General features: G+C 42.2%; 1 protein-coding gene across 1 annotated transcript; it reads right to left on the reverse strand.

Annotated features, from left to right (window-relative positions):
• Window positions 1-13,461: 13,461 nt before the first annotated feature.
• On the reverse strand, window positions 13,462-60,869 carry LOC144774093 (vomeronasal type-2 receptor 26-like). The gene is made up of 3 exons (XM_078659119.1): window positions 60,801-60,869; window positions 26,291-26,414; window positions 13,462-14,384 (listed from the first exon to the last, which is right to left on the reverse strand). Exons 1-3 carry the CDS (start codon window positions 60,867-60,869, stop codon window positions 13,462-13,464), a joined length of 1,116 nt encoding a protein of 371 aa, XP_078515245.1.
• Window positions 60,870-144,179: the final 83,310 nt, after the last annotated feature.

The raw sequence follows: 144,179 nt of genomic DNA on the forward strand, positions 1-144,179 counted from the left end.
AAAGGGGCAGAGGTGGCACCAGTCTTGTTTGTGTCAACAGGACATTCCATAATATAGGGGCAATCCATATAATAGGGGCATTCCATATTATAGGGACATTCCATATTATTAGGTTATTTTTTTTTCAAGCAGAAGACATCTAGCTTGAGGGTGTCTTTGACTCTAAGACTGTGTGTGCCAGCGTAGAGCTGCTGTTATTTTGACAGCATGGTGGTGTAGCCATTTAAGTGACACTAGCAAATACGTGCTATTAGCCACTAAATGTGCTGGATGTTCAAATTCTAAGAGGTTATGTCAGGTTGTTTTTAAGGTAACTTATGAATCCATCTCTGTAGTCGATGCGTGAGAGTAAATAGGAAAAACCTCTACACGGCCCTATATTCTTTTACATTTAGGCGTAAATGCTCATTTACAGTTGACATAGGATGCAAGCATACCTCTGAAATCATTCAATTAGATTCAGTATTTTGAAACTTCATTTTATTTTGTATCATTCTTATTTCTTTTTCTCATATTTTTATAACAAGCTTTTCAGAATTTTGTTCAGTAGCAAAAAATAACATATATACAAATATCTAAAAGCTTACACAATTACTTCTATTCATATCAGGAACCCCAGAACATGATTTTTCTCTCTCATACCATCATTCATACTAGTTCAGTCTCTCCTATTCACTCTCATAACATCACTATCACAACAGACAACATAGACAAGGTGAGAACATATATTGTGTCCTTTTGTAGACTCCTCAAAGTGTTGGTTCAATATCAATCATTAATAGTCTTTTGCATTCTATTTCTTTCGTTTTCCACAGTTATGTTTTAATGGTTTGTATGAGGGTCTCTGATGCGTACGGCCTACGTACGTTTCGGTGGTCTCAATGCTTTATATCACCTTCTTCAGGGCCAACATAAAAACTGGACAACATAGTAATTATAAACATTTTTATGACGCCGCTGACATCGTTTTCCAGTGGGGGCTTGAGTCATTGGTCAGTGGCAGTGACGCCGGCCGTAGGCACCCCCGTAAGACGTGATTCGAAAAGATTACAGGCACGCATTACCGGATAAGGAGTGTGTTCAGCCTTTCTGATCGGCCCGGGTAGCTCTAAACAGATATATAACCCAAGTTCCGTTTTTCCATCATCCTGGTGAGGACAACCAAGCATCAGTGCAAAACTCTTTTAAAAAAACACAGTCTAATAAACCAACAACTTGCACAGGACTCAAGCCCCCACTGGAAAACGATGTCAGCGGCGTCATAAAAATGTTTTTAAATGAGAGAAGCTTATCTGTTTTACCATCTCAGATATAGCAAATAAATCACAGACAAATGTGAACCCCCTGTTATAATTACTATGTTGTCCAGTTTTTATGTTGGCCCTGAAGAAGGTGATATAAAGCATTGAGACCACCGAAACGTACGTAGGCCGTACGCATCAGAGACCCTCATACAAACCATTAAAACATAACTGTGGAAAACGAAAGAAATAGAATGCAAAAGACTATTAATGATTGATATTGAACCAACACTTTGAGGAGTCTACAAAAGGACACAATATATGTTCTCACCTTGTCTATGTTGTCTGTTGTGATAGTGATGTTATGAGAGTGAATAGGAGAGACTGAACTAGTATGAATGATGGTATGAGAGAGAAAAATCATGTTCTGGGGTTCCTGATATGAATAGAAGTAATTGTGTAAGCTTTTAGATATTTGTATATATGTTATTTTTTGCTACTGAACAAAATTCTGAAAAGCTTGTTATAAAAATATGAGAAAAAGAAATAAGAATGATACAAAATAAAATGAAGTTTCAAAATACTGAATCTAATTGAATGATTTCAGAGGTATGCTTGCATCCTATGTCAACTGTAAATGAGCATTTACGCCTAAATGTAAAAGAATATAGGGCCGTGTAGAGGTTTTTCCTATTTGCTGTTATATTGCCACTCCCTCCTCTAGGCCTCAAAGTATTACTGGGAGTACCCTTGTCATATATGTCGATGCGTGAGAGTACCTTGGACCGGGCCGGAGAATTAATGTTGTCTTTGGCGATGAAAGGCTACATTGTCAAAGGAGACTTGGGGGGTTAAGTAGAGTTTTGCAGACATATCTAAAAGTTCCTTTTACACATATGAGTGTCATCTGCCTTATTTAATAGCTATGCTCCATCAGAATGTGTACACCATAAATTGGGTAGTCATTGCATTTGCCAATTTTCAGAATATGTCCTGCATCACCAAACTCATAAAAACCCTCTTAGTTGGTAAAAGGCACAGAGACTCCAGGTTGGGGCTTTCATCAAGGATAAACCCTAAGGAGCCAAGTTAACTTATAGGGAACTGAAGTTGGTTTTGTGAAGGGTTTTAAGTCATCTGTCATCAGGGTTTCATTTATTTTTTGGTTGGTAAGGAACAGATAAAATACGTTTTGATGCCATTCTATCTCAAATATCTCCATCTTCTTTACGCTTGCCTTATTTTACACTGCCCTTATTCCTTTTTGGAAAAACACAAGTACCAGTGTTTTCCTTTGTTGTGTGACCTTCATGTGTTGCAAGACGTTATGGTTGTCCAGGAAAACTGAGAGATTTGATGAGTCTGTGTTGTAATGCTCCTTCCTATTTATTTATTTCATGTACAGAAGTTCTTCTAGTGACATAGTTGTAGTTCTAGATTAGAATGGTTAGACTCTTGCTCTGGATTAGAATCCTTTGTATTGTATGAAGAGCCTGCTGTCAGTTGGGTGGATGAGCTGTTTTACCTACTTGACTTCAAGAATAAATCCTAATTAAAGAAGATACATTTCCTGTGTCATCATTCTCAAGAAATAACCTACTTTTTAACACTCTGGGTCTTCTAGGAAGCACCATTTCATATTAAAATGCACTACAAAGATGATCTCTGAATAGCCAAAGCAGTATTTAATAAATGTATTTTGTTTACACATCTACTGGTAAAAGGTGTGAATCTTGTAGAGGTTCAGGTGTTAATTTGCAAGCCAATGAGAAGTCATCGAAAAGATTGATATGTGGAGCTCCTGGTGATGGTACTAGGAAGGAAGTTCTTGCTCATTTTATCCTCCTCGCCGATTCAAATAATGTTGCAATATCTTGACTCAAGAGTGTCTGAGAGAGGTTGAGAAGCCTGGGTTAACCAAGTTGTTACATGCGTGCGTGCACATTTTATTTAATTGCACATTTTGAATTGCAGGTTATCCTCATCATGACGGTGACATGAGCCAGAGTTCTTCTAGCTTGTGTCACTCTCATTGTTGGAGCAGCGTTGCCAGGCATTGGATTGCGTGTGACATCGGTATTTGTATGTTGCATTGACGAGTGAACGGCTGGCTCGGGTGAGTCAGGGGAGGATGCAGGTTTTGAAATGGTGCCAGCTGTATATATATATTGTGAAAACCGGCGGTTACCCGCATTAAATGCTGGGACCACAGACTGTTCCTTCTGCTTACCTGATCGGAATAAAGATTTCTGGTGATTCGGCGGCGACCGGCAAAACAAGATGGCCGCTCTGTACATACCTCTGAGACACCCTGAACAGCGGCAGGTCGGGTACGGAAATGGACATCGGCAGCACCCGTGAGCGGTATAGGCAAGTTTTTAGACCTTAAATCGGTCTAATTCTCTTTATTTATTCTCCTTTGCTCCCGGGGCGCTCCCTGTCCTGGCCACCATTTTGAAAACCTGAACTCTCATTCTCCTGACCAGTTGCAGCGTTCTGAGATTATGCACTCTCATTTTCCTCACAAGATGCAGCTTACAGAGAGCTTAGACTTCTATTTTCTTCACCAGATGTAGCAATTGTGTTACCCACATTGTGACCAGACAGCATTATTTTGTCACTTATGGAAACCTCCCTCATTTACTCAGCACTGAGAGGTCATGGCATTTTTGACTGACAGATATTGCCTTTTGAGGAGAGCTGCTTCTACTTGACATGTGCTCTTATTTGTAAAGAGGTCCGTAAGCAGTTTTGAAAGCTTCAGGAGTGTGTAGGCTTTTACACACTTAATATACCACCAAGGTGATAGCTTGTGGAACCTTACTCCCCAGTTCTGGCAAGTTCTATCTTCAGCTGCCATTTTGTTCCCACCTCAAGAGTTGCCCTGACAGGAAGATTTTTTACCTCAATTTGAATTGATTTATATTTTAGTTCAGACCTTCCTCTACTTCTTGAGCTTATTCAGAGATTGGCTTTCTCTTTCTCTTTATCTTTATGATAATATTGTTATTATGAATAAATTAAATTTGTAATGCGCTGCATCTACCCAGGAAGGGTTTCTCGGCGCTGTGATAGATTAATAGATTTTTTTTCTTTTTGGTGTCAAATAATTTTTTACAGTTTAATTGATTTTTTTAAGTTGGTGCGGGATTATTCTTGTGTTATGTTTTCACTGTATTACTGCTTGAAATGCTGTATAAATACTTTACATCTTGCCTCTAAGTTAAGCCTGATTGCACTGTACCAAGCTACCAAGGGAGGAGCACAGTCTAATATGGGGTGTGATTGTATTTCACCCTGACAAGAATTGTGGTTGCTGATTGAGTAGGGTTTCACCCCCTCAACCAGTAACCCAATTTCCTACACCTTGTCTTCAACAATGATGCATTGATTTTTATTGCGGGTAGCATGGGGCATGTTTGATAGTCTGGATAAGTCTGAAAATGTTGCTTAGTATGCGGAGGGATACATATGTCTTTGCTGCTGATCAAATTGACCATTTGGGACATGTGTTGACTCAAAAGGGAATTACAACGATAGGTGCTCTAGGGGAGGCTCCCAAAACCGTTTGTACGGTAATCTCAATGAGCCTAGTAATTATAGGCTCATTGCTTTAACGGATGTTGACACAAAACTCTATGCCTCCTGCTTATTATTACATCTACAGGACTGGATGGAGGGGAAAGTTTTAATTCCCAAATATCAAACTGGTTTTAGGCAAGGAATGGGCACAAGCACAAACCTGTCAGCGATTGCACTCCTTACAGAGAAAGCAATTTTAAGGAAATCTGGTCTATTTGTATATTATATAGATTTATATAGATTTAAAATCGGCTTTTGACAGGGTTTCACAAGAACGACTATGATCAAAATTGAAAGGATGGGGGATACCGCAACAACTAATAAATTCTATAATATCCCTCCATAGTGAAATCTGGGCCCGGGTGAAGCTGGGAGATGGTAGCATAGCATCCGCCAAGATAAATATAACAAATGGGCTGATACAGGGGTGTGTCCTGGCCCCAAGCCTTTTTAATTTGTACCTTGCAGACCTAGATAACCACTTGTCAAAAGTAAATGGCCATCCTCCAAAATTGGCAGAGAATCACATACAGTATCTGCAATATGCAGATGATATAGTTGTCTTAAGCCAAACCCCTATTGGTTTGCAAAGAGTCATCGACCATCTGATTATCTACCTAGACCAACAGGGGCTGGAGCTAAACAGGAAAAAAACTAAGGTGGTGCATTTAGTTGGCCAAAGACCTAAAAGAAAATTCAAGTGGTTCGCCAATTGTAAATAAATAGAGGAAGTTGGTAGCTATAAGTATCTGGGTTTCAATTTAGGGCGCTGCATGTCCTTCAAAGATCAAAAAAGTGCAATCAGAGCAAAAGCCCAAACTTTAATTTTTGCCTATAAACAGCTCCAATTAAAATTGAGTTGCCCATCTTACAGTCATCTTTTTAAAACAGTGGCTGCGCAATTACTTCCTGCATTTTAAACGAATTCCAAACAAAAGTGTACAAAGCCGTCTTTCATCTCCCAAGAGCAGCCTCACCAGCACAGATTTGCCTGAAATTTAGACTCCAAAATCAGAAATTCCAGAGGCAATCTGCCTTTGTGAAATTATGTTGGAAATTTCTCTCTTCAGGACATGGCACCCTCAATAATCTTTGCTGGTCAGTAATAAAGGCCCAGTTTGATGAAAAAATCCAGTGTTCATGGGCTGAATACCTAAGAATAGCTCTCAAAGAACTGGGCATTCAAGAGGCATGGGATAGCAAGATGGAGAGGGTGGCATTCAACAAAGTGTGCAACGGTTCCTCAAAACAATTATCTTTTTTAGAAGACAAAAACACAATGGTAAAAAGGCGACATTCCGGGACAGTGATACATTCATATGTAAATTTAAAACCACAAGCTTATCTTGCTGCTCATTTTAATTTATTCCTGAAAAAGAAGTTTATGCTGTATCGGTTTGGGGGATACGAAACAAAGGATTTGCAACCAAGTTGGAAAGGGAAATACGATAATGCAACTTGTAGATTATGTGGATATCACAAGGAGTCCCTTTGTCACATGATGTGTGTCTGTCCAGCAGTTGGTGAAGCAAGAAAAATGCTCTTAAAATCCATTTTAACAGAATTTAGGGGCATGTTACCAACGATTAGCGATATTTATCGCTAACGATGCTTAGCAACACCGGAAATTATCGCAGAGATAACTTGCTATTAGCAAGGTTTATCTCAGAGGTGATAAAAATCCTCGCGCTAACTGCCAAATGAGAGATTATCGCTGGAAAACCAACGATAATCTCTCGAAGTTTGGCGTTAGCTTGATAATAGGGGCTCACAAACTTAGCCAGGATATCCACCTTTCGTAGGATATCATGGCTAAGTCAGGAAAATACCAGGTGTAAAAAAAGCAGTGCTAACCGCGGTTAGCGCTGCTTTTTTTTATCACTAACAGGGTTAGCGAACTCCTTGATAATAGGAGAAATGTCGCTTAACAACATTTCTCCTATTATTTTTCTCTGGAGCGCCCCCTTTGTATCTCATTAGAGATGCAAGGGGAAGCGTAGAGAAAAAGGGTGCTAACATGCGTATTTGCGTGTTAGCACGCTGTTGCTGATAGGGAGATAATTTTATCTCCGCATTCTTGGCTTTTAAAGCCAAAAAGGTGGAGATAAATCCCTTGATAATATGCCCCTTAGTGTACGTACATGCAGGCAGACTGTTACCTGTTGGGCAGGGGGGTCATCAAATATCTTAATCTGTAGAGGGGTAAAGCTTTTAAACATGATTGACTCAGTTTGAAAAAAAGCAGACATTGAATCAGGAAATACGGTTACTAATGAATTGTAAAATCTCGTATTTATCCAGACACCATGATGCACTTTATAGTGAATACGGTTACTAGATGAGTGGAATAATTTCTTCCTTTTGTATTTATTAAGATTTAATGATATATATTTTATTGTGAAATTGTTTTTTAACATACTTTGTAGTACATTTTAAAGTGTTACATTTTATGGCTGTAAAAAACCAAATACAGATTTTCCTTCCTTCCAGTTTGTACAGGGAAGGTCATGTTATTTCTGGAGCAGCGAACATTCTATTTGCAGATAAAGTAGTACCTTTGTCATGGTTGCTCAGGAATAAGGTTAAGTTTGGGTGGGGTGAGGAACAAGAGCTGGTGCTTAAGAGGATTGGAGAGGAATTGTGCATGGTTTCTACTTTAAGTAGGTTGTTGCCAAACAATATGCAGTACATCAATGCTGATGTAAGAGATCAGGTAGTGGGAGCAGTAGTGCTATAAGTAGTGTATGATGGTGAATAGACCATGGAGTATGAGCCTTGATTGTGGAAAGATGACCTAAAGGCTAATTCAGATGTAGTAAAAGAACTTCTAACTTGTATATGACAGGTTCAACAGCTATATCTCGAGCAAAAGCAATACCATGAATATTGATTGCACACTTCATTTGAACGTTTTGAGTGGGGCCAATCTGCATTCTCAATAAAACCACACCCAGGTTTCTAAGGCTGAATATCAAACGTTTGCATTATATTGAAGTACCATATGTAAATGTATTTCGATTTATATAGCGCACTAATCACCCAGGGGTCTCAAGGCGCTTGCTTAGGGAACCCGTCCTGGTATTCCCCTGTGAGATACCCTGGCAGGGTATTCACAAGGTGAAAGCCAGGCATCCCGCCGCGAGGGGCCGTAGTGGAGATTAAGCAAGCTATTGCCCAGAGTCGCAGAGTGTGACCCTGTGAGTCGAGTAGGCACCGGAGCGAGAATTGTCGAGTCTGTGGAATTTTTTGAGCCCGAGACCCGCCGAGGCGGGGAATCGAACCCTGATCCACGGCTGATCTCAGCTTTCGGGTCTGCCGCCTCTAACCCCTGAGCCACGCTTCTCGCTATCTGTCTGTCAGTAAAAATAAGAGAGTTGATTGTGTGTCCAGTCTTTCAATCAAATGTGTCTCAGAAATAAACAAAGATATGAAGGAAAATGCTAAATGTGTGCAGCAAGCACTTGAGAGTTATATGGGAGTTATGTCATATGTGAGGAATGGCTGAATAATTTGATGGAAGTTTGTTTAGTCCAGTTGTGATTGTTGACAGAGAGGAAGAACTTTGACAGGAGTCGTTTTTGCAAATATACATTTAGGATTGTCTTTGGAGGGTAATGTCGTGTTTAGGGTGGATAAATTATACCTCCATGTCAATCAGAGGCAGATTGTTGGATCTAGCTCACATAGGTCACAAATCTATGACATGTTGTAAGTATAAGTTTAGAGAATCGTGTTGGTCGACTGGAAAGAGTTGTGGAGTTAGGAGCTGAGAGTAAGTATGGGCGAAATTTGCGAATTTGCGGTACGCAAATTCGCGGGAAAGCGAATTCGCGGTCCGCGAAATCCGCAAATTTTGATTTTTTTTCGTGTTTGCGGGGTTTTTTGCGTGGTCGCGGGACTTTTTGCGTGTTCACGTGATTTTTTCAGCGCGGCTACCGCGAGGTTACCCATGCGTCGTACATGGGCTAGTTGCATGCTTGCGTTGTGCAATTGCGTGTTCGCGTCCGTTTTTGCGTGTTCGCGGACAAAAAGTCTCGCGAGCAAGCAAAAAAATACGCAAGCTTGCAAAGTGCGAATTTTTTGACAAATTTGCGCGATTCGCGGAATGCGAATTTGTCAAAAATTCGCAAATTCCTCGAGCCGAACGGATTTTACGCCCATGCTTAGCTGAGAGTGTCCAAACAGTGTTGCTGGCTGTCAGGATTTAGTTTGTAGAAGTCAACAAATGGTTAATGTGAAGGTGCCAACTTAGACTCCTGAGCAATTATGCATAGATGTCCTGGAACCTTTCTCGTGTTTTGAGAGAAATAAGTTCGGAATGGCTGAATAATTTGATGGAAGTTTGTTTAGTCCAGTTGTGATTGTTGACAGAGAGAAAGAACTTTGACAGGAGTCGTTTTTGCAAATATACATTTAGGATTGTCTTTGGAGGGTAATGTCGTGTTTAGGGTGGATAAATTATACCTCCATGTTAATCAGAGGCAGATTGTTGGATCTAGCTCACATAGGTCACAAATCTATGACATGTTGTAAGTATAAGTTTAGAGAATCGTGTTGGTCGACTGGAAAGAGTTGTGGAGTTAGGAGCTGAGAGTAAGTATGGGCGAAATTTGCGAATTTGCGATACGCAAATTCGCGGGAAAGCGAATTCGCGGTCCTTGAAATCCGCAAATTTTGATTTTTTTTCGTGTTTGCGGGGTTTTTTGCGTGGTCGCGGGACTTTTTGCGTGTTCACGTGATTTTTTCAGCGCGGCTACCGCGAGGTTACCCATGCGTCGTACATGGGCTAGTTGCATGCTTGCGTTGTGCAATTGCGTGTTCGCGTCCGTTTTTGCGTGTTCGCGGACAAAAAGTCTCGCGAGCAAGCAAAAAAATACGCAAGCTTGCAAAGTGCGAATTTTTTGACAAATTTGCGCGATTCGCGGAATGCGAATTTGTCAAAAATTCGCAAATTCCTCGAGCCGAACGGATTTTACGCCCATGCTTAGCTGAGAGTGTCCAAACAGTGTTGCTGGCTGTCAGGATTTAGTTTGTAGAAGTCAACAAATGGTTAATGTGAAGGTGCCAACTTAGACTCCTGAGCAATTATGCATAGATGTCCTGGAACCTTTCTCGTGTTTTGAGAGAAATAAGTTCACTCTGGTTGTTGTAGGTTATTTTTCAAAGTGGATTGATATAAATTGTGTTTCGGAGGACACTAGCTTATCTGTTGTGAAATTATCAAAAAGTGAAGGTCCTCTTAGTGAACTGGTATCTGACAGTTTCTTACAATTTGTGTCATGTTGAAGAACATTACAAATATGTTTTGGTGAGAAGTTGTGTGAGACTGGCATTGACCAATAGGTTGAATGTGGAGGAGTGCATGCGAGAAACATTGATGACATATAGCACTATGCTCATTCCTCAGACAAAGTGTCTTCTTTTCAACCTCTTAGTGGCAGGTATGATGTTTTATTTTGGCCCCTTCTTGGTTACCAAACAATTTTGAACATTGTGAGAGTAGTGTATCATGGGAAATCATAAGAATGTGGTAGCAGTATGGTGGAAAAGAAAGTTTGATATGATGACAAACACTGTGTATAAGAGTTGAAGGTGAGTGTGGAATTTGGGTTAGAATAAAGCTGCCTTAAATTGATCCTGATGGGAGGTCACTGTCTTGATTCTTTGGATATGGTTGTGGATATTTCCAAGTTACCTGGGTGGTTGGTATCAAGCAAATAGTGGACTATGTGTAGGATTGCAGAAGTGAACAATTGCTGTGAACTACAGGGTGGTATTTTGAAAGTTGATGCAAGAGTTGAACAGTGTAAAGATGGGACCAATGGAATGCAAAGATTTGCAAAAGACTCTTAGCAGCAGTTTCAGAGTGCATGTTCTGAAATAGGAGCAGCAGTAGTATCTACCGCTGATATCAACAGGAGCAAGATGTGCTCTGGTGGTGTATGACATGTTGGCCGTCACCAAAAGGATACCGCTTGGAGAGAGTACTGTGTTTGAGTTGCACTTGTATTATGATTGTTTTCTATTCAGGTTTTAGTGTATTGTCCAGATGGAAATTGGATGGTAACGTTTTTTGGCCATATATGGTATGTGTGTGAGGGGGAAGATGTGTTATGCCTTAGTCTCAGGTCAAGTGTATGTTGAATGCTCATATGTCATAGTTGGTAGAATGTTGGCAAGGGAGGATGTTGCTTTGGTGATAGACTAGTGAACTTCTAGTCAATTGGTTGCAGCTGTGAGTCCAGAATAAACATACTTCATCATTACCTCATGTGGCGATTGGATCTAGGACAGATTTGCAAAAGTCCTGAAATTTAACGATACATTCATAAATGCGCCATTAATGTTTTCTTTGATATGGAGAATGAGATTGTTGGGAGCTGTCCAGTGTGACACCTAAGGATTTTGCTGCTTTCACAGTCTTGAGGAAGAGGTTTGGGCTTGTGGCTTAGAGCTGTTAAGTGATGCTAGGAGAAATTCAGTATTTTGAAGACTATGTTCAAGTTTATCTGGGACATCTCTTTGCTTAGGTTAAAAAGGCATTGGGCTCTTGTGTTATTCTCATCCAGACTATCAATCTTGAAATACAGTTATGCATCATCCACATACTGCTGGAAGTTGCTAACTACATTTCCCACTCATCCACAGGTCCAACAAAGAAGGTGAATAATAGTCAGGCCAAAGCAGTTTCTTGTGGTAATTCAGGTGAAACATCTCAGTGAGGGAATAGGGGATCACATGTTTTAATGCACTATGTTCTGTTAGGAATGGTATGAACCAATTCAGAAAATTTCCTTCACTTTCTATCCTATTGTATAAAGAATGTAAAAGAACATTGTAGTCAATGTTATTGAAAGCTGCTAATAGGTCGAAGAGTACCAGCATGTAGAATTTGCCTTCATCCAATACCTGCAAGGAGTAATCCGTGATCTAGAGCATGGAGGTTTCTGTCCTGTGACCAGATCTGAAACCAGTCTGTTGTAGTCCAGTAATTGGATTCCTGATGTATATTGTTCAGCTGAATGGATGCTGATTTTTTTTAAGTCTGTAACTGTCAAGGATAGTCAGGGCCATCTTGTAATATTCATTTGTAAAGTATAAGAGAAAACCATTACAAAATTGTCACTCTGAAATTGTGTGCAAGCTTTGCTCCCAATGTGCACTACTGCTGGATTTGATGCGAGCTGTGGTTAGAATGCTGGATAGCGCTAGGGCAATCCAGTTTTGTGGGGTGGGTAATTTTATGGGTATGAAAAAAAGATAGAAGTTTGTCAAATGCTCATAAGAATGGGGCTTATTTATGAGAGGTATGTGTCACGTTTGAACCACGCAATGTGGAACATATGTGATGCAAACCTCCAAGTCAGATTGGTGAAACCATTGTGCATGGCTCTGAGTGGCTTCAAAAATCTGGAGTAATGCAGCACAGCGCAAATTGCTGCATTGTGTTGCTCCGCCCTGGGAAGGCATTCCATTGGCATTGCATAAGTGTTCCCACACAACTCCCATGGATATTGACACATTCACCAGATTAATAAGAATGCACCAAAATCTTACACTTTCCAATGGGTGGCAGAACAAGTAGAAATATCTCTATATCTCCTTGTTTCTTCCTCTTTCTATGTGTGTGACAGAGGAATAAGCATACTAGGATTGTTTTTGTCTGGAATGTGTCCCTTCCTGCATAAAAAACAATTCTGCATGCAACGTCTGAATTGGTGCTAGGCAGCCAATCATGCGCCAGAGCATGGGAAAGGACAGGAATGTGATGTATGCCTTAAACACAGTGCATTGCATCACTTGCTCATAAATGAGCCCCCATGTTTGCAGCAGTATTTATTTGCCTTTATTCTGCTTCTGCATGGTGATGGAACATAGGAGCAGGCACGCGTTCAGAAGACCCTATTGCTCATAGCTGTTTCCCTCCCAATGTTGACTCTTTTTTTGCTTGGTGCAACTTAGCACAGTCTAATAATACTAATCATAATGTTTCCACACATGCAGAATGCATCCCAAATTAGCACCACATCACTAATCTGAGGTGTCCTCCAGATGCAGGTTCAAGCAATCACTCAGGCTCAGCATCACTTGGAGGCCTGTGGTACAAGTCAAATATAATTACGGGGTACGCTGCTTATACAGGTGGAGAAGGAGTCAAAAGCAAATCTGCAATTACCCTCTGCTGCAGTCAAAGAGTGTGAACGGGTTACTGCAGCCACATTTTAAGGTATTTTCATATTACTGTCACAAAATAGTAGGCCTTCTTAAGATATTAAAGCAACGTTATGGCTGATTTCTATGCAGTATTACAAGCAGGGAATGGAGTTCCACTAAGTATATTTTTATTGTTTTTGTCAACCACTTCCACAACTAAATGACATTGTTTAGGTGCAATGCATTGGAGGAGGTGGTAGTTGCAACAAATGATTTTGAAATAGTGATCAGCAAACAAAGGCATTCTTATTCAGTCTCATTTTTCTCTAGAGAGATGTTAATTCCATTACTTCTACAGCCTTTCGGACTTACACACCTGTGTGTTACTATATTGTCCAAAATTAACATTTGTCAACAAAGAAGAAAAAATAATGCATGTTCCTGCATATCCTACTGAAGGAATTGCATAAAACAATGTTATTCATCATTCAACACTTCTATTGTCAAAATGTGCTTTCCTCACAAGGCTCAGCCGTGTATTCATGTCTGGTCTCAACAGAATATTATAACACTTTGGAAAAAATATACATGCCAGAAGTCCGGCACTGGAGCACAAGATGGCAAACACCTCCACGGCCACCATGTACTTCCCTCGTGTGCTCAAATATGCCGGGATGAAGGAGATCCACACACTGACAAACACCAGCATACTGAAGGTGATCAGCTTGGCCTCGTTGAAGCTTCCAGGGAGATTCCTTGAGAGAAAGGCCACTATGAAGCTGACTGTGGCCAGGAGCCCCATGTATCCCAGCATGCAGTAGAAGAAGATGGTGCCTCCTTCATTACACTCAAAGATTATCTTCTCTTTATATGACTTCATGTTCAGTTCCGGAAATGGAGGAGACCTTAGCATCCAGACTGCACAGATAAAGACTTGCATCAGAGAACCGAAGAAGACTATACCGCTCGGGGTCCTTGAGCCCAACCACTTTCTGGCAGAGCTATTGGGATGAGATGCCTTGAAAGCAAGGACAACAATCACAGTTTTGGCCAAAACAGAGGAGACACTGACAGAAAAAATGACCCCAAAGACAGTCTGTCGGAGTATGCAGGTGAGCCTTATAGGGTGGCCAATGAAGATGAGGGAGCAGAGGAAGCAGAGCATGAGTGACACAAGGAGCAGGTAACTGAGCCCACGGTTGTTGGCTTTAACAATAGGAGTGTCTTGATACCTTATGAAGATACTCAGGATGGAAGCAGTGATGATAACCATAAAGGAACTAAAGATGGCAAGTATTACACCCAGTGGCTCTTGATAGGAGAGAAACTCAATAGACTTTTCAATGCATTGCGTGTGTCTTGCATTGGGCCATTCACTGTCAGGACATTTTAGGCACTGTACTGCATCTGACAAGAGAATAGAAGATTATTTTAATATTTTCATTGTAGGTTTAGTTACCATATTTAAACATTTTACAGATTGAAAAGAAACATATTGGAATGCAGTAGACTTAAGATAAGTTTGGCAAAATGTTTTCCTGTGTGTAAGACTGACATACACATAGGAAATGTGAAAAATCTGCTCATAAAATCTAATCCCAATTCACAAAGGCTGGACTGGTCAAAGTTGGTTCGTGCAAAGGTGCCACATTTCATGGCATTTCACAAATGTAAGTTACACTTGGGAGTTAATTAGATGTGTAACTGTATTCTTAACCTTTTGAGTCACTTTATTACTTTTGGTTATTCACAAAACCCAAGCATAAAGTTACCCATTTCAAGTCAAGTCAAATAACGTTATTCGCATTCAAGACAAAATGCATAAAGGTACACAGGACAAATAACATTTCAATAAGTTAATTTAAAAGAACCTCCTAGGCATATATTCTTGCTTAAAATCATAAAAACAAACATCACATGCATTTAATTTCTTTTAAAATGATTTACAAGATTTCTTTACTTTTTTATTTAAGTGATCGGTCTTTTAAAAACAAAAACCATTACACCAATGACATTTAAATAGTCCAACTGCATACTTATATAAACACGAAAAATCATTAGTATAATTTTTACACGCTTGGTCTACAAAATACTACTGTGCATCAATTATTTAAAATGTTGTTTAAAATGGAGATTTGGGAGTTCATGTCTTTGTGACAGTCTATTTCGATCTCCACAGAGTTTCAGCCAATTTCCTTTAAATACGCATTTAAAAGTTTCACCCCCCTCGATTCTAGGGTAATTGAGGCCCCGTCGAGCCAGGTGATTACAGCCTCTCCACATGTTCTATATTCATTCTATTCAGTAGTGCTTTTATTAGTGACTTCCGTTCTTTTAGTAACTTTGGGCATACACAAGAAATATGTTGAATATATTCATATTTGTATCCGCAAAGTCTGCAGTCTCGGTTATCGCATTTATCTTTCCATGCTGGGATTACGTCTTTAGTTTCCCACATGCCAAGACGCAGCCTCATAAATTGATGTTTTAGGGTAGGTGAGAAATACGCTGATAAATATTCCTGAGGCTTCCTTATCCCATATGAGCTGATAACCGTCCAGGCATGCCGTCTTAGCAGTAAGGTATTCTCGTCCGTTGAGTGAGACAAGAGTTTTATTGTAGTGTTGATTAGTTTGTTAAAAGCCTTTTTCCCTATGCTGAGATTCCAAATGTCTTGCGCAGACAGGTCCTCGATCACTTGGTTTAAATAACTACCCCAGGATCCGTGCATTTTCTTTTCTTTTTGTCTGCCTATTTCTTTTCAGTGGTTTACATTTGATCAGTGATTAACTAAACTATATTTTTTTACAGCAGCACATATAAAGGAGGCTTTTACAAAACACACATCTGGTGTCTCTAGGTGTTGCATAACGGACAATGCTGTAATATGGCTACGGAGGCTACAATTTTTTTAAAAAGGGGATAATGAATCTCTTTCTTCTCTTTATATAAAATTGGCAAAATAATAAAATATGTACAATTGATTGTTTTGATATGTTGTCACAAGGGCAGCATTCCAACTGATTCAGAGAAAAAGCATTTGAAGGATAGCCCAACATTAATGTCACATAATTAAGGCAGAATCTTGTCAAAATAAAATGGTGGTGATTATTTTCTTCAAAAGTAAGATATAAAGATGGTCTATGCAAAGTAGAAGAAATAGCATTTTATACAATTACTGTGACTTGTTCTTTATGTGTATTCCACCTATCTAATGCACATTTCTATAAAAAGAGCTTTTTTAATCTCGTCTTACTCAAGGTTTTACGACATTCAGGCTGGGCACAAAGATCCCCCAGCCCCACTGATTTAAGGTTATGCCATAAAGTTACTGCAAAACCCAACTTAATGAATGTAAGTGAGTACCAATGGAAAATCACTGAGGTTGTGTCTTAAATATAAACCCTATTGGAAATAGTGATAATATAAATCAAATTATTTAATAAAAATTTATTTAATTTAATGTGAAGTATTTTTTTCATTTTATTTGGACATGATTTCATATTCTTTTTTGCATTTTTAAAATGAATACAACAATGCATCTTATTAAAATATAATTCAATTACTTTTTAATTAATTCCATACAACAATTTTAATAATCATTAATGCATAATAACAAATTCTATTTTTAAAATGTAGTTGGACCTTATTTGTAGTAAGGTGTTTGGGAATGAGAATAGGTCAAATGATAAAATAGCTTTCCACGTGAAGGAAAACCAAGATGTTTTGGTGCCATTTTCAAAATCCCATAACACTAAGCTTGTATTTTCTATGCTATGCAAATAATACACACATGTTCCACGTAAATATAATAGGCAAAACAGGCCTATGTCAAAAACTTTACAAAAACAATACATTTCAATCACATGTGCCACGGAATCATGTGAATCAGGTTCAAAATATATTTATTGTGTATAAGCATTAATTTAAGTATGCAGAGAATTACAGTTTTTGTGAAAATTGGGCCCTCAGATTGTAGTAATTTTTTTATTTATTTTTTAGGGAGTTTGTAAAGCGCCTGGTTACGCCAGATGGCGTGTCCCGCGCTGTAGTGAGTGGAAGAGCAAGTCCCCCCTTCCCTGCAAGATACATTGTACTCCCATTATTAGCGGAACAGATCAGTTTTGAGCTCTGCCCTAAAACTGCTCTCCGATGGCTCCAGCCGAAGCTGGATGGGGAGTTCAATCTACTTCTTGACCGCCAGGAGCCTAAAAGACCGTACACCCATCTGAGCCCTCTTCACTCTTGGAACTAGTTCCAGTCCAGTCCCGCTAGATCTAAGGAGACGTGCGGGTTTGTACAGGGTGATGAGACTCCGAAGATCTTTGGGGCCTCTCCCTTGAACAATACGGTGGCAGAAACAAAGGGCTTTGAACACAATTCTCTTCCTGACAGGAAGCCAGTGAAGAGTATCCAAAGCCCTTTTAGAGTCAGCCCACCTAGGTTGTCTTAAAACAAACCGTGCAGCTGAATTTTGCATAACTTGGAGCCGGTTCAGACTCTTAACCGTAGCCCCCAGATATAAAATGTTGCCATAGTCTAGGCGTGACGTAACAAGTGCATGCACTAATGTTTTCCTGGCCTCGATCGGGAGGAGATCTATGGTTTTTCGCAGACTTTTCAGGACACTGTAACAGGTCCCCACCACGCATTTAATCTGGGATTCAAAGGTTAGGTCAGAGTCTACCCATACGCTCAGGTTCTTTGCCAAGGGACATGGTGTCGGAGCAGGGCCCATATCCGAAGGCCACCATGCTGATGACCATATAGATGGGCCCCTGCCCACTACGATCACCTCTGTCTCGCTTCCATTCAATTTCAGGCTGTTGCCCGCCATCCAGGTGGCAAGCTCCTGCATACATGCTCTGAAGTTGGAGGCCGCCATACCCGGTGTCCGTGATAGCGAGATGACCAGCTGGGTGTCATCTGCATATGAACTAATCCTAACTCCAAAACCCTCCACTATCCCAGCCACAGGGAAAACATATGCATTGAATAGAGTAGGGCTGAGGGCGGATCCCTGAGGCACACCCTGGTCCAAATTGACAGAGTCAGAGTAATAGGCACCCTGCCTGACCTGGAAGCTACGTCCCATGAGAAATTATTGTATCCACTTGAGAGCAGAACCTGAGACACCACCTCTGTTGAGACACTGTAGCAAGGTGTAGTGTCGAAGGCGGCGCTCAGATCTAAGAGAATGAGAGCCATGGTCTGTCCCTCATCTGCTCCCTGCCTGAAAGTCTCCATGGTCATCAGAAGGGCTGACTCTGTAGCATGTAATGACCGGAAACCAAATTGGGTGTGATGCAGGAGGTTAGCTTCCTCCATAAATGCCATAAGCTGGATGTTAGCAACATTTTCTGCCACCTTTGCCATGTACGGTAGCAGCGAGGTAGGGCGGAGATTGTCCTGCTTCTCAAAGCTGATGTTGGATTTCTTCCGAAGTGGCAAAACCACCGCCTTTTTCCAGCTAGCTGGCACCGTGTGCGTGGTAAAAGTAACGTTTAGAAGGTGCCTGATATATGGCTCAAGAGTTATAGCACTCTCCCCAAGCAATTGAGCTGAGGCCGGATCTCTAGGAGAGCCAGATTTTACGGCCCTGCAGATACTACAGAGAGGACAATACATATGTTGTACAGCATTATGTTAGATCTTGTATGTGTGTTTCAGAACTGAATCCAGGGCTATTGAGGTTCTGAGGGTGGTGGTTAGAGGGACACTGATATGTGGACGTTCATATTGTTTGGATGTGTCTGGGGCTGCAATAAAAGCTTGTCACACTACGATACTGGAAGTGTGTGTAAAGTCTTTATAACAGATTTGGCAACAAGGAAGGGATTAACAGTAGCAGCCACAGATGCCTGATCATACGCTGAAGGGTTATTGACACCGCACATTATCAGCTATGAGCTGTGCTGAGGAAGTGCAGTAAAACTTAAATCGGCTGAGAATGGGCAGGTTTTGACAATGGCTGGTGACTGCGAATTTGTATTTGGATTTATCTATTACATCTAATGGCCACCAAAATTCTGAAATAGCTCGAGCTCCTGTCTGCATCCCAAGCATGTGCTCCTGTCTGCATTCCAATGCAGGTCATTTTACATGTCAGTGATGTCATTACACAATGTACGCACAGGAGGGCAACGTTGTAATGTCTGATGGCACGTATTTGACGTGAAGTAACACCACAGTTATGGGATGTGATGCTAGTACCCATAAGATAGAAATTTGTTTGCAGTGAAATTTGTTTGCAGTGAAATATATACTTCTTTCATTATAATCTGCACAATAGCGCAAAGTCTGATGAATGTCTTGTCATTTATGTATTATATATTATTTTCAGGCGCATTATATACATATCAGCAGTGCAAAGTTTGTATGATACTTATTGGCAGTGTTAGGCATATCAGTAGACATTTAAACACATTTGCGTGGTGGAACAAAAGTGTCTCTAAAAAACACATATGAAACTGTATAGTTACTCAAATTTAACAGTATGCATGACTTGAATGCTTTAAATTTGTGGACCCCACAAGCGTTATTACTGATGAAGGGTGAACCTACAATGCAATGGGAAGCATGAAAGCGTACTTTTGCATGTATATGGCAACAGTCGATGAAGATGATTTTCCTCCTGAAAAAAATTGCTGGACTGTCTATAACCTGATGGTTTAAAAACATACAATCAAATTGAGAAGAAAACAAGACATGTGTAGGGATGTATTTGATCATGCAATAGAAGACCTTGATATGTAATTTTCACCAGTAGTTTGTGTTGCTGTGGATGGTTATACATCTTTTCAGAGAAAGCAAGGAAAACCTGAGTGTGAATGAGTTGCCCATCTCATGCTCCTGCTATAATTTGCTTATTTAGCACATTTCATGATGAATTAATAAGTGACCAGATAATTATGCAGGTTAGCAATCCTGATACTCAAGACCAACTGTAGGTTAATGGTGTACCACCACTGATGGAGGTGGTGGCTCTAGTAGGAAAAGCAGAACTTACTGCATGGTGTGCGGAAAGCTGTAATTGATAAGATGCAGGAAGACAAATTAGTCAATAAAGTCTCCACTCCTAAGAGGAGGAGGTGTAAAAAATGAAACATGAGTATAGGGAAGTAATTCCAGAGATATTCTGGAGAATAAACAAGTGGCCACAGGTCCTAGATGGTGTGGCCGTTTGGATCACTTGAAGTTCTACAAGAAATGCCAAGCAACAATCCCAAAGTGTTCTGTTTGTAGCATAGTAGTTCACCTTCCTAAGGTATGCAAACAAATAAAATTTTATTGAATGTGAAATGAATTCAGGAGGATGAAAATTCAGATTCTGATGAGCAAAAAATCACAGATGTGAACTATGTTTTCTATATCTTGTATGATGTCCTGGTTGTCAATCAAATCAAGAGAGGGAAGCCCAATTGTGAATTCAGAGTAGGTGGTGTGCTGGTAAATGTAGTAGCGGATTTGAGCTCATCATTTACCATAGTGAGTGAGGAAGTATGGAAGGACTTTTTCATGGAAAAGTTAGGTACGCATCAGGAGCAGCCTAATGCTGTTGCAAAGAGTTACATAGGAGATAACATTGAATTTATCAGCTGCAGGGAACTGTATTTTTTATTTAAGGGCAGGAAGTGATTTGCAATTTGTATCTATCAAAAAAGTGATCATTTATTTTAGGAGGGGCAGACCAAGGTGAGCTGAGAATAATTGTAAACTCCAATTGTCTGTAGCCCATTTGTACGGTGAAGGAATGTAATGGTTCTGGAATGAAATTACTAGAAATGTTCCCTGAGGTGTCTATGGGGAAAATGGGATTGCCTAATTAGTTTATCCATCAAATTGAACTGAAATAATCAGCTAAACCCTATGTGCATGAAATTAGATACCTTCTGATTTCCATTAAAGAGGAAGTGTCACAAGAATTATGGAAATTAGTAAATGATGAGTGAACAGGGGAGTCTGCACAGTGTTTTTTTCCTTTGGTGGTGGTATGGCGTCCCAATGGGGAAGTGAGGTTAGGCGTTGAATAATAAGTATCCTCTTCTCAGAATCATTTGCTGCCACCAATGATGTATGTTGTTTTTTCTACTCAATATTTATAATCGCCATACCACCAGATACCATCATACCCTGATAGTAGGTGTCTAACAACATTCATTACACCATTTGGGTGTTTTCAATTCACTTAAGTACCATTCGGCCTAGCTTCCACTAAAGCAATGTTTCAAAGACTCATGAGCAACATTTTCAGTGGATTATCTGGAGTAATGTTGTTCCAGAATGACATCCTTGTGATCGGTAAAACTAGAAGTGAACATGATGCTAAGTTGAGACAGGTGTTGGAAATCTTTAAGCACACGGGGTTAGCATTTGAATTCAGCAATTGCAAATTTACCCAAGAGGAAGTCACATATATTAGTCACATCATTAGTAAGAGGGGTATTGCACCCAAGTGTGAGTTAGTGGATGCTATTCAGAATGTCCCAGCTCCAGTAGTGAGGGATGACGTATGAGCCTTTTGGGAGGAATGTTTCAGAAAAAACATGTCAATTGCTTAAAAACAGAACGAAATTTGTTAGGTCAAAAGATTGTCAAACTGTTTTTACAAATTTGAAGAATGAAATCAGCAATCCACCATTTATTTAAGGGGTTGATCACGAGAATCATTGTGATAACAGATGCAAGTAATAAAAGATTGGGGGCAGTTCTAAGAGTGATGAATATGGCAAATAATGAGTGGTAGCATGTGTTTCACATTAAATCTCCCCAGTCGTAGACAAGTATTCAGTAATTGAAAGAGATACTTCAGTATGTGCATGGGCTTAAGATAATCTCCGCCAATTTGTGTGTGGATTTTCCACACAATTAAGATAGGATAGAAAACCTGTGACCACAGTTTTAACAATAGTGTGTTTAAAAAATTATTTACCTAGATTTTCATGCATGTCAGTGAAATTCTTTGATTTTAAATATGAAGTACATATTAACCTGAAGTGAATAATAGGGTTGCAGATTTTCTCAGTAGGATACCAATAGGTGAGAATCGTGAATTGCTCTTTTATCAAGGATGTGTGGATGGATTATTTGATGAAGGAAAAGTATATATTGAGATGAGTAAATGGAAGGAATGTATGAAGAAGGATATGTCTATAAACACTTTTTAGAAATTCATGAACAAAGGTTGGCCAGGGAAAAAAGACTTGCACAAAAATGAAAACATTTGCTGGGAAATAAGAAAGGGGTTAAATGAAGAAAATTATATGTTGTTCAAGATGTGGATTTGTGTCATAAGGGGCATTTGGGTATATCAAAAACCAAACAAAGAGTAAAGAGATTATTTTGGTGGCCAGGTAAGGATTAGAAGACAGAGATTAAAATATGAGAATGAGTAGATTGCAATAATTTAGTTAAGTGTCAAAAAATTGCTTAGACCTCCATTGTCAGCAATTGCTTCTCCTAATAATAAGAAAGCCCGATGGGGAGGCAGAAGCTTCTCCTTGGGAGCAGCAAAAGCTTGGAACGGTTTGCCAGCGGACCTCAGAAAGATACCAGACCTGAAGCTTTGCGGCTAGTTTTTGGAGTGGTCAACCAGCACTAGGACACTGTCTGGTAACAGTGCGCTTTATAAATGTTGAAAATAAAATAAATAAAATTAAAATAAATAATATGGCTTAAGAAAGAATCGGGATTAATATTGTGGGCCCTGTTGATGGTCAGGACCGAGTATTGGTAGATCATGTTTCTAAATGACCCAAAGTAGAGATTGTGAGAAAGACTGATTGTGAGAATTCTGTACAATCTTTAGACAGAATTTTAATGAGGGAAGGTTTATACAAGTGTATTGATTCTGACAACAAATCAACAGTTTGTGTCAGAGATGTTGCCAAATGTTTTGAAAAGAAATGGCATTCTGCATAAAACTACTTAGCTCTGAACAACAGATTAAGGTGGAAAATGAGATTTTAAAATTAATTTGGGGATATAGAATCACTCCGAGTAATGTAACAGAAAAAAGTTGATTCATTTTCAGGCGAGGACGTGAACAGATCAGTAAAGATATGTGCAGGATACCAACTGCAAGGCAAGTGAAATGGTCTCCAGAATATGTGAGGAGGAAAATAACATTGGCACAGGAGGCTTATAGAACTTAGAACGGCAATAAGCTAGGAACCAGCGTTATATTGTAGAAGTGTGGTGATTGGGTTAGAGTAAGAAAGGAGAGTGAGTAAAGGAGAAAGCATCTTTTCTGTACCTTTGAAAGAGTGCAAAATATTACGCAATTCTGTGAAGTTGAGTGATGGAAAACTATGGCATATGAATAAAGTATCTAAGTGTAGAAGCTCGACTAATGAGAGGACAAGGGACGAACGGAATTATGATTGGATGGACACTAATGAAGAAGGCGATACCGATCGTATGACACTTGTTTCCAATGATGATGTAATCGGAGGACCAGATGATGTTGAAGATAGCTTGTGCCCAGGGGAAGTTCAAATGTATAACACCAAAGCATGTCAGTCTAAAAGAACACATCATAATCCTTCTGGAAGATATGGAAGAGTCATAACCAAGCCTAAGAGGTTTGAAGATTATGTTTGTGTATAGAATTAGAGTCTAATAAGCATGTGCTACATATTTAAAATACATTGTTCTGTCACTGGTCTATTAACTTTTTTTTTCTTTGCTTTTTTTTCTCTTCTCTTCCTTTCAAATGAAAGATGTGCTGTAATGCAATGCATTACTTATATTGTTTCCTGTTCCATTTTTGCATGTGTATGGGTTCCAGAATGGATGTTCGGTTATTGAGGTTACTGAGCTGGAGGTAGGCAGGACATATGGGAATAGCATGTTACAGTAGAATAGAATTTGAGGTCTATGGGGGAACCTGAACCACCTAAGTGTGTGGAGCAAGAAAGATATGAACCCAAGTACCTGCCTGGCCTCTATTTCCAGTGTGATGGAGAGAGGATGACATGTTCAACAGTGTCAATTGCAATTGAGTGGACCAGAATCAGCACCAACCAGTTCCCTTACGTAAGCCCATCTGGCTCAGCATTACAATTAGCTTTGGGCCTCTTGTAATTATGAGGCCACCTTAGATGTTTCCCAGAACAGGGAATATTAAAAAGGAGTTAGACTTTTCATCCGTAAGCATGTTGAAAGTTTGGCTTCCTCAGCAGCATAGTGAATAAAATATTTTTCGCAGTGTATCCAAGCCAGTCTTAGAATATGCATTGAGAACTGGCTGAGTATGTGCAATAGTTTCAAGTAATGGGAATCCAAAGTAAGAGTAATTTGTAAGATCTATTGTACTGTACATCAAGGACTCAATCTACTGAAGCTGAAATGTATTTAATAAGGATTTGTATTTGAATGGAGTTTAAGTATCACCTCATAGCACACCAAACACGTATCATAGGTCATGCCATTGAAATCCTAAGGGCAGCTTTTAATTTATTATCTGAATAATTATTAAAACAAGAATACATTACTATGAAAAGTAAAAAAAAAAAATCTATAGTTCTTCGAAATCTGCCGTCAGTGTGTGCAGCCATTCATAATGCTCTTTCTTTTCTAATTTAAAAAGTATTGCATTTCAGGCATTTCGACTATGGGTCCAGATGCGATTTGGTACATTTCAATTTATTATGTTTATTTACTGTAAAAGATATGTATGTCTGACATAAACACCTAACCTACTAACAAGGACCAATTATACAATACACCTAAAAGACAGGCTTTTGATGTGTATGCAGAAATACCAAATATATAATGGTTTCAATATTTGGAAAACGAATGCATTGTGAAATTGCAGAAATTAGAATTTTTGTTGAGATAATAGAATGCTAAATGTAATTTGGATTTCATCTCAGCTGCATAATTAAGAATCATATGTTGTGTCATGCTATGTTATGTCATGTTCTGTTCTTTTATATATTGTATATTTATATAGTGCGTAATTCACCCAGGACAGTTTCCTGGTGCTGTAGCTGGAGCTGTAGGAGCCTAGAACTGGATCGGGACTAGGCGACGAGCCAGGTCTTCAGATTCTTGCAGAATTCAGGAATTGAGGAGCAGGCTCTGATGTGGAGGGGCTTCTTATTCCACGTTTTAGGAGCGAGGTAAGATACGGTGTGACCATCAGATGTGGTTCTTGGTATGCAGGGGTATGTGTGAGTAGGAGTTCAGCTCAGCAGAGATGTCTGATAGGTTTGTGGTAGTTTATGTGATTGTTGAGGTACATGGAGAACATTTTTTGTAAGGTTTTGCATGATTCCCTGAGGAGTTTGAAGAGTGTTTATCTTTGACTTGTGGGTGATGTGACTGCAGGGTGGAAGGATCAGGGTTTACACAGCAGCTGAATTTTGCATGGTATGGACTCTTCTGGTCAGTTGAGTGTTGAATCCAGCATATACTAAGTTGCTGTAGTCCGTCCAACTTGCTGGTGATGAGGACTTGCATGATAGTTCTGCGAGTGTTGGTGGGGAGCCCTTTGAAGATCTTCTTGAGCCTTTTGAGTATGTTGAAGCAAGAGTCAGAGACTTCATTCACTTGGAAAGTCATAATGAGTTGGAGTGGATTACTGTTCTTAGCTTCTTTGCATGGGTTCCCAAAAGGGGTGTAGGTCAGAGGTCGGGAGGACACCAGGTGGAATCCCAGAATGAGGTGTCTTTGCTGAAGATTACTTCTTTTGTCTTGTCTGTGTTGAGGTTGAGGCAGTTGGCTTTCATTCATCAGGTAACTTTGTTCATGCAGGTGAAGAAATTTACCTGGATGTTTGGCATCTTGTCAGGGAGAGTATGAGCTTGGTGTCACCAGAACAGGATATGATGTTGATTGTGTTGGCGTGGATGATGCATGAGTAGAATCATGTAGGAATTGAGTCAGACTCGGTGAAGATCCTTAGAGAAGAGTTTGACTGCATCCGAGATGAAGGGGGCCAGGCTGATGGACTGGGAGCTGCCTGTCAGGAAGGAGTAAATCTAGGATAGTGTGGGACACTGGATGCTGGCTTCATGTAGTCATTGGATAAGGATGGGGTGGGAGACAGTGTCAAAGCTGCATAAGGATATAGTACAAGGGCTGCAGTGTCACCTCTTTCCAAAGTCATCCAGCTGGCAGATATGATTGCGGTCTCTGTACTGTGGTGGGTGGCTAGGTATTTATTTATCTTCTTTTCCATGACTTTTGCCAGGTAGGGTACCACGGAGGGCATTTAATACTCCTATTTCTATGTGTTATGCTAGAGTTGTAAAACACTAGTATAAGCAATGAAAGAAATAGAGGGAAATTGTGAAATAGCAACCCACCTGTACCAATGCTGATTTCTCCTTGGGAACAGGGGATGCAGTCGAAGCAGCACACAGGCTCCCCCTCTCTGGCAGCCTTTCTGTACCCAGGTGGGCAGCTCTCACTGCAGATGGAGCTTGGGACCTACAACAGAAAGGAGAGGCTTAAGAAGAAAGAGGAGCAAAGAAATATTGACAGCTATTTCAAAGAAAGTTGAGGCCCTGTGGTCAACACTGAATAAATACTTCATTACAATGCGCTCCACTGATCGCACAGCTGGCGACTCCATTGGCAATGAAAATGATTCCTCTGTCTGTGATAGGTAGGCGCAAGATGGAAAAGATCAAGAGAGAGTAGAGAAGAAGGGCCATCAAATACTTCGCCTGCAGCCTCTGGACTCCTCTGCTGGGAGTTCTGACCTGCCATTTAGTGCCAATTCCAGTTCTGGGCCTTTGGAGGTGCCTAATAGGCAAAGAAGAGAAGAAAATCCACGCATTGCACTGAAGCACCTGCTTTCTGTCCATCAACTGTTGTTTTGCATTTGTCACCCCGAGTGGGATGGGTATGCTCAGACGTGAGTCCCATTCTCTCCACACCACTGGAGTCAAGCTATCCTGGCTGAAGAAACCGGTCGTAGGATGCTTGATTCCGGTCCAGGAAAGACATGGCTTGGCAGTTCGGGCTGGACTGTTCCCATGAGGCACAGAGTCAAGGCTGATTTGCATATGGCCATGTCTGAACTGGGGTGGTGTGGAGTGCAAAAAAACGGTGGATTTAGGCCCAGATCTCTGTACTGGGGTGAATGTATGACATTGTTCTGCAGTCTGTCCATCAACTGTTTTGCATTTGTCATCCCGAGTGGGATGGGTATGCTCAGACGTGAGTCCCATGCTCTCCACACCACTGGAGTCAAGCTATCCTGGCTGAAGATGGCTGATAGCCAGAAACCGGTCCTAGGATGCTTGATTCCGGTCCAGGAAAGACATGGCTTGGCAGTTCGGGCTGGACTGTTCCCATGAGGCACAGGGTCAAGGCTGATTTGCATATGGCCATGTCTGAACTGGGGTGGTGTGGAGTGCAAAAAAACGATGGATTTAGGCCCAGATCTCTGTACTGGGGTGAATGTATGACATTGTTCTGCATTCTGCATTCTGTCCATCAACTGTTGTTTTGCATTTGTCACCCCGAGTGAGATGGGTATGCTCAGACGTGAGTCCCATGCTCTCCACACCACTGGAGTCAAGCTATCCTGGCTGAAGACGGCTGACAGCCAGAGACCGGTCCTAGGATGCTTGATTCCGGTCCAGGAAAGACATGGCTTGGCAGTTCGGGCTGGACCGTTCCCATGAGGCACAGGGTCAAGGCTGATTTGCATATGGCCATGTCTGAACTGGGGTGGTGTGGAGTGCAAAAAATGATGGATTTAGGCCCAGATCTCTGTACTGGGGTGAATGTATGACATTGTTCTGCATCCTGTCCATCAACTGTTGTTTGGCATTTGTCACCCGGAGTGGGATGGGTATGCTCAGACGTGAGTCCCATGCTCTCCACACCACTGGAATCAAGCTATCCTGGCTGAAGACGGCTGATAGCCAGAAACCGGTCCCAGGATGCTTGATTCCGGTCCAGGAAAGACATGGCTTGGCAGTTCGGGCTGGACTGTTCCCATGAGGTACAGGGTCAAGGCTGATTTGCATATGGCCATGTCTGAACTGGGGTGGTGTGGAGTGCAAAAAATGATGGATTTAGGCCCAGATCTCTGTACTGGGGTGAATGTATGACATTGTTCTGCATTCTGTCCAACTGTTGTTTTGCTTTCCCGATGCAGCACGGCCGTGCAGGAGAAGAATCCATTCATTGCTGCAGTGCATCAGAAGAATCCACCCAGTGCCTGCCGTGTGTCTGAAACACCACCACCACCACCACCAGAGTCCTGTGCACCCTGTCTTCAACATCCCAGACACCCGCTCTGACTGTGCGGCTGAAGAAATCAACGTATCACCAGATCTCGGATGGTAGAATCAATGCAGCACCTGTTTCATCGCCACCGCATCAACCCCAGCATGTCCAGATTTTCTATGCATTGCACCTGTGTGCAATGTCTGCAGCAACGCTGTGCTCCAGTAAGCACCGAGGCTGCGTGTCCGAAGAACCGAACGCATCACCTCCCCTCTCAGTAAGAATCCAATGCACCACCTTCTCTCTCAGTAAGAAACTGACGTATGACCTCTGCTGCATAGCAGTACCGAACCGATGCCTCAACTCCCCTGGGAGAAAGGAACGCATCACCTTCCCTGAGTGTAAGAAACCAATACATTGCTTTGCTTTTCCGGCACCCCACCTCCCCTGCACCTGTTTTCGCCTTGGCTTTTTACACATTCCAGATACTTTCTGCTAATAAAAGACACATCAATAGTTGTATATGGACTGAACTGTTTAAACCTTTTTAAAGTAATATTTTTATGTATGTATGTTGGATTTTTGTCATTTTGGTCTTGTTTTGATTAGATAAATATTGACTGTTTTTCTACATTGGTGTGGTGTCATTTTATGGTGTTTTCACTTTGTTATTGTATGTGTGCGCAAATCCTTTACACATTGCCTCTGTAGTTTAGCCTGACTGCTCTGTGCCAAGTTACAGCAATGGCAAACCTAGGTGTGTTCTTTACTCATACTGACTAGAGTAAGGGTTCCTGCTTGAACAGGGTGCAAACCAACTGACAACCAGAAACTCAATTTCTAAGATTCACCTAAGCCTAGAGAAATTATCATGTTTTGGAATACAAAGATTTTCTCAAAGTATCACAAGCTACAAAAACTATAAAACAAATCTTTTGATATGGTGATAATTTATTTTTTGCACAAGATGTTGTCAAGTCTACTGCTGAAAGTAGAAGGAATTATTTTCTCTTCGACCAGCTCTGAGGAATACGGTAGCTCATTTTGGTTTGCTTCATCCATGCAGTTTCAAATTCACTTATAAGTATGATTTGCTTACAGTTACAGACCCTACGAAACATAGGACGTTTCTTCAGGACAACCCTTGTCATTCAGTGGAGACTGCTTGTCCTTAAATTCGTTGATTTGACTTATTGTGTCTTCTTTTATTTAACATGCCATTTGTTATTAGTTTTACATATGCTGATGTTTTTGATAGGTATTATGTCATATTGTTAATCCACTTTTATTTTCACACAATTAATCATTCTTCTCATTAGAGTTTGTATATTATCCTCTTGTCAATACCATGTTGTTCAGGGTTCCGTGGCATGATTAGTTACTCAAGTCTGTCCTCATTATGTGCTGTCACCATCCCCTACCTTGTTTAACATTAGAAACAAGCATTCCCCTCAATCCCCATGCATATGACTTGTACTGTCTTCTAATTCATACTTTCACGTTCCTTTTTTCTTTTTTTACTAAGCCCTATCCCTATTCCTCCCCTTCCTTTCCCTTGTTTTTAGTTTCCATTTGCAACCACTTTTGAATATCTATGTACTTATTATGGATCAGTACTCTATTTTAACCTGTTTTCAATTGTATAATTCAGAATTATTATTTGGAATGTGAGAGGTTTGGATGATCCTATTTAACAACAGACAATTCGCTCTCATTTGGTGAGATACACTCCTCATGGAGTGCTTCTTCAAGAAACTCACCTTAAAGTATTGGGCACACATACTTAAGCGATATTGGGAAGGTACTGTACTTGTTTCCCACACTACCAACAATAACATTGTGCTATTATTTTTTTTATAAGCATATAGATGTTTCTGTTCTTTCACAAGACACTGATAATGAGTTTCTAAGCTTACTATTACTGGGTCTGTAAGTGGGTGTATGAGTGGCAGCATGGGTGTGCGAGTGGCTGCAAGGGTATGTGAGTTAGTCTCTGAATAGTTTTCTGGGTGAGTGAGAGTGCATGAGTGGCTGTATGGTCCTGTGCGTGGGTATGTGAGTTATTTAGTGGGTGTGTGACTGGGTGTATGAGTGGCTGTTTGGGTCCGTGAGTGAGTGTGTTAGTGGTTTTGTAGGTATGTTAGTGGCTGTGTGGGCCTGTGAGTGAACGTGAGAGTGGCTGAATGGGTGTGTGAGAGGGTGTCTGAGTGTGCCAGTAGCTGTGTGAGTAATTGGCCAGAAAGAAACCTCATCTGCCTCTTTATCTAACAAAAGTACACAGTTTTGCACAAAATGTCTACCAAACCAGAGTACTTTCTACTAGTTAATTAGTAAGTGCTTCCTTGTTGGGTAATAACTAGTGCATATTCTGCACTACAGCTGCGTAAGGCACCACAATGAAATGTCTTCAGTGAACTTTTGTGCATGTAATTTAGGCAATGTGATTGTTCCTTGAGCCTCTTGATCCACAAATCTGTGATAACATGAATCTCCTTTTAGAGAAGAGGACAAGACTACAAAGAAAGTAATCTCCACCAAACAAGGGTACTTCCTCCTAACTATATGAGGTAAGTTCTTCTTTATTTGGTGGAGATGTCCTCAAAATTCCTCTGCATCAAGAACATGTCTGTAAAATTGGTGGGAAACATGTTGCGAGACCTTTTGGTAAACTTTCCATGAACGTGGGAAAAGGTGGGAAGACTTAATGGTGTTTTGCTCTTTCTATGTGTACTGCAGAATGAGGCACACATTGAAACAGCAAAAACAAAGAGAAAATATTTTCTCCTCATTGTGCCAGTTTAACTCCAGGGTCCTCATTTATGAAAAGTGACGCATCGCTGCGAGAAAACAGCGATGCGTCACTTTTCATTGCGCCCTCCTTGCGACCCCAATGATGCGTCATATTCACAATATGAAGCATCATTGCGCAAGGACTTACAGATACGTCAGTATTTCTGACGTATCAGTTAGCGCAAAAGTGACGCATTGCTGGAGTGTGTCACAAAAGTGATGCAACTCCAGCAATGCATCCTTTCACATGGGGAAAGCCCCATGTGAAAGGGTTTGCGTCAATCTTACGCCTGCTGTGAGGCAGGCGCAAGATTTTGACGCAACAGCGTCCTAAAAGTGACGCTGTGAAATCTCATAGATTTCACTACGTCACTATTACGAGGCTTTTTGCTGGGGAATGCCCCCTTCTGCATACATTATACCTGGCGTAGGTATAATGTAGCGCAGGGGTTTACAAAGTGACGCATCTGCTTAGCTGCGTCACTTTGTAAATAGTGCGCAACAGGAGGCATGTTTTACGTTGCCGATGCATCACAAAAAGTGACGCACCGGCGGCGTAAAAGTGACGCATGGCCTCATAAATGAGGCCCCAGGGTTTCCCTGGTCTTATTGTTGGCGCTTCCCCATATTTACGCCACCCTTGTAAATGGGGGGCAATGTCAAAAAGCAATGGGTGTTGTGGGATAACGCCCACTGCAACACCCATTGCCCCCCTCTTTCATGCTAAGTGCCACATGAAGAGGAGCATTATTTACAGTATTCAGTCCTCAGAGATCATCATGTATTGATGCCAAAGTTCATCAGTGCTTCCTTCCCAAACCTCCTTAATTACTGTATTCTTGAGTGTCTCTCACCAACTCACGGTCAAGTCTTAGTTATGAACCTACTACCCCCTGAAGGCCGAAGAGCACATCCAGAGGGGTACACAGCTAAAGTTTGAATATCTGGTTGATTGATGATCATTGAATAAAAACTCATTCCGGGCTTGGAGGAGTTAATAGATTTAATTATGTGAACAACCACCAAGGGTTGTCGCACTTCCTTCTTTTGTCCTGAAGAAGACCCTACTTGATGTATCTACAAACACATATACATCTATACAGGGTCGAAACGTCAACGAACAACCATCTCATGTCCTGGCTCACTATAGCAATTATTTTAAAGAATAGGACTAGCTAAAGTGAAAGACCTGAAAAGGACGGAGAATTTATGTTATTGTCTTGTTCATTATTTGAAAGGTCACCCATTTACACTATATGTCACCACAGTCACCCATTGAATTGTCTGTGTATTTGTTATTTTGTTTTCTTTGTCAGACAGCCCCCATTGGTATTATCTGTTTGTATAAAGTTATTTTACACAATTGGCGAGAAAAATAGAGATACAAACCACAATGACCGGGTCCCCATAGGCAATTTCATATATTTTCAAATGTGTACGTCGTCTTGCAACTTTTACAATTATCTCCCCTTTCTTTATAAACAATTGGGGTAGAGAGTACACCGTTTATAAGCCAATTTAAAAAGCCTCCATCCCATCTGTGACAGTCTAAATAAATGGACAGCACAATAATGTGAAACTACTGTGAAAAAAATGTGAAAAGGCGAGATAACCCCTCACGGGCGAACCACCATCGGGATACCTGGTCGGTACTCACCAGTTTAGCCCTGTTCTCATCATTGGTGGTCATCAAGCCTTAAATGAATGTGTCCAAAAAAAAGGAGTAAGTGCATATAAGTGCAGTGGAAAAGTGCAAAACAAACTAAAATGCAAAATGTGTAATGCAAAGGTAGGCTTGCACATTACTATCACTTTTATTCTTTAACTACGTGCAACCTATCAGATTAAAAAGCGGGGTTGGTTGCTAATCATGCAACCCAAAACCACAAGCCAACATGTTTCATTGCCTTATATACTTTTCAGGAAATTTCTTCAGGGCAGCAATTTTCTTGCCACTGCATCAATGCTGGACACACCATTCATCGAGACAGTCAACAAAAAGACAAACAAACAAGGTCTTTACAGTATGCCCACAAAACTACTTTTCATGTCGACACATCACTGCACAGAAAACATGCTGAAGTTCCTCATATTTACCCTTACTCAGCCATGGTGACTCCTACCGGCCGTAAGGATTAGTGTAAAATATAGGCAAAACCCCTCCTGTGAGTCGCCCTCTGTTTCCAGTCGATGTTTGAATCTAAAAATAGGCGAACATCGAACAATGAGTAGTAGAGTGGCACATACATTACACAAGTTAAATGTGCCAAAACGGGTTCGAGTCTCCTTTTAGTCATTCATTAACACCTGCGGGGTCTACTCTCGGGGCCACCCTCTCCTTACCGATCTGACTTGAACAAAGCGCCTTGTCTCCACCCGTTCCATTGCGCTTGGTTCGCGTTCGTATTTATTTGCAGCTACGTCCACTCAAAATCTCATGATTCCTACAAGGAATCTCGCGAGAACATCACCGCCATCTTAGAACGGGATACGGATCACTAGTGACGCTCCTCATAGTGTATGCTACAATCACACACCCACCATAAACGATTAAAATCTGAGTAATCATCTTTTCAGAAGTGTCTCGTCCTGTTTCATATGTGAGACAACACAGCATTCCCAGCATAAAAACTTTTTGCTGTAATGGACGCGGCAATGGACTCCCGCGGGAGAGTCGCAGCCCACCTAAATGCAGGCACAGCTTCCATGCATGTCAATAACTGGCGAGCGGCCCGTACGTCTCAATCTGATACCATCACTCACTAACCAAGCATTTAGTATTTACCGCCCCCCTTAGTGACAATTTAGAGTATTAAAAGACTGGCATAGAAGTTAATCATCAGTAATGAACCACCTATGGCGGCCATCATTACATGGGTTCGATGGTAGCCAAATGGTTTTGGGATTGGCATTTGTATCACAATTCACACATTAATGCACAACCCATAGTAGCCTTAATACAGTGGGCTCATGTTTCAATTATTAGCCAAGTCCCTGTTTAGAATAATACCTGTACATAGCGGAAATAAGGAAGATAGAAGCGGCTGCATAGCCAAGTTATCCAACAAATGCTCAGCGGCAGACCACCTCCATTCACCAATACCAAACTGGGTTAACAGGTAATTATCTAGGCTATACAATTACAAACATAAGTAATGCCATGAATTTGATTGTAAGGGATGGATTTATGTAGATCTTAGTGTACCTTATTCCACTCCAAAAGTTTGTTCAATCCCAGTTGTTCACTTTTTTCTTGAAAGATCCACCTTGCCTCTTTAGACACTAGTAGTCTTTCCACATTATGCGGGTCACCTCCCGCTTTCTCAGGTACTGTCCATGTAAAACAATGTTTATTAGTGTAACAATGTTGTACTAGTTTAGTAGATAACTTGCCAGCTTTTATCGTGCTGAGGTGTTCCTGAATCCTTGTTTTTATTTTTCTTGAAGTGAGGCCTATATACTGCAAGCCACACTCGCATTTCAGCCTATAGACCACATTTGTGGTATTACAGTTACTAAACTGCCCTAGGAACCACTCCTTTCCTGATCGTAATGTTACATTTGTTGTTTTCTTAGTTAAGGGACATACAGAGCATGTCCCACATGGGAAATGTCCTTTAGGAATCGAACTCACTCTTGCAGTTTTCGTTGGTGGTGCATGTGTGTGAACCAATTTACCTTTAAGGTTGCTCGATCTTTTGAACGCGAACCTCGGAGGTGGCATTTTAAATTCATTATTGGACAGCAGTGGCCAATGTTTGCGAATAGACTGCCTGATTTTGGTGGCCAAAGGGTCATAGGTCATCACTACCGGGATGCACTCATCTTTTTTCTTTTGGTTTACCTCCAGGAGGGCACTTCTGGGGGTATTCAGTGCCCTATTTTTGGCCTGTCTGATGATTTTAACAGGATATTTCCTCTCTTGCAGTTTGATGCTCAATCCTTGAGCTTGCTCCATGTAAACAGCTGTAGATGAACAGTTCCTGCGGTGCCAAGGAATTGCCCCACCGGCAGGTTGTCCCTTAGCGCCCTCGGGTGGTAAGACTCATATAGGAGAAGGGAGTTCCTGTCGGTGGGTTTCTGGTGGACCCGTGTTTGTAACATTCCTACATTGGCTTCTATGTCTAGGTCTAAATATACAGCAGATTTATGGCTATAAGACCAGGTGAAACGGAGACTGGGGTACTGATTGTTAAGCCAATTAAGGAAATCCAGTAAAACAGATTCCTCTCCAAACCAGACGCAGAGCACGTCGTCAATGTATCTCCTCCTGAGGCGGAGGTGCCTCTAGAAGGGATTAGTGGAAAGGTAGACGACGTGCTCCTCGAACTGGCCCACATAAATACAAGCGAAGCTAGGTGCCTTTGTAGCACCCATGGATGTTCCAGTGGTTTGCAAAAACAGCTTGTCTTTGTAGCAGAAAAAGTTTCTGGTCAAGGCAAGTTCTACGCATTGGAGTACAAATGTTTGGGGCACATCGTAGAACCATTCTTGATCCCCAAGAGCTCATGCTGCTGCCACCAGAGTTGCATCTTGGGGAATACAAGAATAGAGGGACTCGATGTCAATGGTTACGTCTTTTCCTGGATCAAATTCCATCTCGCCCACTATATTTAAAATGTCCATCGTGTCTTTTACAAAGGATTTTTGATTAATTACTGACTCCCATAAGAAAAAATAAGCAAACTGAGATAGGGGTTCTAAAACCGACTGAATCCCCGAAACGATAGGACGTCCCGGGGGAGGACGTGTGGGCTTATGTATCTTGGGGAGTGTATAAAATGCGGAAGTCCTAGGGTTGTCGTTCACCAGGAACTCCGCCTCCCTCACTGTTATCCATTTCTTTTCTTTGGCCACACTAACCATCTCACGTATGATTTTCAATAGTGGTATTTAGTGCAGACTTCAAGAAGCCGATTAACCTTGGCTTCATAATCATTGGTATTAAGAACAACAACTGCTCCGCTTTGTCCGCACTTTTTATAGTCAGTAAGGAATTATTTTGCAGACTTTTTATTGCATCCCAATCGTCCTTTGACATGTTTTTATACTTTGAGTTTGTGTTGCTCAATTCTATGTTTTCAATATCCTGAAGTACTCTTGATTCAAACACTGCCACTTCAGGACCCACCGACGCAGTCGGAGGACAGAACTGCGAGTATAAAAACATGTCAAAGAACGATTGGGATGCAGTATATTTTACACTAATCCTTACGGCCGGTAGGAGTCACCACGGCTGAGTAAGGGTAAATATGAGGAACTTCAGCATGTTTTCTGTGCAGTGATGTGTCTACATGAAAAGTAGTTTTGTGGGCATACTGTAAAGACCTTGTTTGTTTGTCTTTTTGTTGACAGTCTCCATGAATGGTGTGTTCAGCATTGATGCAGTGGCAAGAAAATTGCTGCCCTGAAGAAATTGCCTAAAAAGTATATAACCCCTTCGATGCTCATGACGAGCTCAGCTCGTCATGGCATCTACCTCTAGGGTGCTCATGACGAGCTGAGCTCGTCATGACCACACCCATTAACATTATGGCCCAGCACAGCAGATGAAGACCTTCAGCATCCATGTGGATAAGGAAACTAAGGAGTTAGGTCCAAATGGGGTGCGGGGTAGGCTGGACCCTAATATATCATGAAACAAGAAAAAGTGCCTACACCCAACCAATTATACCAACATGATTTTGATGGATAGGGCAAACACAATTTCTGAGTTTGACCTGGTATTTTTTATTTATACCTGGTTCATTTATCAGTTTTTTTCACTTTTTATAAATTTAGCTGAAAAGGAAAATATACATTCATTATATTTACATTACAATACATAACTATTTACAACCACATATTTACAGTTATCTTACATTCCACAACACAAATACATTATACAAATAAACAAAAAACATTGTACTTTGATTAAATTGAATTGATCACTATCCAAAGAAAAGACAAAGTAAAAATGAAGGAGCAAAATCCAAAGATGAAAGTAACTTAGAAACCAGCCGTGGCTGGTCTAAACTCTTAATGATATTGCTTGCTCCTTCTGGTGTGCCGACGCGTTTCTAGTCCAGGGAAACCGGTTCCCGGACTGTCATCAGGGCTTTGTCAATTTTCTGTATAGAATGCAGAAAAACATTCAGGACTTATTACTTGATTGCCACTTACTCCTGTATCTTATTGTGCACTATGTGGTATTAAAGAAAGTACCTGTCATTAGCTGATAACTTCCCTTGGAAAACAAACCCGGGCTCCGATTGAGCCTTTCTTATTCAAATGTAGACTGACCAAGGACATGGGGGCATTTTCTCATTTATCTGTGATAAGGAAAATATTTCTGCATATTGAAACCAGTTTATTTAAAGAATTAGAGTTTCATGAGGAACAACAGTTCCATGCATACCTCTTTGGGAAAGTAAAGGTGGCGGGCATCGCCGTTTGAGCGGTATTTGTTCTAGTAGCTCTTGGGGATTCTAGCTAAGAGTTGAATTGAATTTGTAAGGCGCACAGCTACTCCGATGGATTTCCCGGTGCCGGCCAGGGCAGGAGAGCTGAGAAAAACTAGCCAGAAAACTAAGCATTGAAGAGCCAAGTCTTCAAACTTCTGCAGAATAGGCTGTAAACAGTTCCCTCATGAAGTGAGAAAGGAAGCGAGTTCCGCAAGGTAGGTCCTAAATAAGTAAAGGACGGGCCGCACATGTGGGAGAGTTTGAATTTAGTGACAGAGAACCTCATCTGATTAGTAGAGCAAAGAAGACGTGGGGGTTGGTAAAGCTGAGATAACTTTTGTAGATAGATAGATACACAAGCTTTATTCAATTTCTATTTAAGAGAATCATAAAAGCACATAAAAATGAACCATACATGTTACATTATCATTATCTTATTATTTCACAAATCTCAAAAACTTAAATCGCTTGCTTACATATCTTTATAATAGCTGGACTATTAGGCAGTTTAGCCATCATAGTATTATTGATTCCCTACATTTTACAATGCTTTTCAGAAACATTATTTATATCCATATCTAATAATAAAAAGACGCGGGGTTGGTAAAGCTGAGCTAACTTTTATATTTGGAGGCCTCTCCAGTTTTAGTTGTAAACATGGCAGAGGGCCTTAAATTTTATACGGTTCTCCACCTTCATCCAATGAAGGCTCTGGAGGAGGCTGGTGACTGATGAAGATGTAGGCACCTGACATAATGGTCTAGCCGCCACATTCTGCACCACTTGAAGTCTTTGGACTATAGCTTTATTGGAGCCCAGGTTGAGAACATTGCCGTAGTCTAGCCTAGCAGTGACTACGGCATGGACTACTGTTTTTTGAGCAGAGAGAGGGATCATCCATAAGAATTTTTTCAGCCATTTTAAAATGTTAATGCAAATGGCAGATAACCTAGTATCTTGTTGCTTCTATGAAAGATGCTCATCAATGATGAAACCCAGATTATGAACGTGGTGTACCGGCAAAGGCAGCGTACTTAATTCAGGGAGCAAGTGCTGAGGACCCCATAGATCATTTTCCTTTCCCAAAATCATAACTTCAGTCTTTCCAAAGTTCAGTTTGAGTAGATTATTTTGCATCCAAGATGCAACTTTAGTCATACCTGACTGTAGGTCTGAGGGGTCAGACTGTAGTGTAGTTCCTATTATCCCAATAGGCTCTGCGCATTGGAATAATATCTTCAATAGTATAGACATAGGACTGTGGTTAACTAGGTCTTCTACTGACGATATTAGACTTAAAGTTATGTGTGCCAGCTAGCTCAGAGTTCACTAGAAACTTTCTCGAATAGGCAAGGAGGAGTTTAACCTCCCTGGATAGACAAGAAGGGATTTAGTTTCTGACAACCATAGAACATGACAACTTTGCGCTCCCCTAATCAAGAGTATATCTCTAGAGTCGTGTGAAAACAAAAGACAACTATTTTACTCAGTCAGTACGTGCATTCTTAGTTTCACCAGTTTGTAGAGAAATAAGAGATGGGCGTGCTTCAATAAAAAGATGTTATTTATTGATCAGTCTCTTTTCTCATACAAGAGAAATGAATCGCTAGTATTGCAATACTTATAGTTAAGTAAAGTGCATACAGTAAAAACAGAATTATAAAATAATACTGTAAAAGCATTTATATGGTTTCTTAGCCATATGATACTTAAAATGGATAAAAGATATACATACATATATACATTGACTAATCATACTCAACTGGTGCTTCTAACTACGCCTACCCCGGTGTACCTGACCTGAGCCTAATACTTGGGAGGGAGTAAGTAAGTAGCAGTTTAAGTTAAGTTTGTTTTGCCAAGAATCTGACTCAAGAATTCTCTGTAAGGGGTTTAGTCAGTTCAGTACCTGGGATTTAGAAGGCTGGAGGGTTGGTATCTCTGTCTCAGGACTCGATATCCCAGTTACCCCCGAGGGCGGCTGGAAACGCCGGAGGCTGGATTTCTCAGCAGGAGAAAAGGCAGCGTCTCTCTCAGTGCGTCAAAAGGGAGGGGCAGCGTCCGTGGGCTTTTCTGCATCAGCTGGGCTCTCCGGCAAGTAGCGCTGCTCCAAGCTCGTCACCACCGTGTCTTAGCTTAGGGCAGCGTCGGTATATTTATACCTGAAATGTGCCGTGTTTGACGTAAGGATGGACATAAGACGTCAGCAAGAATGTCATAAGGACTGGTCGTTCTTACATTCTTTGCAGGAGTTCTCGAGCGAAATCAAAACAATAGCTGCGGGGGATTTCCAAGGTCTGTTGGAGGTTTGATTTGTTTTGAGAACTTGGTGTGCTTTCTAGGGGGCTGAAGGGATAGTGCTTGCTTAATGTGACAGCATGCGCTATGACCTAATCTGAAAACGGGTTTCTGTGCCGATGTATGGACATTAATGAATTAATAACCGGACAAGGGTCAGAAATAGGAGTATCAATATGGGTACCTAGATAAACACACTACACCCACTCCACGAATTTATGTAGATATTTACTAAACTAAGCAATAGTAAACATAACTAATAGTGCATGTGTATACCGAACCACCCCAAAAATATATATATATATTTTTTTAAATGGCGTATGCAAAATGCACGAAATGAGTATAGGTACTGTATGCATTCAAGCAGTATAATCATTCAAAAAGGAGATGCACATTTTATATCGGCATGAATGATTTGCGAAATTACACATGAAATGGCTCTTGATACAGAAAAAAATTGCGAGACCATCTCATCACATATAAACACAATTAATTGCATATAAACTAGAGGTTGAGGTAATGTAATGTCTCTAGTATTCCTAAGAATAGAAGTTCTGTTCTCTAAGAATAGTTTTACTTTAAGCCGAAGATAAGTGCCAAAAAGGTAAATATTTTGGAATTGGAAAAAAGTTTTCGCTATTCAGGGGAGAAGAGAAAAAATAGTTCACAGTCACTTTGTTTTCAAAAGACTGAAGGCCAAATTCAGAGTTCAGGGAACGCCGTGTGCAAGTTTGTTTTAAAATCATTCTCTCTGTTCCGGTGAAAACATCATTTCAGACAGATTCTCGAAAAAACAGTCTACAGCTTCTGGTGAAAGTTCGACCAGGTTGGAAAATGTCGCTACCATGCAGTTGTGCGCATGAGTGCTTTCAATGATGGGTCGATCAGAACTGCTTACAGATGGTTGTACCTGATTGATGCTGCTTTTATCTTGTACTTCACTACCCTTCAATCGTAGTGGTGAAGTCTCCACGAATGCCGTCATCAGGATAGGTAGCCGCTGGGGACAGCACAATGCATGAGCCTTTACTGGACTCAACAAAGTATCTGCATCCAATGGTACGTCTGATTGTAGTGTAAGACAGGTGTCCAACACGCATTCTTCGCCGCATAGCATGCACCTTAATACAGGCATAACACAATTCTGCCAGATGGGTCTGAATGAAAGAAACCAGGTCATATTTAAATCTCGTAGCCGAGCTAAGCCAAGGACTTTAGTTATGCGGTCCCGGTAGCGGATAGCTAGGATCGTTTCTTCCATTGTAGCTGGAGTCTTGTCTGTGACATGGCTTGCCATAACGAAGCAAGAGTAGCAAGAATAAAATGCCTGCTACGAGTCCCAACAGGAGTGGAAGTTCGCCAAAGATGGAATGGACGAAATTTGGAAACATACCCAGGAACGCTTTGAATGGTGTTAAAGCGCCTGAAAAAACTGTCTTAAATACACTCGCGATACCACTTGTATCAGAAATATTTAAGATTTCGTTCAGCATTTCTGCGAAGTGTAGGGGGCAATTTGTTGATAACATTGAATGAATCTCTGCCGTTGTCCTTGCAACTTGGAGATCATACGTTTCTTTTGATGACGTCAACTGGATTGGCGTCTGTAGGAGCACAGTCTTCATTCTGCTTAAAGTATCAATTCGAATAGAAGAGATTTTTAAAATGGGCCATAACCTTCCCTCCCTGTCTGGAGCATCATTCGGGAACAATACTCTTTCACAGCACATGACCCTGGAAGTCACGCTTACAAGATAAGGTTTTCCTGGCAGCAAGCCACAACATCTGTGATCTACAATTAGAATGTAACTCCCGTTCGAAAGTCTTCTAAAGAATGGTTCTATTTGTGTTGCAGGTGTGCCTAACTGGTGACATCAAAGGTTATTTGAAGTCCCTTCACAGGCCCCATGCAAACTAATACCCTGACACAGAAGTATGCCACTTAGTGATTTTTCACAATTATTACCACTAAGAAATACACTCTGTCCGTTATTACTGACACGTGTGTGTATAGGGCAAGTTCCATGTGGATTTAATGTATCCTTTACCCAACCTTTCATACTGGCCTGCCTTTATATATTTTTGGCAGTATTGAAACTGGAAAGTTGTTATCGGAATATTTATTATCCCATGTATTATCCATTCAATGACAGGTCGTTCTGACATTGTCAATGGTAATCTCTCAAGTTTTTCAATGCTCAGAATTGTATAGTCAGCACCCTTTTGTGCCAAACTGATTTGTTTATCAGTAAGGTTAAAGATATTAAATAGTGACGTTGTGTTGATTAAACGCCAAGGCACATAGCCTGAACGCAGATTTTGTAACGTCCAGCCAAGCTGTACAATAGAACGTAATTGAGACTGACCGTGTTGCAACATCAGTAAGTATTGTTCTATTATATCGATTGCAGAAGATACAATACTGTCCAGTGAATATATTCTGGAAGACAGAGTCATTAACCCATTGTCCACAACAGAAAGTGATTTTTCCAAATTAACACGGTAAATTTCCCGTATTTTTTCTGCTGTCTCAATTTGAGTTACTTTCCAAGCTTCGTTATAAGCTGCATATATAGAGGCCGCTATGAAACGTTTTTGACGCTGTGTGCGTGGTCCCATGATGAAATCACGCAAGTCAGCACCTTCTTTAAGTAAAGTTAAGTGTTGCTTAATTTCTGACAGTGTGGATGTATGTAGCCATTGAAGGCAGAGTTTCCCCACACTATAAGTAGTTACAATCCCTGGATGTTGTCTCTGGGAGTATCTTGGGTCTGGCCTGGTCAATGTGAACCCCTGTATTTTGTTCAGGAATCTTTCTTGACAGTTATTTGTGTCTGTGGGCCAGATCAACCATTGTTTCCAATCAGCATGTGTTCTGTTTTGGTTTAAAATATGGGATACGTCTATCTCAACATCCGTTGTGCTATTACTATTAGGTGTTGGTTTTGGAATAGACGGTTTATTTAAGTCTTTAATTTTGGCTAGGCCAAGACAGGATGTCTGTTGAATTGTATCATTCAAAAATATAATTTGTTCTGGGATCATGCAGGCTCTAAATAATGATTCTATACCTTGCACTTGCTAATCTTTTGTGCCCCAGATCGTTTTCGTTTCAATGTTATTGTTCCAGAAATCAAAACGGAATGTATTCATTTTTTCAAAAAATGAGTCTGAATATATCAATTTTGTGTTTGTAAGCATGGTTTTCACTCCTGTCTTATTTAACAATTTGAAATAAAATGATTCTGCATTACTTGTGTTGAAAGCTGAAAAGTATGAATATTTATCAAAAAATGTCTTTGAACTGCCTTTTGGTGGAGTTGCACAATGTTCCCATTGGTTAAAATTTAAAAAATTTCTAGGTTGAGTAGATTTATGCAGATAATGGTTACCATAATGGTTGTAACAAAACATTTGATCGTAATTAGATGAACCTTGCAAATAATCATGTTCTGTAAATTTAGCTGACATTACTAGATCAGACATCATATCATTAATACTTTCAAAGTCCCAATCATCAGCAAATATGCTTGGTTTTGCAAAGTCACTTAATGAAATCTTGAATTGATGAGCATACTTCAGGAGCTCAACCGGACCATATATTTCGTAATCAGTTTTGTCCCATGCTACCCCACCGGGTATAGGATTGGCTGTGAAGTTTACTGAAAAAGTTCCCTTTTCTCTATGTGTGAAGACTTGTGTGGTTTCAGGACCAAGTTGATGTTCTGACTTGCTGTGTCCATTGTAGCATATTTTCCCTCAATGAAATGTCCCAAGCATAGTATCATGATGAGCCAAAGTATGAGGATAAATACTCCTAGTGCCACCCAAAGATCAATCCATGGAGAAATCAGATAGGTTTCTTTTAGTTGATGAAAGAGTTCTTTTGCTTTGTCTTTAAAAGTTTTTGTTGTCGGCTGTTCCTCAGGTTCACTCAGATCTACAGAAAAAGCATCGAAGTTAATGAAGTAGCCTGATGCTGTTCTGTCAATTGTTTCAATTGCTTCTGGATTCCTTTTTGTTTTTGGAATTTTCTTTGTATCATTAGCATAGTCTGTGTTTACATCATTGTAGACTGGTGTTTCTTGATTTAAGTTTTTGATTTGGGTTTCAAGAGGTTTAAGTTCCATGGCTTTGTTGCATAGTCCTTGTTGATTCACTGTAGGTTTATCAATTGTGATTAGTCTCTCAGTATGAACCTCTGTATTTGTAGCAAACTTTGGTGTTCTACTACTTCTTGGGAGTCCACTTGGCCTACTACTTGTTATCGGCCACATGATTGTGGTTTAACCAGGTCGATGGATACAACTCGGTTCTCCTTTTTACCAGCAAGGGGCGGTAGTACTACTGATCTTGTCCCGTTGACAGACAAGACAGGAACTGCTTTTCTGTAAGAAGGCCCAAATTCCTTCTTCACCGCGATCTTTTCTCTGACCAGATCCCCGATTTTTGGAATCCAGACAGGCCTTGCTGGGACAGGTGGTTTCTCTTCAGTGGTTATTGGCTGCTGTTTCAATTTTATTTTGCTCAGGTCTTTTCTCGTTTCGTTTAAGTCCTGTAAAATAGCCAAACGATCTTTGATATCAAAGCATTTTTCTTTAACCACTGAAGTTTGACTATCAAGGTCCTGGATTAACATTCTAGTCCCAAACAATAGTTCGTACGGACTGAGACCCCTCAGAGAATTTCTTGGCAGATTATTAAGACTACGTTGGACACATATTAAATGTTTGACCCACCCAGCTCCCGAACCTAATACCTTTGCTGTTATAGATTGCTCTATGCCCTGGTTTTTTCTTTACACCATCCCGTTTCCCTCAGGAAGGAGGTGACAAGAGTACCGCAATGCTATGCCCATGCCGGCCATGTCCGTCTTATAAGCTCAAGAGCTAAAAGCAGGACCCTGGTCAGAATGTAGCATGCCAATTGCGTATATGCCATTATAGACTCGCAAATCTTTGTAGAACAGTTCAGACGTCAGCCGAGAGCTGGGGTCTACATTTTAAGTGAAAATAGTCTCTATATGTTAATATGACGCATTATTCATACTGGGTATTTTATGTCGATAGCCTAATCCTTATTGGGTGAAACGCCATGGCAGTACACCGTCTCTGTCCCCACTGCGATCTCTGTTGCAGTTTGGACAGTTTTTTGCAAATATGTGATGTTGCAGGCTCATTCCTGGCCACCAATATGTTGATTGTAATTCTTCTAGAGAATCCTTAAGTTTAAGGTGTCTAAGACCCTCACCCATATGTGCGTCTGCTATTAACAAGCCTCTCCTGTCCATGTTTGGAATCACTCTATCCCCCACTCCAGGGATTCGAGCAAAAGGAACGGAGTTTGCATCGATTATGTATGTATAATTGAGTGGATACATGAGGGGTAGTGCTGAGCAGTCGCCTTTTGATGACGTTTTCACCGCCAGCATTGTTTCCCCGTCAATGTATTTTACTGAACGTTTTTTTGTAGCTATGGAAGCCGATTTAGTTGTTTCCGCTGTGGCTGTCACAGCCAATGAATTCCCTGCAACGTGAACGCCATCACGCTGATGACTCAGTGAGTGTATCACGTGAGTCTTTGCTAGTTCTTTCTGCAAAAGAACTACTTGTTCCCAAAGCAATTTTTGCTTTATTGTGGCACCTGTGTCATCTTTGTACCCGTTTTCAACCCATTTCTGCAACTCGTTATTGTATGTTTTGACGCAGTAATATGAATCGCACACTATAAGTGTCGGGAATTCGCGATCCGCATTATCTAGCGCCATTTTTAATGCTATTATTTCAGTTTGTTGTTCTGAATTATTTTCCACTGAGTGTGTTTATGAAAACAGAGGTTTTAATTTACCTCCGCGCCAGACGTATTTCATAATCTTGCATGTGGTGTTATAAGCTTTTTTTCCCCAAACTGAGGGCTGAGCATGTACGTCTGTATGTATCACACAGGCGTACTGTCGTATGGGCAGAATGTCGATTGGCAGAGGATATTCTCTTTCATATTCTAGATTTTTTAATTTTGTCATTTCTGGATCAAAATAGTATTTCACTCTGTCTGTAGCAAGAGAATCTTCCCATTGTATCCATCTTGGATTTAGTGCCATAGTAGGTAAATTATATGGGGTTGTTAATGCCTCAAAGGCTGATTCTGCTGTTCTGACTGTATTCTGTCTGCCGTCAGCTTGGTATCTTTCTCTTGCTACAGCTGTTTGAACCGCGTGAACAATGTTTTCCTTAATGCTGAATGTTTTTTCAGCTTCTGTGTACAAATGTGTTTTGTATGCTATTGCTACCTTTTCTCCCTCATTTGAGGTTAGGTATGTGAATCCGCATCTTCCTGGGATGACTCGAATCACAAGGTTGCGTGTGTTATCGCGTCTTTGCATTTTTGTTTTAACTAACATGTCTGTTTGTAAAGATCTCAAGATTTCTGTGTGTTTTTGAGTCCAATTGATTCTTTTAAAATCTGGTTTTATTAGATCATAGAGAGGTTTAACCCTCTCTGCATAGTTTATAATGTAAGTTCTTCCGAAATTCAGGAAACCTAGAATTGATTGCAAGTTTTTCAGTGTCCTAGGTGCTTGGATTACAGCACATTTCTCTAGGAAATCTTTAGCCAGGCTTTTGCCTTCACTTGATAATTCATATCCTAAAAATAGGATAGTCAGATGGGCAATTCTTGACTTCTTGAAGTTGAATTTGTAACCCTCTGCTGCGAACCCAAGTATTATGGTGTTCACTCTTTTCAAGTGAGTATCCAAGTCATCGTCTGTTAGGTAGATGTCATCGACATAAGATAATGCCTCATCATCATACATTTGTAGTAACTCTGTTACTCTTGCTGAGAATAATCCTGGGCTGTTCTTGACCCCTTGGGGCAAACAACAGAAATTTTCTGCGAGCCATTTATTGAGAAAGCGGTCAAATATCTGCTTTCTGATGCTATATTTTGACAAAAGAATCCATTAGAGATGTCTAATGTTGTTTTGTATTTTTTGCGCACTATGCTATTTATTAGTGCTGCACTGTGTGAGTTTTGTACTGCAAATGTTTTGCAGCATGAGCTAAGGTGTCTGTAGTCCAAAACTAGACGATATGAATCATCTGGTTTGGAGACAGGCAACAAAGGATTGTTCATTTGTGAGGTGCATGTTTCAATCACCCCCTGATATTCAAGTTGATCTAAGATCTCCCTGACCTGTTTTTTAGCTTCTTGCTTAATTGGGTACTGCCTCTGTGCAGTCGGTTGAGATTTTAACTGGATTTTGTGAGGAGGAGAGTCCTCATCCCATCCCACATGATTTTTATATAGTGCAGGAGCCTGGGCTACTGTCCACTTTCTTGCAAGTGTATATTTTTTATGAATTGGAATATGATTTGAGAAGGCAGGCATAATCATTTCTTCGCCATGAGGGCACTCCCTGACAAACTCTGGTGGCCAGTCTTTTTCAGCTAGAAGGATGTCATAGCCCTTGGAGAGATTATCCCAAAATAGACCCCTTATTTTCCTAGTCTTATCTCCCTCTATACGTAATGTTATTTCATATATTTTATGAGGTTTGCTAACTCTGGTATCTGCAGTTTCCACCTGAATGTACTCATTCGTGTCCACTGTCTCCAGATGATTCATCAGGATCTTGCGAGCTATGCTCACTTCTGCTGCGCTGTCTAACATTGTCTGAGCCCACTCTCCGTTTTTCAGCTGAGTCCTCAGGATCCTCGGCATGTTTGAATATTTTAATGCTGGCTACCTTCTTCTTTGGAAATTGTAACTTTTTACTTTGATGAGCAGGTTCTTTGTCTTTGGACTTGACGTGCTCTTCCCTGTGTTCTGACCGTCCTCTTCTTTCCGATTTCTGCGAGGAAGTCTGAAAAGATCGAGAGGGACGTGTATCAATATCTTGATATCTATCAGGTTTCTTCAGATTATCCCTATTTCTAAGGTTGTATTTATTCTCAGAGGGCTCCCTCTGGGGAGACTTGTGTCCTTGGTCCGGAGATCTTTCTCTCCGCCGAGGAGACCTTCCTCTGGACTGGAATCTTTTTTCTTTGGGAGTGGATGGTTTATTTCCATCCCAGTTCTTTTTTGAAGTGTTTAGATTATTTTTAATAAATACTTTTTCAGGATTTTCAATTAGTTGGGGTTTCACTGGTTTCCCACCCAAACTATCTCTTCCTAGTTCTTCATAGGATTTTTCTATGATTCTGGCAAGTTCAAATGGTTGGTCTGCTATATCTGTTTCCTTCAATCTTTGGCGGATCGCCACATTTGCTGCTTCCCCTTTTATGTTTGCTAGTAATATTGCCAAGACCTGCTTGAAGTCTTTCAGTAATTTCATACCCAGAGTTAAAGCAGGTTCTGGACCGTATTCATTTTGAATCTGTTTTAGCACTTCTGGTATTACCGCCATGGACGGAACACCATGTGTTTTTGTGTAAATGGAAGCAAAGACTGTACCCCAAGTGTCACAGTCCTCCACATGTGGTGCGATCCCCATTGGGAGACAGATAGTCAGAATTCTGTGTTTTTCCACAGGGGTGGTATCTGGAAATACCGCCTCTATTTGAGTTATTTTCTGTGCTAACCAGAATGGAATTTGTTCCCGTTTAATGGGTACTTTACCTAGACAGGACTGTATGTTCTGTGGTGTGATTTGATTTGTGTTCCCCTGGTGAGGGGTCAGCTGTGGAATTTTAATAGCTGGTTGGACTGTTGAAGTCCTCATTACATATTGGACTAGTTGTCTGTGTATTTTAATCAGTTGTTTTAACTGTGTTAAAAGTTCTGGTATTGCCATTTTTTCAATGTCTGGATGTGGTGTGTATCCGGCTAGAACCGGCCACGTTGCTCCTGGTCTACCTAGTGGACCGAGCCTGGTGATGTGATCATTATGTTTTAGGGCGCCTTTAAACCAGAGCAGGTGCTCTTGGTATTTGAGTGGTATTTCCACCTCCTCGAACGGGGTGTACTCATCCGGAGGTTCCTCTATCTTGTAATAATGGAACTCCTTTGTTACAGCGTTTGCTGCTGGAAAATGTATCCATGAATAGAATACCTCTGTCTGCCGATATTCATGTGCCTCAATTACGAATATGACTGTACCACCTCTTGGTGTCAGTCCATTTTCTATAAGTTTTAAAGTTATAGTTTTTCTTATGTTGACCGGGATGAGTATTGCACCCGGGTCAGTTTGCAGGAGACTTGTGTCATCCGCTAGGAGTTGAGCTGCTATTCTAGCTGCCTCCCTTTCTTCTTCATTGTCTGACATTTTACTGACAAGAAGGTTTTTTGTTGCAGATCAGGTTTTCAAGGAAACAAAGATTAGATGCACAATATTTTGGAACACTGTATCCTTCAACGTTGAATAAACCAAAAACCATACATAGGAGTCTCCTCCTACTAAGTTTGGCGGATTTAACCTTTCACCCACTCCAGACGTCTTTGGAGTTTTATGGAAAAAAGGGTCTGTGTGAAAAAGCACGACTGAGTTACTCTAATGTCTTGCGTTAGATTTATCGCCTATCCAAACCGTTGGGCGCCATGTAGTGTAGTTCCTATTATCCCAATAGGCTCTGCGCATTGGAATAATATCTTCAATAGTATAGACGTAGGACTGTGGTTAACTAGGTCTTCTACTGACGATATTAGACTTAAAGTTATGTGTGCCAGCTAGTTCAGAGTTCACTAGAAACTTTCTCGAATAGGCAAGGAGGAGTTTAACCTCCCTGGATAGACAAGAAGGGATTTAGTTTCTGACAACCATAGAACATGACAACTTTGCTCTCCCCTAATCAAGAGTATATCTCTAGAGTCGTGTGAAAACAAAAGACAACTATTTTACTCAGTCAGTACGTGCATTCTTAGTTTCACCAGTTTGTAGAGAAATAAGAGATGGGCGTGCTTCAATAAAAAGATGTTATTTATTGATCAGTCTCTTTTCTCATACAAGAGAAATGAATCGCTAGTATTGCAATACTTATAGTTAAGTAAAGTGCATACAGTAAAAACAGAATTATAAAATAATACTGTAAAAGCATTTATATGGTTTCTTAGCCATATGATACTTAAAATGGATAAAAGATATACATACAAATATACATTGACTAATCGTACTCAACTGGTGCTTCTAACTACGCCTACCCCGGTGTACCTGACCTGAGCCTAATACTTGGGAGGGAGTAAGTAAGTAGCAGTTTAAGTTAAGTTTGTTTTGCCAAGAATCTGACTCAAGAATTCTCTGTAAGGCGTTAGTCAGTTCAGTACCTGGGATTTAGAAGGCTGGAGGGTTGGTATCTCTGTCTCAGGACTCGATATCCCAGTTACCCGCGAGGGCGGCTGGAAACGCCGGAGGCTGGATTTCTCAGCAGGAGAAAAGGCAGCGTCTCTCTCAGCGCGTCAAAAGGGAGGGGCAGCGTCCGTGGGCTTTTCTGCATCAGCTGGGCTCTCTGGCAAGTAGCGCTGCTCCAAGCTCGTCACCACCGTGTCTTAGCTTAGGGCAGCGTCGGTATATTTATACCTGAAAGGTGCCGTGTTTGACGTAAGGATGGACATAAGACGTCAGCAAGAATGTCATAAGGACTGGTCGTTCTTACATTCTTTGCAGGAGTTCTCGAGCGAAATCAAAACAATAGCTGCGGGGGATTTCCCAGGTCTGTTGGAGGTTTGATTTGTTTTGAGAACTTGGTGTGCTTTCTAGGGGGCTGAAGGGATAGTGCTTGCTTAATGTGACAGCATGCGCTATGACCTAATCTGAAAACGGGTTTCTGTGCCGGTGTATGGACATTAATGAATTAATAACCGGACAAGGGTCAGAAATAGGAGTATCAATATGGGTACCTAGATAAACACACTACAAGACCCTTAGCCAAGGAACAAATGATCTGAATGTCATCGGCATAGGAAAAGAGGGAGAGACCAGCCTCTTTTACAACATCCGCCAATGGACGGACTTACATATTTAAAAGTAGAGGGCTCAGCACCGACCCTTGAGGAACCCCATAAGGGTATGAATAGGAGTTGGGATTCGCTGACGCAGAAAGAACCTGAAAGGTTTGGTCAGCTAAAAAAGATGCGATCCACTGCAAGGCTGATCCAGCTAGGCCCACCTCCTGCAAGGATCTCAACAAGACAGAATTAGACACAGTGTCAAAAGCGGCGCTAAGGTCGGGAGCAGTGAAATGGGACAGCAATTGGATGGCTTAGTAGGGTCGGCATTGGTGTTCTTAAAGAGAGGGAGGATCATGGCATGTTTCCATTTCTGAGGAACAACGCTCTCCGACGGGGAAGGAACTAGGCTCCAGGAGGTCCAAGTTTCCAGGTTATTGGGAGAGGGACTTTTAACATGTGATCCTGGTTTTCTAAGCAGTGCAGAATGTATTTGTTTGACTTTATCATTGAAGTAGAGGGCAAGTTCTTCACACTGGCCACCAGTAAGAGCAGGGGGGTAGTCTGAGTTTCTGCGCTGGAGAGTTCTTTTACTAACTTAAAAAGTGTTTTCAAGTACTTTTGGCCCTGAGGGATTGAATGGGCAGCCTGAATTACTTTACAAAGAGTGTGGCATTCCTTGAGGGCCTTTTTATATGCTACTTTATCTCCTTCAAAATAATGTTTCCTCCAGCATCTTTCAAGGAATTTCCATTTCGATTTTTCACTTTCCAGCTCCATAGAAAACCAGGGAGTGGGTGTCTGTTGTCTTTTAATGCGCTTGTTCGATATAGGGATGCAAGTGTCTACTGCTAGAACAATCCAATTTTGGATTACCTTGAGTAAGTAACGAGAATCTGGTCTGCCACTGGTTTGCTATCAACTAACAATTTATTTAGAGCTGAGACTTCAAGTTTGGCACAATGTTTCCTTTTTTGATCAGTTAGCAGGCAGGTCGCTAAAGGAAAAAAAGCCACTTTCAATGAGAACAAATGATCTGACCAACATAAGGGAAGCACAGGGACACAGCTAAGATCAAGTAAATTGGAAAAAATAGGATCTAACAGATGGCCCCCTATGTGGGTAGGACCTGAATTGCATAGATGAATGTTCAAAGCTTCTAAATAATCAATGAGTGACAAACTCATGGTACATTTTGAAGGGAAATAAACAATGCATTCACCTCCACCAAGGATTTCAGACTGTTTCTCAATGTGCAGTTGTAGAGATAACACATTGTCCGGCAGCCTGGACAATGCAGGGAACAAAGTTGCATACTACTAACGAGGAAGGTAGGGGGCAAAGGGGCAGAGCTTGTAGGTGACTTGGTACCTTTTTGTTAAAGGGGAGGCCCTGGGGACCCTTATTCCCCAGGGCTGTGTTCTTTTTTTTAAGGAGAGAAGGGCTCAGTGGCTCCAATTCCTGGGTCTATTCAGACCATGTGGAACCCATCCCTAGTTTAATATAGTTGGGTGTCCCACCCAGGGCACCCACCATGCACAATGTTGGGGACTGAGGGGAGAGTCCCTGGGCCACCGTGGCATCAGCCGGCTCCCTTCATAATGCGGGAGCAGGCATTGTTGCAGCCCTAGATAGCAGCTTTTTTATGCTACTCCCTCTAGGTAGGAACAATCCAATAATCTGTTTCCTGGCAGGGAAACAAATCAAAAGTCTTTTCCCAGCAGGTAGGAACATTTTTAAAGCTCCCGCCCGCTGGGAATTGATATCATGTTAGCTCCAGTTTGGTTGGAGTTTTAGAAATGCTCCCACCAGGCAGGCACCGAACACAGATTTCTCTGTCCATGCCGGTCTGGGCATGTAAACTGCTGTGTCCCAGGGTGGACTCTCCTCGGCATAGCAAGTGATCCAGCCTGTCATGTACCCCAATCTAGGCCTAAGTAGCTAAACAACCTTTCACCTACATTTGATCTACCTTGCTCTGCATAACGGGTCTAGCACTAAGCTTTTACCCAGTTAGGTGCTGAATAAATGTCGATCAGTGTCCTTGAATTTTGCCTCATTTATTATGCATGCGGATTCTAAGAGAGTTCCCTGCACCTGACGTACATAGGATTAACATACTCTGCATAAAAGTCATGTCATCTTCATCCTAGGAAAAAAGAACTACTTTGCATAACAGGTACGGATTTTGTCTCATTTACATAATCGTACTCACAACATATCAATTGTGTTAGGAACCAGAGGCTATCTTTATGGTATAAAAGAACCATACCTACACAAGATAGACAGAGGAGAAGCTTTCACGCTGACACAAGACATTGAGGTCCCTGCACGCAGAAGCTCCAGCACGCAGTGTTCGGACATCCGATGTAGGGTGTCCAACTCAAGAACATGACAGGGTCCTTCGTTCTCTCCCATCAGGTAATGGGATTGGCTCCTTCCTAAGGGATTTTTGGCTTTTCACCTACATACATGCTAGGTACACATAGGTACACTTATATCGAGTTTGCATCTTAGGAGTGTGCTTGATTACTGTCATATTTATATGCCTGCATGTATTCACTGTTTTAGCACCATGGTAGAATTCTATCTTTCATTTACTCTGTTGATGCTTACATTTGTTTATGTCTAATGATTGTTGCAGCAAACATATTTTGTACTAGAACTAGAACTAGCTTACCCGTGGCGCGTTGCTGTGATCTCAGAAGAAATGAAACTTCTTATGATAACATTTAATTTACATTGTGTCATTTTTATTGAAACTTTATTTTTATCGTACATGGGGTATGGCTCGTACATCCATCGTACATGAGCTACAGCTCGTACACCCATCGTACATGGGGTACGGCTCGTACACCCATCGTACATGGGGTACGGCTCATACACCCATCGTACATGGAGTACGGCTCGTACACCCATCGTACATGGGGTACGGTTCGTACACCCCATGACTGCAGGGGTATGGTGCATACCCCTGCGATCATGGGGGTACACACCGTACCCAGGGGGGCCGTTCCATACCTGTTTCGGCATGAACTCTGCTTTTACGGCTGTTTTCAGCTCCCGTAGAAAAAGGGTCGTACGGTTCGTACCCGATATGTACTTGCTGGGTCATAAAAAACAGACGTGATCTGTACAGATGTCGCGTACAGCGGGTTCAGAGGGAGAATTGTACGGAGATTAGAGTCGTACGGTCTCTGTACGACTCGTACGGAGTACGGCTCCTGGTACGAATCGTACTTTGTCGTATGTACGGGGGACGTTGCAGTACGATTGACTGAGCAAAAAGAACTGGACTGTTTCCATGATCTTTGAATGATCAAGGGTTGTCAATCAATCAATCAATCATAGCATTTGTATAGCGCGCTACTCACCCGGAGGGGTCTCAAGGCGCTGGGGGGGGTCTGCTACTGCTCAAAGAGCCAGGTCTTGAGTTGCTTCCTGAAGGAAAGGTGGTCCGGGGTCAGACGGAGGTGGATGGGGAGGGAGTTCCATGTCTTGGCTGCCAGGTAGGAGAAGGATCTTCCTCCGGTGGTGGCTCTGCGGATGCGTGGAACGGCAGCGAGGGCGAGGCTGGTGGATCGTAGCTGGCGGGTGGGAGAGCCTTGTGTGCGTGGGTGAGGAGTCTGAACGTGATCCTCTTGCTGACGGGAAGCCAGTGCAGGTCTCTCAGGTGTCTGGAGATGTGGCTCTGTTGGGGGATTTACAGGATGAGTCATGCGGAGGCGTTCTGGATGCGTTGGAGTCTTTTCTGAAGTTTGGCTGTGGTTCCGGCGTAGAGGGTGTTTCCGTAGTCCAGTCGGCTGGTGACGAGTGCCTGGGTGACCGTCTTCCTGGTTTCGGTGGGGATCCATCGGAAGATCTTTCGGAGCATACGCAGGGTGTTGAAGCATGACGACGAGATGGCGTTGACTTGTCTGGTCATCGAGAGGGAGGAGTCCAGGATGAAGCCCAGGTTTCATGCGTGGTCCGTTGACTTGGGAGCGGTGCCCAGGGCAGGGGGCCACCAGGAGTCGTCCCAGGCGGAGGGCGATGATGCCAGGATGAGGACTTCCATCTTGTCTGAGTTCAGTTTCAGGCGGCTGTTCTTCATCCATTCGGCGATGTCTTTCATCCCTTCGTGTAGGTTGGTTCTGGCGGTGGCGGGGTCGTTTGTGAGGGAGAGGATCAGCTGGGTGTCGTTGGCGTAGGAAATGATGTTGAGGTTGTGTTGGCGTGCAATGGCTGCGAGGGTGCTCATGTAGACATTGAAGAGGGTGGGGCTGAGTGATGATCCTTGTGGTACGTCGCAGATGACTTTGGTGGCCTCGGATCTGAACGGGGGCATGCGGACCCTCTGGGTTCTTCCGTTGAGGAACGAGATGATCCATTCCAGTGCCTTCTCTTGGATTCCGATGTTGTTGAGGCGCTGGACTAGGGTGCGGTGGCAGACCATGTCGAACGCTGCGGAGAGGTCCAGGAGGATGAGGGCCGCTGTTTCTCCGTTGTCGAGCAGGGATCTGATGTCATCTGTGGCTGCGATGAGGGCGGTCTCGGTGCTGTGGTTGGCTCGGAAGCCGGACTGCGAGTGGTCGAGTGATCCGTTCGTCTCGAGGAAGGCGGCAAGCTGACTGTTGACGGTCTTCTCGATGACCTTGGCAGGAAAAGGGAGGAGCGAGATGGGATGGTAGTTCTTGAGGTCGGTGGGGTCCACTGTTGGTTTCTTCAAGAGGGCGCTGAGTTCGGCGTGCTTCCAGCTCTCCGGGAAGGTGGCAGTGTTGAAGGAGGTGTTGATGATGTCCCGGAGTTGGGGTGTGATGATGGAGTCGGATTTGTTGAAGACGTGGTGGGGGCAGGGGTCGGTTGGTGATCCGGAGTGGATGGTGTTCATCACGCGGGTGGTGTCTTTGGTGCTGACCGGAGTCCAGGTGCAGAGGGTTGTAGTGGGGGGCATTGGCTCGGTCATTGGGTGCGTGGTCGGTGCGCCGAAGCTGTTGTGTATGTCGGCGATCTTGCTGTGGAAGAACGAGGCGAGTGAGTCGCAGAGGTCTTGCGAGGGAGTGATGTCGTTGTTTCCGGCGCTGGGGTTGGAGAGCTCGTTGACGATGCTGAAGAGTTCCTTACTGTTGTGGGCGTTGTTGTCCAGTTGTTCTTTGAATGCTATCTTTTTGGTGGTGCGGATCAGCTGGTGGTGTTTGCGGGTGGCGTGCTTGAGGGCAGTCATGTTGTCTGTGGTCTTGTTGTTGCTCCAGGCTTTCTCGAGGGTTCGGCCGTTCTTCTTGGAGTTCTTGAGTTCATCGGTGAACCAGGAGGATTTCTTTCTGCCGGGTCTGCTGGGAAGGGTCTTCAGTGGTGCGAGGTTGTCTGCACAGTTGGTGATCCACTGTGTGAGGTTGGTGGCTGCTTCGTTGGGGTCCGTTGTGCTGGCGGGTGGGTTCTGGCTGAGGCAGGTGGTGAGCTGGTCGGCGGTGATCTTGTTCCAGCTCCTACAAGGATCCTGTTGCGGGTGGTGGTGGGTCGTGGTTCTTTTGAAGCTGAAGTGTACGCAGCTGTGGTCCGTTCAATGGAGTCCGGTGGAGTGGCTGAAGGAGATGTGCTTGCTGGAGGAGAAGACGGGGTCAAGCGTGTGTCCGGCGTAGTGGGTGGGGGTGTTCACCAGTTGCTTGAGTCCGAGGTTGGCGAGGTTGTCCAGCAGGGTGGTGGTGTTGGTGTCTTTGTTGTTCTCCAGGTGGAAGTTGAGGTCTCCTAGGAGGATGTAGTCGGCGGAAGGGAGGGCGTGCGGGCTGATGAAGTCTGCGATGTCTTCGCTGAATTGTGTGCGTGGTCCCGGGGGTCTGTAGATGAGGGTGCCTCTGAGGGTCGTCTTGGGGTCGGTGTGTATCTGGAAGTGGAGGTGTTCAGCGGCGGTGAGGGTGTCGTCGGAGTTGGTCGTGATACGGATGGTGTTCTTGTGTATGATGGTGATGCCTCCTCCGGTCTGGTTGACGCGGTCCCTCCTGGTGATCTTGTACCCATCCGGGATGGCGATGGCAATGTCGGGGGCTGAGGAGGCATTCATCCAGGTTTCCGTGAGGAAGGCGACGTCTGGTGAAGTTGTGTCGAGGAGGTTCCAGAGTCCCACGGCGTGTCTGCGGACGGAGCGGGTGTTGAGCAAGATGCACTTGAGGTGGTTGTTGCTGTTGCTCGGCTTGGCAGATGTGGTGTAGGTTCGGAGGCAGGTGAAGCGGCAGGCTTGGCAAGTGAAGGGTCCATGGGTGCGTTTCGGGGTGGCTCGGTAGCAGGCAGGGTTCCGTCCGGCATTGAGTGCGTTGAGGGTGGCGGCGTCGTAGGTCCGTTGGGTGGTCTTGCCTCGGCAGGGGCCAGGGGTCCTGGCGCTGGGAGCCGGCCAGGCGCAGACGGGCGCACACAGGCTTGCCTTTGGCGAGTCTACGGTGCACAATCGGCGCGACCGCTGCATGTGAACAATGCGCGGATGCGTGGGCGTCATAAGTAGGGAGCCGGGAGGGAGGGTCAGCTGGCTGGCGGGAGCGGGGCGGCGAATGGGCTGGCGGGGGGGGTGCGGCCGCAGGGAGGCAGCGGCGGGAAGAGACTGGGGCGGGCGGGCGGCTCAGCGGCGGCTGGGTCGCCCGAGACAGAAACAGAGGCAGAAACAGAAGGCTAGGCAGAAACAGAAGGCTGCAAATCTGGAGTGTGGAGGCTACCTAGCAGGTAGCTGGCAGCAGGCAGCAGAGGAGCGTGGGGACGACCTAGCCTGGAACAGGCTCAGCGGTCGCTCCTTCTCAGGTGAGAGCTATCCCCTTAAGTAGGGAGCCGGGAGGGAGGGTCACCTGGGTGGCGGGGCGGCGAATGGGCTGGCGGGGGGGTGCTCCGAACGGCTATTTGGAGCAGTTTTTCCGGAATCGGGTTTGGCCCCTAAGTGAGTACGATTGACTGAGCAAAAAGAACTGGACTGTTTCCATGATCGTTGAATGATCAAGGGTTGTCATGTTCGATAGTTGCCAGAAACTATTCACTCCTTGGTAATGTTAAGGGGCTTATGGTGGCAATGTGAGCCAGCTGGTCCAAAGGCCAACATATCCTTTGGGGGGTCCGGAATCAGTCTAGACACCAATCCCTTAGTTGATGTTGTCTAAACGCGCAGATCCTATTAATTTTTAGGAACTACACGACAAGCCCCAGGGGATAAAAAAAAAAAAAAAAAAATTCATAATTGTAAAGCACGAACATATCACTCCTTAAGGGTTCAAGGTGCTGGGGCCATCAGGGAGATTAAGTGAGCTATTGCCTAAAGTCACATGATGGTGAGCTGCTGCCAGCGTCGGGGATTGAACCGTGAGCACTGAGCTCCAGAGTCAGCCGCTCTGGCTGCTTATGTTGCATGGTAAAGGCATGCATGGTAAAGGCATATGCATGTTAAAAGCATATTTAAAAGTCATGTTATTAACGTGAAGGAATTAACTGGGATCTTTACAGAGGCTGGCTTCTTGCGTTAGCTAGGTGGGTGCAGCTAATGTTTTCAAATTTGCATGTAATCGACTATCAAACTTCTATAACTGGTCTAGATCTATAAACCTACATTCAGGAGTGACTGGCTCTTTCTAGCAGGGGTGTGTTCTGCCTTATGTTTTTTGAGCCAGGTAAGTATGTGAATAGAGAGTTGCCATTTGTGAAAAACTGTCGCAATCTCAGTTGTCTGGGGACAGACAATGACTTATCCGATATGTTGAACTGAGAATTGTGATTGTCCAACAGTATGGTGATGGAAAGTTTTCGGCTGAGGAGATGTGATGTGTATTCTTTGAATGTTGTTTTAACCTCCAAAGGTTCTCAAGTAGGGATAATTTAGTTATTGTTGGCATTGGACAACCTTTTGAATGCGTATGCAATGTAATGCAGCTCTCAGTTATCTTGATGAGGTTGTTAAGGACCACTAAGCCTCCACAGTCGCTTTGCAACAACTGAGGCATTTGCTTATACAAAGGATGGGTAAACAGATGGGAGCTCCATGCTAAGCCAGGACCTCAGCCAATGAAGGTGGTTTATGGGAAGGAACTAACCTAGTGCCCAACCATGTGTATGCAGATTTTGAAATGCTGATGTCGGTGTTTGTTCCACAGTGAATTATCTGCAAACCCTAATTACGAAAGAAACATTTCCATTTGCCATGACTATTCAGGTATATAACAGGAAAAGAAATAACTTTAATCTAATTGACACACACTAACTTTGGGCTATATTCCTTGCTCGTGATGAACAATCCCAGCATCAGAGGGAGAGCACATGCTCTTTCACTTAATTCCAAACAAACTAAACATATGTACAGCTGGCAGTGTACTACCAGTTGTGCAAATTATCTTAAATTGAGTCATGTACTGAACAAAACATGGCCACTGCCTTTAGTAGACTCTCCAGGCCTCTGGCTTGCTCAACTTGCTTTTTTGTGACTAACCTATGATGTGAACTTATATCATTCTCTTGGCAAAATTACAGTCATGAACAGACACCCACTGCCTCTAATACCTTTCTTGAGCAAGCCCCTATTTTCTGCTCAAGTGCTGAGCAAATTCCGTTAAATACTTGGCCATCAAGGAGAACTATGGGATGGCGATTGCCAGGTTTTAAACCTTTTCTTGTGGGTGTAACAGCGATAATCAAGATTATTATTCCACCTAAATTCATGTACCGTTTTACCAACAAACCACGTATCCATTTTTTTTTAACTATGAGGGTTTCGCAAATTAGACTTGCATGGGCCATTAAGCCATCCTAATTATCTTACTTGTTACATCACTCATGACATGTTCTATGACATCATTGATAACATCACTGCAACATATGAAAATTACATCACTGCGAACTGCGTAGTAACCTGTTTGCACTGTGCAAGATGCTGTTTTCAATGATTGCACAGTGCGGACATGCATCTGCACTGTGTAATCATTGAAAACGGCATATTGCACAGTGCGAGCTGGAGTTTTCTGCCACTCGAGTAGATTTTTACCCGAGCAGCAGCTTTCTCAACGCGGACAGGTAGTATCTCATCGCGACCGATCGCAAGCATACGCGACCACTCGCAATAAGAAACCTGACCTCCCCACGTTGAGAATCAGGCCGGGAGACTTATTTTCCACACTCGCGATCGGCATCTTGATGGTGCTGATCGCGAACGAGGAAAAAGTCTCGCCGGGAACTAATTTTGCTTGCTCGCGGTCGCCAACTTGACGTTGAGGACCACGAGCAAGCAAAAAATGACCGCTGCGCTACGCATGTTTGCACTGTGCTGCGTGCAGTTCGCGTAGTGGGAAGTTGCACAAACTACGCAAGCGTAGCGTAGTGCTTTGTTCAGGGGTAGGTTTTTGGATGCGTTTGTCATCTGGGGAACAAGCACCCAATGATTTTGAAGTGATAAACAAGAAGGAACCATAAAGCCAACCACACAGTGACTACAGAGATCTTCATCCTTAAACTAGATGAGGACACCTGGGAGAAAGCCAGAGCTGCCAGAAAAGCAGACGAATCTTTGCAGTTAGAGACACCCTCAAATACCCCAAAATCCCCATGCAGGCTAAAAGTAGGCGTGTTATACATGGCTAGGCCAATGCATGCAATGTGAATTTGAAGCAAGGGGAGAGAAACAGGTAAATGAAGGGAGAGGAAGATGGACTTGGAGGAAGAAAGGCTGGGAGAATGTGAATGGGCAACTAAGGAAGAGCTGCTGGGAACTGGAAGTTACAGAAATAGCAGATGGAGAGGAAATATAGAGGATGATGAACAGAAAGAAACAGTGCTGTCAGGAAATAGATAAATATAAAGAAATGGGTCAGGAGAGCAATTAAAAATAAATAGAACTAGTGAGAGAGAATTTAGAAGACACATGTGCAGGAAAGATTAAACTAGCGCAGGACTGGGTGGGTGGGCGTAGGAGAAACAGCAGCTGCAAGTTAGAGACAGAGAATAAAATTAATCAAAGTGGGGAAAATACAGGGATTAGTAAAGGAGTGAGATTGGGCAAGTAGGAAAACGGTGAGTGGAAGGCAGCATATGAGTAGGAGAGGGGTGAGAAAGAGAGGATTAAAAGAGAAGGAGAGAAAGGAGAGAGAGAGGGTGAGAGAAATAGGAAGGGGAAAGGAAAGAACACCTGGCAAAGAGAGATAAGCAAAGAGAGAAAAAGCAATAAAAAGATAGATAGAAATGCAGGCTTCCAAGTAGTGCCCTATCATACTGTATATTGTGAGCTCACCATAGACAATCCATCGCTCCAAAGGATGGCGCTCACATTAATCGTTATCTTTCTGTCCTCTGGGGCCATCGTGTCTATGTTTTCACTTTCAGTGCCTGGAATTCCTCCTTCTGAGATATCTGAATATTGAGTATGTCGAAGGGGGCAGGGGAGTCTCCATGCTCATCAAAGAAGATTTCATCCCCTGTGTCCATCTTAACATGCAGATGTTTCAGATAATGAAGGAGCTATGGAAAGAAATATTGGAAAAAGGAGAATAAAAAAGCCATCCTCTTCCACCTTGTCTCATTTTCTCTTATACTACATTGAATTGCAAACTGATGTTGAGAACTCACCTGCAAGAGCCTGATAAAAAATAGGGCTAGATTCATCAAACATGACACATATCTCTTTTGGGAGAAAAAAATTGTGCTGCATTGCTCAACCTTTTTGTTCCACGATCTGCTTATATTTATGACGCATTGTCATGTGAGAGCGATGCTTGCGATGTGACACAGCACTTTGTGACATAAAATGTCACTGCCTAATGCAAAGTGTCATTACATTACACTACACTTTAATAAGCATAACAAAGAGTATCAAAGAGTGATGCAAGCTTTCTGAATTGTTCCAAGAAGTGGGGAAGCTAGGATGACAGGTTTTAAAAAGTGGTGATTAATTTGTTTTCAAATTATAAGACTTAGGACTCCATTAGGATGACGGGCGGACATTGTCCGCCCGCCACCCTATCGTAGAACGGGACCGCCCGCCATAAGGGCGGGGGTCCCGTGGGGCGAATTAGGATGTGCCCGCCACAGTGGCGGGCACATCCTGTAGTTTCAGCATTGTGGCGGGCGGTGCACTCTGCACCGCCCGCCACAATGTTTGAAATGCTTTCTTGCATTTGCATATGCAAAGCGGCAGGCACCGCGCGGTGCCTGCCGCTTTGCATATGCAAATGTGGGGGGTACCATAGGTACCCCCCATGTGCCCCCCGACAGTGGTGGCAACCTGGGGGCCCTGCAGGGGGCCCCCGCAGCAATCTCCGCCTGCCTTTCCGTGGCGGCATTGCCGCCGCGGAAAGGCCTCTACTTTTTGCCATTGTAATATGGCTGGCGGTGTCCATTGGACACCGCCACCATATTAATCTATTACCGCCGCGGTCGCAGGGCGACCGCGGCGGTAAAGCGGCAGATGGTCTTTCTGTCCGCCACTGTCCCCTCCGCCATCCTAATCTGGCGGAGGGGAAAACGAGATTGCTTTTCGAGCGGATTGCCTCCGCCAGGGTGGCGGTGGCCACCGCCACCCTGGCGGAGGCAATCCGCCCTACATCCTAATGGGGCCCTTAATGTACAATAAGCTTGCAAGAGAATGTGTACAGCCATGAGAAAAAAAGGAACATATGTAGCGTGCCAAATATTAGCACCTCAACATGGCTACAAAAATGCATGTGTACCAGCATTGATGTGTGATGTTACAATGCGTAAGGAAGTTATTAAGGGGCTGATTTGTCAAAGGTTTATCCAATGCATCGCAGCATGACACCTTGCTCTGCTGTGATGCATGAGAGGGAGAGGGCAGGATTGCATCATATTCAACATTATATGGTGTATTCCTGTCTTCCCCGTGCACCGGCACGCAATGTGCTGCTGTTAAAACTGGTGAATACGTTGTCAATGTACACCATGAATGGTGAGGCCCAACAGCAGCAATACCAGTAAATGCAATGTTGATGAACGCCATAAACTGTGCACGCATAACAATGTCAAAACGAGTAAAAGCAATGTCGATGTACGCTATGATAACTGTGTGCACAATAATGAGAATGTCGGCAAATATGATATCAATCACGAGCTCCTATCGCTGCTGTCGAATTCACTCAAGATGACCTCCTCATTAATCCTGAGTTAGATATACGTGGTCAAACAGGCCCTGTGACCTAAACCCAGGCTTACCGATCAATAGGTCACAGGTGGGGTTACGGTTATATTCAACCCGAAGACAAATGGGCAACCAGGGAAAACCCTGAACAATTCCACAGATAGCCAGCTACATCACAAACAGGTCCAAGAGATTGGCCCCAATAAAACAAGTTATGCCAAATGCTCAAGTTCCAAAAATACCACAAAGTTAGATGCCACATTTATCTAGGAATACTCAGCCAATCAGGACACAGCATGCAAACCACATGTAGTGATCACACACTCCTCATTCCAGGCATCTGTACACATACACACTGGAAAACCAAGTGAAAGGCACCCCTTTTACACCAAAGTAATAGGGTTCTGTTGTAGAAACTATAAATGCCAATATATCCTTTGGTGAACCATATGTTACACACTACTCATCGCATTCATCCAGAACGCATACGTCACTTCATACAAAAATAGCACCGAAGGGGAGACATCAACTTTTGCTGAATACAGAGTGCCACTATGCAGATTTAATACAAATATTACAAATAGGTTTATTAAAATCATTCAAAAACTTTTTGTCAACTCATTACAAGAAAAACTAATGTCCAAGGGAATCTAATCCATATACTGCATACATATACACAATAATAATGCCCAACACAAATTACATATACAAAAAACACGGTTTGATCAAAGGAAGAGAATTAAAAAGATAGAAACAAAAGAGAGTTTTTCAACAAGACAATGCGCTTTGCCATCAATAAAGCCTATCTGTGACGAGATGACTTTAAGGCTGAAACTCGATATGTTGAAGATTATTTTACATCTCTTGTGCCAGCCAACAACACAGATTAGGGATAAGGGCGTCAACGGATTTAGATGGTATCGTCCTGGTTAAACCATCTTTATCAAGACTGTAACCTAACTCTCGTATGGCATATATAAAACCAATCCATGTTATACACCTGCATGTAAAATATATAATTATGTAATTACCACAAAATATTACAATACTATAAACATTATAGGACATATAGCTGGCTATCTAGACATAAAATATTGCCAAAATCTACATAAAACTACTAAACATATATTTACCATTAGCACATGTTTTAATTTTTATGTATATTCAATAAGTCCAAGTTTTTAGCAAAATATTTAAAATCCATAATTAAAATCCAACAGTGTAGAAAATATCCTGCATTTACCAGACCCTAGTTACACATTGCTCCTCCTCTCTTCACAAGCTGCGGGAATCCTGGGAAAGGGATGTGGGAGAGCTGGAAGAGGAAGATTGGCGGGAAGCCCTTGAAGCCCCAAGAGGTGCAGCTATTGCAATGCGCCTAAGACTCATCTAATTCAAATACCTACATAGAGCCTATTACACTAGAGAGAGACTGTGGCGGGCTGGTCTGATTGAGACCACCGACTGTCTGAGATGCGGCCAAGAGGTGGGCACCTTCCTTCACACGGTATGGAACTGCGGAGCTTTGGCTGGGTTCTGAAGAGGGGTATGGGAGTGTTTGTCTGAAGTGTTGGGGTGGGACCTTCCTCGTACTCCACAATTAGGCCTACTACATGTCTTGGAAGGGGTGGGCGTAATTTATATAAAAGGCATCTGTTGCTACTGGGCCTTACCGTTGCCAAGAGGGACGCGGTCCAGGCCTGGAAGGACCCACGGGCTCATCCGATTGTGGTGTGGAAGAAAGGACTAGATTTTTGTATGGGGCTGGAGCGTCCTATCTTTGAGGCCAGGGGCTGCTCTAGGAAACATTATAAATTATGGAAGAGATGGGCAGATTACTGGGGTCTGTGGTTAGATCCACCAGTACAACAGGAGGATTGCACGGGACTGGTGTGAAGGGGCCACAGGTGCGGCATTGTGTACATTGTTATATTCATGTGACTTCTTTCAAGAACGAGATGAAATTGTGCAGGGGGTTAGGGTGGGATCCGGGCGGGGGGAGTTGGCAGTGGGGGGCTGGGGGTGGGGTACATGTTCTGTTTAAAATAATGTATAGATTGCTTCTCATTTGCTGATGTCTACTTGTTTGTAGTTTCTCCGGAGTGCGGAGGGCTGCGCCTTGTGTACAATCTGTCAATAAAATGTGTTTAAAAAAAAAAATCCAACATTGTGCGTTCGGGCATCACCACATGGCAAAGATTCATAGGCACCCTCACTTCGTAAACTTACACACATCCACATCCATACTCCATCTCATCCTTACTCAAATTGATTTGGTTTCTAAAAAATGTCTGAGTGGTGGAGTCATAAAATGATTAAAAACACAATCTCTCATCAAAATAATAAATAAGTGGAAACAAATATCACCTCTTGCAGTAGACTTTTCAAGCTGTATTGATACTACATTGGAAAGTTTGTGTAAAATGTAGAAACACATACTCGTCACCTTTCAAGAAAAAAAGGAAAAATATCCGCTTTTTAGGCCGGTCACTATCTCATGAATATTGTTTCCTTGTTGTTTTGTATCAGAACAGTATCAGTGTGTAAACATATACAAGGAAGAATTTTATTTTAAAAACACTCCAATTTATATGTGTTTACATTTCTTAATTCAGTAGATTTGCTCAGTAATAAACTTTTGCTGTGCCATTTGCACTATTTTCTACAAAGGCTGCACATGTGTATTTAATGCAGATAATCAAAGAAGTCTTACACCAGTTCACATGCTTTCTTATGAATGAATAAAAATGAATGAATGAAGAAAAAAGCTTCAATGAGTACACAACAAAAACACTATCTTCTCTCCAACACACACACACTGCCACTATCATCTATCCATCATACCACCACTCCTATCTCTCATTCAAAATTTCACTTCCATCTCAAATCCCTACCTCATACTCCCTAGCCTACTAACACATACTACCTACCTTTACATCCTCGTATTTGGTATAACTCCACCTCACCCCCGAAATTGCCCTCCCACAAACCCCTCTAACTCTCTCATACTCGCATTCACACTACTATCTCATTCTATCACACACTAGCCCACCATTTATATCAATTCACTTCATAACTATATACACACTTACAATACAATAACTTTCAAATAATAACGCACACTCTTCGGAAGCGGGGGCACTTACCTGACAGCCTGCTGGGCAGCGCAAGACGCCAGACTCTCTGTTGCAACCTGCCTCAACTCCATTGCCACCATTAGCAATGCCAACGCCGCTGCCGGACTCCATTACCCGGCAGCACTCGCGGCGCAAACGCCGCCACTACGATTGTAAGCGCCAGGAGGTGCTTAAAAGGAGCAGTGAGCTTCGGTGGAGCGGGAGCTCTATCGGAAGCGGGGACACATACCTGACAGCCTGCTGGGCAGCGCAAGACACCAGACACTCTGTTGGAACCTGCCTCAACTCCTTTGCCGCCATTAGCAACGCCAATGCCACTGCTGGACTCCATTACCCGGCAGCACTCGAGGTGCGTACGCTGCCACAGTGATTGTAAGCGCCAGGAGGTGCTTCAAAGGAGCAGTGAGTTCCCGCATCGCGGGACGCGCGAGGGCGGCGCCGGGCAAAGCACGGGCCAAGGGCGGGCCTGTCCTTGCCCATCACTGACCAGAGGTGGCCGGCCTGGGCCATCCCTCTTGGCTTGGATTCCCGGGACAAAGGTGATAATATATGAAGGCTACAGCAAATGTCCCGCTCGTATACAGGTGAAACATGCATGTGCAGCAAAACGTCCCCGTTTACAGCCAAATAGTCCCTCACCAACTTTGCCCACAGCTATTGACCTAATGGTTCAGAAGGCGATTGGGGTAGTCACCTCAGAAATCGAACTTACTGAAAGACGATTATCTATAACCCCTGACTTTCCTCCCTTGGTATCACCTACTTTAGCAAATGTTGTGAATTCCCCTGAACCTATTGTACATGTAAGTGCCCCTTTACATGACTCTGTGCAAATTCCCACAATAGTACAAAAACCAGCAGGGAGGGTACTGCTGCCGTGACTAGGAAAACTAGGAAAATAAAGCAGGGGAACAGTAGGGTCTCAAGGGAAAAAAGGCAGAGGCTGAGAATGCGAAAGGCATAGCAAATATATCCAGCTTAGAAAAACCCTTGGGTAACCAACATGCTTCCTTGTTAGCCCACCCTTATCCATCTTGGGCCCAAACATTGTTATTAGTTCTTCTTACCCAATGTAGAACCATTGTGAAGGAAGAGGTTGCTCCTATTCTTGACTATATTCAAAAGTTAGCAGCTAGCGTGGGTAAAGCACAGGTAATTTCCCAACAAAATGTGATCCATAGTTCATCATCTAGATGTCAAAATACGAGGCCCCAGATTCGCCAGAATACATCTGAGACCCAGCTAATTCAATCAAATACAGAAACCATCCTGCCTCTAGACCAACCTAATTGTAATAAGGCAGTATGTAATATCATAGCTGTAGAAAAGAGTACTCCTGTATTAGAAGGACAAGCTCAATTAGGACACCAGGGTCTAACAGAACTAAGGCCCGGATGTAGGTAAATGTAATTTACCGATTCTTAAATACCGAATTTTACCGATTCGGTATTCAAGAATCGGTAAATGAGATGTAGGGGAAAAATCGGTATATTTTACCGAATCGGTAAAAATCGGTATCGGACTTTCGGAATTTACCGAATCGGTATTTACCAATTCGGTATTTACCGATTCGGTATTTCCCATTCATTCCTATGGGCCAAAAGGCCTATAGGAATGAATGGGAAATACCGAATCGGTAAATTCCGAATCGGAAAGCAAGCAAAAGTGAAACTTAAGAAAACAGCCAATCAGGTGCTACCACCCTCCCCCTCCCTACCAGGAAGTGGCTACCCAGGCAGCTGCAACTAATTAGCAGGTTCTGGAGAGGCAGTCAGAGCTGAGCAGAGTCACAGAGCAGCAGGGAGAGTTCTTTCTGAAACTTTACCAACTGAAAAATGGCAAGCAGCAGTGAAAGCCAGAAGGCAGAAAGAAAGAGGAAAATAAAGTTCAGCAGCATGGAGCTGCAGGTACTTGTGGAGTAGGTAGTGAGAGTGCACAACAAACTTTTTGGCTGGCACTCCCTCACTGTTCCCGAGTCTGCCAAAAGGAAAATCTGGCAGGCAATATTAGAAAAAGTGAATGCTGTGGGAGTCACGACCAGGAATACTGAGGATCTCAAAAAAAAGATTCTATGACCTCAGGAGCTTCACCAAAAAAAAGATGGCTGAAATCCACAAGCAGGCAGGCCTAACCGGTGGAGGCAGGAACCCAGCGCCCCCCCTGACTGACCTGGAGGACATGGTGGCCTCAACCCTTGAGGCAGTGAGCGTCTGCGGTCTGAGAGATGTGGACAGCTCAGCCAGAGCTGCAACAAAAAAAGGTAAGACGCATGCGCTGCAGTACACCCCATACCAACCTGCTTCCCTTTACCCTTTGTGGACAAGCAAACCCCAGTCCAGTACTGCTATCACCATACAGGAGCAATGCATTATGGGAAATGTAGTCAGCAAAACTCAGACCATGTGTAACAGCGCAGACATCAGCAAGTTATTGAAATGAATGCAGATAAATGAAAGTGAAATGTGTAAAGCATTTATTGTAGTGACTGTGACACAGTAGCACTCAGTTGACATACGCTTATTTATACCTAGGGGCCAAATCACGCAGTGGACCCACTGACACAGAAGGGACTGCACCAGCGAGGGAGGAGAGTGAGGAAGGATGGTCCAAGCCAAGTGCAAGCCTCGCAGGAGGAAGGTGACACGACTGCCATCTCCCATGAAGATGACACAGTACAGACCCCAGAGTTGCTGCACTCCCCACAGCTTTCCCAATCCCCTCCCTTGGTATTCTCACCAGACACTTCACCATCACTGCTCCAGTCCACTCCTGCAACCCCACCAGCCAGGAGGCGTGTCGTGGCCTCACTACCATTAATGGAGGCAGCAGAGGGTGAGGGGGAGGCTCAAGTCACCGTAGATGTGAGTTCAGCAGCACTGCAGTCCACAGATGAGACAGTCACTGTTCGCAGGAGACCACTCAGACCCAGCAGTGCAAGTGGACGTGGTGAGGGCACTGTGTTCCGTGGGCTGGAGGGGAGCATGGTGCGCATTCAAAGGATGATACCTGGTGCAGAGTATTGTTGGGTGGAGAGAGAGGCCTATCCCAAGCAATTCCCTCAGCTAATGGTCTTAAACAGGGTTGTTTATTGGCCCCTTTGTTGTTTTCCCTTTATGTTTGTGATTTACCCCAGATCTTATCCCTAAGCGAAGGAATTGCTCCTACCTTTGGGGACAAATCGGTTGCATGCCTAATGTATGCAGACGATATACTTCTTTTAGACCTTACTCCGAAGGGACTTAATAATCGTCTGCACGCATTATATTTATTTGCTGAACGCCACCATTTGAAGATCAACATGTCCAAAAGCAAGATAATGTGCATTACAGGGAAGAAAAAAAAGAAATCTGGAAATTTCAGTTGGTTTTTAGGCAACGAGAAATTAGAAATTGTAAAATCTTATGTCTTCCTGGGGAAAATAGTATGTGGCAACTTGAGCGACAAATCTCATATAGACAACAACATCAGGAAGGCCAAGACTCAGGGAAATGGACTGAGTGTTCTTTATAAAGCCACTGGCAGAAGACATTTTGTCTTTCTGTTAGAGGCCTTTCGTGCTAAAATTCCAGCTTCCCTGCTCTCCGGCATCCAGTTAATTGATTTGAGTCAATGGGGTTTCCTAGATACTAACGAGGGTAGTCTCTTGCGACATTTATTGTCGGTCAATAATGCTTGTAGAGTGGAATCCCTCAGACTTGAATTGGGCATACGAAGTAGTTGGGTTCAGGCCCTGGCAGGAGTGATACGTTGGGTCTTTCACTTAGCCAAGGGTAAATCGGCTACTTTAAGATTTCTGATTAAAAAGGAATTACTGGGTCCCATGAAAGAATATTCTTTACTTATAAAGAATTTCAGAAGGGCGGTTACTTTATTAGATTTGGAGGAATCAACTCTTTTTTCATTATCTCCACATCAGCTAAAGCTGTCATTAAAACGGGCTACTTGGGAGTTAAGTTTTAGGAGGGATAGAGATGTCCTCATTACAAAGAAAGGTGTTACTGAGGTTGTTAGTTCTTACTCATTTAAACATATACAACCTTATGCATCCTGGACTCTCCCTCACGGCTTACGTCGTTTCTGGTTCCTCTTGAGACATGATCTTCTCCCCTTAAATAAATTACTAGCTAGATGGCATGGTTGTTCCGACAAATGTAATTTATGTAGCAATGACAACTCAATTCAGGATATTGCTCATATCCTTTTTATATGCCCTTCCCTAATGGTCCATCGTTGAAAGTGGGTGAGACCATTATGTTTACAGTTAAGCATTTCCTCTGCTAAATCTTTACTTGATGCCATCTTCAACCCTCCCAATGAAATGTTCTGTTTCAGAATTTTTAACTTTTTTAAATGTTTTTTAGAATTATACTAATAGATATGATTCTCACTTTCTGGTCTTTGTATAAATGGAATGTATTTTGTTGATTTTATGTTTTTGTAAATTTCCGTTGTTAATTATGTTTTGTTTATATGTGGATCTCAACTGAGTTCCAAATCATATTGAAATAAATTGAATTCAAAGGATGCAGGGCAAATCCATCCAAGCCTGCCAACGCCAACTCTGCACCCTGAATGTGCAAATAGGAGACATGGGGAAGGGCATGAGAGACATTGTGGAGGCAAATAAAGAGGTTGCAAAAACAAATACGGACATAGCAGCAGGGATGCAGCAGATGAGCAACTCAATTACACAGCTATGCTCCAAACTTGATAGTCTGTCACACACAAGGCGCAGGGATGCCCGTGCCCACAATGCAGCCATCAATCGTTTGGCCACCGCCACATCCCTGCTATGCAGGAGGGGTGTAAATATGCAGGAAGCCTTGACCCAGAATACAGCTGAGGTCACCAGGGGCATGGCCAGAATAACGAGTGCACTAGAGGCAATGCTGATTTCGCAGACAGCACAGAATCCTGCCCTGGACATGGCAGAGGCTGATGACACCAGTAGCCGGAGCAGCATAGCAAGCGCTATTGTGGAGACACGGAGGAGTATCAGGCGCCAAGCTGATGCTGCAGGGCACGCTGAACAAAGTGAGCAACATCCTAGTGGCTCAGGGAAGCGCGGGCGCAAGTGAAAATACCGGTCATGGGTGAAGTAACCCGGGACAGACAGTCCCCACGTGTATAATGTTATTTCTGTTGCACTTAAGTGCTTGAACATTGTGGCACCATTAAAATACGTTGGTCCCATACACAACCTGTCTGTGTCTCATTACTTACTCAGAAATAGTTGCGTGTAATCTCCTCACATCTGTATCTGCCATCACTTGGTTTTGCCACTCCAGCAGTTTGTGTTTCAGGCACAGCAATCTCGTCATCATGATCCTCAAAGTCTGACAACTCCACCTCAGTGCCCTTCTTCACAGCAAGGTTGTGCAACATAGCACAGGCAGCAATGATTTTACAGCAGGTGATGGGGGTATACTGCCGTGCACCTCCACTCTTGTGCAGGCACCTGAACCTGCTCTTCCAAATACCAAAGGTACGCTCCACAATATTTCTTGTGCTCTTGTGGGCCCTGTTATATCTCCTTTGGCTGGGTGTTGAGGGGTTGAGGTAGGGGGTGAGTATGAAGGAGCGGAGGGCATATGCACTGTCTCCTATAAGGAAATGGGAATACATTACTCACATGCATACCTGTACTTCTTACTGCAATAGGTGTTAATGGGGTCGCACACTGTGTCTTACCTAGGAGGTATCCTTCACCAAATCCACCTGCTGTCAGCCGTGCATAGATTCCGCTGTTTTGAAATATGAAGGAGTCGTGGGTACTCCCAGGAAATTTTGCCACAAGGTCAGTGATGGCACACTTGGCATTGCAGATCACCTGCACATTGATGGTGTGGGTGGACTTTCTATTCCTATATATGTATTCGGTGCCAGCAGGGGAACAAATGGGAATGTGGGTGCCATCAATGCAGCCAATGATATTGAGTCAGTTTTTGTTTGGAGCAGTTCTGCATGGGTAGTAGGGAAAGTTATATAATGGTCCATCCTCTGTAACATGGCGTCAAGGAATTTGTGGAGAAAGCGTGACAGGCTGCTCTGGGTCACACCACCTACCGCAGCAACCACACTCTGGTAGCTCCTAGACGCAAGCAGGTGTCGGCTGCACAGCACCTGCACGTGGGGTGGAATAGCGTGTGCCCTTGGGACGGTGTGCTCCAACAGTGGTTGGTCCCTGATGAGGTCCAAGACGGTGTCTGGGTCCAACCTGTACCTCTGGAGTATCTCTGCCTCTGTGAGCATGAACAAGGTGATCCTCTGTCTGTAGACCTGCTCCTGTCTCTGCCATTCCCTCTCTCCTTCCTCCCGTAGCCGTAGCCGTCTCGCAATGACATAGAATGCCGCCATTGTGAAAAAAGAATTGCATTTTGGGTCCTTTTTTATAGGCTGCACCTGGTTACCACCTGAGTTCAATCCATGGTAAATACCGACTCTTAAATACCGAATTTCAAGCATATTCGGTATTTGAGGGCTTATCTACATCTCAATATACAATTTTACCACTTCTTATTTTCCGAATCGGTATTTTACTGAATCGGTAACTTTACCGATTCGGTATATTTACCGATTCGGTAAATTTACCGATTCGGACAATTTTTTGTCCCCTACATCCCAAATGACCAATACCGGTCGGTAACGGGCGAAATTTGGTAATTTCGGCCGTTACCGACCGGTATTGGCCCACCTACATCTGGCCCTTAATCCTTATTTAAGGAGGGTGGCCAGATTGCAAAACAAGCGCATAGGGGCACATTTATTTAGTAATGCTGTAACGGGCAACATACCCACTGAAGGAAATGGAGCTGGTGGTCTTTTAACAAGAGAAACTTAAATATCGTCCCTTCCAACCATAAACTTACCCCCAGCTGCGGCCCCATATGTAATTGCTTTGGCTGGGATCCCCGAACTTAAGCATGGACAGAAGGAATCACAGATAGATCTCAGAAATAAGATTTTGTTTTGGATGGCAACACACAAACAATTTCCTTACAATAGGGCTGGTGAGATTCTGATGGTTCGGAGGGTGGCTTGGGTAGGTCCTACAAGAGAAACAATACAGGGGAACTGTATGATTGTTCATTTTAAGTACCCAGAAGTTGTACGTAGATTAGTAACCCAACCTTTTTGCCCCCTGGAACAACAAACGGCCATCAGAGCGTTTACTCTGGATTTCTTTTATCCCTCCTCCCGTAGTGTGGGTGAATGGAATCTCATAATACCCCTACAACTCATTCACTCTACTCTTCCTCTTTTAATGTTCCGGTCTCAAATCGATTTGGGCTATTGGAGGATGTAGATTGACTGGGAGGGCCTGAAGCCTCAAAACATGGTAAACTTGTATCATGGGCCCTGATGTATCATCTCATTCAAGTCAGGTCTATCAACATCTTGCAGTGAATAGTGGGGCGGGATTGGACCTAAAAAATTGGGATATTCCTCTTTGCAAGAAGTCCAATGGACCACTGCGAAATTGGTGCACCTCCCTTAACGGTTGTTTACAAATCTATAGGGTTACACATTGAGAATAAATCTACCAGTATTTGTGGAGGAAATAGTACTATTTTTCCCACTGGCCCAGTCCCTGTGCATTTTGCCCCACCGGGGCGGGAGTCTTTCCCGGAGAATAATTTCAAAGTTCTGTCCTAAAATGTGGCAGGCTTATCTAATAAATTAGCTTGCTCCGACTGGGGGCTTTTTATAGACCAGTATGATGTTTGCCTACTCCAGGAGACATGGGCAAGGGAAGAGATTGTAAGGTTGGGTTTTGTGTCATATAACAACATGGCCTCTATAGGAGAAAGGGGCAGACCTTATGGGGGATTATCCATGTTGGTAGCCTTGCATTTGGGTTGTACGGTGACACAATTAAACACTCCAACTATAGATCTTCAATGTGTCACACTTAAGTTCCCTAAACTAAGGGTGACTTTTATTAATGTCTATTCTCGCCCTGTTAGGTTGGGGAAAGAATCCCCTACTTTGGCCCTGCTGGATACTTTTATTTTCACAATCTCTGGTGAGAGTAGACTGATTATTGCGGGAGATTTTAATTGTCAATACAAGCCCTTACCTGGCATTGGAAATTTACTTATCAAAAAAGAAGATGAGTAATGGTCTATTCCAGAGCTCCATATCGCTCCTACTTAGGTCTGGTCACCACTTGCTCTCCAATTGAATTATATAACCATGGCTCATTCTTTGAGAGCCTGTAATGGATGTGCCCATTCAGATCGGGAAGGGAATGCCACGTTTAATCGTTTAGGTCAGTCCTTCCGGTTAGATTATATATTGGTAGTCCAGTCCCAATAACCCCCGAGAACTGGTGAATGTTTTAGGCCTAGGAACTCCATCGTTAAAGATGTCCCGGTGCAGCGGCCAAATCTTTTTAACACAAGCATATTCCAGTACAAGTATCTAAATACTTTTCTGGGGGGGAAGGTATTCGCTAATGGGTCATCCCATAGAGGGGAAAGGCCCATGGCAGTGTTCGTTGACCTTACCACCCTCAGCCATGATATTTGTGGGCCCTATCGGCATCCCTAACCATGAGGAAGGCCCGAGCATACTGGGAGAGTTCTGGGGTAACCCACAATCTCCTCCAGTAAGCAGCTGGTCTATAACGAGCCATATCCCCAAGACATTGGGTTCTCAAATCATATAGGAGAGGGGTCAAGGGAGTTGATACTGGAAGGCCTGTAATGCCACGCAAACATTTATATTGCGTGCCCGTCAACTTCTTTAGATTGCTGAGTCCCCACAATTCTGCACCATAAAGGACAGCTGCTCCAACTTTAGCATCGTAAATCTTTAGGACCGGGGTAATTGGCCTAGTATATGACAAATAGAATTCTTTGGTAAGGGCTCCCGCCAATTGTGCGTGCTTGGTAACCAGCTGGTTTGAGTGATATTTCCAATCTAATTTAGATGATAGGGTAATGCCCAGATAAGTGAATACTTGGGTCTGTTCTAATTGTACCCCATTCATTATCACCTTCCCTCTAACATACTTGGATTTATGTAAGACCATGAACTTAGTCTTGGATATGTTAATGACCAGTCCATGGTCTTTGCAGAAGACTTCAAAAACATCAATGGCCTTCTGGAGGCCCTGTTGAGTTTTTGAGATTAGGAGCGTGTCATCTGCAAACATCAGCAGGGGGATCAGCCTGCCATCCAACTTTGGGGCATCAGTTGGTTGTTGTTCAAAATAGGGGATCACCCTCTTGATATAAAGTGAGAAGAGGGTTGGTGCAAGTACGCACCCTTGGCGAACTCCCCTTTCAATTGGAAATTTGTCAGTAACACTCCCCTGCTTGTTCCAGCGGACTTGGGCAAAATTGTTCTCGTGTAGTCTAATTAAGAAGGACAAAATATCCGGGGGCATGCCGTGATCTTGAAAGGCTGCCCACATTTTTGCACGTGGCACCAAGTCGAACGCCGATTTTAGATCGACGAAAGCTGCAAAGATTGTGCCCCCCCAATAGCACCACCCGCCAATAAACTAAAACAAATCTAAAATCTTGATCAACCGTACTAGTATGGCTGCGAAACCCGGCCGGGAGAGGCGTTAGGACTTCATTGGCCTCAATCCACCCCTGGATTCGCTGCAATACTAGCCTTGCTACCACCTTTTGTATGCAAGCTATAAGGCTGATCGGCCTGTAGTTTCCTGGGTCCGAGCGCTCCCCCTTCTTAAATATCGGGATGATCTCGGCACCCTTCCAGGAATCTGGTATGGATGAGCCCATGGCAATGCCGTTTGCTAGCAATTGAATGTAGGGAGCCCAAAGCTCCTTATCATGCATAAATAGGTCTGCTGGGACTAAGTCTAAACCTGGGGCTCTAGCCTTTGGGATAATATTCAAAATCTTAATGACCTCTGTTCTAGTAAAGGATAATGGAGTAATAACCTGATATAAGGTGGAAAGAACCTCACTCTCGTCACCAGCCTCGTCAGTAGACGCGAACTGGGATGCATAGTGAGAAACCCAAAGGTTAGGCGGAACATAATTAGTTGGTTCTCCCCTTGTGATCCCCCTACCCCATTTGACCATATCCCAAAAGGAGCACATTGATCTTTCGCTACTAGCGCTCAACAGCTCCCTCCAATATTCCTCATCCCAATCCCGTTTTGCATCATATTGCGTTTTTTTATACATGACACTGGCATTCTTAATCCTAGCCATATCTTTGGTTTTTACAGCATCTGATAGGGCCTTATACACAACCCTGCATGACTTGCCATACCATTGGTCTTCCTTCCTAACAGCCCTAATATGCTTATTAGTCACCTTTTTCATGAAAAAACACCCTAACTGGCTGAATAATTTATCATGGATCTGACCAACATTTGGGGGCCGATTCTGATCCGGTAAAAAGCGCTCCGATTAGCTGTACGGAGCCTTTTTCCCGTACGAATCGTACACCTACAACGTCCCCGTACGAACTAGCAAGTACGATCCTAACCCAAAGCGCCACTCCGTACGACTCGTACCAAACACCGTACAAATAAAAAGTACATACGGATTCACTCCGGCCGACGCTGTATGCCACGTCCGTACGTAAATTGGCAGCCATATCCGAACCAGGAAGTACGATCCGTGTTGACGACACTCCGTACGACCCTTTTTCTACGGTAGCTGAAAACAGCTGTAAAAGCAGAGTTCGCGCCGAAACAGGTACGGAACGGCCCCCCGGGTACGGCTCGTACCCTCCATGATCGCAAGGGTACGCACATACCCCTGCGATCATTGGGTGTACGAGCCGTACTCCATTGTACGATGGGTGTACGTGCCGTACCCCATTGTACGATCGGTGTACATGCCATACCCCCATTGTATGATGGGTGTACGTGCCGTACCCCCATTGTACGATAGGTGTACGTGCCGTACCCCATTGTACGATGGGTGTACGAGCCGTACCCCCATTATACGATCGGTGTACGAGCCGTACCCCATTGTACGATGGGTGTACAAGCCGTACACTCATCGTACGATCGGTGTACGGCTCGTACACCGATCGTACAATGGGGTACGGCTCGTACACCCATCGTACAATGGGGTACGGCACGTACACCCATCGTACAATGGAGTACGGCTCGTACACCCCATGATCGCAGGGATACGGTGCGTACCCCTGCGATCATGGGGGGTACGGACCGTACGGTGTGTATATATTTGTGTGCTTTTCCGTACGACTCGCCCTTACCTGACGTGGACCGTACGAATCGCGTCCTCATACTCCGGTCCGGATCGTACTCGTCGGGTCGTACGGCATGTGTGCGAGTCGTACGGTATGTGTACGAGTCGTACGGTTCACAGTTTCAGCCTTGCAATACGTACGGATCACGACAATTCGGACGGATTCACGGAATGCGGATCGTACTTGGCGACTCGGACGGACGGGTACGATTCGCACGGAGAGGGCTCCGGATACAAATCGTACGGACGTTTTTTTTCCCAAATCGGAATCGACCCCCTGATACGACTTCCTCCACAGTGGTATTTTTCTGAAATTCCACTGTAGCCTGGACAGTCAGCTCCCTCATAGTGGCTATACTCTCTTCTTTCATTAGACAATTAGCCCACCTTATCCGTCTGTAATCATTAGAAAGGGCTATTTCCACACAATCCTGTGGGCCCGCGTTTTGAAGTGAATTACACATCTTAAATGATAAGACTAATGGGTCATGGTCGCTCTTCACCCGTTCCACTATCGACATATCCTCAATACTAGCCCAGTTCTCTTTATTAATGAGGATATAGTCGATGCAACTATGGGATATACGGTGTAGAGTCGACTAGACATAATATCGAGTAAAAATTATAGAATGGACATAATATCGACTAGACATAATATAAACAACAGAAATATCAAACTTTGAGTAAGTTAATATTAATTTTTATTTTTTGTGTAATATAATTCTGTAGCGGGTTGTGGGTTTATAGGGGAATAGGGTGGGAAGTAATTTATTTATAATTAATTAAATGTGTTAATTAATTAATTGGTATTTATTTTTAATTAATTGTTAATTAATTATGAATTGGTAATTAATTAAAATGTAATTGGTAATTAATTTTAATTGATTCATTGATAAATATTTTAATTTTAGTAATTTATTTTCTGTAGTGGGTTGTGGGTTTATAGGGGAATAGGGTGGGAAGTAATTTAATTATAATTAATTAAATATGTTAATTAATTAATTGGTATTTATTTTGAATTAATTGTTAATTATTAATAATTGGTAATTAATTAAAATGTAATTGGTAATTAATTTTAATTGATTAATTGTTAAATATTTTAATTTTAGTAATTTATTTTCTGTAGCGGGTTGTGGGTTTATAGGGGAATAGGGTGGGAAGTAATTTAATTATAATTAATTAAATATGTTAATTAATGAATTGGTATTTATTTTGAATTCATTTTTAATTAATTAATAATTGGTAATTACTTAAAATGTAATTGGTAATTAATTTTAATTTATTAATTGTTAAATATTTTAATTTTAGCAATTTATTTTCTGTAGCGGGTTGTGGGTTTATAGGGGAATAGGGTGGGAAGTAATTTAATTATAAATAATTAAATATGTGAATTCATTAATTAGTATTCATTTCGAATTAATTGGTAATTAATTTTTAATTGATAATTAATTAATTGTTAATTGATAATTAATTTTAATTAATTGTTTAATTCACAATTATGTGAATAATATTTTATTTTCTTTAGCAGGTTGTGGGTTTATAGGGGAATAGGGTGGGAAGTAATTTTATTATAATTAATTAAATATGTTAATTCATTAATTGGTATTTATTTTGAATTAATTGTTAATTAATTTTTAATTGATAATTAATTGTTAATTGATAATTAATTGTAATTAATTGTTTAATTCACAATTATGTGAATAATATTTTATTTTCTTTAGCAGGTTGTGGGTTTACAGGGGAATAGGGTGGGAAGTAATTTTATTATAATTAATTAAATATGTTAATTCATTAATTGGTATTTATTTCAAATTAATTGGTAATGAATTTTTAATTGATAATTAATTAATTGTTTATTGATAATTAATTTTAATTAATTGTTTAATTCACAATTATGTGAATAATATTTTATTTTCTTTAGCAGGTTGTGGGTTAATAGGGGAATAGGGTGGGAAGTAATTTTATTATAATTAATTAAATATGTTAATTCATTAATTGGTATTTATTTTGAATAAATTGTCAATTAATTTATAATTGGTAATTAATTAATTGTTAATTGATAATTAAATTTTATTATTTGATTAATTGATAATTATGTGAATAATAATATTGTATTTTTAGTAGCGGGTTGTGGGTTTATAGGGGAATACGGTGGGAAGTAATTTAATATAATTAATTAAACCTGATAATTAATTAATTGGTATTTATTTTAAATAATTTGTTAATTCATTTTTAATTGGTAATTAATTAATTAAGTGGTAATTAAAATGTATTCATTGTTTAAGTTATAATTATGTGATTTATATTAATTTATTTTCACTAGAGAGGGGATATTAAAATGTACCCCTATGCTATCCAACGCTTTCCCTACTGTTGCACTCTCTGGAGTGGGAATAGTAATTTTTACCCCTACGCTATCCAACGCTTTCCCTACTGTTGCACTCACTGGAGTGGGAATAGTAATTTTTACACTTACGCTATCCAACGCTTTCCCTACTGTTGTATTCGCTGGAGTGGGAATAGTAATTTTTACCCCTACGCTATCCAATGCTTTCCCTACTGTTGCACTCTCTGGAGTGGGAATAGTAATTTTTACCCCTACGCTATCCAACGCTTTCCCTACTGTTGCACTCTCTGGAGTGGGAATAGTAATTTTTACCCCTACGCTATCCAACGCTTTCCCTACTATTGCACTCGCTGGAGTGGGAATAGTAAATTTTACCCCTACGCTATCCAACGCTTTCCCTACTGTTGCACTCGCTGGCGTTGGAATAGTAATTTTTACCCCTAAGCTATCCAACGCTTTCCTTCCTGTTGCACTCTTTGGAGTGGGAATAGTAATATTTACCCCTATGCTGTCCAACGCTTTCCCTACTGTTGCATTTGCTGGAGTGGGAATAGTAATTTTTACCCCTACGCTATCCAACACTTTCCCTACTGTTGCACTTGCTGGAGTTGGAATAGTAATTTTTACCCCTACGGGGTCCATTGCTTTCACTACTGTTGCACTCGCTGGAGTTGAAATAGTAATTTTTACCACTACACTATCCAACGCTTTCCCTACTGGTGCACTCTTTGGAGTGGGAATAGTAATTTTTACCCCTACGCTATCCAACACTTTCCCTACTGTTGCACTCGCTGGAGTGGGAATAGTAATTTTTACCACTACACTATCCAGCACTTTCCCTACTGTTGCACTCGCTGGAGTTGGAATAGTAATGTTTACCCCTACGGGATCCAATGCTTTCACTACTGTTGCACTCGCTGGAGTGGGAATAGTAATTTTTACCACTACGCTATCCAACGTTTTCCCTACTGTTGCACTCTTTGGAGTGGGAATAGTAATTTTTACCCCTACCCTATACAACGCTTTCCCTACTGTTGCATTCTCTGGAGTTGAAATAATAATTTTTACCCCGACGCAATCCAACGCTTTCCCTACAGTTGCACTCTTTGGAGTGGGAATAGTAATTTTTACCTTTATGCTATCCAACGTTTTCCCTACTATTGCACTCGCTGGAGTGGGAATAGTAATTTTTACCCCTACGCTATCCAACGCTTTTCCTACTGTTGCACTCGCTGGAGTTGGAATAGTAATTTTTACCCCTACGCTATCCAACGCTTTCCCTACTGTTGCACTCGCTGGAGTGGGAATAGTAATTTTTACCCCTACGCTATTCAACGCTTTCCCTACTGTTGCACTCGCTGGAGTTGGAATAGTAATTTTTACCCCTACGCTATCCAACGCTTTCCCTACTGTTGCACTCTTTGGTGTGGGAATAGTAATTTTTACCCCTACGCTATCCAACGCTTTCCCTACTGTTGCACTCGCTGGAGTGGGAATAGTAATTTTTACCCCTACGCTATCCAACGCTTTCCCTACTGTTGCACTCACTGGAGTGGGAATAGTAATTGTTACCCCTACGCTATCCAACGCTTTCCCTACTGTTGCACTCTCTGGAGTGGTAATAGTAATTTTTAGCCCTGTGCTATCCAATGTTTTCCCTACTGTTGCACTCTCTGGAGTTGGAATAGTAATTTTTATCCGTACGCTATCCAACGCTTATCCTACTGTTACACTCACTGGAGTTGGAATAGTAATTTAAACCCCTACGCTATCCAACGCTTTCTCTACTGTTGCACTCGCTGGAGTGGGAATACAAATTTTTACCCCTACGCTATCCAACGCTTTCCCTACTGTTGCACTCGCCGGAGTGGGAATAGTAATTTTTACCCCTACGCTATCCAACGCTTTCCCTACTGTTGCACTCACTGGAGTGGGAATAGTAATTTTAACCCTTTCGCTATCCTACGGTAAAAGTTTTGTATATGTTTTGTAAATAAAATGTATATTTATATATATATATATATATTTAAAATATATATTTTTTTTAGTTACATTAATTATTTCTCAATTTTACGTTCATTTAAGTATTTTAATATGTTTAAATTAATGTAATTTATTATTATATAACTTTTAATGTACTTTTAAGACATTTAAAAAAATCGATATTTTGACAGTCTATATTTTTTACACTCGATATTTTGGAGTCGATATATTTGTACTTACCTGTTTGTAGATAGGAAGTCGATATTTTTGCAGTCGATATTTTTACTTCTATATTTTGTCCTCTAGATATTTTGTCTGTCGATGTTGTGTCAGTGATCCGGGATATACCATTATTAAAGGTAGAAGCGCCATGTTTGTCAGAAGCCGTTCTCCCATTAGTAGCACGCAGACCATGCTCTACACATAAGACTTTGAGTTGGAGCGCGGCCTCTGTTCATTTTTAATAGGTGCTAATGTCAGCTGGGGGATGTTCCAAATATGATCTTCTTCCAAATTAAGATCTATATCATGACTGTCTAAGGGTTCAAAACAACAGTTAAAATCTCCTGCTACTATAGTATTACCCTTTTTACAGTAAAGCTCAAGGAGAATGTCTAATTGTTCAATAACTTCAGAGGATTTGCCTCCCGGCTGTCCCCTGGAAAAAATGTTAAAAATGAATAAGTCCTTGCAATTAGGGCATTTGACTTGAATTAGCAAAATGTCGGCGCTCTTGGTATCCAACTGGCAAATGGTATATCTACTATCTTGTTTTATCCATGTTATTAAACCTCCCTTTGGTCTCACCCGTAGGCTAGGATTTGCTGGGACATAAAAGTCTAGATATCCATGTTTAAAATCAGAAATTAGTTTTCTGGCCACGTTTTATGTTTCTTGTGAATATAGGTTTTCTTTATACTTTAGGATTTAGAAGGAACCTTAGTTATTCACATTTGAAAGTCTTTTTTATTTGGCTATCTGTAATTTTTAATTATAAATTGATACAAGAAGGTTTTATGAATTGTGGTTCTTGTTCAAATTTTTCGGTTGATTTATTGTGTCATAATAAAAATTCTGTTGTGTTATATACATGTGTATTTACTCCCTCTTTTTATAGTTTTTTATAATAATTTTTTGTCTGACAGAAGTCTATACAATTAATCAACAATTGATAATTTGAATTTGAAATGTCTTAAATTTAATGGTGACCACATAGAATGTTGATGAGTATATGCATTAGGTAATCTTAGTTCCTACCCAGCTGGTTTGTTTGTTAGATATTTGACTTCACAAAGTAAATTCAGGTGCCACCAGCAATGTTTCCTGGAAAAGAATTAAGTCCCTGGTGTCTAGGAAAGATGACCAGTCCAAAGATGTTACCTTGCTTCTCAACCCTGCCACGTTCCACGAAACCAGAGTCGATACGTGGGAAAAAATGTCACTATTAGGTGATACGTGGCAGCGGTTCTCCACCTGACCCTCCTTTAATGTTATGCCATGTGGTTGACCCTCCTTGGGGAGCTCATACGTTTAATCAGACCCGCTCTTTGATGAGCCATCAGTCCCAGGGTGGACAATAGCTTCCGATGGGCTGTTTCCAAGGTGTGGAGGAGTTATATCAATTCTAGAAGGCCACAAATCCTCTTGTTGACTACCCTCTTCTCGATAAAGTCCGTCATTACTATCAAGTGGGTTGAAGATCTCAAATCTATTGCTAAGTGGTAGAGTACTACTTGGGGGGACAACCAGTGGTAGACCCTGACTCATAGCCTGAATTTCTGGAATAGATGTCGGAAGGTAAAAATAACCCAGTGGTAACACATTAACAGAGTCATGGTGGATCCCAACTGATCCAGTTTGCCTTAGAGTTAGTCTGACCAGTTCCGGGAGCTAAAGTTAACAACAACACAGTCCCCCTGCATTCCCTTGCTTAAATGGCCCACCCATAATACCATGTGGACCATCTTAAAATTAGCATATAAGTGATCTCCTAGAACTGTTTTATTGCTCAAAAAGTGGAGGACCTTATTTTTGAGCACTGACCAGTGCTCCACCTCATTTTCTGGGAGCTTGGGTACATTTCTCAAAATGATAGTATAAGGAAAAGCCTCCAGAGGTAGGTGAAAAAAAACTTCCCTAGATGAACTCTTCGCCAAAGGAAACAATCTCCCACTCGGGCCCTTAGGGGCTGGCTTAACTGGATGATTGATGCTTGGTGTCACTGTCGTTAGTTCAGGGGCTGTAGTGGATATAGTAGGAGTAGGAGTTGGAGTAGGCTGGAGACTTCCCTGTTCATTAGCTATAGGGGCAATGGAAAGAGCAGTGCTGGGATTCGATGCTATTGTTTTATAAGCCCCCCTATCAGGTAGGCAGTCGTTTTTAAGATGTTTTTCCATAGAATCCAGCCTACGTTCTATGGACTCAAGTTTCTTCATAACTGGGTGAACGAGTGCTCAAAATAGATCCTCCATGTGCCTAATCATCTCGGGCATAAATCCTTCATTAAGGCCATTTGGAGGGGGTGGCTGTTTGTTGGTCCTATCATTGGGCACTGGATGAAATATTAGGGGAGTGGAATTTTAAGATTGCTGACCCATCTCAGATATGGAATTTTTATTCTTAGCTACTTTAGCTTGTTGCCAGCTACCTTTAGGAGGGCCATTTGCTTTTCTCTTTACTGGTTGTTCTTTCTTTCTAGCCCCAAGAGGTAGCCGTGACTGCCTAGTTCGTGTAATGGGGGGAGAGGGTGTTGGGCTGGGCGTGAAGGAGCAAATTAAATTAGAAACTTGCAAGGCTGGCACGCTATCATTCAATGGCGGCAATACCAGCACCTCAGGGGAATCAGGGTAGGGACATTTACTACCAGAGGCTTCAGAGCCCAGAACCTGATCGGAATTAGAATTAGCAGTTGAACGTTGTAACGGTTCTAACGAAAACCTCCTCTCTGCTAGTTCTATCTCCTTATTAATTACTGCTTCAGCCCGTTTAAGGAAGGCATCCATCGTCCCAACCCCATCCTTACGACTAGTTTTACTCACGTATGGTCAGACGAACAAATCCCCTTTAAAAACCGTAATACAATGCCCCCCAACAACAAATATATCTTAAGCCGATAATGAATACAATCAATGTCAACAAAGTAACAACCAGGTGCTTCAGTGTGCTGAAAGCTCTCCGCAAGGTTCTAGACCTCCTACTCATTGACTCTAGAAAAATTATAGTCCATGCCCTGATAACCCCTCACCTTGACTATGGGAATGTCCTGCTTTTGGGCTTGAGCCAAAAAGGACTACACCAACTCCAGTGCGCTCAGAATGCCGCAGCCCGCCTTGTATTGAAACTACCCCGCAGGGCTTCGGGGAAATCCGCTCTGTCCAAACTCCATTGGCTTCCCATAAAGAGCATATAAAATTTAAGTCCCTTTGTTTCGCCCATCGCATCGCTCAGGGCAAAAGCCCGGAGTATCTTCAAAATCTCCTCATGATACATCGTCCCATTAGAAATCTGAAATCAGCGGGTACGATGTTGTTTAAACTTCCTAAAATCACCAGAGCCAGGATGGGCGGGCGCTCGTTCAGATTTTTAGCTGCCAAATACTGGAACGAACTTCCGCTTGGTCTCGAATGGAGCCCTCTGAGAATACGTTTCGGAGAACACTGAAAACTTTTCTCTTTCCTCGCGCATAATCCTGTTTCGTTTGTTCCCCTCTGACCTTCCCTTGTTCTTTCCTCTTAGCTTTTTTGCAGTATTCAGCGCGGGGACACACTGTTTTTGGGGTAACCAAGCGCTCTACAAATGGTTTTATTATTATTATTATTAATGCTATGGAATGACACACTTAGCTAGCCATAGAGTCCCGTTGTATCTTGAAGTGGCGATGTTAGGGGACTGGCCCAGCCCAGCCTCCTCAGGCCTCTGACGGCCACAGACGGCCCGCCCTTTGCCCGGGCTTAGCCCGCGCGCGGTCCCGGGATGCGGGGGCTGTCCGGTTTTTAAAGCGCCTCCGGGCGCACAGGTCACGTGGTGAGTTCCGCTGGGGATCCGATAAGGAGCGTTGGAGTTGTGGCCCTCTTCTCAGCGGCCGCTAAGATGGCGTCAAGCGGTGGTGAGAGGACCAGCAGTGCAGCGAGGGGAGAGGGGAGAGGGGCAACCAAGAGCCAAGTGAAGGTAGGATAGTCAATGTCAATGCCCCCGCTATGTTAGCAAAGTAAAAAGGTTACACCCGCTCCGCCGGGGCTGTCCGTTTTTTAAGCGCCTCCAGGCGCACAGGTCACGTGGCGAGTTCCGCTGGGGATCCGCTAAGTAGCCTGGGAGTTGTGGTCCTCTCCTCAGCGGCCACTAAGATGGCATCAAGCGGCGGCGAGAGAACCAGCAGTGCGGCGAGGGGAGAGGGGCAACCAAGCGCCAAGTGAAGGTAGGATAGTCAATGTCAATGCCCCCCGCTATGTTAGCATAATTCCAGAACTGAAGCATTTTAGATCTGAAGCTAAAGAACTCATGGGACTTCCTGGGACTGAACAACTCCAGTGGTTTGCTTATATAAAAAAGGAGAGTAAGAGGCTAGGTACTCTGGATCTCTGGAGCAACCCTGAAGTTGCCTGTGCAGAGATGTCATGCGCTGACTTGGTGAAATGCTATCGTAATCAACAGATGGCGGATATCCTCAGTAACTCTACATTGGGTCTTTTAACCACAATGTTTCTTAGTATTAAAGAGGAGTATAAATTAGAGCCATTTTTAGACGAGATCTTACCTAGTGGAGCGAGGAAATTCTATGTACAATTTAGACACTGTACACTACCACTTAGGGTTTTTTCTCACAAATGGTCCCATTCCAAGCTGTTAGAATGTCCAGCGTGTGGTGCTCAGGAGGACACTGAGCCCCATGTTTTTTTCTTCTGCCCATGTTATAAGTCTCTTAGGCAGCGTTGGCTCATCCAACTTTGTAGAAACTTGGGGTTCAAACAGTATCATCAGAGATTTAGAATATTAAAATGTGATACCTCTCCGCCTGTTGTATTTTCAGTTTCCCGTTTCTTGTACGCTTTGTGGCGCAGACGCTGGTCATTTATTAATAATACTTCCCGCTGACACTTCCTTGATTAGTCCATCCTGATGTTTGCCTATTACTTGTACTTCTTGTATCCTTTTTAACCTTTTTGCTCCCTTTTTAACTATGTTCTTAGTTTTTATGATATTTAATTGAGTATTTTTGTTCCAATGCTGATGTACATAGTCATAATGCTGTTTTTATCGATTGTATGTTTGTATCTTTTAAGGTCCACGACCGAAATAGAGATTATTTGAATGAATGATAATTCCAATTCAAGCACCACATAATTTCACTACAAACAACGTACATCCACTCCATAATAAACAACTAACCATAACGAAAAAAGAAAAGAAAATCATTTACAAACCCACCAACTCTAACTTTAACAAATGTGAGACTGAGTGCATTACAAATGCTTTTTGATATATATGGTGCTTGTTAGGTAGACACGGTCCAATTGCAACAGACTCCAGCACAATTAAGCACTATAATTTTTATATTTGAATGATATGAGCTTATCCCAAGTACATAACAAAAACTAATGGGGCCCCTTCTAATACATTTATTAAGTATGTGTGCTTTGTCTACAGTAGAGGTGAGCTGCAGCTGTTGGTTGAACTCACTTTACATTTTTGCAGTACATTGTACCAAGAACATAAATACATTGGGCTAGTTGGTAGAATCCCTACATTACCTGTTTCTGTTCATATCCAAGTTTTGGAAACCACAAGGTGAAGTGTTGTAGTTTTCACAATGACATTCAGAAGAGATGTTAGAAATAGAGAATGTGAACTCTGTGATGTGCCTTCCACTTTTGTACATGCTTTGAAGTGATCCTGAGCCAAGTAGATGCAACACCAGCAAGAGCTTCACATGGGGTCCTAAGGCGTGCGACAAGGCAGCTTTGGGCTCAAAATTGTGCTGATGTTTCGAAAAGGGCCAATATCATGTCTCTGATAAGTCAGTAGCATTTTATCATATCTCCATCTCTTTGGTCAATGGGTGTGTCTCTTGAGTTGATATAGTCGCTCACAGTGTTGCAGCATAACTATGTCCATGGTTTGTGTGCAATGTGGTCCATCACATACTTTAATGTATATGTGTGGTTTTTTATATACTCATGGTGGAAGCAATGATTTTGGATCCCACTCAAAATCACCTTATTTTTCAGACTAAATAAATATTTTTGCTAAAGTTACACACTCTGCTATACATAGTTGATATTTTTGCACGAATTATTCATTGTTTCTTTAATAGTTCTGATCTTACAAGCACACCTTCCATACATTAAAATGATCTTGTCATCCAGTACGACACAATACAGTTTTTGCACCATACACAGGTTAAAAAATCACGTAATTCCTAGATTGCGGTATTTAGTAACTACTACTTTAAGAAATGCACCAGTTTGCACAATGCAAAAATTATGCAGTCGCTAGTAGGCCTAGTTAATAGATTCAGTGACCCACAAGTGTAGATGACGGTTCACAAAGTATGGAAATGAATGTGTGAGTGTAATTTTTTTAGCTATATTAACTGCATACTGACTGCCCTTTATGGGCAGGAGGAGCATGAACTGCAGTGTCAAATTATGGTTCTGGCAAAATAGTGGTATGATGGTGTGTCATGAGTGGAGTTGTATCTGAAAATACAGACTGCAAAACATCTTTAGGAAAAGTCCAAAGGGCAGATCTGCGACCGTTTTTTGCGGTCGCAAAAAGGAATTGATCCCGTTTGCGACTGCAAAAAAGGTCAGCCCATTGTACAAACCATTTTTTTCTATTTGTTAACCTATTAGCGAGTCGCAAAATATGGTTTGAGACTTGCTATTAGGAAGGGAGGTGCCAAGGTCGTCCCTTCCTAATAGTGAGTCTCACACCTATGTATGATAGTTTTGCAACCGCATTTGGGGTCACAAAACACTCACAGTTCACCACCCTTTCCAAAAGGGTGGTAAGCCACTCGCTCAGGGGAAGGGGTCCCGAGGAGACCCCTTCCTGTTTGTGAATGGGAGCGAAAATATTTTTTAATAGCAGGCAGTGGTCCCAGGGACCACTGCCTGCCCTTAAAAAATGAAACTGAAAAGTTTCATTATTCTTTTTTAAATGCATCTCATTTTCCTTCAAGGAAAACAGTCTGCATTTAAAAAAAAAAAACTGCTTTATTGAAAAAGCAGTCACAGACATGGTGGTCTGCTGACCCCAGCAGGCCACCATCCTTATGAGCACTACCTCAAAAACCGCTGAACAAAATTACACCAAATTTGGTAGTAACTGGATCTTGGTCCAGAAAGCTTTCTTTGGTGTAAATCCATTTGGTAGTTGTGGAAACATTATGCTCTAAACATATTTGCATATTTGTATGGTTGGGTTCAATGGACATTAAGCCACCCTGCGTGCCTTTACCTTTGCTTGTAAATATTGCCCCTTTTCACGCGACACTTTGTATGTTAGGGGCATGACATGGGTGTTGCTGTGGGTGTTCCCACGCAACACCCATTTCCACTGATGCATTTCAAGATTTACTAGAAATAGTAAATCTGGAAATGCGTCACAATGCTACGCCACCTTAGGGGTGGTGTAGTAAGGTGCAACGCAGAGAAATGTTTAAATTTCTCCTTGTTTTTTTCCTCTTTCAATACGTGCTGCATTCTACAATGCACACATTGGAAGAGGAAATCACCTCAATTGATGTTTTGTGCAGGAAGGTCACCCTTCCTGCACAAAAACAATCTTCCCATGATGCGGGCATCCTCACACCATGGTGCAAGGGTGCTTGCGCAGGTGCATGGCAGCAGTTTGTGCATCAGTGCAGGGGGAAGCACAGAGATGCCAAATATTGTTGTAAATATGTTGCATCCCTGTGCTTCAAAACTAACGCAGAGCTGCACTGCATTAGTTTCTTGTAAATCTGCCACATAGTTCAAATTGTATTATGGTTTGTGGTGCTACAAAATGTACTACAAAGTGCAGTTTGTGAATCAGGCCCTCTGTTTTGACCCAGGAACAAGAAAATGTGGATATAGTATCCCAGAAAATGGATGAATATACTCAAAGGTATGGTGTATGTCTTGTATAATCTGCCCATCTTGAGACACGTACAGCTATGTATCTTGCATTCTACAATCCCAATATACAGCTGAGAAATCACTTTTAGAATATGATTAAATCTCAAGTTTTAGGGTTATCATAGTTCAAGTGAGACATTGGATTGTGTTACCTGCCATGGTCGGATGTCATTTACATCAGCACAGGCTGCTTTGGTGAAAGGTCCTTGCCCAATTTTGCAGGAAAGTAGAACATTTAATGCATGAGCGATGGCAAACACAGCTTTGTAACTGTGGTATGTGTAGCTCAGATCATTCAGATCAAATAAGGAAATGGCATTGTCATCCATCATACTTTCCTGGGAACAAGGTATTGATTGCATTCCAGGTGTACCAATTGGTCCCATGAGTGTGGTAGTATTCTCTTTGTCCTCCATCCAGGTACACTTGAAGGCATTCTCCCAGAAGAGTCTGATAAAAATATCACCAGACGACGTGCTAGGATTGAGGCGGTGAAGAAACCCTTGGAACCCTGGCATACTACCTGTGTAAGGCTTGAGAACTAAAGCCCCATTCAATACTTTCCAAGCTTTTCCTGTAAAGAATCCAGGAGACATACCAGAGGATGTTGAAAATAACACGATCTTACCAATAAAATTGTGCTCATAAAGAATTTCCAATAACACCTTCACATGAAGCTCAGCACCGACAAATATAATCGCCTTCGCTGAATGTTGTTGAATTATTTTAGCCACTTGGAATACCCTCTCCCTCGAGTATCGCAAGTGAATCCTCTCCACAAAAGCCACACAGCCACCATCTGCCTCGATCCCCATCCGTATGGCCTGAGCACCCTGCAAACCAATCTCATCATCAGAAATGATCATTCCCACCCAGGTCCAACCAAAGTGCCCCATTAAACGTGCCAGGGCGGTATTCGTGAGAGCGTTGCCAGAGATGGTGCGTAGAAACGATGGGAACTGTAGCTTGTCATTCAGAATGGAGGTTACCGCTGAATGGCTGATCTATTAGAATTGAAGAAGGTTTACTTTTATCAAAAGTAAACATCAACTTGACATTTATCTATTCAATAGCAGTAAGCAAAGTGTGAAGAGTGTTTGCTTTTTGGCTACTACATGCTCACTATAAAAATAGTTACATTCTGCATTGATTGCACAATTATACACAAAGCGCCAATAGTACATTTGGGTGTATTCCTCATATTTTAGGTTGTTGGCTATACCAATGACAGCATTAAGATATTTCTGATGGTTAAAGATTAATTTGAGAGCATAAATGACCTACAAGGAGTCTAAAAGAATGTGCATTGGCAAACATACACATTTGGCATCCTTATTTTTTTTTTATAGCATTTATAGAGCGCACAATCATCCCTGAAGGGATATCCTGGTGTTACGTGATATTTAGAAAGACTACTGTAAACATAAATATCATGGAACAAAATATTGTGTCAAGAATATCGAGAACGAAAATATCATGAAGGGAAGTTTTTATGGGTAAGCATTGTTTTACTATATTTAACTCCACATATATATACCTTGACAATATATATATCTTCAAGGTACATAGATGTTTTCTTCAGGAATAAGACTACCAAGATTGAGTCTGAACTACGCTCGGCCAGGGTTCACCTCTCGAGTGGTCCGCGGAACACCCTATGCCCCTCAGAGTCGAACATATCTGAACATATTCAGCCCTGCCACCCTAAAACAATGCATCATGGAGTTTGTTCCAAACTGTGGATGAACCCATTATTCGCAAAATGTTGTTGACCTTGACACCTTCCAATCACTAAAAAGACCCGCTGCCATCGAACCTGTTCCCGGAAGTGAGATCCGCCTTACTAATGCTCTGGACGACGTTCGTCAATGCTTCTCTTTTGCAAGGTGCTATTCCGGACTGCCTTAAATCAGGTCAGGTTACCCCGATCATAAAGAAACTAAATGCGGATCCCACTGACCACGTGGACTCGGCATCATCTCTGGGTATAATTCTAGACAAAAGCCTGAACTTGCAGAAGCACTTCAGTTCTCTCACCAAAGGAGCGGATTTTGAACTCAGTTTACTTAGGAAACTCAAACCCTTCCTCCCCTATCATTACCTCAAGGTTGCAGTACAAGCATTAGTGATCTCAAAGTTTGACTATGGTAGTGCAACACTCTGTGGCCTGCCTAGAGCAAGGACAGCTCCTCTTAAGGCTACCCTCAATTCCGCTGCTAGGCTTTTATCTGGTACAAAGAAATACCACCACATCTCTCCGGACTTGCGTGACCTGTATTGGCTTCTTTATAAAGCTTGGATCCAGTTGAAAATTGCATGCATGGCTCACAAAGCCATCAATTTCAAGACCCCGCTGTACCTTGCGCAGAAACTGGAACTCTCTTGTGGTTCTAGAGCCTTCATAAGTGCCAGCACCCTTTTGCCTAAACCTCAGAAATTCAAGAAAAAAAAGGACCTATAACCGAGCCTTCTCAGGGCTGGCTCTGAGGATCTGGAACTCCCTTCCCCCAGAAATCAGGGTGAACCCTTCTACGGTCGTCTTCAAAAAAGAGGTCAAAGGGCTCTTGATGAAGAAATTTCTACCTTAGCATGGCTCCTACATCGGATTCTGGGTTCATACCCGTTGTCTAGGGCTCAGCCTCTTGGGTCACGATTAGGTCAGACAATTCTAGACTTTGATTTTGCCTATTGTTATGTCAATGTTCCCTCACGAGATGGTTTGACAATTTTAGACTTTGAATCTGTTGATTTTTTTTCTGTTTTGTATGTTTATACCCTTTGTGGCATAATCAGTAAAATACCCTTTTGATGCATGATTTGGAAAGCGCTCTGATACCCTTGGTGGTCATGTTTGCGCTATATAAAACTTTCAAAATAAATAAGATGTGAAGTTAACAATATCAAATCCATACTTACCTATTTGTACTTCTCTTCCTGACATTTTACTCCTTGATAATCTTTCCACAAAATGTTCATATTTCAAATTTTCTGTCAGTGATATGTGCTCGAAAGAGCCTTCCTACCTAAATCCCCTTCCAAGTGCCCACAGACACAGAAAATCAAAGATGGATTCACCACATTTTTAGCAACTTGTTGAATGTCAGTAGATCAGAAGTAGAATGCAAACAGAGAGGGAGGGCAGCCAGATAGGAAAGGTGGGGGGGCACCCATTCCATTACATAGGAAGGAAACTCATTCCACCAAATAAGGACATCACTTGTGTAAGGATTTGAAATATGTAGGATTTGACACAACTCTAAATTTGCTTTCCTGGAGTACATTTGTGTTAAAAAGATCATCTAGGTATCGCACATATTTTGTTCGTAGTAGATCATTCTGTAGTAGAGAAAATACACAGAACTTAGGAAACGTACTGCAAACTATAAATCCACAATCCTGTACACATACTGTCAGGGCATCTCAATGAATGTACTTTGTTGTGAGGCAGAAGCAGGACTTTTTTTAATGTATTATATTTATGAAGTCTTTTATAGTTTGCTTAACAAGATCTAAACTACAATGTATTTAGGTGAATGGAGTGATGGTGAACTCTGATGACACTTGAGACAGGAGGTAGGTACTAACACAAATACCATTACTCATGTGATCTGCAGATTGGCCTCAGATTGAGTGTTAGACAACAGATGGATGCAGGCATAAGGATCTCAGAGTCTTGCATCACACTCCTTCTGTGGATGCAGAAGCTGTAGTTATCAAGTTTTCACAAACGTTAGTCTTGCCTCACTCTCCTTAACCACACACCTCTCATCCAGAGCATTGGGGAAAAGCTTGAATGTGCTTAGTAAGTGACCCCTGAGGCAAGTAAAAGTCAAGACACTACGTACCCTATGAACTTGTTTAAATCCAAATTGGTGATAAGTCATGCAGAAGGCTGGATGATCTGTAAATGCCAAAATGAGGCACTAGAAGGAGTAGGGGTTAAGGAAGAAAATGAGAGATGGCAGGTGGATGAAAGGAGGAAACAAAGGATTGAGGACCAGCAGATGATGCAGGATGTCTGACAGTGTTAGAGTCAAACACGTAGTTCACATTATCCTCACATCATATTCCTCCTCAGCAACAGTGTCTTGCCTAAAGGTGTCTTTCAACAACATATAATTCACATGGCTGAATGGTCACAAAGTGTAGTACCACTGTCTCTTTGTCATGTGGTAACCTTTGAGTCCTTGATGTAGGTGAGCACAAAGTTTTGAGGGTTAAAACTGAGTGATCACTCCCAGTAGCTCTGTAATGGCAATGTGTGTACAGTGCTTACCTCTAAACCTGTTTGTGCAAAAAAATGTAGTGCCCATTTCAATGGAAAATATGATTTCTGTTACATTATTAAATCACCAAACTCATGTCCATTAAAGCTAGGTGGGCCACAAACGTTTATCGTTTATCGTTCTAAATAGTGGGTCGTAGTTCTAAAAGGTTTGGGAAGCGCTGGTCTAAGTGAACTACAGACATCCAGGTCTCACCATGCTCCCATTATCAGATTCATATAATTTGTAGGGCAGCTGAATAATGGGACATTCCAGAGCATGTGTTTGAGTAGAACGCATACTGACATTGTACGTTGGTTTACCTGTGGATAGTGAAGGACCCCCATTATCCTGGCCATTGGGACACTCAAGTATGACATTGTTTCTCCAATTATTCCGGCCAGTGGTGGTTGTGTAGTAGAACTATATCCAGGAATTGGCCCCTTCTTCCCCGAGAGAAGCTCGAAGGTCGCCCGGATGGTTCTGATCTCAGACATGCAGGAATCGAAGATCCGGAAGCCCAAAGTGATGTTCTGTAATAACTCAGGGGTCCGGTTAATCACGTCTATGGCAAACACCATGGCTAGCACTGCACGGTAATTCCGAATATAGAAGCTGAAGCATAAGGCACAGTGTGTGTTATCTGTGATACCGTGAAATCAAGGCCTAAGCAGTAAATTAACAAGGTACTCAACAACATTTCTAAAACAGAAAGACAATAGAAGTAATTTAACCTCAAGTTAAGTTTCTTGCCTTGTAATTAGGTTTGTATGTGGTATGTATATGTCATGGGAATCATATGCCTATACAGAAAATACATTTAGGTGTAATAAGGGTGTTATCTTGGTTTTCACATAATAATATATACATACTTTTAATAATACAGAGAATATTTATATGAGTAACAATGGGTAAAAGAGAAATCAAAGAGCCTGTAGGTACAGTTTGCAATATGAACATCCTCATCTGGCCCAACACATCGCTGCTGAGCCTTCACGTGCCAGATATGGTGAAAAGTATGTCTTGTGCCATAAGTAAATAAGACACACAGGCTTCCGTTCACCCATACACATATATCCCATTCATATGCTCACATGTTCATATATCCCCAAAGACCACACTCGCACTGCACACATTGCAGTCCTGTCACTGTGCCCCTAGTCAAGTTATTTTGCTCAAACCATAGTATCTGGCTATATGGGTATAAGGCTGAAGGCCAATAAAGCTGAACATGGAGGTGACTGGTAAGCCTTCAGTAGCTCACAATGATTTTCACTGATCAGAAGTAGTTCGCACCACAGAAAATCTGGAGTACCCTGATATAGGACCACTCAGTGGGATAATATTATTTTGACTGCCTTTTACATCTTCCTAGCTGTGATACTAACAAACTTTGAGTCTTTAATAGACTCATTATGCCTATCAGTATAGAAGCTATGGGCCCGGAGTGGTTCCAATTGATGGAATCTCTACTGCTCCTTGGATGGGTGTGGTTGAGGATGTGTGGACGTGTAACAGGCTTTCCACATTAAAAAGTTATATCAATTTTGTAAGGAAGGAAGTCTGTATTTATAGAATGAATTTGCTTTAGGGAAAATGATTATATATGGAGGTTTGAAACAACAACATCTGAAGCTCACTAGTGTGCCATGCAAAAGTAATTGCAATCAGGAACACAGTTTTCAGAGTAAGATGCCAAACAGTCCATCTATTGAGCATTTCAAAGGGCTCAGGCATCATGAAGGTCACCACAAGATTGAGATTCCACTGTGGCATGATAAAAGGAGCAGGGAGAAACATATTAAAAAAGGTGAATTGCAGCTGTCCTGACAGTGGGAATGGATTTCGCTGCCCTCGATTGACAGCAGAAATGTTTGAAGGCCAGCCAAATTGCACACAGCTTCAAGTTACTACTCTGATGGTCACCAAATCTCCACTTTCTACAGATAACCTCCTGAGCTGAAGGGGAGTGCATTTGTGACCACTGTAGTTATGGGGCATAAACGGCCTGGCTCACATCACATTGATGCTCAACAACCACTACAGCAAATACCAAGCAGCCTCCTCGGTAATGCAGAATTTGTCCAACATGCATCCTGAACACTAAGCATTCTCAACGCATGGTGCATTACAGTTGTGTATGCCATAGAGTAAAGTTCACCAGCAGGATGTAGGTAGCTAACAGACCTAACTACCTCAAAACTATCAAGGGTTGAAGACCAGCTTTGGCCTAAAACATCAGTACCAAAGCCAGAATATTCTAAACACACAGTGAGGGCAGAAAACCTTCAAAGGAGTTTTGTCCACAATTGCTCCAACAAAGGGTAGCCTCTGTGGGGGATGGAGATGACATCTGGACTTGTTGAGGTGGAGCCCTAAGTTAACAGGATTGATATTTGGTATTGTAGCATGTCCAAGGTAAACCTGTCTTTATCTGCTAGTGATTTATCTATGGGAACATGTAGATTCTCAACCTGCAAAGATAGGCCACAACCACCGAAATCACCTTTGTAAATTCTCAAGGGGCTGATATAAGGCCAAAGGGACGGACAGTGAATTGAAAGTTAGTGGAGCGCACTACAAAGGGAGGTATTCCCTTTAGGACAGTAAGATCAATGCATACAAATACTTGTCCTCAGAGTCCATCAATACTATTCAGCCTTAAGGATTCAAGGCACGCAGAATTTGAATGCATGGCAATATTTCAAACTTCTTATTCCAGAGTAACGAGTTCCATACTCTGAGGTCTGGAATCAGCCTCAAGCTTCAGTCCTTCTTCGGGGACAGGAAGTTAGAGGAGTAGCATCCGATTCGCCGCTCTTCTTCTGAAACTAATTCAGTTATACTTTTGGCAAGCAACATCATCTCCTCTGCAGAAAGCTTTCAAACATAATCCACAGAACTCATCATGAGTACCATAAAGGGTAGTGTCTAGTCATTTTGGAAGATCCATTGATATATGGTTCTCAAAAGCTATTGAGACCAAAATGTTCATTGGAATCACCATTTGACATGTGTGTGTGCCCCAGGGTAAGCTAATGCAGTTTTGCAGTGCAAGGTGAGGAAGAAGAGGATGCTTGCTGCAATTGTTGTCCTCTCACCTTAGCAACACCTCTGCCTGTAAAAGCCTCAACATTTTGTACAGGCTGCCAGATGGGTTGTGGCAGTTGGCATTGATGGAAGGCAAGACCCTCAGAGTAACCTTAACCTCCCTTGCTGCTGGTGCAATTGAGGCTCTTGAGAAGCTAAACCCAGAGAATGTCCTGCTGTTCTTCAACTATTCTTGAGTCACCCCAGTAGTCAGATTTCTTGCCGAATAGCCCCATTGAGTGGCATATCTGTCAAGGAATTTGCACATCACCAGAAAGTTTCATAAAGGTTATCCAGGCATATCTGTGGATGATGACCTTGAATCTCTCCGCATAGGCATCTGAGTATAAGGAATCCAAGCCAGAACTGAAGTTTGTTTGTCTTGTCTGTCCTGAACAATAGCCACAAACCATGCTCGACGGTCCTTCAGTAATGCCGGAAGAATCTCCCAAGTAATCTCCCAGCCAGAGGGGCAATAGCAAGCCAGAAGACAAGAAGCATTACAGAAATCCAGGGGCAAGTTGCTGGAAAAGAAGACTTTCTTACCAATTGAGTAAAGTATAGTTTGACTCCATTCACAGAGGGGTGGGAGGGAAGAGTTTGGATTAAACTTGCAAGGAGAATCTTGCATCACCAGGTTCACAGACATACGATCTTGCGTCAGGAACCTTGTGTTCCTGGGTGTTCATCTGTGGCATCTGGTAATCGGATGGCTAGCAGAGAGTACCAAGAAGGGCTTACCCCAGGTGGCAATATAGGACCAAGTACACAGTCAATGAAAGATAGAAGAAGGTCATATGTAGAAGCCCAAGGCTGGAAAACCTGCATAAGCAAATTCACTTTACTCATGAATCAAAAATGGCTTCTGTCCTATCGTAACATTGGACATTTTCAACAGTGGGCTATGCTTTAGTAATAGTCTAGCGTGAAATGGAGTGGATTCTTGCAGTAAACGGATTCAAATCTGGGACTGGTGCACACTGATTTAGTATAAACGTTGCTGGAGTCAGTGGCGGTGCTGATGAGGCACCAGTTAATGAGGACTTTGTCGGAGGAGTAAAAATATGGCCCAGTGCCAGTGATGGACTCCAAGCAGAGTACTTCAGTGCGGAGGCGGGCCCTGGCAATGGAAGTGTACCTGGTGGTCCCACCGGCTACAAGGGCCATTTGTCAGGCTGGAGGGAGAAATAGCAAAGTTAAAGATCTGCATTCTGGCCCCCTTGAAGGCAACCATATGCTGCAAAGTTGCAAATGTCCTGGGTGCATCAGTTCAAGATTTGGAACAGGCTCAAATGTAGATAATGAAACAAGTGGTGGATTTTGCAAATGCTGAATATGCTTAAACTTTAACTAAATTGACAAGGGTGACCTGAAGCTGGACTGGCTTTGTTTCTTGTGTTCAGCCATGTGTAGAGCCATGCAAATATGTCTCCCACTTCCTGGTCACCTTTGAGGGTATGAGAGGGAATTGGTAGCAGTTCTCTATGGCCCACAGGCAGATTCTATTCAGGTCGGTGACCAACATCAGCTGTCAACATATTTTGAAGCCTGTATTCTTTTGTTTGGTGGAGACATCCCAGCTAAACTCTCTGGGCCCGATTCACAAAAGTTATCTGAGACAAAATCCTGACTGTACAACTTTCGGTATTCACAGAGGGCATTTAAGAGTAGTAAAGTTAGGATTCCTAACTTTACTACTCCTAAATGCCCTTTGTGAATACCAAAAGTCATAAAGTTAGGATTTTGTCTTAGATTAGCTTTGTGAATCGGGCCCTCTGTCTTTATTTTGGAGATTAATCTATAGAAGCTACATTAGAAGGAGTCTGGATCAGCATAGTTTTGTGCACAAAAATGAACTGTTGTCATAGGCAAGGTTGGTGCCTATGTAAGGTCAATGCCTAGAGCAGGACAGTGCAATGATGGTGGCTGATAGTACTACTTTTCATTGAGCATGAGTTATTGTAAGATTCTTCTGGATCCAGTCTGGGGCATTGGAGAATTCAAAAGGTAAGGAATCTGGTAGAAGTATCCATCATAACAGCTTTATATGGAAGTGATTTGTGTATTGCCTGATGGAGACTGTGGTGGCAGAGCTAATGCCATTTTAGTGGGAATATATATCTTAATTATAATGACCGTGTTCTATAAAATTCCTTTGTATGGCATAATTTAATGTTCACAAGCTCATCTCAAAAAATGATATGCTATAGCTCTAACACTCTGCAAGCAGAGAATTACAGGATAAGGTTATCAGGAATCCCTATTATTTTAACTTTAGACCCTCATCCACTGTATTAGTGACACGTTTCATTAACAGGTTATATCCTGGTCCCTATAAACCAGGATGGGCTCAACCATATTTCAGCAATGCCCCACAGTCTCAAGGGAAGAGCTAACGGGTCAATATTGGCAGACTAAACTGACCCAGTTCCAGGGGAAGCACCCAGTGGGGAAACTTACTGTGGCGTTTATGGAATCAAAGACCAAAATACACTAGAGCTGGTGCTTAATGATATCAAGCTGGCTGCGGCAAGAAAGCTTAATTTATAGTTCAGGCACGGGCTATTGCCACTGCGTGCCTTTACAAATAAATGATGGAAGTGATAGACAGTCGTCCGTAGTAGTGTCTCAGAACTAATAAGCACCCTGAATCCCTGGAATATTTCCTTACATTTACTGAAGGATCAGATCGAACATTACTAAAAGGAAAGAAGGAAAAAAGAAAAAAGAAAAAAAGAAAAAAGAAGAGACGTAACTGTTAAATCCCTACAATATTGATTACGAAACGACTACAGAGATCCTCTCCTGTGGGCGACGCCAAATAGCAGTAGACAAGGAGGACGCTATCATTGATTGAGGAATCATTAATAAAAAAAAGCTCTGGAACTGACCCATGAGTGTAAGGGGTCATCCACAAAATGAAGGTTGCCCGCTGTTGTTTTTATAGTCCTGAGGAAGACTCGCATGGTCAAGGCTACAACTACCAATAGACCCTAAGTCGAGTCAAAACGTCGACAAAAAACTCCCTCCCCTGGACCTGGACCTAGATACCCCATTTTTCCTGTGCACAATTATTTGATTAAATTTCTATGTTTTAAGAAATGTACGAAATCATGCGTTGAATGTTTTGAGGCCAGTCCAATCAAATGGATGATTTTTGATCCATACTGTAAATATATAAAATAGTGTTTTGTGTTTTATGTCACTTATCTTTCATCTTCCCTCTTGTTTCAATCTCTTTCAATTACTTTTCTTTATTTTGCAGGCTCCCCATCGGGGCAACCAGTATGACCCACATGTAATGTTTTATTGTTCGCAATTGTGTCCGGCAATAAATAATAATTTTGCCTTCACTCAATATTCGGCTGTTGCGCTCGATGACACTGATACATTGATTGATCTAGAGTAGAATGTGCATACTCACAAGCTTCATTTATTAAGTGTCTATGTACTGCAATATTTAAATAGAATAGTCTATGGACCATTGTTTTGTAATACTTTACGAATAAATGGGCAGGCCAACAAATGTTGGGTTGCCCGGCATGCAACTGTCCAGAAGAATCTGAAAGCCATGAGTTCTTTGTCTGTACTCGCTATAAAAAAGCAAGAACATGATGGCTGGTTCAGATATGTGGAAATCTAGGAACCAGGCAATGCTCAGAGGCCTTTAGGCTACTGAAATATGATGCCAGCCTCCCCATAGCTTACTCAGTGGCTGGCTTTTTATTTTCCATGTGGTGCACCTGACCAGCCTTTTTAAAAAATGACCCCAAAGATGATTAATTCAGTGCATATATTGTCACGTTTTTAACTGCTGAAATTTTTAGATGAATTTAATGCTTAGCCTAATAGTATTTTAATTGTGTATTATATTTAAGGTATTCATATTTAAGGTATGCAGTGCTAGGTTAGAAGACTATTAAGACTTAGGACTGGTGTTCAACGGTCTACAACATGGCTTTTTCTATACATATTTAAGGTCTACAAATCTTTTATTATACTCTGGCACAGGCACTTTAATGTAACCAGTCATGCTGCTAATAATTGATTTAATGAACAATACAAATACTGTATATAATCATATGCATTTCCAAGTGTTAGTTGATATGAGTCAAGTCCATATAAACCATCTTGCTGCTATAAATTGAACCGAAGTACTGTATATACAGGCAACTGCAGAGTGAAGTATCAGGACTGACTGAAAATTAGATCTGTGCAGGTAAAACCATGTATCAGTTACAATGTTACCCGATGTCTGTATACCTTTTATTTTTTACGGGTTTAGAACTTAAATGAATTCTGCTTAAAATGCTTTTATGATCATATTGATCAAGTTTATTGATGGATTGATTGATATTTCAGTGAGCACTTTCCCTCACTGGGTCTATTTATATAAAGATACCTTGGGAATAACCAATTTCCCTTTATTTTTGGTGTCCTAGGTGGAATAGTACTTGTTACATCGCATAGAAATACCACGTAAGCCTTTCCAACACGTGTATTACTACTCGATGTCAATTACAACAAGTACCATTACAACGTAACATTTTACACAACTATACCTTTATCACGCATGCTATTTCAATGCCAAGGCATGTGTGGTAAAGGTATACTCATGGTAAACGTTTGCAAGGTCAGTGACTCCAACCTACCCTACCCTAATCCCTAATGTAGTTCCACTGCACAAGCATCCCCCGGTCCCCAGTCCTCTCCCTACAATAATGCTACACTACCCTGCACATCTCCCCGACACTACACTAATTCCCCAACCCCCAGTCCTCTCCCTACAATAACACTACAGTTACCCTGCACAAACCCCAACAATACACTAATTCTTAAAACACTACCCTACGATACACAAACACCCCAACACAACCCTAAACCCTAAAACTCTACCTCCTGCACAACCCACCCTCCACCCCCAGTCCTGTCCCTATACTCAAACACTACCCTGCGCGACCCTACCCTAAATCCTAAACCACTACCCTACACTACACAAACACCACAACACTACCCTAAACCCTAACATGCTACTCCCTGCACGACCCTCTCCCTTCCCCCAGCCCTGTCCCTATACTCTAACACTATCCTGCATGACCCCACTACCCTAAACCCTAAAACACTACACTACACTACAAAACCAAAAAACTACCATAATCCCTAAAATACTACCCCCGCACAACCCTCCTCCTACCCCCTGTCCATTCCTACACTCAAACACTACCCTGCACGACGCCCAACACTACTCTAAATCCTAAACCACTACACTACACTACGCAAACACCACAACACTACCCTAAACCCTAACACGCTATCCACAGCACAACCCTTCCTCTTCCCCAGTCCTGTCCCTATACTCTAACATTACCCTGCATAACCCCCCTACACTACCCTAAACCCTAAAACACCACCCTACACTACACAAACACCACACCACTACCTTAAACCCTAAAACACTCCCCCCCTGCACGACCCCCAGTCCGGCCCCTACACTTTAACACTACACTGCACGACCCCCTCAACACTACCCTAAACCCAAAAACACTTCCCTATACTACACAAACACCACAACACTACCCTAAACCCTAAAACACTACTCCCAGCACGACCTTCCCCCAACCCCTAATCCGGTCCCTACACTCTAACTCTACACTGCACGACCTCTCCGACACTACCCCAAATCCTATAACACAACCCTACACTACACAAACATTACTAAACTACTTCAACACTACGCTAACATATAAAAAGTAACCCCCATCCCAAGCCCAATCCCCCTTACCTCTCTCTCCTCGTAGTTTCTCTCTCCTGGTTCCAGTGTCACCTGAGGGGCGGTGCACGTCGCTGTGAGGAAACGGAACAGCCCAGTTTTCTCCCAACAATGTGGATAACCATTACATTGCATGCGTTTTAAAAGTGCACGCGTTATAATGATTTGCGTTGTAATAGTAGTCGTTGTTACGTTGCATGCTTTGTTACGCATGCGATGTAACAACTTGTGTGGTAACAGCCTCGTTGTCATGGCTGTTTACCGTCCTAGGTGTGGTTAAAAGCATATATTATCGGCGCGTGTGAGTGCACCATAACTGTCCTGCACTCTTTTCAAGTTAGCTTTTAACTTCACTATGTACTCCTTCTTACCCTCTGCTCCACTCACCCATTCCTCACAAAGGACAATTTAAAAACATCTGAAGAGCTCCTCCTAATTCTAGGAGTTGTAGCTCATACCACAACTTTGTTGTGGTATGAGGAGGAAACCTATGATGAAGCATGATGAAGCATGATGAAGCATGCCACATGTTGGTGGGTGAGGGGTTTTCATCCTAAAAAAAGAAAAGACTTCTTCCTACTTAAGAGTACATGCCATTTCATTTTTTTGATTATGAAAAAGCCTTTTCTTGAAATTTGTCTAACCACAGGTAATTGCTCGGAGTAGCATCCCAAGCCATCGTTCCTTTTGCTCATCCTGTCCCGGCTGTGCCACTGGAACCAGGCTATACCTGGCTGATGGGCATACACATATGGAATTTTAGGGTTCCGTCAGTGCCTCCTCTATGAGATCCTTGATGGTATTTTGTAATCTTTTTGTAGGGTCGTCATTAAAGAGCCAGTAAATCCCAGTGTTGAAAAGGAGGTTGGGAAAGGGTCTTTTGCAGTTTTCTCTAGTTTGGTGGACTTTTGCTCCCACTTTATCTGATGGTTTTGTCACTATATATCTTAATTGCATGAGTAATTTTAGTTAATCAAGCTCTTTCAGGGTTAGATTATGGAAATTGACACATTTGTGTCCATTGCTTCCACAAAGTTAATAACCACTTTCTTGAAAGCTATGAACTTTGGTGTTTAAAGACCCCCCATGCCCACAACTAGGCTCACCCAAATAACATCTTTAACCCCAGTCAGAGTTGCTATAGGGGACGATTAGGTACAGTGGAACAGTACCTTAACCCCCACTTAATTATAAGTAAATATACTGGGGCACAACTCTGCCAACTGTACCTTCATGGACTTGTTGACTGCTTTCGACAATGCCAATCTTAATCAGATTAGAGTGGTTTTACATTTCATCGGCATTTGACCTTGTAAATAGGTCCAAGCTATGGCAAATCTTATTGTACATGGGAATAGATCGGGCCCTAGTTAACCTCTTGGCGGATTTACACTCGGGACTATTGGCATCTGTCCGGGTTACCACTGAGGGGCGATGCTCTAGTCATTTTAACTCAGAACGGGGGGTTAGGCAAGGGTGTATCTTGGCCCCCCTTCTTTTTACGGTATATATTAATGCCCTAGAATCAGCATTAAAGGAGGCAACCCTTGATATTCCGCGTATAGGGGAACTTGGTATTCCAGTTCTCCTCTACGCGGACGATGCTGTCCTACTTTCATGGACGGGGATTGGACTCCAACGGCTGCTAGATGCTTTTGGACAGTTTATGGGATCCCTGGATCTTAAAATAAATGCAAAGAAGTCTCAAATAATGATGATAGGGAGGTGCAGCAGGAAGAAGCAATCTAAAACTTTTTACTGTTGCGAAGAAGAACTTTGCAGAGTGCCCACATTCCCCTATCTTGGGATTACATTTGACGAGAGTGGGAATTGGGGCCCGCAACTTAAAAACAAAAATATCTCTCTTGCTAGAAATACTTCTGCACTCCATGGATTCTCAAAAAAACTGGGTGCAAGACCTATAGCTGCGCTGATGAAGATATATAAAGCAAAATGCATTGCAGCAGCGACCTATGGCAGCTCAATATGGGGCTATAGTCCTTTGGATTGCCTACAGGTAACAGAAAATACATTTTTGAAATCAGTTTTATCAGTCCCACAGTCCGTTCCCTCATACACTATTCATTCTGAGCTGGGGGTAGGGTTTATCTCTGACATGATAAGAATGGCTCCCGTAATATGCTGGATGAAGACCTGGTTGAACCAGGAAATCTCCTTGAACCATATTATCATGAAAGATTGTTTCCTACTAGAAAATTCCAGCAAGATTCAGTGGTTGACCTATATTAAAAATAGCTTTTTTAAACTAGGGAGACCGGAGCTTTTTTCATCCACAGAGATAATAACCTCAAGGGACATTAAACAAATTAAGGGAGCCATGGCACAGCTGATGTCTCTGGAAAGAGAGGAAATAGAGCTCAGAAAACCCACCGTAAGGGCTAATCTTATTGTTGCCAGTTTACCAGGCCCAGAAATGTATCTTAATATGGTGAACCGCCCTTACCATAGGTTTCTTTTAACTCGCTTCCGATTTAACCTGATCCACTCGAATCTTGGTCATTTTCCAAAATGGAGCACTCCTGAAAATGCATTGCTGTGCTCTTGTGACAATTTTTCCACCCAGAACACATTGCATTTTGTGATGTTCTGTGGTCACTTCACGGAATCTAGAATGACATTTTTGGTCCCAATACTAAGGGAGGCGGGGTTCCTGAAAGTTAAGCCCGCCCTCTTGTACTTGCAATTACTAAAGACTCCCCGGATCACTTTTCATGTCGCTAGCTTTTTAGTGAGTGCTGTCAGAATCAAGAATAGGAGGATGATTAATTGTACATAATGTTCATGGATGTAATTCATAAGGATGTTAAACTGACTGCTAGGGCACCCACATTGGTTGTTGTTTTTATCCTATTTATTGTGATTTTTTTAACCTATGAAATTGCTGAGAACATCTTCTTAATTGGCTTAATATTTTTCCTTTTATTAAGTGTAAAGAATGTATTTAATGTAAGTTTTTTTTCGTACCATTGTCTTTTTATGATATTGATTTATCGAAATAAAGTATTCTGACTGACTGACTGACTATAAGTAAATATACTGGGGCACAACTCTGCCAACTGTACCTTCATGGACTTGTTGACTGCTTTCGACAATGTCAATCTTAGTAAGATTAGAGTGGTTTTACATTTTTTTATAGGGGTGCTATTGTACTTTAATGGTTCTTCAATTTTGTCTTGATATCACTATCACTACACAAATGAAGGAAGGACAGTTGTACTTTTGCTGTGTTATGCCACTCAGTTTAGCTTACCAGCCATGTGTTTTACTTTTTTTTCCTACATATACTCTTACCTCAATAAAACGTTGTGTGCTGCATCTTAGATGTAAATATGATATTTTAATGTTTAGAAATTGCACTGACATCTGATACCCAGTATTCTGACAAGTAAGATACATAATAAATGGCAAGGCTACTGGATTATGATAAGCACAACACTGATGTGGATGAGGAATGTATAGAAGCCACAGATGCAAAGACCACAAGGTAATACACGTTGAATAAGACAAGGTCACAAACCATCCACATGGTTCCCCGAGAGAAGGACCCAAACAGAATATATTAATAGGCAGAATAAAGTGAACATATCTGTAATAAATTAAAGCCTGTGATGGGGCAAAGTGAATCAAAAGAACAAGCCAGTCAGAGGAGAAACACAGCCCCATAATTAAGGCACACACCGCCCTTTGTGGTTCAGTGGAATCTCCCAAAAATACTTCCAATGACAACACTCATCTGTGATGTCTTTGTGTCTCTTTCCTTGGTCACCTGAGCAAAACCCTCTCTTCCTTTGCAGCTCAGCATAGCACACTTCTCACCCCTGGTACAGGAAGGAGCAGCCCTCATCATAAGTAGCCTAGAAAATGTTGCAGGTTTTCCCCACCCCTGTAGGTACCAATTCCACAGGTGTTCCAGGAGTATCAAAACTCTGAGGGAGGGGAAAACCAGGCCTCCAGTATTGGTAATGGTGTTGGGATGTGGACACTGCGGCTCTCAGAATAAGCACAGGCACTCCATGAGAGGGGGCACATGGCCAATAAATGGTGTAGTGGGAAGCAGGAAAATGCTGACACCGACCTGAGCAGCATGAAGGCAGTGAGAGCAAAGGGTCAGACAATGCCTACAGCTGCTGAGGAGCCGGGTTTTAGCTTCAGGGGGGTGTTTGGGGTGCTACCCTGCCCAAATAAATGTATTTTTGGATGAATAGTTGGGTACAGCTGCTTTCCCTTGGGTATAGTGAGGTCTCTTGGATTTCACCTCAGAATTATGCATGGACACCTTCTCATCTCTGTTTTGAAAGTCCGAAAAAGTTTTTTTTATTTTAAAATAGTGTGTTTCTATCACTTAGTACTCCTAACAGTCCACATTCCTCTCCCTTTCCACTGCCCATTAAGCTCCTCTTAAGCACCCTGCTGTTTGTTTAATGTATTTAAACATTATATGCCAGCATGAATGTCGGGAAACGGGGTGCTCACAAACCCACATTCTTAATTACCAAGCTACACCTGATGAGGATGTTAAATAGTCCCTTATGTACTTCAAGAGTGGAGTGATACACCAAACCACCACATCCAAGAGGTGGAGTGATACACAAAACAGCTAAAGTATTACATTAGAGAACTACGGGGCATATTACCAAGGGCAAGTATCGCCGCTTTTTCAGCGAATTGTGCCGAGAAAGCGGCGATACTGCTAGAGCCCTATTCACAAGGGCATTTTAAAGCCTGGCGCAAGCCCACTTTGCATGTCGGCAATAAACATCGCTAATAACATGCAAAGTGTGCGTTCCCAAGTCCAACCACATGTAAAATGTGGTTGGAGGTGGGAACACCCTATTACCAAGGCAGGCGTTGGGTGAGGCAGACCGTCTCCCAACGCCTGCTCTGACCAGGTGTTAGGGCATTGATAACATGGGGGTGTGGATCATAACGCTGAATCCACCCCCCGTATTATCAAGGCCCACATTAGCGCGTGAAAACAACGTTTGTTGTCATGCGCTAATGTGCCATATCGCCGACTATCACCGGATTTCTATTCGCCTGCCTGATGCGCATTGATAATTGCACGCTAAAACGGCGATGAAATCCGGCGATAGCCGGCGATACGGAAATGTGCGTTGTGCGTTTTACAACGCACTCCTCGGTAATATGCCCCACTACTCCTCTGGCTGACCCAAGAAGCAATTGTCAATACCTCGAGCCATTGGCTGAAACAGGTTGACCCAAATGAGCCTGTAGTTTAATGGGGTGACCCGAAGACCTCTCCACGTATCTTGTAAGCAGCTGATGTGGAAGACAGCTGCACTTGCAGCACAGACCTGATAAGCCAAAGTGATAAATTAAAATATGTATGATACATGTTAAAATAATAGTACCAGTGAGCGAGGTCAACAAGAATCACTGGCCAAGTCATTGCAGCAGAATTCACAAATGCTGCTCTAATAAAAGAATGAGAGCAGGATACTCCTGTAGGAATATTTTGGCCCAACTTCCATCACTTTCAACCCACCTTCCTTGTATTCTGGTTGTCAAGCACAATAAGCCTGCCCATATGCCATAGCTTTACCTGTGGCCCACACAACACTGTCACATGTCCCCTAAATGTCTCTGAGTGGCTGGGGGAGATGGCGTTACTTTGGAGCCTAATCTCTGCAGTTTCTGGGGATTGACCGTGCGGAGCTTGATTCACATTGATTTTGCTATGAGTATGTGTGACTTACTCCTGAAGTACTCCTTGCTTACTCCTGACATTCATCAGTAAGAGAGGAGTACTACAACCATAAGTCGCAAATACTCAAGCACCAGTCTTAGTGACGTTTTCTATTGTTTACTGAACTACATCCCACTGTGATCTCAAGTGCTGGTGGAACTGCTCTGCACAGTTCTAGTGCCTTGAAATAAAAATGCCTTTACATTAGGGGTGAGCGTGACTCGTGTACTTCAGTGTAGCATAAGCACGTGGAATTATCTAAAAAATCTGCGCGATTACCCTTAAAATATATAAGAAGAGTAATTATGCATTTAGCGCTATTTATTAGCACAAATATTCCCACTCATGTCCAAAATGGATGCAAGAATGCATTTTGCTCTAAGAAACAACGCTAAAGCAGCAAAACACAAATAGAGAGTGTAAGTGGCCACTCAAGCTTGCTCAATGTGCTCTCGCATTAGGTTTGTTTGCCCCAAATTATTCATAATTATGCCAGGAGGATTATTTGTATAATTATCAGTAATTCTGTATCAAATAGTAATGCAGAATCACCCAAATTAATCTGGTGTAATTGAATTTGCACCCAAGCCTAACTTTACATATGATTTATTAACTGCCTGCTTCTTTTCAATCTCTCACACTATGTCAAGTGAGCTGACATAGTTCAGGCTACATTTACCAATAAACCCCCCCCCCAAAATTATTAAATAAATACTCAAAAACTGTTGCTGGAGAGTGTTATTTTTCGCCTGCCACATATGTGTCCAAGCTTGCAGATGAAAGTGTTAATGTGATGTTGGATGAGCTGATGGTAGGGGCAGATGATCAAAGATATTGTTAGATTGATAATTATGTCAAGTTATGGAACTGGATTTCTGAATATACAAGTTTACCAACCAGTGAAAATGTGAGGGAAAGGCCACCATTGTTTTACGAAGAAGTTACATGCACTGCCCAAATTCACCTCAGCAGAACATAAAGGTAATAGAAAATATGTAAACATTTTGTGAAAATCTACAGCTGATGATGTGAAAATGGACTGGGCAGACAGAAAATGAGAAGTCAATGATTGTTGAGTATTCCTGAGAGTGGTGGAGCATGATTTAAGAAAGAAGAAATGCAAGAAAACAGGTGTGGGGATACTAAGTGAAAGTAGTTATTTGTTCACTCAAAATACCAACAGTGACTTGCATAGACCTGGTCAGTGGGAGGTGACGTACGTCATCTATACTTACATTCATCAGAGATGCATTCTTGTGCTTGTCATTATCTCCACTGACTAAAGCTGCATCTGCAGTGAGATACCTCATAGGTATCTGTGGTGTGGGGAGATTCCTCATGGGTATCTGTGGAGTGGGGAGATTCCTCATGGGTATCTGTGGAGTGGGGAGATTCCTCATGGGTATCAGTGGTGTGGTGGGATACCTCACTGGTATATGCCGTGAGATACCTTCCGGGTACCTGTCATCAGAGAACTCATGGGTACCTGTGGTGTGGTGGGATACCTCATGGACATATGTGGTGAGATACCTCACCGACAGCTGTGGTGAGACAGCGCAGGGGTATCTGCGGTGAGGTATGGAGAGATACCTCATGGGCATCTGTGAAGAGATACCTTATGGGTATCTGTTGTTAAATACCTCAATGCTATCCACAGTGAGATTCCTCATGGTTATCCACAGTGATATGCCTCATGGTTATCCGCAGTGAGATACCTCAACGATATCGGTGGTGAGATTCCTCAAGGTTGTTTGTGGGGGGGATTCCTCACAGGTATCTGCAGGTAGATACCTCATACCAGGAGCTGGTCAATCCTGGTACACTGTGCTTGAAGGGAATCCATTTATTGAATGAGAACACTCCTGGACCCATAAGGAAGGAGTATTTGCAAGACAGCAACTCTACCAATTGATTAGACCGTCAACAGAGTGCTCCTCCACCATTCACAAATGGATGCCAGCTGCCTCTACCATGCACAATGTTTGGACACTCAAATTGATGTTCAGAAAGGCAGTGGATTGAAAACAGCTCCATTATACTGTACACCTGTTGATATTTCCACTGCCCTGGGTAATGCTGATGCTGTAATTCTTTGGGTTAGATTAGGGAATTGTGATACACCCCCCAAGCCCTTTTGTCTGTAGGGTATTGAGGCCCTAGAAAAATGTAGGAAACAAATGATTATTAATGTGAAGAGGGAAAGGATCATGGAATAGGTTTTGGAAATGGGTGGCATTGGTATGTCTGCAGGTGCAGGATGAAAATCTGGAGGAGGTATAAAAGGATCAGGAAAGGGATTAGAATAAACCATGAACTCATGTATTAGAGGCTCTAAAAACCCTTATAAGAGGACATTTGGAATAACTGTTGTTGAAGGCCTCCAAATACAAATTCTAAGTGTCAGAGGGGCATATTATCAAGCAGGGCGTTAAAAATGATCGCCGTTTTAGCGGCAGAAAACTGCCGCTAAAGCAGCGATAATTGGCTTGATAATGTGCCCTTATGAATTCCCATAGAAGCCCAGGTTAACACCAGAACCTGAACTTCTATGGGAATTCACAAGGGCGTATTACCAGCCCATTATCGCCGTTTTTAGCAGCAGTTTTCTGCCGCTAAAACGGCGATAATTTTAACGCCCTGCTTGATAATATGCCCCAGATTTGCTAACTCTGCACCATTGGTGTCACAGTGTATAGTTGGGATTTACTTTCCAGCACAGGAAAGTAACCGGAATGTCACACAAAGGAGTGCTTTGCACTAATTTGCAAGCTGGAGAACCAGAGGTGGTACATGAGCATTCTCATGCAACTCATACATTGTGATGCTAAGCTCTATCAACCAAAAATATTAGACATGCCACTATTGTGCAAGGATGTGCATAAAGTGCAAGGGAGAGAAAAATAGTATCATATCCTAGTAGATATGGCACAATTCTGCACTGACTGTTTCACACAATGTAGCAGATCAACCTTGATTCACTTCTCCCACCTCCCCAGCATCTTGTAAGGACGACGCTTGTGGCCAGTGATGAGGATAAATGAACTTAGGATGTCAGGAGAAAAGGTGTGACAGACATTTGTGGGTCTGCAGAGACTACCTCCTCTGCAGCAGATTCATTCAGAATGATGGTTAATTTGATCACTGCAGATGCTTATGTGTGTGTAACCAAAAACACAACTGAATCCTGGTTGGTGGAATGGGGAATAGTGACTTTTGTATTTATAGTGCTACATGGGGCTGCCCTGTTATCATACAATATGTGAGATATTAGTGATAGAAATGCCAATCTTAATATATGTGAAATACAGTGAGATGAAAAATGTGTATATGATCTACACCCTTTGACCTACAATAGAATCCTATCCTAAAAAACTGACAAAGAATCCTGCAATAATCAGTGGCCAGTCTGACAGGGCATTACATGATACAGGACACGTTGTCCTCTTACCCGTCACAGGTTACTGGCCGGGGCTCCACGTGAAATGTTGGCTCCAAGGAGATGAATGTTGACTGTATGACGAAGGATCCTCCAATGATGATATCCCCCTCCCTGGAGTAGGAGTCCTGTTTCCAGATATGTAGGTCACAAGGAGGGTTCTGGATACCCTCACCCACAAAGCAGAGAAGGAAAAACACTGTGCACACAGTGAGGAACATTGGTGCTCTGGTGGACTCCAATGCCTCAGTTGAGGGTTTCCTTATGTAAAGAATCACTAAGGCCAACATTAACAACAAATATGGGTCTAAACCCAGGGCGTAAGTGGAGCTTGAGAAGCGGGTGCCTACATTGAATATCAGCAGTATGCCCAGGCAGCTTGCAGCTTGCAAAGGCAGTCACTAGCAAGCTGCATGAGGCAGCTCTTTTTAAAAGACCAGCCACAGGGCAGAGTTTGATAATCACTGAAGGTCCAAGACCTGAGGCCTAAGGTAGGAAGAAAGCTGCAGAAGGATTCTGACTGGAACCAACAATATATTCCTTAAAAGAATTACAGTGTCTTCAAAGATCAGTTATTCATTCTTGGGATTTCATTAGCTGCCTTTCTCTGTAGTGAGGCTGTAATCACACCTTGACACCTTCTGATGCCAGGCTGTTGGAATGACTGACCAGAGAGTGCAATGCTGCCATCTGAGTGGCACCCTCGCCAGTTCAAGGGTTATATAGTGCCTCCCATACTCCCCCAAGGACTCAGGTGTTGCCTGAACACAGTGTCTCATGCCATTCCAAGACATCACTCCAAGGGTGAGGCAGAACTGCTTCTAATAATGGACAGTAATTACTAAATTGTGATTGGAGCTGGTGTTTTAATTATAAGTGGCAATAAATACAAGCATGAATGTTTAATTATTGTTATCATGTTTGCCTCAAGATGTGTCTTCAGAGAACAGAGGATATTGAGGGAGTCCATTATGAGAGGCAATCACATTAAGGGGAGTGCAAAAAGTATTCAATAACAAATACACATAACATATACACAGACATATACACACACACACATATATATATATATATATATATATATATATATATATATATATATATATATATATATATATTCACTGAAAAAACCATAGGTTATAGACCATATATAGTTAGGAATTAGCATTTACAAAACCTTGAAAATTCACTGAAAAAACCATAGGTTATACACCATATATAGTTAGGAATTAGCATTTAAAAAACCTTATTTTACTCACACAAAACCAATGAAATTCCATATATAGTTAGTTGTACTAACTATATATCGCGCACCCGCAATCCACTGCTGATCATGTCACATATTACATCATTCATGACATGGTCAGTGACATCACTGATGACATCACTGATGACATCTCAAATGACATCACTGATGACATCACTGATGACATCTCATTGGACAAGAAATCAGAATTCAGAACTCCTTAAAGTTAACTTACTTTCCATGACGTCAAAGGATGTCCTATGAACAGCTTACACTCTTTTGTGCTGTTATTACTTTCAGCCCGCCACTTTCTGAAAGAAAATCTCCATCGTTTTTAAAAACATGTTACATGCAATAAATGACTTCTTGCTCTCTACCACAAGTTTCCACAAGGCCAAATCTTGTCAGACCCATTTATAACTCTTGGATTTCTTGTAAGCCAATCCCGTCATTTGGCATTTCCGCAACTTTCAGAATTAAAATGTTGAAGATCATTTTCACAATCCTGGAATAGTAATATCTTCCCCTTCTTGCTCAGTCATGTTCTACATTTCCTATGACACTGATACTGCTTACTATGAAGCAGACTTACACTAACTCTATGACTACTACAATTATTTAATTCTCTACATCACTTTCAATCACAAAGCAATGTAAAACAGTAGACAGCGTTGCAGACTTACATTCCCTCTACTCTATGTTTTGATTGGCTGCTTCAATTAGCTTATAAAAAGAAATAGTTTTTCTGAACTCATTCAAAGTGCACTTATTTCTCCATGACGTCCAGTCTTATGGTTAGAAGTTATGTCTCTGAACTACACTTATCCTCAAGGCCAAATTGTGTAGGAGCCATTAGAACTTCTTGAAATTCCACAGAGCACATCCCGAGATTATTTCCCTAAAATTTTGGTTTTAAAAACACCAGGTAAGAGTTTTTAAGGTCATACAGCAATTTTTTTTTGAAAATTAAAACAGAATCGTTGCAGAATGACCAGCCATTTCTAGACTTTAAATAAGCTGTGTAATGTCCTGATGTTATTGAAGGGCCGTCATGATATATAATTGCTGCAGTTACAAAAGTCCTTCCTGATATTGACAACTGCGAAGCTACAAAATTTTTAATTAAAGTTGTCAATTTTGTTCCATCAGGCCTACATCGTTGGAACATTAAAATGACATACTGGCCATATGTTCGTATAAATAATGTGGACATCATTTCAGATTTACATTGGCTACACTCCATGTTGTGATCAGCTGCTTTTACTAGCTTATTAAAGGAGACTGATTTACTGTCTGGCAAAGTTAAATATATAAATCTTTCTGAGTCTACACTAGTAGTACTTGATACCATACAGTTCTCGCAGTCATGCTGCCATTGATAAGAAAGCCCAAACAGCTGATCTACATCTACACCTTCAGCATGCAATACATCAAGCATATACATTAAAAACTCCTGACAATCTTGCTGAATATTTTGAGAGAATTGTGTTTGGCCTGAACATCTGTCTAACAGATTTCGAATTTCAGACACACTTTCTATGTTTCTTCTATCGGTGCTACATTTCTCTAACACAGAATTTAACAAACTGCAAAATCTTTGATCAGAATTGACCACAATCTCTTCTTTTACATTTTCTAGAGAAAACAAAACATTAACCACTACATTAGCATAGCAGTTGACACCAGAACTGTTTTCAAATTGAAAACCAACAACATCTTCAACAGAATCCTTTTTGTTTCTGCTTGTAATTTTAGGTTCATCGACTTTTCGTCTTTTTGCTACAACCTCCCCAGTATTGGTCACATTTCTTCGTTTCCGGCCTACCACACGTTTCTCAAACAAAGGATACTGAAGCAAATGTGGCGCATACTCTCTTCTTAACCTATTGTATTCCTTAACACAATCTAGATCCGCACAAATGTTTGTGACATCACACTCAATCAAGTACAATCCCGATAAAGTTCTAACTCGTGACAATGCCACATATGCCATACCCTCCTTGAACACAGAACTGCCAATATTCACCAATGCACAGTCTACACTTAAACCTTGCGATTTATGGATTGTCACCGCATATGCCAAGCAAACAGGAAACTGCTTACGGCGAACATATAAGTCTTTTACAAGCAAAAATCTAGCAGAGCAACGACCAATTAGCTGTACTTCCTCAATGCCATCAAATTTAATTTTTAAAAATTCAATTCCATCTCTATTTCTGTATTTCACAAAATCAACAACATTACCCATTGATCCATTTACCAGACCTCTTTCAACATGTAAATTCCTTCTTAAAATTATACGGCAGTTTAAGCACACATTCAGAGTCTTTTCAAAACCTGCAGTTTTAGATATACTCTTCTCTAATGAATCCAATTTTGTTTTCAGATTCTCAGACAAAATAATTGTTGATCCCATATGCTCTACTCTGTCAATAGCTTCCAGTTTCACAATCTCTTGCTTTTCTAAATGCAACATTTTGTTGTTAAATTTGGCACATTCTGCAAGAGTTGGCATCAAACATATTCCAGATTTCTTCTCAGTAATTTTCTGAAAAATATTCTCAGGCACAACATCTTGTTCTGGATATAAATTTGACAGTAATCGTGCATGTAAAGCTTCTTTCCCATGCTCGGTCACTTTTCCAATTCTAACATCTTGTAGAATAGTCTTGTAAACTTCATCCTTCGCCTGACGCATATTTTCATGCAGTTCAGCATAATTGAAGTTTAACCATATATTGACGTTGCCAATGCTGCCTAGGCACTTCCTGGTATCTTCATGCGTGAGCATTTTGAACACAGGTTGCCCTTTCACTGGTGTCAGCTGCAGAAGATCTCCGAAAACAATGATGTGTTTGCCACCAAATAACACATCATACTCTGTTTTGAGAACTTCTTGCATTCTCAAATGCACAAAGGCAAGCATGACATTGGAAACCATGCTTACTTCGTCAATGATAAGAAGTTTCATTTTCCTCAAGATTCTTGAAACTTCAAAACAAGCATCTCCAGATAGCTTGTGATATTGTAATTTGTTGTCATGCTCCACTGGCAGCATCAGTAAACGATGTAAAGTAATCCCTTTAATATTATGTGCTGCCAGTCCAGTTGGAGCAGTGACAACACAAGACAGCGATGACTCTGTCCTTTCCTGCAAATAGCATGAAATTGCTTTAATGAGGAAACTTTTTCCAGTTCCCGCTTCTCCACTCACGTACAGTCGGACAGGCTTCAACGACGTACATGAGCACTCTTTCTTATCATGACTTAATCCATGATCAATTTGCATGGTAACTTCGTCATATATTTTCCTCTGCTCAACGTTGAGTTGTCTTTCCAACTCTTCTAAGTTAACGGCATCCTCTTGAGCATGTGCCATGGCTCTTTCCACTTCATTCATAGCAGTGGCAGCTTCATTTTCAATAACAGGTCCTCCTAGTGGATCCTGACTCAATGAAGCAGAACTCTGACTGTCCTGAGAACTGTCTCTGGCAATCTCGGCTGCAATCGTTGCTTCCTGCTCAATTTCCGCATTCAACATTTCTACATATTTGGGAAAAGCAGGACATTCTATGGTCTCCTTGGCGGCATTGAAAGAGTCTTCGTAACAGAGGAAATCTCCAAGCAGTTCCTCTTCTGCACGCCAAGGCTTGAAAAGTTGCAAAAGTGCTAAATAGAAAAACTCCTTTTTTTCAGGAGATTCGCCACTCAATTTTCGATGGTTTACCAAGTGGCATTTTCTTTGCTTGACCAGACATCCCTCACTTCCTATTACAGCATACACTCCTTTCTCAGTATCTTCTTTGATGTTCCTCTTGAATATGTAATTTTGAAGAACCTCATACAGACAAACATTCTCGAGGTGACTGCTTCTATTTGGATAATATGTATCCAACATGTTGGTCTTCAAAATGTCGGTACTGTTTGGCTCCTTTTCCGCCAAATACTCAATTTCCCGCACAGGTTTGAGAACTCGATTACGCGTTGCAGCAAGACCAAGACTCACCCAAACGATACTCCTGGACTTGGCATAGAGACTTGCTGAAGACAACCGGTCAGAGCATTCGTAAGCTCCGATTTCTCGATGCGACAACATCTTCAGACTGAAACTGTACAACTTCTTGCTGAGGCTCTTTTCATGGGAAATGTCCTCCCACATATCCTTCAATTCTGTCTTCTCTTTTTTGGTGATGTAAGACGTCACATACCGAGCCACAGCCATACAGTTATCAGCCACAAACTGTATATCCATGTTAGCATTCCACATGGACAAAATCACCGGGTTGTAGTCGTTGATGTACTTGGACTCTTCGTTCCTCTTCAAATTGTATGTGTTTTTAGGTGATTTCTTCATGACATTGTGTCGCAGCGAAGACATCAAACTGTTTACTCTTCCTTTAGAAATCACCGGTCGTGGAAAGCCGAAACGACATTTGGTGTAGAACTTGTCCTTGTTTCGGAATTTACGACGGCAGTACTTTCCACATCGATGGCTTTGGAAACGCAGAACTTTTTCTCTTAGGCTTTTCTTCTCCTTTGCGTTTGGAACAGCACACGTAGAATACTGTTGGATGAAACTCATGACTGAGTCTTCTGGATCCGTTCCAAATTTAGGTGCATCCTTGATCCACAGCAACATATGTATATGAGGAGCACCTCTTGCTTGGTACTCCTTTCTCCAGAAGAAATCCAACACCTCTCCAAGAGGTGGATTCTTCTTATTCATGATGAAAGACATCATAGCTTCAAATCTATGATTGAAGTACCTACATACATTGACTGGATCCAAAGAGCACAGTTCTCCGGGTGTCTTGAATTCGATGTTATCTACGTTAGCATTTGCCTCTCGTAGAAATTCAAGTAAGTCTTCCCAGCCATACTCGGCACAGCTCAGAGTGAGGAACCATGTGGGAGTACCTAAGTTCCTCAGCATACATTTTAAATCACCATGACGACGGTACCAGTACTCATTAGTACCACGCTGACACGCCATGAGATTAATCAGGTGAGAATCCAAAATACTGTCTTGGACATTGACTTTATCCATAAAGTCACTTGCCGAGATGTTTTGCATGTGTATACCACTTTTCAAGATGTGGTTCACTGCATATGACAGTCCAGACAGATCGCTTTCAAACAGGAGATGAAACAAATAAGGAATGCATTGTCGAAACCTAGCATCTCCTGCATACAATCGCAAAGTCCGGTATTCAGAAGCAGGAATTTGATGAGGTCGCTCATCATATCTTCCTCCCTGACCTGTTGGAAAAAGCTGTGGGAAACACCGAGCTTCCAAACTTTCCTCCCAAACACTAATGGGACTCCCTTTCGCTTGTTTCATTTGAAACAACTCAATAGCATTCCCCATGACTTCCTTGGAATGCAAAGGATGAACACTATAATGTTCATATATTTCTTCACTAGTACAGGGTTCTACTTTCTCAATTTGACCAGCACACAAATCGCTGTCCTCTTCCTCACTTACTTCCTCTTCTGCAACATATACATTTTTATAGTATTTATTATATTTTTTCAAATACAATGTTGCCCTTTTGACTTTCCTAACATCTACTAAATCTTGCCATATTTTCTTATTCTTTGTCGGAACCCCATTAACTAAGATAACAAGAGGTTCCTCTTCCACTTTTTCTACTCCAATTGTGTTAATGTTTTTCTTCAAATCTAGAGGCAAATAAACAACTCTTCCCTTTAATCCTCTCTGTAAATCTGATGGAGGCAATTTCCCTGTCTTTGGCTCCATTCTTACAATAGCCTGAAAGGGATGGATACTTTGAATCAAAATAGATTCATAAGTATTTAAATCCTTCAATTCAGAAGGAATCTCAACCAATTCCAGATTATTATGAACTGCTCTAGCAGGCATCTGGTTTTGATTTAATTTGCAACAACAATAAGTACACACACGTTGATCCAATCCCAAATCAAAACAATTTTCTACCATCAAGTATGTTGCGAAATCCTTCCATTCACTATTATTTTCCCTTTCACTTTTTGCATATAAATCCACTAACTTAGTCTGATTCTTATAATAAGTGCGTCGACAACACACACAAGTGAAATTAGGCCTCTCACTTGATTTCATCTGAAACGTCGCAATTTCCCTCTGGAAATGATCTGTACTGGAAACCTGTACACTATCTTCCACATTACCCTCTTCTTCTGGGTCAATTTCAACATTCTCCTCTTTACTTCCAAAGTAACAAAACTCAATTTCTTCACATATGTTCTTCACATCTATTTCAGAACCATGCAAAAGAGCAGCGCATAATTGTTTAAGCATAATTGCTGGACTCTTAGCATAATACAACATTCTAACTAATTTCCTCACTTTATTATGATGCACTGCTAGCATCCTGAAATGATGAAAAACACTCTGGCATACTCTCCTGGAAAGACAAGCCAGTGAATGACCATGCAAACCTGTCACTTCTCTCACTCTGCAAGGATCTAATTCTTGCAACAACCTTATTTTCTGCTTCAAACTTTTCTTATTAAATGACCGTACAAAATCACAAAGCAAATTGATGGAATCCTGTCGCACACTACAAATACTACTACACTTCCAGGTGTAGACCGGACCCTTAGCACGTCTTCCTAAAACCTCATTACCTAACACCTCTTCTGTCTCTGTTGTCACAAGTTTTTCTTTTTCAACTGGACAACCATCTTTCACTTCATAAGCACGACCACTGGTGTCAACTGCATGCACCAAATCATTATCCTGGAAATAACTCTCCTCATTAAAAAATGCCTCACAGCTTGAACTATGCATCCATTCTCCAGAAAAAACTTCACAAAAATTACTACGATTAACTATTCTCTTCCATCTACTATTTCTTTTGAAATCATAAATTGCCTTGTTTAGCTTCCTAATTCTATTGATTATCAAAATAAATAACTTACGTTTAATTTCAAATGCCTGATCAATAACTTTCTCAACTTTTTTTTTCTCTTATAAAAAACCACTTTCTGTTGACCTTTCTTAATATTTTTTAACAAATTGCCAATTATCCTGTTGCGGAACATTCGTTTACGAATGTCCCTAAACTGTTGTTTCCTTCTACTATCATGCACAGAGTTATCTCTTGCTCTAGCAGTAACATTTTTGATTGGCCTTTCCTTTCCATTTGAATTGGTTCTCTTTTTCTGGACTGAAACATTTTCTGTAGTAATATTTTTTTTACTACACATATTTCTTATGAAATATTTTGTGCTCTTACCCGGTGCTTTCTTCGTGACTTGACAAATCTTTTTGTTAGAGGACTGCTGCTTATTTTGTTTCACCTGCTGTCTTTGACGTTTTGCAGCCTTTCTCTGTCTTTCTATTGTTGGCATGGTGAAATCTTGAAATGATCTGCAGTTGAATCTGTGGTAAAATATAATAAAAAATGTTATTAACCACTATTACCAAACAGTAAATCAATAACAGTGATCAAAAACTTAACACACTACTTGACATTTTAAATAGAAGATTTTTTAGTCCTTGGCAAATTTACAATACAGAAATAGCAGAAAAGAAATGACATTTATATTTATGTTACCTGTGCTATTTTATATGTGAATCTGATCTAATTTTATGAGCATATTTTAATATTTTATTGAAGACACTACACATAACCTGTTTTTGAAGGTGTCTTTATTTTTAAATTAAACGGTTTACATTTTTACTTTTTATTAATTATAAATTTTAAAAATAAATGTTTATAGTTCCATAGGCTCAAGCAGGTCAGCTTCCCACCCTATGTCATATAATTCGGACAAATCTGCATCCTCATCACGCTCTTCTTCATCCTCAGGATTTAAATCATCCAAGGGATCAACATCCACTGATGTTTCAATTACGAGTTCAATGATGAGGTCAAAATCAACTGATTGCAGATTGTCGCTCATGTTGATGTTGTCTTTATCTTTAAAGAAAGATAACAACAATGAGATGTTGCAGAGTAAGAGACAAATCTCAGAGATTATAATAGTAAAATTGTTTAACAAGAGTAATATTTTGCATCTATTATTTAGCCATGTCCAGCAATGCTGAGCAGGTGAAGACTATGTCAAATTTTTCAGTGAACAGGACTCATCTCTTCTTAACCTTGGATAAGCCTCACCGACTCTGTGTCCCCTGCACATACTTAAATGTAAAGGGGCAGATTTATGTTAAATGGCACATCCCCAGGCATGCACCAGTTAACGTGCACCGCTGCTCTGCCACCCATGGTGTGCCGTATTTACAATCAGATAGGAGAAAGCTGCGTCAAAACCCTGCGCCTGCTTTAAGCAGGCATAGGTCTTGACGCAACATTGTGGAGATGGGGCACCCTTGAGCCTTGCTTGAGCTGCATCGCACTTGCGATACAACTCCAGCAATCACTACCTTTACAGCACAGATACGTCACGCATCTGTGCCATTTTTGCCCCATGATGCCCCGCATTGTAAATGCAGCACACCTCCTCTCACCATGTTTTCTGTCTGGATTGTTGGACATAGTTATATTCACTGGGCTCACAGGTATGCTGAGAACAGAAAATTACCTAACCTCAATTTATAAGATGTGGAAATTAAGTGGTTTGGCCACAGAGGATTAAAATGTCACCAATTGATACCATCGGTGAAAACCTTTATGCATTTGCCCAAACCTGACCTGTTAATTGTGCACTGTGGAGGTAATGATTTGGGCACTTTGACTGGGGTAGGTCTGGAAATGCTTTTAAAGGACACCTTTGAGCAATTGATGGCACTTTTTCCTCAGACTGCCTTGGTATATTCAAATATATGCCAAAGACAGAAATGGAGGTGGTCAAACCAATTTTGTCCACAAATTGAGAAGTCGAGGAAGCATGTAAACAAATCTGTTTCAGCTTACATGAGAGACCATGGAATGGGCTCCCTGTACAACAATAACTTGCGTTACTACATGCAAGATATCTACAGAGGAGATGGAGTTCACTTCTCAGATGAGGGCAATCGAATTTTCACTCTGAATTTAAGAATGTGCATTGGTACCTACTTATAAGTACCTAAATGTACCATAAACCCAAAAGCTCCTCTCAGAGCTACCCTACATCTGATCACTCACAATTGTTATTTTTCCTCTAACTTTTTTCACTAATTTTCAACAAAGTACGCTCCCTGGGACGCTACCCGGTACGCGAACCGGGAGCTAACCTCGCGAAATTTTAAAAAAAAATGTTTTTTTTTCGCACATATAAGCCTCCTCAGCCACCCTCACAAAACCTAGGGGGTCAAGATAAGTCTACCGTGCCCCCTTCTACCCATTCTGAACATTATTTGCCCTCCATTTTGTATCTTAATTCGACCGAAACACAAAATGGTGGACTCCCGTAACGCTTAAGGTTCGCGAACCGGGGCGCTCAACGGTTCGCGTACCGGGTCGCTCCCTGGGAAGCGCACCATCAAAAAAGGTGGGAAAGTAGTTCACAGAAAAGCCACTGGAGACAATTTTACCAAATATAGATTAGCTCATACTACATACCAATCCCTACCATTTTCACAAATTTGATTGGAATTCCATTTAGCCATTTAGCCTGTAGACCTCTCTAAATACCCTGAGGTAAATTACTTCACAAAACACATCTGAAGTGTTGGAATTGACAACCAATTAATATGTTACTTTCATTTTCTACTTTTTTTACCTGACATTTCATTGGTTATATACCTGAATATATATAAAGGAAGAGAAGAAAACACAGCCATTTTGACTACTACTTCTTGGTGTACATTTCAATAGTATTTTCACTAATTCCTTCAACTTCTTTCTAAAGGTAAGTTTTTATTTTTAAAACTGAAGTATATTGTGCACTATAAGTTAATATGGTAAACTTTTTCTGATAGTTATATACTATCCCTCTGTAGTAGTTATAGATTTAGATAGACTTCTCTGTTATAGTTATGGATGGAGTTAGGCTTCTCTTGTAAAAAATTTTTTTTTTGCCCCGCGGGGCTCTTTTAAAGCCTCCACATTAAACCTAGGGGGTCAGGGAGGATCTACTATGCCCCCTTATGGTTATTTCCCCCTTTGTTTTGGCCTCCTCTTGTCTCTCAATCCTACCGAGAGACAAGATGGCGGCCGCTCCGGACTGTTTAGAATGTTGACAGACACCGGAGAGCCAATCAGCTTCGCTACGCGAAGTTCCGGTACGCGCCCCGGTCCGCAAACCGGGGCGCTGCCCGGTCCGCTGTTACAGATATATATCTTTTTTTAAACGTTAATTTCTCAAAATCCACTGGAGCACATATATTGAGACCTACAAAAGGCACATCGGGCTACCAGTCCCTACAATTTTGCCAAGTTTCGTGCAAATCCATTCAGCCGTTCGGCCTAAAAGTGAGGCCAACCGCCCTATGGAAAACTCAATGTTAAAAACACGTTTTGGGACCCCCCTTTTTTCTGGGCCCCCCCTTGACGAAACCCCCCCATATTTTCAAGGGCTGCTCAGAAACAAAATGTTCCATTTTCCAGAAAATTTCTGCCAATTCCGTCCACAAACGCAAAAGTTATTAGACATAGAATTTTCAAAAATCCCATAGGGAAAAAATCCTAACTATATATACCTACTGGCGACCCCCAGTAGGTAATATATATATATATATATATATATACATATACTCATAACACATACACATAACATATACACATAATATATATACATTAGCATAAATATACACATTTCAAAAAAATCTATTAACTTACACTGGCGCTCCACATTCTGCAGCACGTCCTTGTCTTTCTGCAGCATCTCCTCCAAGCATGAAGCCCACAGCCAACTCTCTCATCCAATCAAGACGCTTTTCGAAAGTGTCTTGATTAGCTGGAGCAGGTTGACTTCCAGCTCCAAAAGTCATTGTGGCCTGTGCCTGCTCTCCAACCCAGATGTCCAAGACAGCCAGTTTGGAGAGGTTTTAATTGCGCAAGTCGATTTGGCCGTAGCAAGGTATTCGGCCAAACCAGCATGCACAAAGTAAACTTAAGTGGGCACTCCTCACTGCTGCCAAGAAATGGGAGCAGTGGCCCACAGGCCCGCCCTGGCCTCAAACTCCGTTTGCTGGCAGAAAGCGTCAAAAATAAAATGGTAATAAATTCATTTCATTACAAATTTATTTTTTAGGCTTTCTGCCCAGTAGTGTGGAGGGCGACACTCCTCCGCTCCCATGGAGGAACTGCTACTGATCCCTGGTATGTGCGTTCTCATCCAGAAATGAACCGTCTATATCTGGAAGTAATGTGATTCAACACTTAGGCTTCAAAAAAATGGCTAAAAACGTTAAAAAAAACACATTTTCACTTGGACCATTTGTCACAATGTTACATTTATACTGCACCTTGCTGACACATGCAGCTACCCTTCCTCAGGAGTTTGGATACAGACACAGATAATAATTCCTTGAATTCTTAATTCCACCTAGCGGATGCAAGTGAAATTTGAAAATGACAAGGTTTACATTTTCTGGGTGTACAAGGAAAGATTGAATTTTATCAACAACAACCACAAGAGCTGATACTGGCCCCTGGCCTACCAAACCTGCAAAGGTGCTGTGTTCAAAAGTGCTCCTTTTGAATTAAGCAATTGACGTCTTGATCATGGCAATGATCCCTTAGTTCTGCAAGTAACAACAACCACATGAGCTGATGCTGGCCCTATGGCCTACCCAACCTGCAAGTAACAACAACCACCTGAGCTGATACTGACCCCTGGCCACCGAGCCTGCAAGCAACAACAATCAAATGAGCTGTTACTGGCCCCTGGCCTACCCAGTCAGCAAGCAACAACAACCACATGAGCTGATATTGGCATCTGGCTACCCAGCATGAGCTGATAGTTGCACCTGGTCCACCCAGCCTGCAAATAACACCAACCACATGAGCTGATACTGGCCCACGGCCATACACCCTGCAAGTTACAACAACCACCTGAGCTAATACTGGCCCCTGACTACCCAGCCTGCAAGTAACAACAACCACATGACGTGATACTGGCCCCTGGCCACCCAACCTGCAAGTATAAACAACCGCATGAGCTGCTACTGGCCCCTTACCACCCATCCTGCAAGTAACAACAAGCACATGATCTGATACTGGCCCCTGGCACCCAGCCTGCAAGTAACAACAACCACATGAGCTGATACTGGCCCATGGCCTACCCAACCTGCAAGTAACAACAATCACATGAGCTGATACTGGCCCCTGGCCACTCAGCCTGCAAATGACAACAACTACATGAGCTGATACCGGCCCATGGTCCCTCAACCTGCAAGTGACAACAACCACATGAGCTGATACCGGCCCCTGGCCTACCCAACCTTCAAGTAAAAAACATAGCATGATCTGATACTGGCCCCTAGCCACTCAGCCTGCAAATAACAACAACCATATGAGCTGCTACCGGCCCGTGGCCACTCAACCTGCAAGTAACAACAACCACATGAGCTAATACTGGCCCTTGACCACCCAGGCTGCAGGTAACAACAACCATATGAACTGATATCGACCCCTGGCCACCCAGACTGCAAAAAACAACAACTACATGAGCTGATACCGGACCCTGCCTCCCACCCTGCAAGTAACAACAACCACATGTGCTGATACTGGCTCCTGGCCACCCAGCCTGCAAAATACAGAACCTTGGTCTGCCCAACCTGCAAGTAACAACAACCACATGAGCTGATAATCACCTATTTAATAGAAATGTCAATCATAACCTTATTGGCTTAACATATGTCTAACGTATGTTTATATTGCCCTACTCAAACACTTTGTTTGTGTCTAAATAGCTATTTATTTATTTATTTGAATAGTTTTGTAAAGTGCAAACAAGACCCATAGGGGTATCAGAGCACTGTACAGAGTTGGCGCAAGCAAGGGTACAAAAATAATTTGAAAGTAGGAGAAGTTACAACATAATGGAAAACGTTCAGGTTAAGAGTTGGCGGTATAAACGGTGCCCTCGAAGATGAAGAGTAAAACAACATAAAATAACAAGCATCAGAGAAGTGCAATACGAATCAGGGAGATTTGAACAAAAACAAGAGCTAGATCACCAGTTAATGCAATTAAGGAGCCATAGAGGACTAGATCAAAATAACGTAAAAGCATACAATAACATGCCTTAGTGTAGTACAACAAGAATTGGCTATTAATATGAGCAAGAGCATGATCACAGAATAATTGTGTTAACGTTCATTCAGGAGTAGTCATTTGACCAGTTTTTTAAAGGATGCAGTGGAAGGATTGGATTGGATCTCGGATGGCAGTGAGTTCCAGATTCTCGGAGCAAGACCAGTGAAAACACGGTTGTAGGATCTTTTCTTTTTGAATCTTGGAGGTTTCAAGAAAAGGGTTCTGGCTGGAGCCCGATAGTTCAAGCTTATTTGCCAGTTACTATGGGGTGTTGTAGTGTATGGCTTTATGAGACAGGCATGCTATCTTGTGTTTGATTCTGTCTTCAATAGATAGCCAATTTAGTTGCAGAAGGTTTCTTGAGCCCGTTATGAGTCTAGCCGATTCGTGCAGGGTAGCTGTGAGTGAGCCAAGCTTGTTTTGGGAAGTCCAACAAGGGTCACCAGCCCATATTTCAATCTAGAGATAATAAGGGTTTGAACCACAGGCTTGAGGTCTTCGAGGGGAGGAAAGGTCTGATTTTCTTAAGTGTGTTAAGTTGGAAATTGTCTCCCCTAGTACTAGCACTGATGTGGCAGAGTCTACAACAAGAGGTTTGCAGTTTAGGGCAGTGAGAAGTTTAATTCAATCAAGGGTAGGAGCCGAGTGATTGGGTGGGGAGATCAAAAGAAATTCAGTTTTGAGCGTATTTAGTAGGAGATGGTTCTGAGCTAACCATTGTTGTGTTTGTGCAAGTGCAGCATTTGATGTTTTTAAGTCCTCTTCAGATGAGATCTTCAGGTACAGTTGCGTGTCATCCGCATACATGTGGTACTGAATGTTCACTCGATTCAGAGTGACAGCAAATGGCTCCATAAAAAGGTTGAAGAAAGTGGTCAAGCGCGCGGATCCTTGGGGGACTCCAATCATGACAGGGGTACTTGAAGCAAGGGATTGTTTAACTGTGATCCTTTGCGTACGTCTATGCAGGAAGGAGGAAACCCAATTTAGGACTGGCCCAGGAGACCCATCATGTGTTGAACAGATCAATCAGGTTTTCATGTTTGATGGTATCGAAGGCTGAGGATCTATCATTAGTCATAGACATATCTAGCGAATTTAACAGAGATAATTGTGATATTTCAAATTCTTGATTATCAACTTAAGCAACATAGCTATTTTAACCAACATAGTGTCCTTACACTCAGACATTGTAGTTATGGTGTTGGGAAGAGGAATTCTGCTGTGAAGTCGCTGACACCTCTAGGCATTTAATTAACCTCCTTTCCAAACACCATCACACAGGCTGCTTCTAAAAGCAAGACCAGTTTGCAGCATTTAGGCATGGTAGAAATAGCATACATGTTGCTATGGAAAACACCGCTCTTCACTTGCAAGGCACTCAGATACTCTTTTAGAGGGACAGTGCCAAGGCTGAATTCTTGCTTCAGTTTGTATGGCTAGCTCATTCAAAGTTACCCACCCAGGCCTGCAGAAACAGTCACTCAAGCACGCATCGTTTTTTGGTTCTTTTCCAGTCAAGTACTTCAAGTGGAACATGCTTTCCTTTATAATATTCTGTTTTTCTTACCCCAATTGGTGCTGAGACTTCCAATTTAAGATGAGAAACAGCACACAGCACACTTCCGGCTACATGTTTCCATAACCATCTCACCTGGTTATAAACACAGTTGTGTGTGCGCTATTGTGTAATCATTTCTCTTTTCAGCACAACTGGGAAAGGAATAACTGATAATCTGATCCAAGGCTGCAGATATAAATGACTGAATGTGAGCATGTTCACCACTGATCAACCTTCCCACACCCATCAGAAAGATGCCACTGCATTGGATGCTCAAAGTTCCTTCTACTCTTTCCCATTATTAGTAAGGCAGCCCCCTCACACTCTTAAACACCAGCCACCCCTGATACCACCTCTTATCCTCAAAGTAGGCTCCAGATTTCATAAGATTTTGCATCAGGGATGCACCACTTTTTTGGCCCAGTCTCAACAAAAAATCTCTAATGGTATTCACTAAACCATGCAAAGTCCAATTTGTGTGGGTTTGCAAAACAAAACTTAACACCATGCTGCTTTGCCATGCCGCGGGGAGGCGTTGCATGGGTAGAGTATGGGTGTTCAAGTGCATCTATCCATGTATTCTATTGCAAACCCATATTTACTAAACTTAGTAAATTTGGGATTGCACCAGAATGGTAGAAAGGAGAATATCTTTATTTCTCCCTGCTACTTTCTCTGCATGTGTGCCACATTCTACAAAGATAAATTTGTATTTTGACCACAACTTGGTCACCGTTGCATCATGGCACAAGGGCGCCTGTGTTGGTGCTAGGCAGCGAGAAGTGTGCCCGAGCTAAAATAGAGCAAAACTGCACCGTCCCGCTGTAGATATTGCACTTTGATGCTCTTTCCCTTCGACACCATGCAGCACAGCAGCTTCCGTTGATGTGTTGCATCAAAGTGTAGTACCTCTTGGCCTAGGAGTTAGAAGAGTGTCCTTGGAGTGTTAACCTACCTGAAAGGTGGGGCTGTGGCCCATACTCCTGGTCATAGTGGCAAATTCCAAATTCAAGATAAATAAAACATCACCCTTGAAAGGACTGAGGGACAAAAAGTTCCAGGAAGACTGAAGCCCCCATAGAGGGCCATGGTGAGAGGCAGTCTCTGTGACTACTTATGGACATTTAGGGGTGCACCGGTTGAATGGTGCATCTCAGATCAGACGCTATCACCACTAGCAGGCAGCACAATAACACCACTGAGATCACTGCTTCAGAGAGCTCCCTCTTGTCCCTTTGGAGACTAAGGGTATGTTAGAAGTGCCAGGTGTGGCCATCTAGGCTGATAACCTCCAACACTGTGTGATGCAACATAGATGTTGTCTTGTGGAATTCTTTGTATTACAATAATTCACTTGTCCGTGATGCCTTGCATGCAAGTTCCAATGCTATATTGACAAGCGGTCCACCTATGAGGAACAGATGGCTCTTTCTAGGTGCTATGTGTGCACAGTCCGCAGCACACCTTCACGTGTGTGAAGTCTCATGTGCATCATGTTTGTTTTGCCTCGTGAGAGCTGGTATATACAGCCACAATGACCTGCTAACCAGCAGAGTCACACATCCTCATCCAGGGAGTCTGTCTGAAGGGTATTTGCCTGGACAGGGCTCTAGACAGGAATACTGGAGAGCACAGCCCTAGGATTGCCATAATGAAGGGTGAATTCAGTCTGGTGGGTAGGGCTCTAGTATCTTGAAATTACAGCAATAATAGATCAATATAGATTATAGAGAATTTTCAAAACAAACAATGCATTTCTTTTGAATTTGTGACTATGGATATATTTTCTTCTCCCACTCGATGAGTTTTTGCAACTACTTGAAAAAGTGTGCTTTATTTGAAGCATGTTAGATAAAAACTACATATAATTTAAAGCAACTTTACTGGGAGTTCTCCCACAGGAACTGTTAGTAAAATATTTGTATGGATTAGTCAATCAGCCTTCTCACAAGTGGATGGTAGTTAAAGTCCACTTTAGGAGTGTTTTAGAATTTTTTCGTTGGATTTTTTTAAGGGTTCTGGTAGATGGTTCATCAAAAATACAGTGCATTAGGACCCTTGATGGTACATCACAAATACAGTGCCAGGATACCCTCGAAACTACATCACAAATACAGTGCTAGGATACCATTGATAGTACATCAGAAATACAGTGCCGGAATACCCTCGATGGTACATCACAAATGCAGTGCCAGGATACCCTTGATGGTACATCACAAATACAGTGCCAGGATACCTTTGATGGTACATCGCAAATATAGTGCCAGGATACCCTCGAAACTACATCAGAAATACAGTGCTAGGATACCATTGATAGTACATCAGAAATACAGTGCCGGAATACCCTCGATGGTACATCACAAATGCAGTGCCAGGATACCCTTGATGGTACATCACAAATACAGTGCCAGGATACCTTTGATGGTACATCGCAAATATAGTGCCAGGATACCCTCTATGGTACATCAAAAATACAGTGCAGGAATACCCTCGTTGATAGCATCACAAATACAGTGCGAGGATACCCTTGATAGTACATCACAAATACAGTGCCAGGATGCACGATATGGTACATCACAAATACAGTGATGGGATACCCTCGATGGTACATCACAGATAAAGTGCTGGAATACCCTTAATGGTACATCACAAATACAGTGCCAGGATACCCTCGACGGTAAATCACAAATACAGTGCTGGAATACCTTTGATGGTACATCACAAATGCAGCGCTGGAATACCCTTGATAGTACATCACAAATACAGTGCCAGAATACTCTCGATGGTACATCACACATACAATGCCAGGATACGCTTTATGGTACATCACAAATACAATGCCAGGATACCTGCTATCATACATCACAAATACAGTGCTGGAATACCCTCGATAGTACATCACAAATACAGTGCTAGGATACCATTGATAGTGCATCAGAAATACAGTGGAGGAATACTCTTGATGGTACATCACAAATACTGTGCCAGGATACCCTCGATAGTACATCACAAATAAAGTGCCGGAATACCCTTGATGGTACCGCACAAATACAGTGCTGGAATACCTTTGATGGTACATCACAAATGCAGCGCTGGAATACCCTTGATAGTACATCACAAATACAGTGCCAGAATACTCTCGATGGTACATCACACATACAATGCCAGGATACGCTTTCTGGTACATCACAAATACAATGCCAGGATACCTGCTATCATACATCACAAATACAGTGCTGGAATACCCTCGATAGTACATCACAAATACAGTACTAGGATACCATTGATAGTGCATCAGAAATACAGTGGAGGAATACTCTTGATGGTACATCACAAATACTGTGCCAGGATACCTGCTATCATACATCACAAATACAGTGCTGGAATACCCTCGATAGTACATCACAAATACAGTGCTAGGATACCATTGATAGTGCATTAGAAATACAGTGGAGGAATACTCTTGATGGTACATCACAAATACTGTGCCAGGATACCCTCAATAGTACATCACAAATAAAGTGCCGGAATACCCTTGATGGTACCTCACAAATACAGTGCTGGAATACCTTTGATGGTACATCACAAATGCAGCGCTGGAATACCCTTGATAGTACATCACAAATACAGTGCCAGAATACTCTCGATGGTACATCACACATACAATGCCAGGATACGCTTTATGGTACATCACAAATACAATGCCAGGATACCTGCTATCATACATCACAAATACAGTGCTGGAATACCCTCGATAGTACATCACAAATACAGTACTAGGATACCATTGATAGTGCATCAGAAATACAGTGGAGGAATACTCTTGATGGTACATCACAAATACTGTGCCAGGATACCCTCGATAGTACATCACAAATAAAGTGCCGGAATACCCTTGATGGTACCTCACAAATACAGTGCCAGGATACCCTTGATGGTACAACACAAATACAGTGCCGGAATACCCTCGATACTACATTACAAATACAATGCTGAAATACCCTCGATGGTACATCACAAATACAGTGCTGGAATACCCTTGATAGTACATCACAAATACACTGCCGGAATGCCCTCGATGGTACATCACAAAGGCAGTGCTGTAAAATTCTCAATAGTACATCACAAATACAGTGTCAGGATACCCTCGATAGTACATCACAAATACAGTGCTGGAATACCCTTGATAGTACATCACAAATAAAGTGCCAGAATACCCTTGATGGTACCTCACAAATGCAGTGCTGTAATACTTTCAAGAGTACATCACAAATACAGTGCCAGTATACCCTCTCTAGTACATCACAAATACAGTGCCAGGATACCCTTGATGGTACATCACAAACACAGTGCCAGGATACCCTCGATGGTACATCACAAATAAAGGTCCGAAATACCCTCAATGGTTCATCACAAGTACAGTGCCAGGATACCCTCGATGGTACATCACAAATTCAGTGCCAGGATACCCTCTATGGTACATCACAAATACAGTGCTGGGATACTCTCTATGGTATGTCACAAATACAGTGCCAGGATACCCTTGATGGTACACCACAAATACAGTGCCAGGATACCCTTGATCGTACATCACAAATACAGTGCCGGAATACCCTCAATACTACATCACAAATACAATGCCGGCATACCCTCGATGGTACATTACAAATACAGTGCCAGGATACCCTCGATGGTACATCACAAATACAGTGCTGGGATACCCTCGATAGTACATCACAAATACAGTGCCGGAATACCCTCGATGGTACATCACAAATGCAGTGCCAGGATACCCTTGTTGGTACATCACAAATATAGTGCCAGGATACCTTTGATGGTACATCACAAATATAGTGCCAGGATACCCTCTATGGTACATAAAAAATACAGTGCAGGAATACCCTCGTTGATAGCATCACAAATACAGTGCTAGGATACCCTTGATAGTACATCACACATACAGTGCCAGGATGCACGATATGGTACATCACAAATACAGTGACGGGATACCCTTGATGGTACATCACAGATAAAGTGCTGGAATACCCTTAATGGTACATCACAAATACAGTGCAAGGATACCCTTGATGGTACATCACAAATACATTGCCAGGATACCCTCGATGGTAAATCACAAATACAGTGCTGGAATACCTTTGATGGTACATCACAAATACAGAGCTGGAATACCCTTGATAGTACATCACAAATACAGTGCCAGAATACTCTCGATGGTACATCACACATACAATGCCAGGATACGCTTTATGGTACATCACAAATACAATGCCGGGATACCTGCTATTATACATCACAAATACAGTGCTGGAATACCCTCGATAGTAAATCCCAAATACAGTGCTAGGATACCATTGATAGTGCATCAGAAATACGGTGCCGGAATACTCTTGATGGTACATCACAAATACTGTGCCAGGATACCCTCAATAGTACATCACAAATAAAGTGCCGGAATACCCTCGATGGTACGTCACAAATACAGTGCCAGGATACCCTTGATGGTACAACACAAATACAGTGCCGGTATACCCTCGATACTACATTACAAATACAATGCTGAAATACCCTCGATGGTACATCACAAATACAGTGCTGGAATGCCCTTGATAGTACATCACAAATACACTGCCGGAATGCCCTCGATGGTACATCACAAAGGCAGTGTTGTACAATTCTCAATAGTACATCACAAATACAGTGTCAGGATACCCTCGATAGTACATCACAAATACAGTGCTGGAATACCCTTGATAGTACATCACAAAGAAAGTGCCAGAATACCCTTGATGGTACCTCACAAATGCAGTGCTGTAATACTCTCAAGAGTACATCACAAATACAGTGCCAGTATACCCTCTCTAGTACATCACAAATACAGTGCCAGGATACCCTCGATGGTACATCACAAATACAGTGCCAGGATACCCTCTATGGTACATCACAAATACAGTGCTGGGATACTCTCTATGGTACGTCACAAATACAGTGCCAGGATATCCTTGATGGTACACCACAAATACAGTGCCAGGATACCCTTGATCGTACATCACAAATACAGTGCTGGAATACTCTGGATGGTACATCACACATATTTTGGTGGGATATTCTCGATGGGCATCACAAATACAGTGTTGGAATACCCTTATTGGTACATCACAAATACAGTGCCGGGATACCCCCAATAATACATCACAAATACAGTGCCGGGATACATGCTATGGTTCATCACAAATACAGTGCTGGAATGCCCTCGATAGTACTTCATAAATACAGCGCTGGAATACCCTTGATAGTACATCAAAAATACAGCGCTGGAATACCCTTGATGGTACATCACAAATACAGTGCCAGAATACCCTTTATGGTACATCACAAATATAGTGCCGGGATACCCTCGATGATACATCACAAATAGAGTGCCAGGATACCCTCGATGGTACACCACAAATACAGTGCCAGGATATCCTCGATGGTACATCACAAATACAGTGCCGGGATACCCTCAATACTACATCACAAATACAGTGCCGGGATACCTGCTATGGTACATCACAAATACAGTGCTGGAATACCCTTGACGCCCAATATGTGCTGTATGTTTTGCTCCAGTACTGGTATACCACACTTGGGACTGCTAGACCACTTAAGTCCCCTGCAGCAGATGCTATTTAACCCAAGGTGTCCTGCCAACCCAGGTATATCTCCTTCAAACTTCATCTACGCTCGTAGGGCCTGATTCACAAAGGGTCTCCACACTCATGGTGGAGTCCTGCAGTAGAAGTGGAGTTTCCACACTCAAGTGGAGTCCTGCAGTCGAGGGGGACTTTCCGCACTTGAGACGGAGTCCTGCAGTTGAGGGGGAGTTTCTGTACTTGAGAAGGAGTCCTATAGTTGAGGGGGAGTTTCTGCACTTGAGGAGGTGTCCTGCAGTCGAGAGGGAGTTTCGACACCAGAGGAGGAGTCCTGCAGTTGATGGGGAGTTTCTGCACTTGAGCAGGAGTCCTGCAGTTGAGGGGGAGTTTCCGCACTTGAGGAGGAGTCCTGCAGTCGATGGGGAGTTTCTGCACTTGGGAAGGGGTCCTGAAGTTGAGGGGGAGTTCCCGCACTTAAGAAGGAGTCCTGCAGTTGTGGAGGACTTTCTGCACTTCAGGAGGAGTCCTGCAGTCGATGGGGATTTTCTGCACTTGAAAAGGAGTCCTGCAGTTATGGGGAAGTTTCCGCACTTGAGGAGGAGTCCTGCAGTTAAGGGGGAGTTTCCACACTTGCGAAGGAGTCCTGCAGTTGAGGGGGAGTGTCCTCACTTGAAAAGGAGTACTGCAGTCGAGGGGAAGTTACCGCACTTGAGGAGGAGTCCTGCAGTTAAGTGGGAGTTTCTGCACTTGGGGAGGAGTACTGCAGTCCAGTGGGAGTTTCTGCACTTGAGAAGGAGTCCTGCAGTTGAGGGGGAGTTTCCACACTTGAGGAGGAGTCCTGCAGTCGAGGGGGAGTTTCCACACTTGAGAAAGAGTCCTGCAGTTGAGGGGAAGTGTCTGCACTTGAGAAGGAGTACTGCAGTCAAGAGGGAGTTTCCACACTTGAGGAGGTATGCTGCAGTTGAGGGGGAGTTCCCGAACTTGAGGAGGAGTACTGCAGTCAAGGGGAAGTTTCAGGGCTTTAGGAGGAGTCCTGCAGTCAAGGGGGAGTTTCCCCACTTGAGGAGGAGTCCGGCAGTCGAGGGGGAGTTTCTGCACTTGAGAAGGAGTCCTGAAGTTGAGGGGGAGTTTCCATACTTGAGGAGGAGTCCTGCAGTCGAGGGGGAGTTTCCACACTTGAGGAGGAGTCCTGCAGTCGAGGGGGAGTTTCTGCACTTGAGAAGGAGTCCTGAAGTTGAGGGGGAGATCCATACTTGAAGGGGAGTACTGCAGTCGAGGGGGAGTTTCCACACTTGAGGAGGAGTCCTGCAGTCGAGGTGGAGTTTCTGCTCTTGAGGAAGATTCCTGCAGTCGAGGGGGAGTTTCTGCACTTGGGAAGGAGCACTGCAGCTGAGAGGGAGTTTTCACATTTGAGGAGGAGTCCTGCAGTTGATGGGGAGGTTCCGCACCTGAGGAGGATTACTACAGTTTAGGTGGAGTTTCTGCTTTTGAGAAGGATTCCTGCTGTCGAGAGGGAGTTTCTGTACTTGATATGGAGCACTGCAGCTGAGAGGGAGTTTCTGGACTTGAGGAGGGGTCCTACAGTCATGGGGGAGTCTCCGCACTCAGGGCGGAATCTCTGCAATGAGATTTGTGAATGTGGAGATTTTGCCCTGAGCTCAGAGACTCCCGCATGACTGTGGGGCATCCACAACCTGTGGAGACCCTTTGTGAATCAGGCCTTAGAGTATAATTGTTGTATTAGTAAAATCACACAATAGTTTTGACTGGCCCTCCTTCTTGAAGACAGCTGTCCTGCCCTTGGCTGAAGGTGTCAGTGGTTCCAGAACACTCCCCACGTTAATACCATTAAAATCCTTGTTGCTGTTGTACAACATGCATTGCCCACATTGTGCACTGCTGCTTGCAAGGGCTGGATCATTATGAACAGGACATCTGATGCGTGCATTTCTGAGAATAGTCACATCAATGATGTGAGCCTTTACATGATGGCAATACATGCCGTCATTCAATCTAGCTGTACCACCAAATGCTCAAGAAAAATAAGGGACATAACAAAATAAAATACACTGTGGTTTTGGGGTTCCTGCTGATGGAGGCTATAGAGATTAAGTCGCAGATGGACATTTTTTTGCAAATTGGTTCTGAAATATTTCCTACTGTACAGAGCATGTTAGGTTCTTCTCATTACCTCATTAATTTACACATTTCACTGAGGTCTCATGAGAACCATTTGCACTTTTTAGGAAAACCTTGAAATTGAGATAGTAATTTAATTTTCTTTGCCACCTGCTCACTTATGTTTTACAGTCCCACATTTAATGCACATTATTAATACCCAACTTGATGGCACTCATTCAATCAGCCTCGGAATCAGCATTGGAAGGCTGAAAGGCTAGGATACCCATTATAAGATTCTACAATGAGCGTTGGCAGTTACACACCCTGAAACCCACTGATCTATCCCACTGTTGTACTATTAATTGTGTACTGCAAAACGGATTTCATATTGTAAATGATTTATTACCCCTCTGTGCTAAAGGTACAAGCTTGAATGCTGACTATTTCAACAAACTGCTTTGCCTTCTGAAAAATACAAACTAGGGTGAGCTCATATGTAAGTTGTGTGTCAAGTATGTTCACATCTGTGGTTGCTGGTGCTTAGAAATGTTGCTTTAAGGCATCTCTGGCTCTTTCAAGGACCTAGTCAGCTTAGATCCGTCAGGATCTCTCATCTGCCCATGAGCCACACTCATTGACATTCATACATCTGTAGGTAACAGGGAAATGTTCCTACTGCTCTGTTCTAAAGCCTCGTCCTCCTGAGGGGTCGGTTGAGCTGAAGCCCAAGATGGCCACACTCTGGAACGACTCCATGTAGCAGAATCACTCTTCATCTGCCTCCTCCCCGAGAGCTATTGACTCTAGTGGATGGCCGTGTGTGATACTGAGCACCGTGTCCAGATCCAGGCATGGTTACATGAGGTGTGACCCCAGAGGCCCCCGTGTCTAGATCCAGGCATGGTTTCTTGAGGTGTCACCCCAGCAGCCGCTGTGTCCATATCAAGGCATGGTTACTTGAGGTGTGACCCCAGCAGCCCCTGTGTCTAGATCCAGGCATGGTTACTTGAGGTGTGACCCCAGAGGCCCCTGTCTCTAGATCCAGGCATGGTTACTTGAGGTGTCACCCCAGCAGCCGCTGTGTCCAGATCCAGGCATGGTTACTTGAGGTGTGACCCCTGAGACCTCTGTGTCCAGATCCAGGCATGGTTACTTGAGGTGTGACCCGAGAGGCCCCTGTGTCTAGATCCAGACATGGTTACTTGAGGTGTGACCCCAGAGGCCCCTTTGTCTAGATCCAGGCATGGTTACTTGAGATGTGACCCCTGAGACCCCTGTGTCCAGACCCAGGCATGGTTACATGAGGTGTGACCCCAGAGGCTCCTGTATCTAGACCCAGGCATGGTTACTTGAGGTGTGACCCCAGAGGCCCCTGTCTCTAGATCCAGGCATGGTTACTTGAGGTGTCACCCCAGCAGCCGCTGTGTCCAGATCCAGGCATGGTTACTTGAGGTGTGACCCCTGAGACCTTTGTGTCTAGATCCAGGCATGGTTACTTGAGGTGTGACCCGAGAGGCCCCTGTGTCTAGATCCTGACATGGTTACTTGAGGTGTGACCCCAGAGGCCCCTGTGTCTATATCCAGGCATGGTTACTTGAGATGTGACCCCTGAGACCCCTGTGTCCAGACCCAGGCATGGTTACATGAGGTGTGACCCCAGAGGCTCCTGTATCTAGATCCAGGCATGGTTACTTGAGGTGTGACCCCAGAGGCCTCCTATTTGGGAAAGTTCCTGTCAAGTTTCAATAAAGGCTAACGCTAATACACGTTGTCTTGGTGCACAATAAACAATTGTGCAGTCTCCTGGTGTGCCACTCTTGTTGTTTTTTCCCTGAGAATCTTTGAGGAGTACACTGAATATACTTGAAGATATATATATGCATATATAAATAACAAAAAAAGTGTTCTGATGAAATTAAGAAAGTAAACAACTTAAAATTCATAACATTTTCTAAACACTATCTTGCACATTAAAATTATTAATAATTAAAAATATTATCATTTTAAATGAACAAACATAATAATCTAAGTGATAACAATATAACATAAATGATAAAATATAAAATGTAATACATATTCTAATTCCGCTACAATTTGTACAAAACTATGCAAAATATTAAATAAATATATTTAAAAAAACATACTTCTCCCACTTCATGCAAGGCAAAAATAATAAAACTGGGTAAAATGTACTATTCTCCCTCTAGCAAATGCAACAGTAGTGAAAGTGTTCGATTGCAGATAAATAATATTTACTATAACCATTCCAGCCAGTACAACAATAGGGAAAGTGCTGTATTGCAGAGGAATAATATGTACTTTTCCCACTCCAGTTAGTACAACAGTAGAGAAATTGTTAGATTCTGAAGGGGTAACATTTGCTATTCCCACTCCAGTCAGTACAAAAGTAGGGAAAGTGTTAGATTGCAGAGGGGTAAAATTTACTATCGGGCAAAAAGCCATCAGACAGGTGGTTGGAGGATTTCCGACCCGACATCAATGGTTTCCCTCCGACCACCGTATTACAATGACAGTGATTGGAGGGAACCCCGTGGTGGGATTCTGCTGTGCTTTAGGCAGGTTCTAGGAGCCCAACGTAGCATTGTTAATAAGCATAATCCCATAAGGACAGCAGAGCCAGCCATCTGCTCAGCTGTCGGGATTATGATGTCGCTTTCCACCTGCCCTTCCATGGCGGTCTGTGTGCTGTGAAAAAGTGACTTTGGAGGCTCCTAGCAGGGCCCCCTTCCCCCCTGAACCTCAGCTTTTGAGCCTAGGGGGCACCTACGGTGGCCCCTAAACTTACCCGGCACAGACTGGCAGGTACCGCAATTATTTATGATTTATGCCAAGCACAGTCAAATCTAAACAGTTCACTATAGACTCAGAAGCATGGGTGTTCTTTTACATTGTGTATACATGACAATGTGGATCACTGTACCAGTGTTTAACAATTATGTTTGAGTTTTCAGCAGGATGCTCAGGCATTTCTAATGATTATGCTATACATACTAGAAAATGAGGCAATTCCAATCAATTACTTTCTTGAAATAAGCTATACCTGGATTAATGAATGCGTAAATTGTTCACACTCACTTGGAACAGACATTGATTGAGAGTAATTTATACCAGATTGAAAGGTAGTAACTTTTTAAAAAACATTTCTTGTTAAAGATGTGCAGAATAATTCCTGTCCACAGTACAGAGCAGAGGCACTACATTAGTTGTAAGACAGAGTTTAAAATATGTTATCCTCCTTCAGTGTAGAGCAGTAGGCACTAAAATAAAAATGGCTATCACCAACGTTAAAGCTGGTCATATATAGATATATAAGAAAACATATACTACTGTTGCCACCATTTTCCATGAGGGTGAAAACCATCAAACCAGGTCACTAATCAGTTTATCTTAAAAATTCATGTGGCTGGACTGAATGTAATGACGCATGTCTTAAATTAAAAAAAAAAGGTTACAGTGAAAACTTCCAAACTCTTTCCTCATATTTTTGGAATAAAAATTCTAGAAAATATGAATTTTAGAGCACATAAATGGACATAAATCTGTGAAAGTTCATGTCCAATGTCGTGATGTGGCCTAGCAAGGATAATTACCATTTAAAGAATAACTGTTTTAGAAGAGAGCTAAATGACATTTCGACAAAATAACTCACTAGTTATGAGCGTGCAAGTAATAAACATCTTTGATTACTTTTGTAATAGGGGAATTTTAGGGGCATATTATCAAGGTGGCGATAAGAGATTATCGCCGCTTTAACTGCCGTTTTCGGCCGCTAAGCGGCGATAATTCTATCGCCCAATTAGCAAGCTGTCGCTAACAGCAGTTAGCGACAGCTTTTAGGCGATAGCGAGCGGTTTGGGGCCCGCTTTGCATGTCAGCGATATTTATGACATGCAAAGTGATGGAAATATTTGCCCTAAGCGCGAATATCTCCAAAAGCTAACGCCTGCTCAGACCAGTTCTTAGCCACAATATCCAATGGGAGGTGGATATTATGGCTAAGACCCTATTGCCGTTAATGCGTGAATATCGCTGTATTCTCAGCGATATTCAACCATTTCGCCGCTATTGCCAGATATTTTATCGCTTTAGAGATAAACGTTGCTAATAGCACGCTATCTCTGCGTTACTATCCGGCGATGCTTGGCGATATAAAAAAACTTGCTAAGCCATTCAGCGATAAATATCGCTAGTTGTTGGTAATATGCCCCTTAGTTCTTAAAATTAAAGAATGAGTGACTGGCGGTGATCTCCTGTATTTTTTAGCAAACTTTTTTCGGAAAAAGAGCGAGGCTTTCGAATTGTGCCTAAATGAGAATACGGAGGCTTTTGAGTTCATACAAGCGTTTGACCACTTGAAAAAGGGTATTAGCGAAGGGCTTCATGTTAATGGGAGAAAAACCAGGGACTTGTTCAAAAACACACAGAAATGTTAAACATGCCATAGCTGGGAACCCGAGACAAGTCCTGGAGGGACGCGAAAGCAGATCAGCATTTTTATTGACTATTAGCCAACAAAAAAAAAACCTTAAAGGTGGACACTTGGAATTGCCTACTTGAAGCCCGTCTGTCTAATAACAATACTATGTTCTGGCACATTATTAACTCTCCTTCTTATGACCCTGCAGATTGCCCCCGAGCTGAGATTGCCATTACCAAGTCTGCTTGGCTAGACCACTTCACAGATCTATACTCCCCTATGAATGTCACTGTGACTCCCCCGAGCAGTGCACCCTCCACTAGCGAGACTGCCATCACCTCACACCCTGACTTAAGGAATTATCCAGTTTGTACTCTGGATGAAGTAGTTGTTGCATTAAAGACAAGTAAGGGAGGCAAAGCCCCTGGGCCAGATGGGATCCCCATTGACTTGTTTAAGTCCAAAATTGACCTCTGGGGACCCATCATTACCTTGCTTTTCAGAGCCTGTCTGGAAAAGGGTTTTCTGCAAACCTGGCCTGAGACCCTAATCGTCCCAATATATAAGAAGGGTGATCGTAACAGTCCAGCACAATACAGGCCAATTTCCCTTCTAGACTCCCTAATAAAGGTGACAGGGCGCATTCTCTAGGATGATCTGTAGGACTGGGCAGAATCTAATAAAATTCTCTCGGACCCGCGCAGTACGGCATTAGAACTGGATTGGGACTATAGAACAGGCCATTAACCTGGCTTTTATTATTGGTAAATACACACACATTAGGGATGGGAATCTGTTTTTAGTATTCGTGGACTTATCTTCTGCTTTTGATTTTGTGTTCAATGAAATATTATGGCTCATTATGATTCATCTGGGAGTAGATCGTACAATCGTAAACTTCGTCAGAGACCTATACGCCCTAGATCGGGGCCGAGTACAGCATGGCCTTAAAGGCAATTACCCTCAGCCATTTAACATTAGAAGAAGGGTCAGACAAGGTTGCTTACTTGCCCCCTTCCTATTTAATCTTTATATTAACAGTGTAGGTAACTACTTGGCAAGCAAGTGTGCTGACCTACCCCAAGTTGGCCATCGTCCAATCCCGGCACTCTTTTACGTTGACAACGCCGTTTTAATGACTTGTACCCCATCGGACTTCAGGGTCTAGTCGATGAATTTTCCAATTTTATTCAGAACCATTTAATCAGCTTCCCCACTATTAAAAACTGGTCATCTGACGTGGAAAAATGTACCTGTGACAGAATTTGATTGTAGAGCACCATGCACACAGTTTTGTTTTGTAAACATTTTTCAGAGACAAGGAAAAAACATGTCAAACTCTTGTTATTGCAGTCTAGCTTTGTACAATGCCGACAAGCTTTTCTGCACCTGCAAATGCTATCTAAAATCTATGTATGTGCTGTAATGTTTCGATATCTGTGGGCTATCATTAACTGCAAGAAGCAGCTATAGCCCGTACTTGAAATTGCAATTGAGTATGCACTAGATGATTGTTATTGATTATACACCTATGTACTGTACCGTAGCACGGCAAAGTTTTTTTGCACTTCACGGAGTTCTGCATAGCTGAACTCCGCGAACTCCGCCCAGGCTTACAATAGATGTCAGTGCACTGAAAACTCCGCATGAGGAAAGGTGGGTCGGTGCTTACTGGAATAAAGTATGACAATACTATCCAATCAAATCTCTCTAACGGGTTTGTCTACGCTCTTGCTGTTCTGACGTGAGTGTCCTGCGAGATGTTTGCAGAATCGTAAATCAACAACATTTGTTGTATTTATTTCATAATTTACCTTGGCCTTCTATTTTTTAAATATTTTTTACAAAACTTATATGAGCATTACATAATTAAGTGACTTTATTGTACTAATTGCAACTTTCATAGCAAAGTGCGCTCTTGTGGGTAGTTTTCAACATAGAAAACCGGTAGTTAAGCCCCCTAGAAGTTCAAGCCCCTCACAAGAGTTTCCATTTCAATCAAAGTGAACATGGCTGTAATAAAGTAATTTCAATGAAACCATAACCCTATACTTTTAATTGAAACATCAAACACTATAATGCTAACTTCATTAATGTACCATCCTGCAAGAGTTTCACGAGAGTTTCTGGAGAGCCTTGACCCAGTTCTCATGGGATGCTCAATGTCAAACTTTATTCTACAAGTATTTGCCCTGCTTTTGTTATTGAGGAGGAGCAAGTTGATATCTAAATATCTAGTCATGAGCCCAGCCAGCAACTTTCCTAAAGCTTGTGAGGAGTCTTTCCAGGAACATCAGCAGATGTAATCTTGTTCTGAATCTGATGAGGAGGCAGGGACATCAACATCTGAGCCTGTCAAAACAAACAGGGAATCCCTTGTTTGGGATTTTTTGATATTGCTTTTGGAGCAGAGAGAAGTCTCAGTAAAGCACGTACCGTGCAAGCTGTGTCAATTTGTTTCCCTGTGGTACATAATTGCAATACAACTTTGCCACTACTGGAATGTGGCACCATATGAAGGCTGTGCGCCCAGCACGCTTGGTTCTAATTGGAATGTAGGGAAGTGTTGAGCAAGCCGCCACTTCTGAAACAGCAGCAACTGCACCACCTCAGGTATGTAGCTATTGAAGGTGATTCCGATCCTGCTTACCTTTATTTTTTTTTGTTTAGTAAACCAGATTACCTTTATAAACGAATGTACTGCTGCCAATGCAGCATAATCAAATTTACATGTGAGCTGAGTCAAACAGTTCATAACAAACACTTACAGAACCATAAATGTCCTCCTAAAAAGGATGTTTTTTCTCGAAATGGATTGTTGCTGGTTCAAAATACGATTATTTGTTTCTGTTTTCCCTCATAAAATACAAAATCTGAAAAACTAAAATAGTTTAAAAAAGGCTCTTTTTAGAGCTGCCTATTCTGCTGAAAGAAAAGAAAAAAAAGGATGGAGTTTGTATTGTACATATCTATACATGCCTTTATTTTGTAATAGTCTGCTAACTCAGGCTATTTTATAGCCTTATAGTAGGTCATAGCAGGCTATACCAGCTATTAAAAGCCAGTGTTAAAGAACCACGCTGAAGTCGAGGGTCTTTAATATGGAAAGAGCCTTTAGTAGATTGTTTATCTGCAATTGCGTACCATAAGAGTATTAAATATTCTGAGCCTTGAAGGCAGAGAGTCCTAATTAAAACATAATGAAGGGGTGTTGATTCCTGAGGGTGTTGAAACCCCCTGTGACTCCAATGCCTTTGTGC

Source organism: Lissotriton helveticus, chromosome 8, assembly GCF_964261635.1.
Source record: "Lissotriton helveticus chromosome 8, aLisHel1.1, whole genome shotgun sequence".
Taxonomy (NCBI): domain Eukaryota; kingdom Metazoa; phylum Chordata; class Amphibia; order Caudata; family Salamandridae; genus Lissotriton; species Lissotriton helveticus.

Bases quoted from the DNA above. Each gene is read 5' to 3' on its own strand.
- LOC144774093 (XM_078659119.1), bottom strand. From the start codon at position 60,869: ATGGCCCCAGAGGACAGAAAGATAACGATTAATGTGAGCGCCATCCTT. The intron at 26,415-60,800 runs GTGAGCTCACAA...TTTCTGTTGTAG, and splicing joins GGAGCGATGGATTGTCTATG to GTCCCAAGCTCCATCTGCAG. The intron at 14,385-26,290 runs GTGGGTTGCTAT...TTCTCTTGTCAG, and splicing joins AGAAATCAGCATTGGTACAG to ATGCAGTACAGTGCCTAAAA.